At 41.4% G+C, this 144,179-nt stretch overlaps 1 protein-coding gene across 1 annotated transcript; it reads left to right on the top strand.

The window, feature by feature from the left end:
- Positions 1 to 81,964: 81,964 nt before the first annotated feature.
- On the top strand, positions 81,965 to 142,693 carry Fam81b (family with sequence similarity 81 member B). The gene is made up of 10 exons (XM_045133392.1): positions 81,965 to 82,055; positions 83,502 to 83,599; positions 87,055 to 87,119; positions 105,048 to 105,291; positions 109,624 to 109,742; positions 123,381 to 123,510; positions 127,012 to 127,118; positions 137,092 to 137,227; positions 139,869 to 140,064; positions 142,460 to 142,693. The coding sequence occupies exons 1-10, from the start codon at positions 81,965 to 81,967 to the stop codon at positions 142,591 to 142,593; spliced, it is 1,320 nt and encodes a 439-aa protein (XP_044989327.1). The 3' UTR covers positions 142,594 to 142,693.
- Positions 142,694 to 144,179: the final 1,486 nt, after the last annotated feature.

Raw genomic sequence — 144,179 nt, 5'->3', positions numbered from 1 at the left:
AGAGACTAACAACTGACCAAACTGCTGAAAATGAGTGAATATTAAGTTCTCAGCTCTGCACCGAATGTCTACAGCACCCCTTGCTAGCCTCGAGCATAATTACAGAAGAGGGGCTGAAAGGGTGAGAGAACTGGACGATGAGGAGGACTATGGCACTTTGTCACCGGGCATGACGTGGCCACTCCACTCGCAGAAGCTCTGGTTGCCTGCACAAGGTTTACACAGCACAGCCGGCCAGCAACATTCGGTCACGGACAGGGGAGGGGCTCATGAGGCCGAACCCCGAAGCCCTAGTGGTGGTGAATGGCTGCTGTCAAGGGAGTCGTCCCCTTCTGTGGTGTAGCCACTGGTAAGTGGCAGGAAGAACAAGACATTCAGTGGAAGCGGGATAGTGGTAAGAGAGAATCGCTGGGGTGTATGTGTTCAAAATGCATTATATACATGTATAAAATTGTGGGAAGAAAGGCAAAAGGCAGACTGCTTTCTAGTTAGGTTTCGAATGAAAAATGCCTGCTGACCCCATGTTGAAATCATGTCTCTTGTACTTAAATGACAATATGATTCCAGTAAAAAAACAACTAGAAAAATTTAAAGGCCTAACACCTCACGTGACTAGAATAAGTAGGTGTGTATACATGCCTCAGGCCTGTGTCTGGGGACCTGGGGAAAACATGCTTTTATAGTGGCTGCCCTTGATAAGCAACACTGAACATTTCTTAAGTCACAGTTTTGAGCTATTATATAGTTACAACAACGTCGTCAGCTGCACAATAAAAAAGAAATGAAAACTTGTTTTCTGGTTATAACTGTAAGATCACATTAAAAAGAGTTTCAAACAATAAAGTATGAATTAAATATAGGACATAATACATGTGGATAAATAAAGGACTGTCATTAAAAGAGTTTGGTTAGAAGACAGGTTTTCCCCTTATTCACGTTCACTCATTATATATCCATTCTGCTGTCTCCGAGCGAACTCCTGGACTCCTAGTAGGAATAGACAAAAGAGAAACTCCCTTCATGGGGCCAGCAGCCCCCTCTCCTGTTTAATCACGTAACCTGTCTAGATTGCAGTTCACCAGTCAGGCAAAGAAACTGTCAGTAACCACCTCCCAGATCATGGTGAAAATCAAAAAAGTCAATGTACATGAAAAGTAGCGAGAGGGCTGGAGAGATGATTCAGTAGTTAAGGCGTTTGCCTGCAAAGCCAGAGGATCCTGGTTCGACTCTCCAGGACCCACATAAGCCCGACGCACAAGGGGGCGCATACATCTGGAGTTTGTTTGCAGTGGCTGGAGGCCCTGGTGCACCCATTCTCTCTCTGTCTCTGTCTCTGTCTCTCTCAAATAAATAAATAAAATGTTGAAAATACCAAAAAAGAAAAAGTAGCGAGATGGTGTTCAGCATAACAAGTGCTCAGTGAACGTTTTCTGAATGAAAAGTTTGTGTGCTAACAATTGTCTTCACTAGCCTGAGCACTGAAAAAACAGAAAGACAGGCTGGAGAGATGGCTTGTCTGTGAAGCCTAAGAACTCATGTTCAAATCTCGAGGTGCCATGTAGCCAGATGCACAGTGACGCAAGTGTGCAAAGTCACACATGTGCACACGGAAGTGCATGTGTCTAGAGTTGGTTCGCAGTAGCTGAAGACTGTAGTGTGCCCATATTCTCTCTCTCTCTCTCTCAATGAAAAAGAAAAGAAAAGAAAGAAAGAAGATAGGGATGGAAGGATTTCAGAGAAGGGGAAGGGGAACACAAAACGAAACCCACAATGAACTGGTACCATAGAGACCTTTATCTCTGAGGATAAACGAAAGGATTGACACCCCAGCAGGAACATGTGAGGACAACCTGAAAAGAAGGGCCCTACGAAGGGTGACATGAAGCCTAACCTGAATTTATTTACTTATTTATTTATTTACTTATTTATTTATTTTAGCTCTGGCCTGTAACTCCCACTTCCAGATTGTGGTTGCTACCCACAGTGAGCTATTGATCAGAGAGACCTAGGAACTCCCCAAAACAAGACAGGCTTCTGTCAAAGCACTTAGTTACCCGCCTGAGGCAAAGGTAAGACCCTAATGCTGAAGACACCCTATGCTGCCGACATAGAACACGGATGAGCCTGGCTGGAATCCGGAAGGGAGCCAGATCCCAGACAGTGAGCCCTTCTGGCGCTGGAAAGTGCTACATCAGCTACTGGGGGAAAGTGGCCAACAACAGTCAGAGCAACCAGAGGAAAATACCCTGACGAGCTGTACACGCAAGTGCAAGAGTGGCACCCGGCCTTCGTGGGTAACCAGTAGCTTTCGCTTTGGCCAAGAGATCCACTCAGCAGAAAGAAATTGGGAACCAGGTCCGAATCCTATGGAGAGAAAGTTTATGCTCCCCAGCGTCAAGCTCCCGCTAGTCTTTGGCTAAAAGAGGGGCTACACCCATCAAACTCTCCCTAAAGCAACACGGCCTATCCCGTTTAACCTTTGCTGACTTCACTCTCCATTGGAGAATCTGTCCCTACATGAAGGCAGCAAGACCTGAGGAGATAAACCACCTTTCACACTTCAGCCAAGCCACAGCTGAATCCACAGACGAAGGGAGAGAGGAGCAAGAGCGCAGCTTCCGTGGTGAGCGTGACAATCAGCGCCAGGGTGAAGGAGACAGATGCTGAGGACACTCAACACCTACCAAAGCAAAGATCCAGAGGCTTCTAAGAGATCATCACTGAAGCAGACTTAAAGCACACCCAAGATGGCTCAGGGAATTCTGTGGAAGAGGAGGGAGAAAGATTGTAAGAGCCATAGGTTGGGACATCATGCCCAGAGGGATTCCCTCCCCCCAACAACTGAATGCTGCTCCCACAATGCATAACTCATAACCCAATGGGGGATACCTGCAACCCCACTAAGGAGGGCCCCCAAAGGAAGGAGGGCAGAGACAAGGGAAATGATGGCACCACTCATGATGCAGCCATGTATGTCCATAATGAATTAAATTAAAAGGTCTACTCACACAATAACTAAATAAATAACTAAATAAAATGAGTCTGAGAGAAGCCATCTGAGGACAGTATCTTATCAGTGTTCCTTCGGCCAGACCCACAGTTGTGCAAATGGATTTACATCATAATTAGAGTAATATAGAGGAGATGGGAATTTTTGGTTGTGGCATAATACACATGACATAAAAGTCACCTCAAAAAAAAAAAAAAAAAGGAAAGGAAAGAAAGACAACTAAGTGCTTTTAGTTGGAAAATGAATGACTGGTGGATACCAATACCCGTGTACCCATTGCCTGAGAAGAGACCCCTTTTTGGGAATCAGCGAAGAAAGAAATATTACTCTGGGTGAATGCTGAGAGTTACGTTGTGCATAGAAGAAAGCATGTATGTCAAACTAGCAGGTCTCCATCATAAAGATGGCTTTGGGGCTGCTGGGATCATTGCCAGACTCACATTTTATAAGTCCCAACTGGTGTCTATGAAGAGATGGCATAATTGGGATGAAAAAAAAATTGTTCAAATGAGAGTAGTGAGGACACCCGCTTTCATGTCAATGTCATTTTTTTTTTTAATTTTATTTATTTATTTATTTGAGAGCGACAGACACAGAAAGACAGATAGAGGGGGAGAGAGAGAGAATGGGCGCGCCAGGGCTTCCAGCCTCTGCAAATGAACTCCAGACGCGTGCGCCCCCTTGTGCATCTGGCTAATGTGGGACCTGGGGAACCGATCCTCGAACCGGGGTCCTTAGGCTTCACAGGCAAGCGCTTAACCGCTAAGCCATCTCTCCAGCCCCAATGTCATTTTTAAGTCAAACGATTGAGGAAGCACTCCAGCCTAGAAAGCACTTCATCAAGTTGAATTAGAGGTAGGTTTGCTTCGGGTTACCGCTATGTGGTAAACAGCAATTGCATTTATTTCAGTCAAGGCATTGCTTTAGTGCTTTTGCATTAATCTTGTGATTTATTGTCTTCAGTAAACAGCCGACTAGGAAGCTCAAGTGACAAGATTAACTAAGAAGCTAGTGACTTCCATTTTAAAGCTAAAAAATATGTTAAAGGGAGGCTGGGGAGATGACCCGGTGGTTAAAGTTGCTTGTTCGCAAGCCGGCTGGCCTGGGTTCAATTTCCCAGCCACCCATGTAAAGCTAGATGGGCATTCACTTGCAGTGGCAAGAGACCCTGGCGTACAAACACACACACACACACACACACACACACACACCACATGCAAACATTTTTTTTTAATTTAAAATGTTGTAAAGGGAGCAAGTAAGTCAAGTCAACATACGTATTCTGAGCACTTCCAAAATTCTAAGAACTATCATAGGTGCTAAGTGGAGTCAACGATGAATCTTGCCTGACCCTTGCTTTCCCAGAGGGCGTAATCTAGAGAGGGAGCTATGACACATGCACAGATAACAAAGCAATTGTTTCGCAGAGGCTCACATAGTGAATGAAGGATGGTACATGCTCTTCAAGAAAAATAACAGATACTCCATGGGCAGAGAAGAGAGGGGAAATTATTGCTCAGGTCTCACCATGCCCACATACGCCCTTCCGATGTCCATCAAACTTGTCTCATCTGCAGCCTTCAACTGATGGTCACTTCCTCCTTCTAGTGGCTCAGGGTAAACACATCTCAAACATTAGGAAATTCTAACAGCTCAGTTATATCCAGAACTCACTCACCTCTCAGCAACTCTATAACTTCTACTATGATCTAAATTCTTTTTTTTTTTTTTTTTTTTTTTTTGGTTTTTCGAGGTAGGGTCTCACTCTGGTCCAGGCTGACCTGGAATTAACTCTGTCATCTCAGGGTGGCCTTGAACTCATGGCGATCCTCCTACCTCTGCCTCCCGAGTGCTGGGATTAAAGGCGTGCACCACCGTGCCTGGCTGATCTAAATTCTTATCATACCTTGCCCAAATTACTGTTTCCAGTTTGATTCTTAACACCCTGGATCAGTTAGTGTTCTCCAGAGAGACAAAATCAGTGCGTTGTTTATATGTGTTTGTGTGTGTGTGTGTGTGTGTGTGTGTGTGTGCATGTATGCACAAAAATATGAAAAATTTATTAGTTCATACAACTATAGAAGTTCTGTGAAAGGTTTTCTATGGTTATACCATGGGATGCTGGTTCAAATAGACAATTGATTTTCTTTATCCTGTTCTTTTTCTTCTAAGCAGAACATTATTAAAACTTTTATTGACAACTTTCATATATGTACTTAAAGTATTTGGATCATAATCTCTTCCCATTACTTTCCATTGTCAGCCTGTTCTTTTTTGAATCTTCTTTTTCATAATTATTCTCACACACAAAAAATTTTTTTTACTTTTTTGTACTTATGGCTTCCTTTTGATTATGCCACTAAAATAAGGCCTAGCAATCCCACCATGGTAAATATTGAAATGAAGTGAAACAGTATGTTGAAGAGACATTTGCATTCCCTTGTTTGTTCCAATATGTTTCACAATATTCAAGATATGGGATCAGCCTAAGTGTCCATCAGTAGGTGAGTGAAGAAAATGTGATCTATCTACGTATCTATCTATACACGTACATATATATGTATATCTATAAGTATATAAAGTAAATCCACTCAGATTTTAAGGAAAAAAAAATCCTATCATTTCCAGTTCTACGGACAAACATGGATGTTTCCAGTGATCCAAGGGAAGAAAGGGCATGTTGGGAAGATATTGGTTAAGATATACAAACTTTCTGTGATCTGGAGGGAACTTGTTAACCAGAGTTATTGCACAACATGGTGATGATAGTTTGTAACATTTATAGCATTCCATAGCATTCCTAAAATCTGTTAAGAGAGCATATTTTAAGTGTTCTCACTGCCAAAAAGAAACTTAATTGAAGTAATGTATGTTACTTAGCTCAATTTGGCTATTCCACACGTATACATGTTTCAAAACATCATAATGTATATGGTAACTTTGTACAACTCATATTTGCCAACTTGAAAGTAGTAAGATCCAGGCAGGTAGTAACTTCCTTTTATTCACTGATACCCTGCACATCCTCAGAACATGTCTGGTGCACAGTAGGCACACACACACACACACACACACACACACACACACACACACACACAACTGGTAAACAGGAGAGATGTTTAACAAGCATAAATTTAATTTAATAAATATTTAGTGAGTATTGTTTATGCTCAAGGTATGGAGCCAGGGGAGTTAAATACATATTGATGAGCCATCAAAATGAAATAAGATCTGTAATTGTGGGTACTTAGGTACTATGAGGGAGAAACTTTGAGTGAAAAGATAGCAATGACAGTGGATGGAACTTAGGTGCACAAGCAAAACAGGAAGCCAGCAGATGTGAGATGGAGAGCTGAGAATCATAAGCACGCTGCTTCACAGGAAACAAAGGGCTTCACAAAGAAAGGGGTGGTCAACGTTGTGAAATGCTACAAGCAGGATAGGAAGATAAGGACTGAGTAACATTAACTAGATCGGGAGACTCTCTTCCAACTATTATCACAACCTTATAGGGAATTATTACTGAAGCAATTATCTTGCAAAATTTTTACAATGTCCGATGATAAAAATAGTATAAATGACTCAAAAGTCCTTTATTACTACCTAGCGAGGCAGCCAAATATATGTAAGAAATATTTTATAGTATATAACAGTATTAAATATTAATAAAAAATTTTAATGTTTCTACTCCAGTCCAACATCTTTCTTTATTTGTCACTTGAGCAGCAATAAAAACTACACAGGAAGGTAGCACCTGTCCTCAGACAAACCTGACTTTGCATGCAGGGTATGCCACTCTCTAGCTAACGTCTCTCCCTTTCTTTCTCCCCTGGCCCTCTCGGCCTCACTCCTGAACCCTAGCAGGTCAACATAACTTCCAAAAAGTTAAAAAAGTTGCTTTCCTAATGGCAAGAATTGGGTCCGAAACTGGGTAACTTATACCATTGGTCAATTTACAAGTTCCAAGAATGGGTATTCGAAAGTTGATGAGCAAATTAAAATAAATGTATATAGGATTGTTTTACACTAAGACGTCAGTCTTTCACAATGATGATCCCCATAAGAAACAGGTGCATAACCCCTTCCTTCCTGGCACAAGAGTGATCTCCCTTGCTGTATCCTGACGCTGTGAAATATAAGATGCCAGACCCCTGGGTCAGAAAGGAGACCACTGTGCGCATCTTACAGCTGGGAACTGCCTCCTCACGATCACTGCTATTGTCACCCATACAAATCATCTCTGTTTTCCTGAGGCATGTATATAATTTTTAAAGTACAGGATAGTTCTTTCCCCATAATTTAATAAGAAGCTATGCTGTCATTCTATTCAACAACACCAAGACGACGTTGATGGATGGATGGCAAAGTAAAAATACTGACACAGACCCGTAAGCAGTTTAAAAAAAGAAGAAGTATGGGCTCTTTTGCACGGAAGTGTTTTTCTATGGTAAAAAATGTGCCAGTAATTTCATGTCTTCTGGAATCCTTCGTCTCTTTGTGATAAATTACCGTGAACCTCAAGCGCATCTCAGGGAAGATGAACAAGCTGGCTGACTCTCCCAAGGGTAGAAGTTCCATAGATTGTGACTCTGAGAACTTGAAGTTCCCCAGTTCGCTTTTACATATGCGGCAGTTTCCTTTGGAGAAACAGTCCCCAGGGCGTATCGTACCTATGCCCTTCCCGTCTTTTTACCGGCAGTGCGCATCCCCACGTCCGTGCCTTATCGTTTACGCGGAGCCTACTCTGCTCCGCGGCGCACATAGCATCATCTTGTTTTCTCTTGCCAGGAGCTTATAAATCCTGGCTCCACGTTTTGGGGCATCATGAAGGAAAGAAAAAAAAAAAGTTCAGGTATATAATTCAAAGTAAAAACATGGCTCACAACATAGAGGTGAGGATTAACAGTTTTATGACCAAACCTGTGTGCCACTGCTGTGTTTTGACATGGGATAGCAAAAGTTAGAGAAGCAAATAATATTTGAAGTAGTGAAATATAAAATTGTCATTATAATTGCAAAAAAAGTTCACTAGGTTAACACTGGACATGAAAAATATGCATACAAAATGGTGTTCATTTTAAAAGTAACTGCAAAATGCAATGTGCGTGCTGTCTGAAATCATTACCTTTTATCCTTAAATGCTTTCTTCAAAAAATGGCCACTTACAAGGACAAAAAAAAAGCACATAGCAAGATATTTATTTAAAACAAAATAATCGGGCTGGAGAGATGGCTCAGTGGCTAAGGCTCTTGCCTGCAAAGCCTAATGGCCCTGTTTCAATTCCGCAGTACTCACGTAAACCAGATGCACAAAGTGGTGTCTATATCTAGAGTTCGTTGGCAATGGTTAGAGGCCTTGTCACACCCGTATATTCTCTCTCTATACATATTTTAAAATAAAAAATTCAAGCATGGCTATATTAAACATTTATTAATAAGTGGATGAAGGTCAGAAATTAATTTAGTAGAACACAAAGTTTTATATTGCACTAGTTTATTCTATAAAGTCAAGTATATAATAAGATATTTTTCAGCCATAGTTTATGGAAATTACTGCTCCAAATAGTATTGTAAAGGAAATTGTTTCAGACTGAAGTTACTATCTGAGCATATAAGACTAATATTTCTGGGACACATTGTTTGGATATCAGATAAGTCTTCTGGTACCAACATACTATTTTAGGATTGTGGTCCCTTTCTTTGCTATGTAAACTTCATCAATCTAAATCAACAAACATGAGGACCCATTGTCTAAAAGGCTGGTTCCTTCTCCCTCTCAATCCTGAATGCCCTTAGTAGTGATTAGTGCCCACCTCACACTTTGAGGATAAATATTCACTTTTTGCTCTTCCTTACAATGCAGTACATTTCAAGGTAAATTACAACTGCCTGAGCAAATAGCATGCAGTGAAAATTTTTTCTGAATAATCTAAAACAACTAAGGGAAAATAAGCATTTCTAGCTCTTAAGAGCCGGCATGTTCCATACCTTGGCAAAGCATTGTAACTCAATGAAAGGAATGCACAGATGTGAGACTAAACACCACAGTCCCCACTAATAGCATTTTAGTCATCTGAGGTTTGAGAGGAAAATGACTCAACGTTTTTGAATATATTTGACTGTCTCCATGATCACGAAAACCCCTCAGGCTTGTTTCTTGCCCTTAATAAATCAGTGTAGCTTTCCTTTGAACAGGCCAGATTGGCTTCTGGGAAACCTGAGGAGAGAACATGGTCTGTGGGGTGGTTAAGCATTTTCCAAAGCAGCCCCTCAGGCACCAGAAGGCAAGTGAGCAAGTAAAGAAAGCCGCAGTGGCTGGGCTGGAAGGGGGACTTTACAGAGGGAATCCAGCAGGTAGAGCCCACCAGGTCACATGGCCTCGCTCAGGGTGGTCAGATCTGCCTGGCCACACACTCACAGCAACTTGCTTCAGTACCCTACACCATGGTAGCGTGAACAGAGTGTTCAAACTTCGGGGTTCCCTAGCATAGGCATTTATATGTTTGGACTCTGGGCTTTTTAAATGATAGACTCTTGATATTTTCCCTTGTCTTTTGAGTGGTTATGTTTCTCACTGTTTCCCATGAAATTTGAAATATGTATCTCCAGTGTATGTGATATGAAAAAAAATCTCCATGAGAGAGTCATGGATGAATTTCAAGTCTCTGTCTTAAAGGGAACATGGCTGAACATTTTTACTCTCATCTTCAGTTTCAAATTTTCTGTTAGACTTGATGCTCCACAAGGGCAGGGGCACATGTGGTTTTTATCCAGTTCCCATAAAACACTTAGCATGCTCAGCTTGCTACAAGGAGTGAAGCAGGCTAGAAAGAGGAAGGATGATGGAGACATGGGAAAGGAAAGCGAGCCCCTCACTTGACAAGTCCACTTGAAACCCCTCACCAGCAGAGAAGCAAGAACCCCAGCACAATTAACAATTGTTTGGAGCCTTTCTCCCTTCCCAGTGAACAACCTGCAATTTTCTATGCATCTCACCAGAAACCTCATTTACAGGGAAGGGGCATGTACTCAGTGCAGTTCCAGTGGCTCCTGGTTTTACCCTGTGAGATTGTAATCCCATCCATGACACCTCATGAGCCACCAGGTAATCTCACTTATCAAAAAGGGAAAAGGGGAAACAAGTGTTCTTAGCAACCCTATTGGGATATAACCTGAAGACCACCAGAATGGTACATACAGATAATGCAAAAAAAAAAATTAATTGCAGGCTGGAAAGATGGCTTAGTGGTTAAGCGCTTGCCTGTGAAGCCTAAGGACACCAGTTCGAGGCTCAATTCCCCAGGATCCACGTTAGCCAGATGCACAAGGGGGCGCATGCATCTGGAGTTTGTTTGCAGTGGCTGGAGGCCCTGGTGCGCCCATTCTCTCTCTCTCTCTCTCTCTCTCTCTCTCTTTCTCTCTCTCTCTCCCTCCCTCCCTCCTTCTCTCTGTCTGATAAATAAATAAAAATAAATTAATTGCAACTCTTTCTTAGAGAAGCCCACATCCATGCCCTCAGTTGTACTTTTATTCTCTTTCTGAGCATCTTTTTCTACCTCTCATGCTTATTAAAGTTTCATAAAATCTTTTTTATTATATATACACAAATATAGGAATAATATCTTTAATAAAATCTTCAAACTACCAACTCCTCCTAAAATTATTTTTAGCCTCAGAGCCATGGATCCTGTGTTTAGCCTGTTGAGGCTCTAAAAATTCTAGAACTTCTCAGGCTGTGGAGTGTCACAATGTGGAGCGATGAGTCAGTCCCCTCTCTGCTGACAAGTGGAATCTTAGGACAAGCCAGGGAAGTTCCACGGGTCTCATTTTCCTCATTAGCAAAATAGTTATAGTAATAATTGCTGTATCTATATCAAAGAACTGTTAGAAAGATTGAATGAAATATCTATTCATTATTTATCAAATAACATTTATCAAATGCTAAGTACTAAAATATGATAATAAGAAATTATAAGTAAGCCGGGCGTGGTGGCGCACGCCTTTAATCCTAGCACTCAGGAGGCAGAGGTAGGAGGATCACCATGAGTTCAAGGCACTCTGAGACAACATAATGAACTCCAGGTCAGCCTGGGCTAGAATGAGAAGCTACCTGTAAAAAAGGAAATAAATAAAGAAAGAAAGAGAGAGAGAGAGAGAGAGAGAGAAAAAAGAAAGAAAGAAATGTTAAACAAATACCCAATAAATTAGATAAGTACTCAACATAATGGCAATTAATTTTTATTTTATTTATTGTGGGGGGGGCACACCAGGGCCTCTTATTGATGTAAATAAACACTAAACACTTGTGCCACTTTGCACACCCAGCACGTGTGGATAACTTGTGAATTGAACCCAGATTGTCAGGCTTTGCAAGTAAGTTCCTTTAACCACTGAGCCATCTTCCCAGCCCTTGTAACTTAATATTTTAAAAGAATTGAATCAGGTTATTTGATCTTCTATATAAAGAAGGTAGGTTGATATTGTAGACACATCTCAAAGCATACTAATTGACATATTAAATTTCCAAGTCTTTAGCTTTGGGGGGCACATGCACTTGGATTCTTTTTATTTATCTCATTGTATTAAAGAACACAAAGCACTGATATAATCTACCTCCTGGTTGTGGTTTTTCTATTTTTCGTGATTTCTTAGTGCATAATACATCAGCAAAATAGTTATATGAATGACAGTGATTCATAATCCATATCTTTATTGTGGCCAATTTTCTACTTCTCTGGCACTATATTAAATATTGGCTTTTAAAAACCCCCTTTGCTCTTCTTAAGTAAAATTGAAATCATACTTTCAGATATTTTAAGGAAGACCCCTTTAAAAAATTTTAGTTCAGTTTGCTGAACAGTTATCCTTTAATAGTTTAATAGTTTAATAGTTTAATAGTTGAAGAGACAGTCAGGTTCGCATTGCTGGTAGAAATCACCCAACCAAGAGCAGATTATGTGGGGAGGGGGGTATTTTTGTTTACAGGCTCAAAGAGGAAGTTCCACGATGGCAGGAAAAAGACAGCATGATTAGAGGGTGGACATCACCCCCTGGCCAACACAAAGTGGACAATATCAATAGAAGAATGTGCCAAACACTGGCAAGGAGACACTGGTTATAACACGCATAAGCCCGCCCCCAACAATACACTCCAGGAGGTGTTAGTTCTCAAATCTCCATCAGCTGAGAAACTAGCATTCAGAACACCTAAGTTTATGGCGGACACCTGAATCAAACCACCACATTCTGTCGCTGGCCCCCATAAACTGATAACCATACATGATATAAAATTCAATGCTTTCAGGATAGAGTGATGGCTTAGTGGTTAAGTGCTTGACTGTGAAGCCTAAGGACCTGGCTTGAGGCTCAATTCCCCAGGACCCACATTAGCCAGATGCACAAGGGGGCGCATGTGTCTGGAGTTCGTTTGCAGTGGCTGGAAGCCTTGGCATGCCCATTCTCTCTCCCCCTCTCTCTCTCTCTCTCTGTTGCTCTCAAATAAATAAAGAAAAATAAACAAAAAAAATTCAATGCATTCATCCAATCTTAAAATTCCCATTGTTTTTATCAATTCCAATGATGTTCATACATTCCCATAGTCCAAGATCTTTTAACTGAGCCATAACACCATAAAATAACCTTAAAAAAAAACCATAATGGCACAGAATAACCATTCTCACTGCTGAAGATGGTGTTGGGTATAGCAAAGAAATACTCAAGCAATACATGATTTGAACTGGGCAAACACCAAACTCTGTAGCTCCAAGTCCAACAACTCTAGTCTGCAAGTCCGATAATTCTAACCAGCACCAAGTCTCTGGTATTCCAAGTCCTCCCCTCCAGCTAGACTACTCACAGTCCTGGAAAACTTCATCGGGGCTGGAAGCTCTCCTTGGCAGCCATCTCATGGTCCCGGCATCTCCACTGGGTCTCCACTGCAAGCCACAGTTCATCCTCATGGCCCCATGGGATCTCCATGCAGGCATCCAACAAACCTGCTTCACACTGCCCACAGCTGTTTCCAAAATACAAGACTGTGTTGCAAACTCAATGACCCTCTCTCTCCTGCATTTCTTATACTCCACAATACCAGGTAGGGTACAATTTGTTAATCCAGGGGAAAATAAAGCAGACTTTGAAGAATAGGACACTCCTTGAGCACTCAGGCCCCTTCAAAAGAGTCTACATTCTTCCTGTTTTCCCAATGCAGATCAGCTGGCCCAATCTCAAGGATTGTAATCTCTCAATTGCAGCTGAACAGGCAACAGTTCACCCAAAGATTTTTTTTTTTTTTCTGTGCCGTATCCCTCTGCTCACACCAGTTCATTTCTATGCAAACCAACCCTGCACAACTTCTCAAGACACAGGCATAACAGCAAGTTTTTCACACAAACTGCCTCTAGCCCAGTCCAAGCAAAGCTCTTTCTCACAGTCATAAGCCAAAAGTCACAGTCCCTAGGTCGTACTGCATTCAGGTCTTTCAACTCTGACCAGAATAGTCCATCAAGCTGTACTTACAGCACTGCAAGGCATCTCTTAGGCCAAGGTTTCAAATCCTTCCACATTCCTCTTGAAAAATCAGCTCCAAAAGGCCAAAGCCACACAGTCAAGTGTCTGGCAGCAACCGCACTCCTCAGTACCACTTTACTGTTGCACTCAGGTTCATATTGCTGGTAGAAATCACTCTACCAAGAGCATATTGTGGGGGTAAAGAGGTTTATTTTGGCTTATAGGCTCGAGGGGGAAGCTCCACAATGGCATGAAAATGACAGCCTGAGCAGAGGGTGGACATCACCCCCTGGCCAACACAAGGTGGACAATAGCAAGAGGAAAGTGTGCCAAACACTGGCAAGGGAAACTGGCTATAACACGCATAAGCCTGCCCCCAACAATACACTGCCTCCAGGAGGCGTTAATTCCCAAATCTCCATCAGCTGGGAACCTAGCATTCAGAACACCTGAGTTTATGAGGGACACCTGAATCAAACCGCCACAGATAGTTTCTTGCTCATTTACATTTTCCTTTCCAGATTTAAGTGCTGGTTTCCTTGCCTCAGTGCTTGAGCCATCTGGCCTCCCTATTGTTATTATTATTATGTCCTGATTTTTAAAAATATTTTAGAAGTCACTCCAATATTTATAGTTTCAAGACCCAATCACGCTGGGCCTGGTGCTTCGTGCCTGCAATCACAACACTCAGGAGGCTAAGGCTGTGAGTTTGAGGCCAGCCTGCTCTACATGGCATGTTCTAGGACAGCTAGGATTCTAGGAATGAAATTCTGTCTCCAAAAAAGGGGGAAAAAAACCCTAATCTTAATTATGTATCTGAAAAAATTAATGAATCTTCCTGAAAGGAATCATAAACCTGTATTAAATTCTTGCCAGTATACTAGATCCTGAGGAATTAATGTCTTTCATTCTTTTTACTCTTTCCCATTTTTACTACTATTTAACATATTTATGTGATCAGAGATGTAGATATAGACTCTTCTTTATACAGGTTTTGGTTTTCCATGTGTGTATTTAGCATGTGTGATGTGGCATGTGTGTTTTTGTTGCATGCACATGAGTGTGAAAATGTGCATATCCCACCCACTGACTATGGGAGACAGAGGAAACGGTCACTCATCCTTGTGCTTTCCTGAGATAGTCTCTCTCTCTCCTCTCCTCTGAACCCAGAGTTGTAATTTTGTGAGCTCCCATTATTCTGTCTTCACTCTCCTCAGCTCTCTGGTTATGGTCATGCGTGGTCACGTCCAGTGGCTTACACAAGTGCTGGGAATCCAGTTCAGATGTGGTCAGGCCCTAATGTGTCACGGCAACGCTCTTTACCTGGAGCTTTCTCCCCAGTCTCTTCTCTATGAGTATTAAGCCAAAACTTAAATAAAGAGCTTTCCATTAAACTCAAATAAATTCTTAATGTTGATCTTTTGGAAATAGAAATAATGGTAACAAAGGGGACCCTTTTGAGGGGACACGGGGTTCTGTTGGCTTGTGTTTCCAGGTCTCTTTAAAAAAAATACTTTTATTTATTTATTTGCAAGCAGAGAGAGAGAGAGAGACAGAGACAGAAGGAATAAGAGCACCAGGGCCTTCCACCACTGCAAACGAATTCCAGATATATGCTCCACTTTGTACATTTGGATTTCCTTTGCAGGCAAGTGCCTTAACCACTAAGCTGTCTCTCCAGCCCACAAGTGTTTATTTTGTTATTGTTTTTCAAGGTAGAGTTTTACTCAAGCCCAGGCTGACTTGGAATTCACTATGTATAATCAGGGCGGCCTCGAACTCATGGCCATCCTCATACTTCTGCCTCCCAAGTGCTAGGATTAAAGGCATGTGCCACTATGCCCAACCCAGGTCTTTTTTTTTATAAATTGAGAACTTTATTGTATAAACCTATTACATAATTTTCGTTTTTCGCATTGTGTTATACTCTTACATTACCTCTCCCCTACACCTGATCTACTGATTCACTGAGCGCCTTACTCGGGAGGGTCAGTCTCCCTAGGGGGGAGTACGATGTCTCAGAATACACCTTCCCACCCTCCGGCTTGTACATTCATTCTGCTCCCTCTTCTGTAAGGAACAAAAGGAACTCAACCACTCAGTGTAATAACAAAACTCCATTAGTGCCTGGTTTGGGTGCCACAAACCTAGAATACATCCGGGTCTTTCCCTGCTTTCTGCAATGCTGGGCATGTCAATCTCACCCTCGGGGGCCTTGGCTTTTGTTTTCTTTTCTGTATGAAGACATTATATAAATGAACTCTATATTTTCCTACAGCTGCAAAATTTGTCTTGTAACTGAACATAAGCTTAAAATAATAACCATTTATAATGCTGACACACTAACAGAAATTTAGAAACAAATAACAGAATACACGTTCATTAGTGGCCTTTCTGCTAAGAAGTCAGTCGAGTAATGCTCACTCCTAAAGGAAAACTCCTCTCTTAAGATTAATTATTTAAATATGCTTTTTAAGCTGTTGCTGTTTTATGACAATAAGATATTCACACCTACATAACACTTTAAATTTATTAATGAGGATACAAATTTTATAATATATTAAATATCAATCCAATGCCTATGCTTTCTTATAAAACCAATGGTTCCCTCTAATTATGTTTTGTCCTCTCCAGACCCACTCTTGGTTCTTTGTTTCCTATCAGTGCAAAAGCTGACTCTTGTCATATCTGTTGCCCCCTCAGGGTATTCCTGAGAATTCCTTAGAGAATTCCTAAGAGATGCTCAAGCTCTTGAGGAACAGCTGCCTTGCTTCCAGACCCAGACGCAGTGGAGGGAGCTGAGCAGCAAGGACTTTGCCACCCCAGGAGTAAACCGCCAGGCCATCCTGTCCCTTATTTCTTCTGTGGCAGGATGGACGAAAAGGTGCAGCCTCCCTTTTACCTGAAGTAGGAAGAGTTGCTCATTCCTTTAGAAAAATAACTCTTTTTTAACTAAAACTCACTTCTTGTCATTAAAAAAGGATACAAAATATTCATACATAAATTCATTCTATTTTTTTCTTTGAATGTGAAACTTAGACTTTAGAATGTGGGCTGTTAAAAAAAATAACAGATTTCTTTCAACTAAAGCAAGGTTTTCTAATGATGGTATTTCTACTTTTATCCTCTGAAAGAGGCTTCAAAAAAAAGTAGTCTATCTTGGCTCAAAAGCAGTACCACAGCCTTCATTTTTCAACAATTTTCAACACATTTGAAGGTCTAAGCCAGAATGGGGGTGTCTGTAAACTGACCCTCCTCCTCTTTGGGTATCCAAATAAAAGAAGAAGGAAAGAAATTGTGTAGGGAAACCTGAGACCTGACCTTAGTTCTTAAAACAATCGTCTGTTTGGCCACGGGAAAGTCACTTAAATTCCCTGTGCCTCAGGTTACACACCTGTAAAATGAAAGGAATGGACTTGTTCTTCTCTCACACCTGTCACTTGAGCCACATAAAAAAACCCTAGCCCTTTATATCACTTTTACAGCCAACTTGGTGAAGTTAGCCCATTTACAGACACACCAAGCAAGCCCATTATTTTGACTTTGGGAAGATAATCTGATCAAGTTTTGGGAAATATCAGGAGGCTCAGAGAGCTAGGACCAAAAAAATGACTTCAGTGGCTAATTCATGTGCAATAAAGTTTACCTCTCCTGAGGTTGATTCAAAACTGACTGAGATGAACAAGATGTCCGTGAGTCCTTCTTTCTTACCCATGATATGTTTGAATTACTAGAATGCTGCAAAGGTACCATGTTGGTCACTAAGCCCTGTTCAACAAAGAATAAGAAGAACTAAAACATGTGAGAATCTTTAAGCTCAAGAATATCAGTTAGGGGCTGGAGAGATGGCTTAGCAGTTAAGCTGCTGGCTTGCAAACCCAAAGGACCCAGGTTTGATTCCCCAGGACCCACGTTAAGATGGGTATACAAGGTGACTCATGTGTCTGGAATTCATCTGCAGATGGCTAGAGGCCCTGGCATGCTCATTCTTTCTCTCTATCTGCCTCTTTATCTCTTTCTCTCAAATATACAAATAAAATTTAAAAAAATAAAAAGAATATTGGGGGCTGGAAAGATGGCTCAGCAGTTAAGGTGCTTGACTCTGAAGCCTAAGGACTCATGTTTGACTCTCTAGGTCCCATGTATGCCAACGCACAAGGTGATGCAAGTGTGCAAGATCACACGTGTGCACAAGATGGTGCCTCTGGCATTCAACTGCAGTGGATAGAGGCACTGGAGTGCCAATTGTCTCTCTCTCTCTATCTAGCTCTCATATATATATATATATATATATATATATATATATATATATATGAATATTGGTTATAGGTCTGAGCAAGAAAAGTAAAGAAATGTTAAAATTTCACTATTTGTCATACGAAGGAATGAAGAGGTGGGAATTTACCAACCAATCTGTCTCTGATTATTTAAACTCAAATATATCAGTGAATTTAACCATTTTGGCTATACTATTTCTAAATCCCACTAGTAAAGTGACGAGCCTGCCCCACAAAGGCATCCTTTTGCCTGGACAACACATGTCATAAAAGTGATTTCCCCACTATGGCTCAATTCATGAACAGTCACCAGGACATGCTACTGAAATAGAATGATACCTTCTCCAGTTCTATACTACGACACTGCACTGGACATCAGAATTGCCCAGAAGTCGTACTAGAACAGATTCATGACCTGACCCTTAGAATGTATGATTCAGAAGACCTCGAATGGAGTCTGAGTTGTTGTATTTTTGAATTCCTATGTGGTCCTGTTGACGCTGCTATAGAGATCAAACTTCGAGAAACACTGCCTTATGCTGAATGGCAAACTCAGAAAGCTGTGGCATCTCCTCCTCCTCTCTCTTTTCCTTTCCCTCTCCTTTCTCCTATTCCTCTACTTCTTCCTCCTCTTCATCTTCTTTGCCAGGGCCGAGCATCGAGCCAGGGCCTTGCACACGGTCTGACAAGCAGCATGCTAGGCAGCTCTCTCACACTGTTTCTTCTCCGTTCTTGCTGCTGCCTCTGGTCGATCTTCAGCACCAGCTTTCAAGTCGCCCCTTCTCCTATCACCTACTCTCGGTTATCAACAAACCTGTGTGCACCAGCCGTGGTGACACATGCTTTCAATCCTGGTACTAGAGAGGCAGAGGTAGGAACACTGCTGTGAATTCAAGGCCAGTCTGGGACTAAAGAGTGAGATCCAGATCAGCCTGGGATAGAGTAAGACCCCCCCCCCCGACCCCTCTCTCTCTTTCTCTCTCTCTCTCTCTCTCTCTCTCTGTGTGTGTGTGTGTGTGTGTGTGTGTGTGTGTGAGTGATTGAAAATCTTAACCCTATGATTATTTTTTTTTTGAGGTAGAATTTCACTCTAGTGCAGGCTGACCGGAATTCGCTATGTAGTCTCAGGGTGGCCTCAAACTCAGCAATCCTCCTACCTTTGCCTCCTGAGTGCTGGGATTAAAGGACTGTGCCACTATGCCCAGCTCTAATCATTTATTTAATTCTTTTTAAAGTATTTATTCTAACTATTTGTTAACTGGGAAAAATAAATATCCAAAAATTATTAAATCTTTGAGATCAATAGGCTCAATCACTAATATTTTCACTCAACCAACATACTAGAGTTTTGCTGTGCACTGTCCCATTAAGTCCTGAGCAACATCTACTTTAATATATGTGTTGCTTTGCTTACAGTATTTTCTGCCTTCCAGATAGACTAGAAAATATATTTCCAGGGGCTGGAGAGATGGCTCAGCAGCTAAGGCGCTTGTCTGCAAAGCCTAACAACCAGAATTCAATTCCCCAGAGCCCACGTAAAGCTGAATGCACAAAGTAGCACACGTATCTGGAGTCTTGTTTGCAGTGGCTGTGGGCCCTGGAGTACCTGGTCTCTCTGTCTATCTCTCACTGATAGCAAGTAAATAAATGAAAATGCAAAAAACAAATTCTTTAAAAAAATTCTTTGTAGATGTGGAAGAAACAAGAGCTTACTGCGATGGTTACATGACTGTGTAAGATATATCTGTAAAATTAAAGAAAGGGTTAGGATGATACTGACAAATAGATCTTGGCTTGTAAGATGCATGATCAGGAAAGTGCAGGAACGGCATTAATTCATAATGCCTGACACATATTAGTTATCAACCTTACTCTTATGGGATTATTTGTTATCCAGCAATATTGTCATCTGTAAACTCATACCATGCTCCGGGTCCATCTGCTTTACACTGCACAGTGTCATTTCACATTTAACTGAGACAGACTCTGCTGGAAAGAAGACGGAGCAAGCTGAGCTGTAAAGTATTCTTTTCTCATAGTCAATAAATCCACCACTAAGTAAGTAGTCTGTTTTCAGTTCACCTGAAGGCTTTGTGACTATGAAAACACACTTTCAGGTTCTTCAACTGAAAAAAAAAAAAAAATCTGACACCAAGTAGTTGTTTTAGTGACAGCCGAACCAGGGTGATTTCTAGAAGGGCAAGTGGGGGCAGGCAGCGTGAATACCGTCTTCCTGGGGCATCAACAAGGAGCATAGAGAGCAGCATAGTTGAGCTGCGTACATTTCAGCACACCCCATCCATCATCTCAGAGGATATTAGAAGGAAAATGTGCGAATACCCACTTTTCCTTGCTCCAAACTCTTCCTCCCAGGTTGATCTCAATCCCTGCTCACAGCTTCTAGTCCCTTTTCTCTTGTTCACTTTACCCCTCCCCCCCCCCCACACACACATGAGTCATTAGCACAGCTGTCAACACAAGAACCTCAAAGAAAAGATTAGGCCTTATTACAACACACAGTGCAAAATCCATGAGCATCATTTCTGTGGTGGCTCCTCCTCTTCCGCAGACTCTGACTGGCTACAAGGTGTCATCAGGACCCAGATCCTAGAAAACTTGCCATTTTATTACTTCCTCTGTTTTCTATATACCCCATCTGCGGTGGTTTGAATGGATGCCCCCCCCAGTAGATTCAGGAGTTTTATTCAAGCTTGTAATTTGATGTCATCCTGGTGGATGGATCCTAGGGTCCAGCCCTGAGGTGTGTTTGGGGGACAATTTGGGATTCCCGTGTAAAGATATGCAATGTGTATGGGATTTGCCTGGAGTTCCTGAAGTGTGCTTGCTTATGGTGCTAGTGGCGTCAGGCTCTTGGCTTTTGGCTTTGCATAGGCCTGAGAAAAGGGGCCCATCATGGAGCTTCTGTAAGCGTCAAATAAATTCCCTTCTTCCATAACTGTGCCTAATATGTGTGGCTGTCTATGACACCTTCTTCCTTTCAAGTTGATACCTAATAACCTAAAGATCTCTGTGACTTCATCCTGCAAAACACTTTCTCTAAGTCTTCTAGATTGGTGATGATTAGTTCCTTTGCAAGACCCAAAATGCACTTTTCCCCCAAAAATTGATGGTATTGCTGCTTGGAATTGGAATGAAATGACAGTACTCACCTTCTTGAATAACATTAGGGATTTCTTTCTTTTGCTTCCTTCCTTCCTTCCTTCCTTCCTTCCTTCCTTCCTTCCTTCCTTCCTTCCTTCCTTTCCTTCTTTCTTTCTTTCTTTCTTTTGGCTTTCTGAGGTAGAGTCTCACCATAGTCCAGACTGACTTAGAATTCACTATGTAGCCTCAGGCTGGCCTCAAACTCACAGCAATCATCCTACCTCACCTGCCCACGTGGTGGCATGAAAGGCATGAACCACCATAGCCAGCCACATTCGTTTTTTCCATGATGTCTCATGAGTGTGCGTGAGCATATTTATTTATCTGAGCCTTAATTTCCTCACCTATCTCACATGGTTGTTCTGAAGATTAAATGTAAAATCAGTAAAAACATTAGCCAAATGGTAGCTAATTATTAATCAGATTTGTACTGGAAAGGAAATTAATGAGGGCACCATGGAGTAATGTTAGCCAACATCGGCAGCTCATAGCTGACATGCCAGGCTGAGGTGAGGTTAACATATTCTGCTGTTGTATTTCTTGATTCTGCTGGATGCCACATATTCTGGCAAATACATTGTAAAAATATTGGGCAAGTCTTCCTATCCTGGAGCTAAAAATATTTTTTCCATTCCCCCTGCGCTCCACCAGTAACGGTAAAGGATGGCATTCTATCTCGCTCATGTTGTTTACTTCCCTCTTGCAGAGAGAACAGAGCTGGACGGGAGCCCAGCAATGTGCTACATGCTTCTGCAGTGCAATGCCTGCCATCTTATAACTGCTCTGAGAATAAACTGCAGTCACGGTCTTACAAGGATCCTAATTTCCCAATGAAACAAAGGTTGGTCTATATAAAAAGCACTTCATCTGACAGATGAGTGAATATTAATGAAAGATCTTCTCCTGTGAGCCAACTTTGGGGCAAATACCAGATGGTGAACTTCAATCAGATTCCAACAGACTACACTCATGGTTTCCTACGCTATCCTCAGAGCAAAGTGACCCTGGATTTTCCTTAGTAGAGATCTCTCCTTCCTTTCCCTTCTTCCCTACCTTGATCCCCTTTCCTACCCTCTCTTCTCCTTCTCTGTGTCCTTTTGATGTGCTTCAAGTCCATTCCTACTCCTTCAGAACATTCCCTAACTTACAACCCAAGCACTCACCTAAAAACCAGGTGACCTGTGTGATTCTGACCTTGAGGTTACTTCAGCTGTGTCAACAACATGCAAAACCATCTGCTCTGTGCTTCACAGGCATAATATCAGTCATCTCCCACACATACCAAACACAGAGAGATAGATGCTATATCCATTTGAAAAGCAGAAAACTGATACTCAGGGCAGTTACGGCACTTGGATATAGTCACACAATCAGTAGACAAGATTCAAAATCAAATATTCCCTATATTAAGTCGCACCTTTTTAACCACACACTTCCTTCTTGTGTTTGGCTGCCAGCCCAAAGGTCACCTTCTTCAGCTATGCCTTCAGTGCAAACAGTCTGCAATATCTAAAACTATAAATTTTTCCACTAAACTGGTAACATCGTGACATTTCTACTGAACATACAGTCCTGGTTCATCATTTTGACTAATTTAATAACTTACAGGATGGCTGCATAGACAACTAAATTTGTCGAAATCCTGCTGTAGAATTCCTGTCTTCATAAACTCCACCTTCCACCCTCTGAAATGTCAGTCTGCTTGAGCCTGTTCAAGCTGGGGCCTCAGTGCAGTGTTTCAGCTTAAGTTTCCATTGGGACTCACATGTAGTCTTCAGCTCAGCCAAAGGAAGCCACATGAAGTGCCCCTTGCATGCTCTTAGAATGCCCTACTTCACCATGAAAAAGGAAGGTAAATTTCTCTTCAATGAAAAGGAACAAAAAATCAACCACAATGTGATACTCCTACTAGGAGGCACGTAATCTTTAGAGGTGGAGCATAAACGGTGTTGGCAAAGATGTTAAGAAATTGGAGGGGGCTGGAGAGATGGCTGAGCGGTTAAGCGCTTGCCTGTGAAGCCTAAGGACCCCGGTTCGAGGCTCGGTTCCCCAGGTCCCACGTTAGCCAGATGCACAAGGGGGCGCACGCGTCTGGAGTTCGTTTGCAGTGGCTGGAAGCCCTGGCGCACCCATTCTCTCTCTCTCCCTCTACCTGTCTTTCTCTCCGTGTCTGTCGCTCTCAAATAAATAAATAATTTTTAAAAAAAAAAGAAAGAAATTGGAGGGCTGGAGAGATGGCTTAGTGGTTGAGCGCTTACCTATGAAACCTAAGGACCCCGGTTTGAGGCTCGATTCCCCAGGACCCACGTAAGCCAGATGCACAAGAGGCACACGCATCTGGAGTTCATTTGCAGTGGCTGGAAGCCCTGGCGCACCCATTCTTTCTCTCTCTTCCTCTCTCTCTCCCTCTCTCTCTCTCTGTCACTCTCAAATAAATAAACAAAAAAAACTTTTTTTAAAAAAAGAAATTGGAATCCTGGGGGCTTCACTGCTGAGATTATAACATTGTACAGCCACTGAGGAACAGTTTGTCGATTTCTCAAAGTTTAAAATAGAACTGTTATATGATCCAGTAATTCAAATCCTAGGTATCTGTTCACCAGAATTGAAAGCAGGGACACAGACATCTGGAGACCCATGTCCATTATTCCAACTGGCATAATGTAGAAACAACAAAGTGACCATTAACAGGTAAATGGATAAGAAAATGTGGTTTACACACACTGAGGATTTATTCACCAGTGAAAAATGAACCCAGTTTTGACAGAGGACATGATATGGAGGAGTCTTGGAAACAGTATGCTTAGGAAAATAGGAAAAACACTAGGTGTTAGGATTCCACTTAAAAAAAGGAACAGAGAATTAGGAAATCCATGTAGAAATAAATTAAATAGAAGTTATCCAGGGGCTGTAGAGATCAGGAAGGGAGAATGTTTAATGGACACAGAAGTTATTATTGCGGACAAATGAAAACTTTTAGGTATTAGATATTAGTGATGGTTTTACAACAACGTAATGTAATGCCACTTAATTGTATACTGAATGGTTTTCAACCGTCAATATGACTTTCAAGTTAAAGTGTAATGGAAACTGTGGATTTAGAACGGTTGATGACTTGGACGTGAATAGACCCCAGGAGCTAGTGGGAAGAGAAAGAGTGGAGAGAACCATCAGCAATGTGAATGGCTGAGGGTGACTTCCCGCCCACCGCCTCACTTACTCTTCCCTTCTGTACTCCCACGAGCTTTCTTTCAGCTCTCAGAACACAAACAAGTTCTTTCTAAGCACATATTTCTTGTCTTTTGCCTTTTCCAAGTTCACTCTCATTATGAGGTCTCAATTGAAATCTTCCTTGACTGGAGATACCTTCCTCTCCTAACTACTATACCTGCTGAGACATCAATTCCAGGCAGGTTTTGTGTTAGTCTAAAGTCCTTTGGGAAAAAATTTTCCTAGCACTAGTCCTCTCTTGGTAAATGGTCCCTCTGTTCCTTTGTTTAGTTTCCCCCCTTTTGACTGTAACACCCTGCAGTGAGCGAGGGACCAGAACTGTGTCCTCTGCCATAGAATGACTAGGCAGTCACTAGCTATTTGCCATCTCTGAAGCCTATATTCTTTCCTCCATGTGACATTGTCACGCTATGGAGAGATGAATGAAAGAGGTCGTGCGTTGTTCTTCTTGTATTGTCTGATTGCAATATGAACATCGATAGCTTTAAAATCAACACTCTAGGTTGTATATTAATGCTGCGCTGTACAGTAGTCATTTTGCTCATTCTCCCTTCAAATCCTGATGAAAATGAATGTCTTAGGATAATCCAAAATATAAAACAATAAATATAGGTAGAAAAATCAGCTTAAGCACGTCTATAATTTCTTTTAATCTGATATTTTATTGAGCATTTAGGAAAAGATTTTTTTGTATTGATGTATGTATGTATTTAAGAGACAGAGAGAGAATAGGCACATCGGAGCTTCTAGCCACTGCAAACTCCACACATATGCACCACCATGTGTGCCTCTGTCTTACGTGTGATCTGGGGAATTGAACAGACCTGGGACCTTAGGCTTTGCAGGCAAGTGCCTTAACTGCTCAGCCATCTCTCCAGTCTGAGAAAAGATTTTTTATGCTCTTAACAAACGCATGGAAAAGAACCTCACATTATTTTTTTACAGCTCAAAACCACAATAAAGTATCCATTAGAATAGCTATTTAAAAGTAAAAGAGAGGTCTGGCATCTAGCTCAATGGTAGAATGCTTACCTAGCATGTGTGAGGCTCTGAGTTTGATCTTCAGCACCAGAAAAATAATCACCCAAAGTAAATAGCTCAATTATTTCTCAACTTTTTTACCCATAATCTTGAGCATCTTTATGACCAATCACCCTAGAGCCCAGCCACACCACTAACATTGTCTTTCAGACGTTCATCCTCTATTGCCAATTGTCCATTAACCTACTAATAAGTGATGAAGACGGAAAAGCCTCTCACAATCTGAGACGCCACAGCAAGGCTATCTTTAGTAAAGTTTCATTTTCAGCATCTGGAAGTCCACTAGAATATTTGTCATGCATTTCAAATCCAATATAGACATTTGCTTCCATAAAAATGGATTTTCTTTCCGGATAACTTAATCAAATATAATGGAAAGAAAAAAATATGCATTCCTCCTACCATTAAGTATAACACTCTGCATAAAAGTTGCAGTAATTTAAGCTACAGCCATGTATTAAGAAATATGATATTATTCTTGGAGCCAACACAGACAACCATTTGGAGCAAATATGCTAGAAAGAAGAAAAAAAAAAACACTGTAGAGTTTCACATTTGGCATTCTTCCACTTTTTTCTTATGGTTATTGCTTTGTGAGCATCAGTTCTGACTATGGGATCTTTCAAAGTTATTTATTCAAATACTATCAGATGGCCTAGTGGCAAGCAAGGTAAAGGAAGCACCTATTGTATGGTTAAAAATAGTTGCATGCATAAGTAGGCTTTTGGAGATGACAGATTCATATGAAAATCTTTTCCCCGTCTCTTTCTACTTGGTGAGTAAATCACTTAACCCTGGTCCCTCATGATCACCATTCATAAAGTAATGATCTGTTATTATCATAAGAATGTACTGAAGATTAAAAAAGTTGGTGATGCAACTCTGCATGGAAGTTGTAAGAGGCGCTGTTGAACACGGTGATGGCTGAACATCATATCCCCCACTCTCACAGAAGTGCCAATTAGGACAGCCACATGACGTGCATCTTTTAAGAAGTTTTGCTTCTCAAATCAATAAAAACTAACCTTCTAAACAAAAAACTGAGGTGAAGTTCAGAGCTTACTAGACAGATAGTAAATAATAATTAAAACACAGGAGTACACACACACATCATGTCTCTATTTTATTCTAACTACTCAACTAAAGTATCATCTTCTTTTCTTATAGCTAGTAATAATAAATTGAAATTTTCTACTGGTAAAAATTTATAAAAAGACGGTGACTGTGAAAGTAAGCTGTTAGGGTCCAGTCTGAACATGATGACGATAAATCATTGGCACCCATGAAAAGTTTACAAAAACTGTTTGACTGTGATGCTCCTCAAGCCTGCTGAGCTCATCCAACCCCTAGGAATCACGTACCTAAAGTGGGGTACAAGTCTATAATCCCAGCACACCTATGGCACTGGGGGATGGAGCCAGGAGAAGGCCAAAGCCCATGTACCAGCTAGTTTGGCTTTTGCAGCGGCCAAAAGAGAGAGAAAGAAAGAGATCCTATCTCAAAAAGCATAGCAAAGGAGAATGCTGCACATGTTCACACACACTCACACATACAACATACATGCATAGAGATGCATGCATGCAATGCCCATACATACACCAACACATATACCTAGATACACACAATTGTTCTAATTATAATAAAAACATTGTTTTTACATGTTACTTGGTGTTATGCTCATGCATGCATTCTAGAAAAGGCTGGGGAGATAAATTCAATTAAGTGCTTTCCTTGAAAGCCTGAGAGCCTGTGTTCGACCTTTAGAATACACATTTTTAAAAGTTGGTGTGGTGGCACATGCTTGTAATCCCAGCACTGAGAAGGTGGAGGCAGGTGGATCTGGGTGGCTTGCTGGCCAGCCAGTCACAAATGTGGACAACTGGACAGCATCTGAGGAATGACACTAAGATTGTCCTCTGGTTTCCACAAGCAAATGCATACACACACACACACACACACACACACACACAGAGAGAGAGAGAGAGAGAGAGAGAGAGAGAGAGACAACATTCAAAGAACAGTTAATGCCTATAACAAATAAACATTTCCAAATAACATAGGGTTAAGTAACATCACCATGTTAATTATGTTACATGAATTTTCTTTTAGGATATATTCACTTTATTTGTTTTTTCTTTCTTTTTTCTTTTGCAAGGTAGGGTCTTTTTCTAGTCCAGGCTGACCTGGAACTCACTATGTAGTCTCAAAGTGGCCTTGAACTCATGGTGCTCTTCCTACCTCTACCTCCTAAGTGCTGGGATAAAAGACATGTGCCACCACACCAGGCTATTTTCACCATACATAACCAAAAACCTGCCCACCTGGTTTCCCACTGTAATACTGAAAATGATAATATTTCTGTAGGGTGAAATTGTTAAGTGCATGAGCTTTAGAATAATAAGACTATAGTGTGCAAAAGTGTTACCTCTAAGATGTGTGGCTCCTAATATTGGGAACTATGAAGATGTTGCATGGCAAAGGGAAATATAGGTAGAAAATGAAATTAAGATAATGCATCAATTGGCCTTCAAATAGGGAGATTATCCCAGGCTATTTGTATAGGCAGCGCAGTCACGTGGGTCCTCAGTATAACAAGAAGAGTAGAAGAGGCTACAGTGATGCTATAGGGTAAGATCCCAACTCACCTTTGCCAGCTCTGAGGCTACAAGGAGAGGCTTCAAAATAAGGAAGGTTGGCAGCCTCTAGAGTCTAGAAAAAGCAAGACACGTTGTCTCCCGGAGCCTCCAGAGAAGAACACAAGCTTCTAGATCTTCACTGTTGTCCAGCGAGGTGTGCCAACCTTTTTACGTTCCGTGGAGATGTACGGCACTTCGGTTCATCCGTGTTGCGGTTGCATAGAGCACGGATAGAGCCGGCCTTGCTCATGACCACTTTTAATCCCACCACTGGGAGGTGGTAAAAGGAGGATGAGCAGTTCAGTTCCAGGTCAGCCTGGTTTCACAGCAAGACCCTTTCTCAAAAAACAAACAGCAAAAAGAAGACGTGCAAGGAGAAGGAAAGGGAAGGAAACAGGAGAGAAACAAATTAATACAGAGTACATGGAATTTTGAGAGAGTTATTTAACATTTCTTTTCCAATTTCTGAATCTAAAAATGAGACTACTAATATTATCTACTAAAGGTGGATGAGAAAATATTCATAATACCTAGAATATAACTAAACTAGTAAGTGTTCAATAAATATTAAGTGTCTTTGCCTCATTGTTGGTTTTAATTTACTTTTCTCTTTGATTATTATTTTTTTTAATCACAAGATTACACCTGAGAACCACACTCCACATACATGTTCTTCCCATTTCAATTAAGGCAGCATAAGAAAATACCTGGTGAGAGAAAAAGTTCAGCGGCATTTAATATCTGGAATTGGCTGGAGTATCTTCTTAGGCTGTTTTGTTTTAAGCCTTTGAATAGCTAACTAACTCATCTTGCTTGCTTCTAACTTGCTAGAACAAGCCGTGCTAATCCCATTTTAAAAAGAATTTTCTTACTTCTTGACGACTTAATTATAGTGCTCCCTGGTTGATGACTTTGCATTTGAAACCAAGACCTTGAAATAAACACAGTCATTTCAGTTCTTGATACAAGGAGTGAAAGCACGCGTTCTCTGATTAGCGAGTTGACTTAAGAGCACACCATAGCAGTGGGATAAAATTAGCCACACTTGACAATGGCCTGCTACCCAGTACAGATAGATGTTGGCAGTTCCTAAACTTTTAATTCCCTTTGAAGTCTATTGCATTTGAAATCTTGAGTATGATTACAGCATATCTAGCTATTTTTATTTGGGGAAAATGTAAAAGCATCACAGTATTTGATTAACTTAAATAACCTTACTGTTTTTAGAACTGTATATGTCATAACAAAAATTTTGTCCAGGGCTGGAGAGATGGCTTAGCGGTTAAGCGCTTGCCTGTGAAGCCTAAGGACCCCGGTTCGAGGCTCGGTTCCCCAGGTCCCACGTTAGCCAGATGCACAAGGGGGCGCACGAGTCTGGAGTTCGTTTGCAGTGGCTGGAAGCCCTGGCGCGCCCATTCTCTCTCTCCCCCTCTATCTGTCTTTCTCCCTGTGTCTGTCACTCTCAAATAAATAAATAAAAAATGAACAAAAAAAAATTAAAAAAAGGAAAAGTTAAATGTCTTTTAAAAAAAAATTGTCCAATACATAAAACATAAAGTCTCTTCACTTTTAATGGTTCTTGGCCCCTCCCACAGATCATGATCCTAAATGGCATTCACATTCATGCCTATTAAGTGTAGAAAACAATGGCAAAGAGCCAGCCTTTCAGTAGTCCAATCAGTCTCACCCTTGTGCTACCGATGTTTTCGATAGAGTAGTAATAGCTCCTAATAAAGCGCCGATGAGTGTATTAAAGACACACACCACAACTCGGTCAGCTTCTGTGCTGGGCAAGGGCACAGATCAAGTTCCTTGTTTGCCGTTCTTTCTTTCAACAAATACTAACCACATTCTCTGCAAAGTCCCAAAAATTATGCATCCTCTGAAAAGCTGAATCACGGATCACTTAGGAAGATATGCACGCATAGTCAGATTGGGCTTAAGCCCACCATCTCTGAGGTAAGTGGAAGGGCGGGATGGGGAAGGAGAACATGGGCTTTGAAAAGAATACCGACTCCTCAAGTGTTCCTTTGCCACTGTACTTTTCAATACATGTCCTTGATATGTATACTTAATTTTTCATGAGAAGCAGCCAACCTGCTTTAATGAACCTGCAGCCTTGTATGAGCCCAATAACTTGTTTCCTGTATCTTATATTACAGCAATGGTCCCTCATCTCCTCCACTTTTAAGAGTTTGTCACCTCTTTTTAGGGGGAAAACAACTCAAACTTAAGTTACTCTTAAGTTTAAGAAAATAAAACATCAGTGAAAGAGCCTTGTGAATTCACATATGATTATCTATTGTAAGTTCAAAGGCCCAACAATCATCATCATCTGATGAGAGCCCTTGATTATTCTCATACCTGGGTCCTGATACTTGAACTCCCGGCAGATCCAGCTTCCTGCAGAGCTCGTGTCTAATATAGTGCTAAATGGTCAAAATGCATCTTTGCAGACACAGCTCCGCCAATCACATATTGTATGACCCTATACAAGTCACTGTTCTTTCTTTGTTCATTCCTTTGAACCTAAGATTCTTCAGTGTACAATGGGTTAATAGTAATAGCCCATGGGGTTGTTGAAAAGATTAATTAAATTACTATATTAGGGTGTTAATAACTCTTTGAAGTGGAAATGGAAACTGGTACAAGATTTATGGAGGGATATGTGGCAACATGTATTACATAAAATGCATGATAAGCAATTCTACTTCAAGAAATTTATCACACAAATAAAAAAATTACATCATGTGAGTGGTTTTTGCACTAAAGAAATATAATTATAGGGGTTTAAAAATAATCTTCATAGCAATTACAAAAACAGTAAGCTATTTTATAAAATAACATTCATTCAGTGAAGTTATAAAGCTAATATTCAAAGAGGAAGTTGTTTGTGTACTTATGTAGAATAGCCTTTAAGGTAAATTATTCAGTGAAAAAGCAATATACAAAAAGAGTATGCAGCATACCATAATTTATGTTTGTTTGTTTGTTTTAAAAAATGCTCATTAGTTTCAGTATGCACAAACATTCTGCAAGTGCCTATAAGTATAATATAACTTTGATGATGTCTAAAGAGGGAAATAAGGTGGGGAGATTCCCTCACTCTGCATACTTTTAGACCTCTCAAATGTGAGCCATCAACTATATTGCTATTACCAAAAGAATGAATGAGGGCTGGAGAGATTGCTCAGTGGTTAAGGCACTTGCCTGCAAAGGCTAGTAACTGGGGTTCAATTCCCTAGTATCCACGTAAAGCCAGATGCACAAAGTGGCACACACATCTGGAGTTTGTTTGCAATGACTAGAGGCCCTGGTGTGCCCATTCTCATTCTCTCCCCTCCCCTCCCCATCTTTCTCTCTCTCTCTCTCCTGGCAAATAAATATTTTTTTAATTTTTAAATTTTTTTTTAAAAGAATGAATGAATGATGTCTGTCATAAGTGTTCAAAAATACTCCCTTCTCACTCTTCACTCCTCCCTTCGACCTAAGTTATTTTAGAACTAAATATATAAATTTTTTAAACTCTTTGCCCAATCATTTTAAATATTCAATGTTGTAGCAGTTGCTTACCGACCCTCACTGCCAAGTCTGCCTGTCTTTCTGAGTTCTATCTCAAAGAGTAAAATAACTTTTCCTTTTCTTTCCCTTTCTCTTCTTTGGGTGCTGGCAAAAGCATGCTTGTCCTGGCACTTTGGATGTTGCCCCTGACCCTCCTCTCTTTCTTGTGGGAAATACTCCCATTTTCAGAAGCCTTTTTTTTCCCCTATGTTTTCCTTAGTAGAGTCAACTTTTGCCTGCCGAAAACTTTCTTAATTTTGTAACTAAAATAGACAGTAAACCTGCCAGTTTTTTTAATCCATACATCCTTACAGTATCAGTAGAAATGGAGTGAAATATTGTATCTTTCATCAGATTCTGCTTCTGAAAAACAGTCCATTTCAAGCCCAGTGGGAACTAAATGATGTCAGGAGGAGAGAATAAGCCCAGGGCACCTTGGTGCCTCCCCAGAGAGAACGAGGCGAAATTTCCCGACCCTGTGATTTTGGCCTCCTCTCCCCACCTGACCCGTACAGTGACCCTGGGGCAGCAAAACGAGATTCCCTGACTGCAGTGCCATCGAGTGAGGAAATGTTCCAGGAAGCAGAGAGGCCACAAAACCCTGAGTGGACACCTCAGAGTCGAGAAGATGGAAGGAGTCATTTGCCTTTTTCATGATTCCAATCTGATTCAGTTTTTTCTACATGACTGAAGTGATCTCCCTTCACCTGCTTCTTTTACCTCCCCTTTGTCTTGTCGACCATTTTAGAATCAATTCGGAGTCTTAAAATACTAGGACAGGCTGGGCCATTTAGCACTTCCCGTTTTAATTTCTAGATTTCCTGACTCCATAGTTCCTTTCCATCTTTATGAGTGTTGGTTCTTTAAAAATATAGGGACTGGAGTGATGGCTCAGTGGTTAAGGCACTTACCTCCAAACCCTAACAACCCAGGTTCAATTCCCCAGTACCCACATAAATCCAGACACATAAGGTGGCGCATGCAACTGGTATTTGTTTGCAGCAGCTGGAGGCCCTGGTACACCCATTCTCTCCCTCCCTCTCTCACTCTCTCTCTCTCTTTCTTCTTGTAAATAAAAAATATAGGTTGGTATATCAGTTTTTTCTTCTGATTTCACCTATCACACCCATACCCTGCCCTTGTAAGCTTAATCATAAAACCACGTGTAAGTATATGGAGATGTGCGTGAAATGGGTCACTAACAAAGCAAATGAGAACCAAAGACAAGCAAGTTACAGGCAGAGCAGGAGTCAAGAAAACAATCGGCGTTATGGGTCCCCAAGAAAACGTACTGTGGCCATGGATGGCTGGGAAAGGCTTTATGAAGGAAGAAATATTGTTGGGTGCTAAAGGATTTGACAATGGAATGAAGAGCGAGGATGCCTTAGGTGGGGGGGGGGGTCAGAATGAGTGAAAGAATGGTAAACGGGACATGGAGCTTTCTACCTGCATTAATTAATGCTCTCAAAAATGTGGACCAAGTAACATTCGAAGTACCAATTTTAACTGATACAAGTAAAATCATTTATATTTTGATACTATACATGTGGAGAGACCAAACTCAGACTCTAAGTAGGATGAGTAAGGAACTTAAGTACCAGCAGCTGCCAGCTGTAGTCAGCTCTGGGTGCATGTGGTCCCTCAGGTTTTCTAGGGAGGCTCCCAAACCCTCAGAACTAACAAAAGCTCAAGAGCCAGGGAAATTTTAATGGGGTACAGAGACAAAACCAAGAAAGTGCCGACAGACTCTGTGACTCAAAAAGAAAAAACCATGAACAATGTAGCAAGAGGTCATAAAAATTAGATATGTTATGTCACTGGCCTAGGGCTACTATAACAGAGTATGGCAAAGGGTGGGTGAGACAAAAACAGAAAAGTACTGTCCCATAGTTCTGGAGACCGGAAGTCACAGGGTTACTTCCTACTGTGGCTTAAGTGGGAATATGTTCCATGCCTCTCCTTTTGCCCCTGATAGCCTTGGACACTCCTTGACTTACCAAAAGCCCTCTTGTGGGCTGGAGAGATGACTTAGTGGTTAAGGCATTTACCTGTGAAGCCAAAGGACCCAGGTTCGATTCCCCAGGACCCACATAAGCCAGATGCGCAAGGGGGTGCATGTGTCTGGAGTTTGTTTACAGCAGCTGAAGGCCCTGGTGCACCCCTTTCTCTCTCTCTCTCTCTTTCTCTCTCTCTCTCTCTCTCCCTCCCTCCCTCCCTCCCTCCCTCTATCTTTTGCCCTTTTTCTCTCTCTGTCACTCTCTCCCTCAAATAAATACAAAATAATTATAAGTGCACCCTTGTTGGTGTTTTCACGCCTTCTTCCTTCAATGTATGACCATCTCAGAATTTACCTGTATAGTTAGCTCCAAGTCCAGGAAGGGCATGTGGAGGGAGGCTTCTATGATTTTTCTCTGATACAGTTTCAGCATGAGTTTTGATGAGACCAAAGTAAGTCACGTGTCCACACTCAACAAAATATCACAGGCAAAAGGGCAGTGCCACAGAACCAGACTGTAGTTATAGCCAGGAAAGGATGGTTGCCGGAGGAGAGCCGGGTGATCTTTTACCCAAAGAAAAGAGAATGAACTCCATGAATTCAAAACAGCAGAACACTACAATTGTCTATAATGGGCACTGTAAAAACACAGAAGACCAAGCAAAGATTCTGTCCAACTTTTTAGCAGGGTCTACAACAAACTATGGGAGAAGAATTGATGTGCAGTGAGGCACTTTGAAGACTGAGAGTAAAATGAATGATTATCAGGCAAGCAACATATCTCAAATAAAGTGAATGCGAATCTATATCACAGATACAGATGCCAAATTCTGGGGGTGGGCATGCTTGTTAATTTAAAATATTAGCTCTCTTTCTTAGGAGAATATGAAAAGATAAGATAAAGTTGAGATAATTAAATTCTTGATTTCTGTATCTATCATAATATTTTTAAATTTTTTACATTTAAAAAAATTATTTTAAAAAGCTGGGCATGGTGGCGCACGCCTTTAATCCCAGCACTCAGGAGGCAGAGGTAGGAGGATTGCCATGAGTTCAAGGCCACCCTGAGATGACAGAGTTAATTCCAGGTCAGCCTGGACCAAAGTGAGACTCTACCTTGAAAAGAAAAAAAAAATTATTTTATTTACCCATTTTGAAAGAGAGAGAGAGGCAGACAGAAGAGAGAATGGGCACGCCAGGGCATACAGCCACTGCAAACAAACTCCTTGTGCATCTGAATTGCGTGGGTCCTGGGGAATCAAACCTGGGTCCTTAGGCTTTGCAGGCAAATACCTTAACCAATAAATTATCTCTCCAGCCCTATCTATCACAGTATTTTAAGCACAATTAGTGTCATTCTATCTGTGTGACAAGACTGAAAATGAAAATAGCCAGCACTTAGGACCATCAAATCTATGTAATCTTTCTCCCTCTTGGAATTCAATGCCCTTTTTTCTCCTTCACTTGTATTTTTAAATGTTAAATATACAGACTAGTACATCTCAGATTTTTGATCCAAGCCCTAGAGAACTTAATGTCTACCCGGATCTTTGAAAGGTCTCTGCCATCATATATTTTTTGGCTGCTTTTATTCTAATATACTAGGGATAGGATTTATTTACCTTTTTCCAACAATCTAGTTAGTCTCCTAAAATTTAACCCAGCATATATCTTTCAGAAATAATTGGACAATGAAGAATGTTCAGGCCTAGTTCTCATAAAAACCACAACATCATTCTCCATCCCCTAGTGTTTGTCAGCCTATTTTTCTTTTTGCCTCTGCCACCATTAATTCAATTGAGTCCTTCAGGGTGAATTCTCGGTGTGACAGTGCATCGAGTTGGTTTCTGATGCTTCTGTGCACGTTTTTCCTTCTCAGCAAATGTGAAGGCTGGCCACCGCCTTTATTGCTCAGTGACCTCTCTGTCCTAAATCTCCAGGTAGTCTGTGTCAATTTCTGTATTGAAAAGAAAATATTCATTATTATTAGAGGAGGATCAACTGGAAAGACAAGATTTAGAAATGTTTTTCTAATAGAGTTGTCATGACAAATGATCAAATAGCAGGTCCATTATTAATTCTTTCAACAAACATTTATTAATTCTCTGAAACTCAGAGCTTATGGCCTAGGAGCTGGAGACCCGGTTCTAATGGAAACACGGCTCTCATTCGGGGAGATTTTATCCCAGAGGAGGAGGAGGCAGGACATAAACAATCCAGTGAAATGTCGCAGTGTGAGAAATGCTGTCAAGGAGAGCCTCTGGGGGAAGAGGCAGAGGATGGTTGACAGCCACTAAGGCGGTGCTGTCTGAGGGTGCTCGGAACGAAGGGGTGAGCCCAGGAGCTGGGTGAGAAAACCTCCCAGGCAGGAGGAGCACATTTGCACAAATTCAGGAGAGACAAAATGTTGAGCTAAGTTGGGCAGAAGAGGCCAGTGTGGTTAAATCACTGTTTTCCCCACCTCAGTAGTCACATTAAGCCCAATTTAGAGACATCATATCTTGGATCTAATGCATAGGTTTAGTTTCCTGGCTAGTAGACTACATGGCAAATTTAATATTGGCTGATTTTTTTTTTCATCTGCACTTAGACAGTTTCCAGTTTCTTTGAGCCTATCATTAACTCTTGGAGGACACAAAGGATACATTTTAACAGTTAACATATGGAAAGCAACAACGACAACCCCAATAATCAGAAAGAGTTAATGCTCCTCCCCAAATCCCCATTTTACTGCCAAGGAATCCTTTATGCCCAGGAGAATCTGGCTACATATTTGTAGCCATCTGGTATTTAAGCAAAACCCATTGTGTAAAGCTGCCCAGGATTTTAAAAATACAACACCCAATCGTGATTTAAACTTAGTAACAACTGGTCTCACGCGTCCACTGAATGAGACTGTGCTGTGGTCTTTGCTTTGTGGTGACTTTAATACTATTTCAAACTATTGAACAAACTGACCTGTGGGGGGTGGGGGAGAGATTGATGGAGCAGAGATTGATTTGTCTCTTTTGAGCTCCACAGGATGCTAGCATGGGTTCCATCTGCTTACTGAAAGCACTGGACCAATCTGGAATAAGCCAAAAATGACGAGGACAAAGAGTTGACTGCCATCCCAGCTCTGCTCCCCGGTGGCAAAAATGGGAGAAGGGGCTTTCTCAGGGACCCTGGCTTCAAGAAGGCTGAGGGACGGGTTCCAGGATAGCCCTCGCCAATAGTAAGACCCCAGTCCTCAGGTGATTTACATGAATTCCTCAAGCTTTACTTTTAGCAATTGTGGAAAAAGGAGGATGATCGCTACTTATTTGCTTTGAGAATGAAATTAAAAAGATGAATGTAATGTGAGTGTCATATCACAGGTGTTCAATAGTAGTAGATATCACTTTCATTATTCTTTTGCATGAATAAAGTCAATCCTTTAGGCAAGTAGAAAATAACTACAAGGCTACTTCCCATCCCCAGGGGGGGCATGTCGCCAGCGTGGAAGGATGGAGGGCCAACAAGCCGCCCCTGCTGCCACATCGCCCAGCCACCTGTGTGCCTTGTGTGTGGTCAGTGCCATGCTGGCCTAAAGAGGCTCTCAAGAACCACCGATTCAGACACTTCAAATAGACACTTAGCAAGTTGGTTCTAACCTGTGTTTCCTCTCCAAAGGTTTCCTGGATTACAGGTAGAAAAGAAATTTTCCATCCTCCACAACTCCAAGAGATCTCCAGAAAGCTTTTGTTGCCCAGCCAGCAATGTTGAGGTTAGGGAGAAATTTAAAAAAAAAAAAAGCTATTCCTTATGCAGTGGAAGATACTTAAAAGCTACAAGTAGCCGGGCATGGTGGCGCACACCTTTAATCCCAGCACTTGGGAGGCAGAAGTAGGAGGATCGCCGTGAGTTCAAGGCCACCCTGAGACTACAGAGTTAATTCCAGGTCAGCCTGGACCAGAGTGAGACCCTACCTCGAAAAACCAAAAACAACAACAACAAAAAAGCTACAAGTGATTCCAAGTACACATCACTTGATGTTGCCATTTCCTATTCAACATTCAGCCATAGCTGACTAGCTTTATGAAGCTGATGTGACTCTGCTTCTTATAATCAAAATAGGCTTTCCTAAAACTGGCCAGGTTTTCTTCAAAGGACAGCACATGACTTGAGACATTAAAGCACCCTGTAGAGAAAAAAAAAAATGTCCCTAGGCAGTTTTAGGTCCCTCTCATTGTTGTCTGTGCTTTCCTGGCCTTTGGTGGTGAGGCTCTGGACCCAGTTGCCCCTAAGAGCACTAACAGAAAGCCTCCAGTCAGCTGGCAGTTTTCCAACTCGTTGGTACCAATTGTTGGCCTGTGCCAAGGCTTGGCAACTGGTGACAAGAAGCCCCAGCCAGGAGAATCTCTAATGGGAGTGATCTTATGCCAACAGAGAGACGGTCCCAAGGTGCTAGAGCCTCCCGGAACCTGTCTGTGGACGCTCTGCGCCTTCCTGCTTCCCCTCTACCTATTTGGCTGTCTTTCAATCCCTCTCATGCGGCCTGTTCCTCCCAGCCTCTGCGCACCTGCTGCTCTTCCTAATTAGAAAGCTTTTCTCCAGGACTGGCTGCATGTTTTGTAGCTACTACTGCAAAACTCAAATGCGGGTGTTCTTGTTGAGAAGACTTTAAGAATTACAAGTTTGATATACAGCAGGGGAGCCTGTTGAGCACAGGATCCCAAACGTGCCCAGGATATACCCCAGAAAAGGTGGGCCCTGATTTTGTTTCTGCTCTTCACCTGGTCAAGCCCACCTCTTCCCACCTCTCTCAGTCACCCTTCTTAAGTTTTCCTTATAGTCCTTATCATACTTTGAAATGTTAGTCTATTTGGCTGCTTACCTTTGGAGGTCTGACTTCCTATTCATCCCCTTTTAATTCTTTCTGTGTAAACTCTCTAAGTGGAGCTCCTTGGGGCATAGTTGGAGCTCTGGCGTCATGAACTGAGTCTGTAATATAGAGGTGTCTAGCAAGTATGTAGTAGACAATGGGTTATCCTTCAGCCTAAAATTACTTTAAATGCTTAAGTCTTAGGTGCATTGGAAAATAGTGTTGGATTTGTTGGAACACAAGCAGGAACCTATAAACATAAGAATACTTGACATAAAAGGCCTGAGAGAGCCAAAAACATCCTCAACAACAACAACAACAAAAAAAAAACCCTAGGCTTAGCGGTTAAGGCGCTTGACTGCAAAGCCTAAGAACACATGTTTTAATCTCCAGATCCCACACAGGCAGACACAATGTCGCACATGTGCACGAGGGGTCCACACATCTGGAGTTCGTTGGCAGCAGCTGAAGGCCCTGGTGCAAACATTCTCTCTCTCTCTCTCTCTCTCTCTCCCTCTTTATCTCTCTATCTATCTATCTCTCTACCTCTCTATCTCTTTCTCTCCCTCTCTCTCTCTCCCTCAAGCACTTGGTTACCCTTCAGATTTAAATGGTAAAACCCTATTGCTGAGATGCCACAGGCTGCCATCACAGGACACAGAGGGATAATTCAGGAGCTGAAATGGAAGCCAGCTCACTGCCGGCTAGCCCTCATAGTGCTGGAAAGTGCTATGTGAGCTGCTTGGGGAAAATGAGCACTAAAAGCATGAACAAGCAGAGGATCCTGCAAGCTGCAAAATCAACCAGCCAGGCAAGATGGACATACCTATGCAATAGGGGTACATGGGATGTGGGGTAATCATTTGTTCTCTGATTTTACATAAGGCCTGCACAGCCGGAGGGAATTCATACCTGGTACTGAGAACTAAGTCAGAAGCCTATGGCTTGGACAATCATAGACCCTAAAGGGAAGCTCCCGCTGTTCTTTGGCTAAAAAGAGAGATTATGTCCATCAAAAATTCTTCTAAATACCTATGTTTATCCCCTTTGATCCATGCGGCTCCCACTCTTGGTTAAAGACTCTGTTCTCTCTCTTTTTTTTTTTTTTTTGCAAGGAGAGAAGAATAGAGAAAAGAGCTGCAAACAGAGAGTATGGGCATGCCAGGGCCTCTAGACACTGCAAACTCTAGAAGCATGTGCCCCTTGGGCATCTGGCTTATGTGAGTCCTAGAGAATCAAGCCTGGGTCCTTTGGCTTCGCAGGCAAATGCCTTAACTGATGAACGATCTCTCCAGCCCAAGACTGGTTTTTACACATGTCAGCAAATACCAGGGAGACCCAAAGGGCATCAGTATGATAAGAAAAGAAAGCCTACTGGCTACCAAGTGACAAGTCATCTCTCTCACCTCTTCCAGGGCCCAGGAGACATTACAGAGGAAGTGGTGGGTTAAATATGAGGGCTTCTCTCACTGCTAGCCTGAGACCCTCCTCCAGGGAGATAGCAGTAGACACTAAGGAGACTCAAAAGTCATCAAAACAGAAAATCGGAGGCTGCTGAGAGCTCAGCACTGAAAGAGACTTACAAGATGCCCTTCAAGGCTCACATAACATTGTGGAAAAGGGGATGAAAAGACTTGAAGAACCATAGGGTGGGGAGGAGTAACTTGATATAGTGTTTCCCTCCTCCATGGAGACAGAGACAGACTGGTGCATTCATGACCCACAGTGAATACATATCCCCCACCGAGGAGGACCCTCCAGGCAATGGGTGCAGAGAGAGGACCTAAGAGTATAACTTGAGGAGATATCACCAATGTGCAAGGTGTTCCTACAGTAAAGTTCTCAATTTAGAAAAAAAGGAAATGGCCAGGCGTGGTGGCGCATGCCTTTAATCCCAGCACTCGGGAGGCAGAGGTAGGAGGATGGCTGTGAGTTCGAGGCCACCCTGAGACTCCATAGTGAATTCCAGGTCAGCCTGGGCTAGAGTGAGACCCTACCTCAAAAAATAAAAAAAATTTAAAAAAAGGAAACAGTTTACTTTTTTCTTTGTTAGTGATGTGTAAAAGTGATGTTAAAAAAAAGCAAGAAATCATGAAAAATTTTGTTCAAGTTTAGCTACACATTTATTTAAGCCCTATTGCCTCTTCTATTCCTTCCTACACAAACACAAGCCCAATGGAAGAGGAATGAACGCATGAGTTGAGGCAGATCACTGCTCTTCTCCCCTCCTCTGAGGAGCTGCCTGTTTGACCCAGGCATAGTTTTGCTTGCTAGAGTCACTTAATACCTTTTATGATTTCTGAATTAGCCAAACATTCACATTTTTCTGGCATAAAGGAAACGCCCCAGGCATCCTGTGAAGTACATTTAGAAAGGAAGATGGGTTTCATGACATTCTCCTAGATGTCTCTGAGGGGGATGTGAAAGAATAGTATTCCAACAGCAGTTGGTGTACTCTGGCCTCGATACAAACCTAACAAGTCTCCCAGATTAGCATGGATCCCACAAGTTCTAGGACACAATCACACACACACACACACACACACACACACACACACACAAAGCCACCCCCACTTCAGACAGTGGCTTCAAGAGCAGCCCACCTATACCTTGCCTTTAATGGTGCTGGGGATAAAATCCAGGGTCTCACACGCACTAGGCAACTGCCCAGCCACTGAGCTGCACCCCAACCCCGACCCATGCTTTTAACCAACTAGATATATAACGGGAAACGGGGCAGACCTCTCAAACAGATGGGGGAATGGTTTGAGAGCACAGAGAAAGGAGCCAGGCCTGGCATTTTACTGTGCACAGGGAGGAAGCGGGGTGAGGGTAGGTGGGTCTGAGAATGGGATTCTGTGGTTCGCAACACCCCCATCAGAAGAGAGATCAGCAGGCTCTCTTATCAGCTTGCTGAGACATGGCGAACCAGAGGAAGAGGGGCAAGCTAAGAAGTTTCCAGCAAATAATTAAACCAAGTGAGAATCCTCATCATGTCTACTCAAGTAGATGGGACATATCACTTACCCCTGTGTTTACGTGGCTTCAAGCTTATCACGTTTTGTTCCTTGCGAGCTCCTTCCCCGACCCCGCCACTCTTACCAGATCATTTCGAAGTCTATTATAAGCATGACAGGATTTTTGTCTGTAAATGTTTCACGATGTGCCCCCAAAATATAGGCCTTGTTTTTGGAAAATCAGCAGTGACTTTTAATGTTATAAAAATAGTCTGTGCTTAGCCTAACATAATTATTTTATAAGTAGAAGTTTCTTTTGGATACGGTTACAACTAAGCAACACGACCTTCACGTTTCTGGTCATCTGCGGGTTCCCTCTGCATCTCATCTCTCGTCCAGCCACCATCATTTCGATAAGCTCAGTGGAAGTGCTGACTGTGAGGAACCCAGTTATTTCTTAAAGAAACTGTACTTTTTCATAGCAGACATAATTCTGATATCTAAACTTTTTATTTCAAAATAAGATATGGCATTATCCCCATTCGGTGACTTTTACTAAAGAGCTAATTCCACAGAGAAATAAATGTTTTACGTTTGCATAAGTTCTCAAGTACATAGGTCTCTGAGCCTCTCCAAACACACACACACACACACACACACACACACCAAATTCTACACAGCGCTCTTTTGTCTTGGCTTCATTTCCAATTTATGATCACATTCCATTTATACTTTCTCAGGATTATTACATAATCGGTTCAGTATGTTTTCTTCAAACTCTAAAATGGCTGAGGCTTCTGGGGGGGTCCAATTTGGCTCCTCTGCAGTGACCCTGGAAACAGCTGAACCCGAAACAACCAGCTACTGGGGATCTTGTCAGTGTGCGGCTGTTACTTAACAACATTTTTGTCTGACTGCTGCTAAAATTAACCTCGCTTGGAATACAGTCTTTCTGTTTCATCAGTCTAATTACTGGCCCTACAGTGCCTTCCCAAAGCTGTTGTTTATAATGATTCATGCAGCAGAAAATACACAACGTGGTTCTTGAGAGCCAAGCAATGGCAGTCCAATACTCAGAGGAAATGAAAAAAATAGTATAAAAATCCAATAGCACCCAAGCTTTCCTCTATTTGAATGAATGGTCGTGTCTTCATGAGGACAAATGTGTATGTCTACCCTTCAGCACTGCAGTCGTCACCTTCTCATTGCTTGGACAAGACACCTGACCAAAAGGGGCAGCAGATGGGAGGGAACAAATTTATTTTGACTTGCATTCTCAAGGGGAACACATCATGATGGCAGAGGAAAGCATGGCATGAGCAGGGGCTGGACGCCACCGCTGTCACAGTAGACGGAAAACAGCAGCAGGAGAGTGAGCCAACTTCTGGCAAGGGGGGCGCTATATAACACCCCAAAGCCCACCCCTAGAAACACACCTCCTCCATCAAGGCTCAACGCCCCCCAATTGCTACCAGCTGGGGGACAAGCCTTCAAAGCACTTGAGTTTATGGGGGTCATGGGGTTTAAACCACCACAAGTACATTTCTCTTTCTAAAAGTCAGTGAAGAGCACTTGTCTGGTAGCTTGTCTCAGCCAGGTTAACCAGAATGAGGCACATGCAAGAGCACAATAAAAGTCTGCTTCCAACATTGTCCCAGGACTAGTGAAGGCTCTGATGCTTTCCCAAATGCTTTCTCTCCTGACAACTTCCTGAAATGTTACCATCAGTGCTTCCTTCCTTGAGCTAAGGATTGGTGCTCATGAAACCTCTCATATTCCCAGGAGGAAGCAGATAGGTCATTCCCTCCTTAAGTATCCTTTAGTGTGAGACAGCTCTCCTAACCTGCCTCCATGTCATCTGCTTGGATCAGGTGCAGGACTCACGATAGATGGCATCCCAGTGGTGGAAATGTGTGGTGATACAGGAACACCGGATGTGACGGCGAATCCCTTGTAGAGAGTTCCATTGTGCCTGAGATGAACATCCAAACCAGGCACAGCTTGAGGAAGAAATTTAGGTCAAGCTCACAGATCCAGGGAGAACTTCCATCAGCACTGGAAGAAGTTGCTTCCATAGGTCCAAGCAGAGAGAAATAATCAAACAGCCAGTAAAAGCCAAAAACCAGCAAACCTGAACCAGTAACAAGTAGGATGCCACCATAGCTCAGAACCTTGGGGCTGGAATTCAGATCCACCCCCAGTGACACCTTAGGGCTGGACTCTAGGATCCACGCCAGGTGACACCTCCTCCAGGAGATCCCAGTTACATGTGGAATTTTAATACTGGAGTCAATGGAAGACATACGTTCAGACTACCACATCCCTCATCTTCAACCTGGCAGGGTTTCGAATCACCATGGAAACAAATCTCTTGGCAGGTCTGCTAGGGATTTTCTAGGTTAGGATCCACCTAACTGTGGTGGTCTCATGCCCTGGGCTGATACTAGATACTAGACTGGCTGAAAAGGAGAAGGCTAGCTGAGAAGTAGCATTTGCCTCTCTGCTCTGCTGCGGCACTGTTGGGCTGCACATGACCAGCTGATGCCAAGGTGCCTTCCCTGCCTCGATGACTGTTACTTGGAACTGGAAACTGAAGTGAACTTTTCCTCTCATGCATGGCCATGCCCAGCGTTTTTCAAAATTTATTTTTTGTATTTTATTTTTATTTATTTATTTGAGACAGAGATAGAGAGAAAGAGGCAGAGAGAGAGAGAGAAAAAAAAAGAGAATGGGCATACCAGGGCATCAAGATGCTGCAAAAGAACTCCAGACACATGCACCACCTTGTCCAACTGGCTTACATGGGTCCTGGGGAATTGAACTTAAGTCCTTTGACTTTGCAGGCTAATGCCTTAACTACTAAGCCATCACTCCAGGCCATATTTTAAATCTTTTGAAATATTTACTTATTTATTTGAGAGAGACAGAAAGGGGCAGAGAGGGAATGGGCACGCCAAGTTTTTGGCTTTTTTTTTTTTTTCCCAAAGTAGGGTCTCACTTTAGCTCAGGCTGACCTGGAATTCACCATGTAATCTCAGAGTGGCCTTGAACTCACAGTGATCCTCCTACCTCTGCCTCCTGAGTTCTGGGATTAAAGGTGTGTGCCACCACGCCCAGCTAATGCCCAGATTTTTATGTGGGTTCTGGGGAGTCAAATTCAAGTTGAGAAGTCTCAGGCCTGCTCATGTAAGCACTGAGAATTCTTTAACTGCTGAGCCATTTCCCCAGCTCTTAACCTTGTGACTCAACAGGAACGTAATGGATACACTGAGAGATTCATGGAGCAGGCTGGCTCTTTTCGTAAAAACTTGCTTGCACAGGAATCCCATGAGAAGTACATTAGTCCATTCCAGGGACACTGTCTTTCAATGGTGTAATTGCCTCCCATCAGGCCCCACTTCCAAAAGATTCCACAACCTCCCAACATCCCTGAATGTATCGTGGCATGTGACCTAGCTCAGACTTGTAAAGCTAAATTTTTTGGTTTGTGTCATTTTGAGCTGGACCATCTACAAATTACAACATAAGAATTCTGAACACTCAACATGTAGAGAGGCACATGGGAGACAAGAAAGTTCTCTAGGTTCTAGAGTCAGATGCACTACTGCCCCAACTATATGTGTGGAGGTGGTTGCCTGAATAATCAGCCATGAAACTTACCATACACTACAGAAAATAAAGTGAGATTCTGATACCACCTCAAAGCTAATGTGTTAGACTCTTTGGTTTAATTGTAAATAAAGCCACAAAGATGAACTATGCATTTTAATGGTGTTGCTAATATTAAAGAAATTCCACACAGTGCTTTATCTAATTGCATTAATTGGAGCTAGATTAATGAAATCATTAGTGAATTAGCACCAATGCTTAACTTCCTATGCTAATGCAAATCACCATGAAAAATATTACAAATTTAAATAAAAGTATAGCTTTCTACCCCCACTCCTGCAAAAAAAAACCCACTTTAATAAATTAAACTTTTATTCAAATCATAATCTAGTCTGAAATTAGAAGCCAGCACCCTTTGTAACTGCTCAAATCAGCATTCCAGTAATTTCAGAAGGTTTACACCCCTCCAGTAGCAAATATAGGCAAGTATTCAATTTTATGATATCATGAAAAGAGTAAGTTTAACTTAAATTGTATAGTAAACATGAAAACATTTTTCCCTTTAGCCTTACTTATTGAATGTGTAATGGCTAGTTCAAGACTTATCTTCATAAATCTTGTGTATCAACCCAATCATCTCTGCTTTTGTATAAACAATAGCTTATTTGGCATTGGAAATCCAGCAAGTTCAGCTATACAGTCTAATCAATACTACTTTAAACAAAGTAGGATTTACCAATTTCTGGTTTTACAAATTGTCAATCAAATGTCCTGATATTGTGCTTTCTCCATGAAGCAAGATTTAGGAACAAAGCTATAGCATAAGCTTGGGGACAAATCTTAGATGTTCTATACCATAACATGTGGCTGTCTCACATGAAATTAATCAACTGGTTCCCTTTCTAACTGATGCTTATTAAATGTATTGAACATTTAATGGTGTGTGAGCTGACCACAAACAGTTTGTTTATCGATTTCTTGGGTCCATGCTGTGATTGTTGTCATTTTTAATTTCTTCTCAAGGGCACTTCTTTCTTCACCAGATGTGGGATCAATCAGTATCTCAGGAAATTATGCAAGAGGTTGCATGCAGAAACTTTAAGTAAATAGTGCCATAATTCTGGTGTTTCCCTAGTGAGTCTTCTTGAAAAATATTTTATTTATTTATTTAGCTAGTTAGTTATTTATTTAAGACAGAGGAGAAAGAGAGAGAAAAAGGCAGGAAGAGGGAGAATGAATGGGTGCACCAGGGACTCTAGTCACTGCGAATGAACTCCAGACGCATGCAGTACCTTGTGCATATGGCTTAAGTGGCAACTAGGGATTGAGCCTGGGTCCTTGAGTTTCACAGGCATATGCCTTAACCACTAAGAAATCTCTCCAGCCCTCAAGTGAATCTTAATATAGCTTGCAACTAGAGATCTGAATGATCAACTTTGTTATCATGCCTTAAGTATGCCACCTCTGACTTGGAGTAGGCCATTACATAGACTCTTTTTATTTTTTAAAAAAAAATGTATTTATTTATTTATTTGAGAGAGAGAAAGAGGGGGGAAGAGAGAGAATGCATGTGCCCCCTTGTGGGTCCTGAAGAATCAAATTGGAGTCCTTTGTCTTTGCAGGTAAACACCTTAGCTGCTAAGCCATCTCTCCAGCCCCATAAACCGACTCTTAACACCTGGGTAGCTATCATCCTGGGTCATGGCTTACCTCAACCAGTGGTTTCTCTGGGCTGTCACTTCTCAGTATGTGCCTTTTATTCTTTCCTATGGCTCAATAAGACCAAAGAGGTTCCCTGACCATCTGTCACTCTGAATATTTTCTAGATAGATTGCTAGACATCAATCCAGGGTGCCCACCTAATTTAAAGAGACAGATCATGTTCCCCAGGTGACCCCATGAAAGCTCTTTTCTCTTGACTTGTTCTGTAGGAGAAGCACTCTCACATACATGAACATTTTCCCTGAGGATTAGGTTCCCAATGACATCCTCACAAATTCTCCTGGATTTCCAACAATTGACCTTTATTTATCCTTGGGGTAGATAAGTTGTGTTAGAAACATGTAACTCATTTTGGGGATATTTACCTGGGAATTCCCACAGACTACTCTGCCTCACATCTCTTATTGTGATCTGTTACCTGAGGATTCTGCCAAAGCTTCCATTTCAATTTCCTGTTCCCAAGAAGAATCACATCGTTATTCTATAGCAGCATGCAAATCCCATAAAGTCATGCAGATTTTAAAATTGACAATACCCTTCACAAGAACTTTGAACCAACTCTTCATCCGGTCTTACCTACAGAGTAATCAGGTCATGCCCACTTTGTCCTCTATTGTTTTTATCTGTGAGGCAACATGCCCGTGAGGGGAAAGCTTAACAAACAGCGTTGCTCTGATGCATTCTGAAGTCAGGATCACCTTGGCCTCTCCACAGGCTCCCCTCGCCAAGCTACCTGGGTAATGACAGATGCTGCCCCAGAGTCCTCTGTGCACAGCCGAATGCACAGGTGCCCAAGGTCAGCCCAGCACCATTCCATGACTCAAAACTGCTACAAATGAACATGAGCCACTTTTCTGCTCTGTGGCTTATAACACAACTCTATGGGCCTTCCCTTTTTGTGCTTAACTATCAGAGCAGGTAAATCCACAATACGACATTGAAGGAGGTGTAGACTCTTTCAAATGCTTATAGACACAGAGGATTCTTTACCTACTCTGAAATAACACTTTTGAAATGATTTGTGCTCATTTTCTTAGTGCCAATACTGACCAGAATAAAGGGAAGTGCTTTAAAAGAAAATCATTCTCATGTCACTACCATTCATAGTAGGTAAATGTCATTTCTAGCACTGTTTTTTACATACATGCAAACATAATAGCTTGAATAACTGGGCAGATAAATGGAGAATATATATATATATTCTCCAGTCTTTTAAAAGCAAGAATAAAGTTGAATCAAGTCAAACACATCAAAGATTCTTTCTAAATATTAAGTGCCTTACACTGCATTTTATTTATTTAAAATATCAGAGCTCCACTTTATCCTCTAAGGAGAAGAGAAATAAAGGGAAATCTGGGGAGATCGTTGTGGAGAAACCAAGTGAGAAGTCTGAAGCAGATTCTGGGCATCTTCACAAGAGCATTGGCAGACGCTGGAGCAGAGAGAGGCTTAGAGCCGACAGAGCTGAGGGACCACAGAGGAAGCTTCACCGCGGGGGTAGCAGCAAGGCACTTGATTTCTCGCACATTGCTTACTTTTTGAATTGTGGTTTCTTTGCTGATCATTTAACGTAAAGACAAAATTCTTGTCTGTGACTACCCATGACCCTATTTTCCAAAGCAATCCCCTCCTGGGTGTTCTATGGGGTTCTGGGGATACAGAGATGCACGCAAGGCCAGCCCTGCGTGGGATGCCCTTGTAGGAGAAAGCAGCGTACAATCCCAGCTGGACAATGAGCCGTGGTAAGTTCCCTATCACAGGGCCGCTGACAAGGGGCTGGTGGAGCAAAGCCACAGAGCTTTTGTGGGGAGACGCAGCTGTCTTGTCAGCAGAGTCAGGGCTGTCTGACTCCAACGTGCACACCTATAGGCTCCTACGGATTTTAGGCAATGACTAAAGTGAAAGGGGAGAAAAGTGTCAGCAAGGGCTTGTCCAGCTCCCAAACCAAAGCCATATTGGTGGTTAGGTGAAACATGCACCTGAGAGGAAGATACCTCCTTCTTACATCTTCCTCATCCAAGAAGCGATATGATGGCTCCACATAATAGGCTCAACTGAAATAACACCTCTCTCTCCTCCACTCTCCATCCTTGGACCTGGACCTTGCATCAAGCAATCAGCATTTATCTCTTAATTTTTTCTCACTCAGAGCATCCTGAGGGATAGTATAACTATAATTTATTTTCTAACTAAAAACAAAAATAAAAGACTTCCAGTTAAGATGGTGGCATAGAAACCACACCAAAGCAGCCCAGGGGAGAAACAGCCAAATAAGACCCAGCAAAATACACTCTTCTAATAAAAAGTGAGGTGTATAAGATATTACCAACAGCAGCAGAGAAGTAGGAGAGATCCAGAGCATCCAGAGCCCACATAGGCCGGCAGAAGTGGCTCCAGCAGCGGCAGCACCAGGTCCAAGTGACCATAACTGCAAGGCTTGGCTTGAGCGGCAGGAAAAGCCAGGTGAGGAGACTCTCCATTCACACTGGACCTCCTCACGAACTCAAGAAACATGAAGGGAGGGTTGCAGGAAAGAACAGAGGAGCAGCTCTTGAGGAAGACAATTGCAAGGACCAGGTGGAAAACATCAGCCACCATCCGTAGCCTCTCCTCCCCTTAGTTAGGAATGTCACTTTATATTAATCAAAGGCACACTCCAACAGGAGGACATTACAATCCTAAACATATATGCACCAAACACAGGGGCTCCCAACTTCGTCAAACAAACGCTATTAGAACCAAGGTCACAGATAACACCAAACACAGTTGTGTGACTTCAACACCCCACTGTCATCAATTGACAGGTCATCCCAGCAAAAAATAAACAGAGATTCATCTGGATTAAATGAGGTCATGGAACAAATGGACCTAACAGATATATACAGGACATTTCATCCAAATGCTTCAGAGTATACATTCTTTTCAGCAGCCCATGGAACATTCTCTAAAATAGGCCATATATCAGAACACAAAACAAATCTTAACAAATACAGGAAAATTGAAATAATTCCTTGCACTCTATCTGATCACCGTGAGATTAAACTACAAATCAATAGCAAGAAAAGCTATAGAACATACATAAAATCATGGAATCTAAAGACTATACTACTAAATGATGAATGTGTCAATGAAGAAATCATGAAGGAAATCAAAAAATTCATAGAGTCAAATGATAATGAGAACACAACATACCAAAACCATTGAGACACAATGAAGGCAGTCCTAGGAGGAAAATTTATAGCTTCAAGTGCCTATATTAAGAAATTAGTAAAAGGGCTGGGCGTGGTGGTGCACACCTTTAATCCCAGCATTCGGAAGGCAGAGGTAGGAGAATCTCCATGAATTCAAGGTCATCCTGGGCTAGAGTGAGACCCTACCTTGAAAAACCAAAAAATAAAAATTAGAAAGGTTGCAAGTAAACAATTTAATGCTTCACCATAAAGCCTTGGAAAAAGAAGAACAAGGCAAACCAAAAATTAATAGACATGAAGAAATAATAAAGATTAGGGAAGAAATTAATTAAATAGAAACCAGAAAAACAATCCAAAGCAAAGGGTTAGTTCTTTGAAAGGATAAACAAGATTGATAAACCTTTAGCAAATCTAAACAAAAGAGAGAAAAGACATAAATTAATAAAATAGAGATGAAAAGGCACTATCACAACAGATACTAGAGAAATTCAAAAAATCATAGGGACTCACTATAAGAACATATACTCCACTAAATTTGAAAATCTGAAAGAAATGGATGATTTCCTTGATTTATATGACCTACCTAACTTAAATCAAGAAGATCCAAGCAGTTATCAAAAATCTTCCAACTAAAATAAGTACAGGCTCAGGTGGATTCACTGCTGAGTTTTACCAGACCTTCAGGGAAGAACTAACACAAATGCTTCTTAAACTTTTCCATAAAATAGAAAAAGAAGGAATCCTACTTAACTCCTTCTATGAAGCCAGCATCACCCTGATACGAAAATCAGGCAAAGATAGAACAAAAAAAGAAAAAAAAAAAAAAGAACAGAAAAGAAAATTACAGACCACTTTCCCTCATGAGCAAAGATGCAAAAATTCTCAACAAAATATTGGCATATAGAATACAAGAATATATCAGAAAGATCATTCATCCCGACCAATTAGGTTTTATCCCAGAGATGCAGGTATGGCTTAACATATGCAAAGCGATAAATATAACACATTATATAAATGGACTGAAGAACAAAAATCACATGATCATATCATTAGATGCAAAAAAGGCATTTGACAAAATCTAGCATCCCTTTATGATAAAAGTCCTACAGAGACTGAGAATAGAAGGAACATATCTCAATATAATAAAGGCTATTTATGACAAGCCTACAGCCAACATAATACTAAATGGAGAAATACTGGAAGCTTTTCCCCTAAATGTCAGGAACAAGACAAGGGTGTCCACTGTCCCCACTTTTATTTAATATAGTACTGGAAGTCTTAGCCATAGCAATAAGGCAAGAGACACACATAAAAGGAATACAAATTGGAAAGGATGAGATAAAGTTATCATTATTTGCAGATAACATGATTCTATACATAAAAGACCCTAAAGACTCTACCAGCAAACTGAGCTGATAAACACCTATAACCATGTAGCAGGATACAAAATAAACACACAGAAATCAGTAGCCTTCATATATGCTAACAATAAACACACAGAGAATGAAATCAGAGAATCACTCCCATTCACAATTGCATCAAAAAAATAATAGTAATAAAGTACCTTGCAATAAACCTAACCAAGGAAGTGAAGGATCTCCACAATGGAAACTTTAAAACACTCAAGCGAGAAATTGCAGAAGATGCTAGGAAATGGAAGTACGTCCCTTGTTCTTGGATCAGAAGAACCAATATTGTGAAAATGGCAATCTCACCAAAAGCAATCTACACATTTAATGCAATCCCCATCAAAATTCCAATGGCATTCTTCACGCAAATAGAAAAAACAATCCAAAAATTCATTTGGAAGCACAAAAAAAACCTCAAAAATACTTGAATAACCCCCAGTATATTTTTTCTAAGAATTCCAGAAAGAGTAACCCAAGACACACACACATATTGAAATTGCCTTCCCCTCAAACAAAGTTGTTTTCTTTAGGGCTGGAGAGATGGCTCAGTGGCTAAAGTGCACGCTACTCAAGCTGGGGTACCTGAGTGTCACCCCCAGGCCCCACAGAAGAAGCAGGGAGCGGTGGTAGACTTCTGTAATTTCAGCACGCTGACGCGGATGTTAATGGCACAATGGGAAGCAGAAACAGGAGTACTTCCCGGAAGCTGAGGGGAGCCCAGCAAAGAACAGCAGAACAAGAATCCAGAGAGAAAACCCCTCTGTGATGGTAGACAAGGCTGCCTGACCTCTCTGAGCCTGTCTTCCCATCCATCACGAAAAGACAAATACACAAAAATTAAATTAAATTAAAAATAAAAGATGTGGAGGAAACAACCCCTGAGTCACTTTTCTATGCTGTGATTCCTCTATATAAGATACAGTCTCTTTAAGAGGCTTATGAATTGACCCCAAGGAATGAATTTAAATAATAAATATCCTACATATTTGTCCACCAGTTGCTAGTCTTGCATTCGAATGAGGTGGGCAGGCAAAGGACGGACATGAACGTTGTCTGTGGTCTGGATGCACCAGAACACGCACATGAAAATATGCACACACATATAAGTACAATGGCAACAATAGTAATGTTGCATTATGTAGTTTCTTCCTTCTGTAAGTGGGTTTCCTCATTAGAAACACAGCTTCTCTAGTCCCACCCCATACCCACTGAATTATTCTTTTTTTTTTGTAGTCTAGAGCTCTGCACTGTAAAAAGCTTGCAGGTAACACATGCACACACCACCTTGAGAATAATTGTCCTAACGTAATGAATACAGGCCCAGAAAAGCCTGCATGCCCACAAGTATTTCCCACACAAGACTAGCAACTGGTGGGATATAATATATTTTTATAAATAAAAAATATATATATATATATATATAAAATATATTATATTAAAAATATAATATATTTTTATTGACAGCTTCTATACTTACAGGCAACAAACCAGGGTATTTCCACCATTTTTGAGACAGGGCTTCTACTGTCCTGAAATTTGCTAAGTATACTAAACTGGCTAGCCAGAGACTCACAAAAATCCACCTGTATCCACTTCCCCAGCACTAGAATGTTAAGTACAGACCACCACGCTAAGGTGGTTTTTTGTTGTTGTTGTTTTTACTGGGTGGGTCCTGGGCATCATACTCAGGCAGGTCTTCATGCTTGCAAGATAAGCACTTTACCAACTTAACTATCTCCCCAGACTACAATATCTTTCTTCACTTAACATTTCTCCAGTGATCAAAATTATAGCATAGGGCTGGAGAGATGGATTAGCGGTTAAGTGCTTGCCTGTGAAGTCCAAGGACCCCGGTTTGAGGCTCAATTCCCCAGGACCCACGTTAGCCAGATGCACAAGGGGGCGCATGCATCTGGAGTTTGTTTGCAGTGGCTGGAAGCCCTGGCATGCCCATTCTCTCTATCTGCCTCTTTCTTTCTCTGTCTGTCGCTCTCAAATCAATAAAAATAGACAAAAAAATTTTTTAAAAATTATAGCATAATTTTGGTTCAGTAATTTTCAGAACCTGTCTTTGACTTTTTTCCTTTTTCACATTACGTCCTATGTCCAATACCTATCCTTGTGAATAGGGTAAGAGAGTAAGATCTCAAGTCTCAGTGAGATGCAGGGAAGGTGCATTATAGAGGCAGGCATAGGTAGATAGTCAAAAGGGTCTTTAGTCAAGCAGAGAATTTAAAGAGCTATGGAAATAAGGAAGGAGCACATTCTTCCAAAAGGGGAATGGGAACTCGCTAGAACAACTGGCCAGTCACAATTTTTCCTAGGCATCATCCCCTGTTGTAACATAGAAATTGTAAGAAAGAAAAAAAAACAAAACAGGCATGCCTATTTTTCTTCCTGTGTCTCAAAGTCTCCGTTTTCCAGAAGATTCCATCAGTTATAATCAACTTCCTTGGAACTTTGTGTATCACAAAAGACAATTCAATCTGGACAGATCTTCAAAAGAATTTGTCAAAGATAGTATTTTGTAAATAGTCTTCAAAGACCATTTACTCAGTAAAATGCCAAACTCTTTTCTCCACTCATGAAAGTGAGAGCATGCTGCCTCTAACCTGAAATGCTCTGCGCAGGATGCTCTCCTAAAAGTATTCTCTAGTTATAAAATATTTATAGAGCAATTTTCCTGCCTTTTGCCCTTTGAACACGTTTGCAATTGTAGGGTGCTGTCTGGGTGGGACTTTGCACTTTATTATGCAACCACTTCCCCAAGTCAATGGCAGTCTTTTCCCAATAGGCACTTACCTAACATGATAATCTTCAGTTTGATTCCACTCAAATTTCAGAAAGAACTCTAACAACTGCTTTTAGTGATATAAGTTTCTTCTTTAATTGAAATATCATCGAGGCCTTGAATGGCCACTTAATGATAACCCTTTTCCTGTGTGCAGCATTTCTACCAGACTGGCCTGTCTTTACATTTTAGATTTAAAATACTTTTGTTAAATGAAGACATTCCCAAGGAACGACTTATGAAGAGCTCCACTTAAAAATTCTTCTCTGGGGCTGAAGAGATGGCTTAGCAGTTAAGGCGCTTGCCTCTGAAGCCTAAGGACCCATGTTCAACTCTCCAGATTCCACATAGCCAGATACACAAAGGTGAAGCAAGCACAAGGTTGCACATGCCCACTAGGTGGCACAAGCATCTGGAATTAAATTGCAGAGGCTGAAGCCTTGGCATGGTAATTCTCTCTCTCTTTCTCTCTCAAAAAAAAAAAAAAAAAAAAAAAAAAATTAGAGAAGATTCTTTTCTGAAGAGCCAGATAGTATATTATCAAACTTCGGTTTTAGTAGAGGGTCCACATTTGGTGTGCAGTTAGAATGGGTGCTGGCTCTTCACTTCTGACTGAGGAAGGAGGCTCCAGTTTGGAAAGACACCAGTGAAGATGCCATTGACCTCAAAGAATTTCAGGGCTGAAGAGATGGCTTAGCAGTTATGGCACTTGCCTGCAAAGCCTAAGAACCCATGTTTGACTCTCCAGACCCCACATTAGCCTGACGCACAAAGGTGAGACAAGTGCATGGTCGCAGATGCCCACTAGGTGGCACAAGCATCTGGAGTTCAATTGCAGTGGCTGAGGCCCCAGTGTGCCAATTTTCTCCCATGCTCGCTCGCTCTAAAAAAATTTTCTTTTAAGATTTTCAAAGAAATTCTTGTCTGAGATTTTTTTTTTTTAATTTTCACTGGAGTTTTTCTGGAAACAAAGCCCTGAAGCAGTATTTCTCAGTGTATTCTGGGCCTGGGAGATGGCTCAGTGGTTAAAATATGCTTGCTTTTAAATGCTGCCAGCCCTGGTTTATTCCCCAGTACCCAAGTAAAGCCAGATGCACAAAGCAATGCATGCATCTGCAGCAATAACAGACCCTGATACAGCCACACAGCCATAGAGCCATTCTCTCTTTCCCTCTTTGTCTCTCTGTCTCTCTCTCTCTCTCTCTCTCTCTCTCTATATATATATATATATATACACACATATATATAGATAGATCTATAGATATACATATAGATATGGATATACGTATGTATATCTATATGTAGATATACATATATATGTATATATAAATCTATATCTATTCATCTCACAAATAAATAGTCTTTCAGTCACTATTTATTTGGGTTGGTCATAATTTCTCAAATTAAAATATTACAAGTTTCTGGGTAGAAGGATTGCTTAGTGCTTAAGGCATTTGCCTACAAAGCCAAAGAACTCAGGTTCAATTCCCCAGGACCCATGTCAGCCAGATATCTAAGGTGGAGCATGTATCTGGAGTTCATTTGCAGTGGCTGGAGGCCCTGGCACACCCATTCTCTCTCTCTCTCTCTCTCTCTCTCTCTCTCTCTCTCTCTCTCTCTCTCCTTGCAAATAAATAAATAAAATTAAAAATATATATATATAACAAGTTTCAGTAAATTTTGGCAATAAGCAGGATTCAGGAGGTTGACACCCATCCTAAAGTATGCACTGAGGAAACACAAGGAAGAGAAGTACAAACCGTGTCCAAGCCTACCTGACCACAGACTTTTCTTTCAAGGAAAAATGACTATGTGTCCCAATGAAGAGTCTGAGGCACCAAAACAGCTTTCAACATAAATTGTCCTTATGCTATGACTCAGTGGACGCCTGCTTCCCCACTCTGTTACCTCACAGCTTCTTACTGAAAACTCTCCAGGTTTGTTTTTTTTTTAACCTCCTCAGCCCACATTCAGCACGTATTTAGAGTAGCAGGAATTTGCCCATGTTAGGAAGCCCTTTCCATTATGAGTCTTAAGTCTTTTCCAATTCTCCAAAATAGAGCTATGCCTAGGGGTAACTCCCCTGGCTTGGCTCCATGGCACCATTTGATCTTCCTGCATATTTCCCCAGGTATTATTCCCATAGGATAAATATTTTGAGTTGAAATCAGTAGAAGTTTTCAGATAATTTCTCTCTTCTGTATTTAATTTCAAGAGGCAATGGCTGTTTTTCAGTGGATAGTATACCATATGCTTCAAGTAGGGAGAAAGAGTAGTGTTCTTGTGGTGGCAGAAATGGGGAGTGGTGGGCTGGAGAGATGGCTTAGCGGTTAAGCGCTTGCCTGTGAAGCCTAAGGACCCCGGTTCGAGGCTCGGTTCCCCAGGTCCCACGTTAGCCAGATGCACAAGGGGGCGCACGCGTCTGGAGTTCGTTTGCAGTGGCTGGAAGCCCTGGCGCGCCCATTCTCTCTCTCCCTCTATCTGTCTTTCTCTCTGTGTCTGTCGCTCTCAAATAAATAAATTTAAAAAAAAAAAAAAAAAAGAAAGAAATGGGGAGTGGTAAAAAAAAAAGAAAGACTTCATAGCCATGGCTCTTTCCTAATTCCTTTAGTTCGGACCTTTGAATGCAGAATCTAGCACTGTTGGCTCCTGACATGTTAGGCTTTACTACCAGGAAGGGCTTTGGGTTCTCTCATCAGGTTTCATTAACACCTCAGTATAATTAAGCAAGTGATCCAGAGACTTTTTCCCCCTGGAGTCTTGGTGCAGAGTCAGCGCAGGTAGGTCGCAGGCGTTAGCTGCTTCATTTGTTTCACTGAAATAACACCTGTGAATCTATCCTCTATCTGCTTGTTAGTGACTAATGGACTTAACGAACCTTCTATCAGTGTTCCTCCTTCTTGGAGGTGAAAACTATCAAAAGGACAAGAAGGATGGCTTTACATAAAAAGAATTGATATTGCAAACTTCTTCCATGGTGACCTGCAATACATTCTTTCAGCTATATGTAATAAGATTACAGATTCTAATGTTCAAATGGTTTTTAATTGGATTTTTTTACTTGAAATGAGCTTTTATCTCTGCTTAATACTACTTTGTCTAGGTGACATTGTTTTATTCCTGAGGTTTTAAAAGCTTGATTTATTACAAAAGTATAAAAGAAAATGATTAAGGTTATGCTTTGGGGGAATTTTTCTATACCTTTTAAGTATTATAGGTCCACCAGTAATTAAGAATAATTCTAAAATAAATTTGTGTCTGCAAAGAGAGAACTTAAGTTTAACCCAGACTAGATTTATTGTGTTTTATTATTTTTAAATTATGACTATATTAACTGGAACTGAGAGCTAAACATGCTACAAAGACAAGGCATATTCTTTATATTTTTAAGGCCTGAATAACCGATCATAAAAATTCCACATCAAATGACTCAATATCAATTTCAAAAATAAAATAGAACTAAAAGAGTGGGCTATTTACAATTTTGATTTCCTTATTCAAAGCTTTTTAAACTGATAAGAATGGATACTGTACTTGACCTTAGTCAAAAGACTGAGAAGCAATTATTCAAAGCTTTTTAAGATAAACAAGTTGCTCTTACTTTTATATCTAAAATCTAGAGTATGATCCATAGATAGCAAGAATACTCTTTTGTTACAAGTCAGGATGTTTCTATTGTAACAGATAATCCCGTCCCATTTAACTTATACATTAAAGGCATTATATGGTTTCTGAAAGCCTAAAGTAGGAACATTTTTAAGATATGCTTGATATAAAGGCTCAATAAAACTATGGAAAATCGAAGATGTTTTTCCAAATATGTTCTGTCTCTCGTGTTTTTGCTTCGTCTTTAAGACCAGAGCCATCACCTGTGGTGAGAGTCCATGTTCTGTCTAAAATGGGATCACGTGGAACCATTCCAGCTTATTTCCCAGGGCTCTCACTCTTAAACTGTGCTTGGTTCTCTGCTCCGCCAGAGTGAGCACAGACGCAAAACTCTGTTCACTGGTTTCCAAAAGCACACCAAATATATGTCCCCAAGTAGCTAATGGACCTGAAATTACAGGTTTGCAATCGGAGAAGTCACCTCACACCCAGCAGTATTCTGCACCTGAATGTTCTCTCCTCTCCTCAACTGCCCACCAACAGAAGCAAGCCAGTCCTCAGAGCTCGCCTGAGAGAGGCTCTCCTCCTCTCTGAAGCCAGGGCACCCACTAAGGCAATGACTGGTGCAAGAATTATCCTTTACACTTGGCCATCTTTAGAGAGCTCAATCGATATACATAAATTTCATACTGTATATTTGTGGTGTACGTGTTTTGTTATATTTATACTGCATTAAATCATTATCATAATCAATACCATTAATATGTCCAGTGCATCTTTGAGTGTGGCTGAAAGATTTACAATGTATTCTGTCAGTGGTTTTCAACTGTACAGTGCATTACTGTTGATTACAGTCACCATAAAGTAGGTCTGCAGAATTTATCACCCCATTTTGAAAGTTCATATTGTTCAATCACCCCTGAGCCATCTTCTAGTCCCTGACAACACTATTCTACTTTCTTTAAAATAAAAAAATTTCATTTTTATTTATTTATTTGAGACAGGTTAAGAGGCAGAGTGAGACAGAGAGAGCTGCTCCAGGCTTCCAGCCACTGCAAACAAACTCCAGACACATGTGCCATCTTATATATCTGGCTTACGTGGGTCCTGGGGAATTGAACCGTGGTCCTTTGCCTTTGCAGGCAAGCACCTTAACAGCTAAGCCATCTCTCCAGCCCCCAACTATTCTACTTTCTGATTGCATGGGTTTGACTTTTTCATTTGATACATAGAAATGATACTTTGCAATAGTAATCTCTGTGGCTGGTCCATTTAACATAATGTCCTGAGGATCAACTATTCTATTGCAAAGGAAGCAATTCCCTATTTAACATGTCAATATTATTTCAGCTGAAGAATCTCGTCATGTTCACATACACACTTACTTTATTTGCACATCAATAGACAGTTGATTCATCAACTTTGTTGCTATAAGTCATATTGCAATGGATGTGGGAGTGCAGGTATCTCTTTGATTGACATGCTGATTTTATTTCCTTTGTAGGAGACTTTTAAGATCAGGTAAGTTGATCATTCTAGCTTTGCTCTTTTTTCAAGCAAGATTTATCTGACCTTTTGGAGTCTTCTGGAATTTTATATGAATTTCAGGACTGTATTTTGTGTTGCTAAGAAAAAGGGTCATTGGAATTTTGAAGAATTGCATTAAATATGTTGGTTGCTTTGGGCTGTATGGACATTTTAGTAATACTGAGCCTTCTAATGCCTGAGCAGAGCCTATTGGTCCATTCATTTGCATCTTATTGTATCTATTCACAAGTGTTTTCAGTGAACCCATCTTTCATCTCTTTAAATTTACTCCATAGCATTTTATTCTTTTTCACATAATGGGATTTTGATTCTTTCAGATGTTCATGCTTTGATACTTCATTCTTAGTACCTAGAAACACAACTAACCTTTGTATGCTGAGTTTGTATCCAGCAACTTTACCAGATTCTTAAAAGTTATGTTTGCCAGCTGGAGAGATGGCTTAGCAGTTAAGGTGTTTGCCTGCAAAGGCAAAGGATCTCGGTTCAATTCTCCAGGACTCATGTAAGCCAGATGCACAAAGGGGCACACACCATGCATCTGGAGTTCATTTGCAGTGGTTGGATGCTCTGGCGTGCCCATTCTTGCTCCCTCTCTCTCTCTCTCTCTCTCTCTCTCTCTCTCTCTCTCTCTCTCTCTCTCCCCCTTTCTTTCTCTCAAATAAATAAATAATATTTTTAAAAAATTATGTTCAGCCATTTTTAAGGTCATTACTAGGGTTATTTTGTGAACTATATAATAGGAAGTCACCTGCAAATAAAGATACTATTGCTCGATTCTTTCAATTTGGGTATTATTTTCCCTTGCCTGGTTGCTCTGGTAAGGACTTCAAGCCCTGTTAGACAGAACTGGCAAGAGAAGGAGTGTTTGTCCTCGTTCTTGACCTCAGAGGAGAAGCTCTCAGCTTTCACCACTGGCCACAAATTTAGTCCTCGACTTGCCCTATACAGCCTTTAATATGCCCAGGTCCTTACCTAGTCTTTCTTTCGAACATATTTGAACTCATGAATTTTGTCAAGTAATCTTCTCTATTGGAAGGGTCAGATGACATTTTGCTTTCTACTGGTGGGTATTTGTTGAGGAGTATCTGTGAACCATCTTTGCCTCTCCGGGAAGAATTCTACCAAACCCAGGGGTATGAGCTTTGCATTTGCAGTTGAATGCAGTTTGCTAATAGGTACCTGAAGGTTCTCACAAATATGATCCTTGGAGACACTGGCCTGTAGTGTCTGGCTTTGGTATAAGGATAATATTGGCCTTGTAGGATGAGTGTGGAAGCCTTTCTTCCCCTTCAACATTGTTGAAGAGCATGAGAACTGATATTAATTCTCCTTAAAATATTTGGTGAAGTCTTCAAGGAATATGTACGTCTTGGAAGGTTTTGATAACTAATGCAGCTCCCTTACTTGCTATTGGTCAGTTCATACTTTTCCTCATGTTTCAGTTTGGGCAGGTTACATGTATTTAGGAATTTGTCCATTTCTTCTAGGTTATTTTGACACACCATTTCTAGTAGTTTCATAATTATATAGTCTTTGTGAAGAGGTGCAGTTCTTCTCCTTAATGCATAGTTTTGTGTATTTTTTATTTTTCTTAGTCTAGCTGTGGGATATCAATTTCATTTATCTTTCTGGAAAACCAACTTTTAGTTTTCTTAATCTTTTCTAGGATTTTCCTAATCTTAGTGTATTTTTTTTTTCAATTTCTGTTCTGATCACTATTGTTTCCTGGAAACTGATAATGAAAATAAAGCCTTTCCTTTGACACTCTGCTTCTGACTGGGTGTTTTAACTCAGCAATGAGAAAGTAACTCTCTCTCTTTCTCTCTCTCTCTCTCTCTCTCTCTCTCTCTCTCTCTCTCTCTCTCACACACACACACACACACACATATGGTACCTAAAAGTGGGGCCATTGCTGCCATGAACTTGACTATGTAATTCTTAGTCTTTTGGAACCGGTTTAGGAGAGGAATGTGTAAGGACTTGAAACACTGGAGTAGAGGAGCCTTACAGTGCTATAAGCAGAGCTGAATGGGCCACATTGGAGAGAGTTTGGAAGAGCAGAATGCAAAGAGAAATATGCACAATGAAAGCTTGGCTTAGTAACTTTCAGAAGGGACAAAGAGTTTTATGGGGACTAGACTAGGGGCAGTTGATATGGTATGCTGGCAAGGAATCTGGCTGAATCCTATCCATATCTTGAGAACGAGAGCAAAGTTGAACTTTAAAGTAATGGTAAGCAGAGGGTAGCAATTCACACCTTTAATCCCAGCACTAGGAAGGCTGAGACAGGAGGATCATGATGAGTTTAAGGCCATCCTGGGCTAAAGAGTGAGATCCAGATTAGCCTGGCCTCTAGTGAGACTCTGCTTCAAAAAAAAAATAAATAAATAATGGACTGATGCATTTGGTGAATGAAACTTCAAGATAGAAAAACATACCGTGTGTGGTTTGGCTTATTTTTTCTGTTAGAATTTCCCCCTCAAAACATTAAGCTGATAATAAACCTTTTCCTTCCATAAGCTACTTCTGCTTATTTTGTCCCGGAAGTCAGAAAGTAACTGATTCACTAGCGTTATAACATTGTGATTTTAAAAGATTTAAATCCTCTTAAGTTTAATACTTGCTTCATGGCTTATCCTGGAGAATATTCCATGTGCACTAGAAAAGATTCTATATGATGCTGCTGTTGGGTAGAATGCTGAATGTGTCTAATGGGTATGCTTGATCTGATTCAAGTACACCATTTCTTCATTGATTTTCTCTCTATGTGATATGTCCATTGTAAAAGTAGATTCTTAAGTCCTCTACTGGGGAGTGTTTCTATCTCTCTCTTTGGTTCTGTTAATATTTGTTCTGTACATTTTTGAGGCTTTGATTTGGGTATATAGTAACAACTGCTACATCCCCTTGAATTTTTTCTGGGGAAAACTTTGTTGTGTCTGCAAGTATTTTTAATGTCTTGTTCTTTTCCATTCCTCTCAGTAACATTCTCCTCTATCACCACCTTCTTTTTCTTTCCTTTCACTTAACCTTGTTTCTCTTCTATTGCCTTGCCTCCTTTATTCTCTCATTCATTTACTAATTCTCTATTTATCCTAAATGATTTTTATTTTTTGGTTTTTTTTTTTTAAATTTTAAGAAAGACTATCAAGGATTGAGACGAAGGAACCTGAGAATCCATGGGAGCTAAGATTAAGAACTAAAGACAGGGGCTGGAGAAATAGCTTAGCAGTTAGGCGCTTGCTTGTGAAGGCTAAGGACCCCAGTTTGAAGCTCGATTCCCCAGGACCCACGTTAGCCAGATGCACAAGGGGGCACACGCATCTGGAGTTTGTTTGCAGTGGCTGGAGGCCCTGGGGCACCCATTCTCTCTCTCTCTCTAACTGCCTCTTTCTCTCTGTGTCCATTGTTCTCAAATAAATAAATAAAATAAAATAACTAAAAACATAAAGGATCTACTTTACAAAGTTATTAGCAGAAAGATCTCCAAATATAGACAACAAATAGTCAAATGCAAGAAAAATTCAGAATCCTGAATAGACATGATCAGAGAAGAATCTCTACACATTATATTGCAGTCAAGATGCCAAAAAAAAAATAAATAAATAAATAAAAACCTGCAAAGCCAAGAAACAATATTAAAAGGTATAAGGGAAGAATGCCAACTCACTTACAGAAACTAACATATCATAATAACATCAGACCTCTCATCAGCAATCCTAAAAGCCTTGGAACAACATATTTCAAACCCGGAAAGTAAATAAGTATCAAATAAGATTGTTATAGCCAGCCATGCTATATTTTTTTAATATTTTTTATTTATTTGACAGAGAAAGAGGGCCAGAGAGAAAGAAAGAGAAAATGGGCATACCAGGGCCTCCAGCCACTGCAGACAAACTCCAGACACATGCACCCCCTTGTGCATCTGGCTAATGTGGGTCCTGGGGAGTTGAACCTGAGTCCTTTGGCTTTGCAGGCAAATGCCTTAACCACTAAGCCATTTCTCAAGCCCCATGTATCTTTTAAAGTTAACAAATAAAGACATGTCAAGATTAGTAGATCACAAGCATCAGGCCAACACTGCATAAATTCTTCAAGGAATACTATACACAGAGGAGAAAGGAGTTGCAATCTCCATTTCTAAAAGGTCAGACTTTCTGGGTTTAACATTTACTTTGCAGTTTCTTTGGTATGTGTCACTCCATTCTTTCCTGTCCTGCAGAATTTCTGCAGAGAAATCTCATCATTTATGGGGGTAAATTGATGAATTGTGTTCTTATTGTATTCAATAATCTCTCTCCTTTAACCTTTGATAATTTGATTATAGAGTTGTTCAGTAAAGACATTTTGACACTTAATCAACTTAGCATCCTGTGGGATTTATGTACTGGGATATTAGTTTCCCTATCCATGTTTGAAAAAAAATTTTTCTCATTTGATTTCTTTAACTAAGCTTTCTGCCTCTTTCTCTGTTTCTTTGGGAATTCCTGTAACACATAATGTTATGTCCTGAATGATGCCTTTACTTCTCATTTGATTTCTTCTTCCATTCTTCTTTATTTTTTTTTTTGTTCACATGACTAGTTAATTTCAAATGACGTCTTTGAACATGCCTATTTTTCTTCTGCTATAGTGATTATACTATTGAAATGCTCTGGTTTTTTGTTTCTTTGGGTGTCTTTTCCCCCTTTTTTCAATTCTGTCATTGGGGCCTTAAAGTCCTGTATTAGTTTACTTTTTCTTATGCTTTATCTTTATTGAACTTTGCATTTTGTTCATATGTTTCCCTGATTTCTTTCACTTGTTCTATCTGTGTTCTTTTCCAGCTCACTGAGGTTTTTAACTTTACCTATTTGCCCTTGCAGTTCTCATATCCGTTTCCCTATCTGACAGCGCCACGCCGTACATCCCCTCCCACGTTCCTCGGCTCCCGGTCCCCTGGTCACGGCTGCTGCGCCTCCCTGCTCTGCTGAAGCCAGAACGACCGAGCGCTCTCCGCACTTAGTAACAGCAAATAAGGCGCATGAACTAAAGCGCCGCGGCTTTTAGCACAAGTTGGAAGGTAGGGTCTCCCGGGCAACAAGCAGCTTCGAGAATATGTCGAATATAAGGCCAAATACTGAGGGAGCCAGGAAAGAGGCTTATCTGTGCTGTCAATTTCAAAACCTGTATTTCACCATGTCTAACTACGACTGTCTTAGAGTGAGATGCAATGGACAACTATTCCCTGCACTGTAGTTCATTGGTTACCTTGACGGAAGAAAACAATAGAATAAGAGGCCCAATGAAGTTGAACCTCAATCTGCCATAAAATATACCAACAAGCAGTTGGAAAATTGTTGGGATTAAAATTAAAGATTTTTTTTAATTACCTATTTATTTATTTTATTTGAGAGTGACAGACACAGAGAGAAAGACAGATAGAGGGAGAGAGAGAGAATGGGCGCGCCAGGGCTTCCAGCCTCTGCAAACGAACTCCAGACGCGTGCGCCCCCTTGTGCATCTGGCTAACGTGGGACCTGGGGAACCGAGCCTCGAACCGGGGTCCTTAGGCTTCACAGGCAAGCGCTTAACCGCTAAGCCATCTCTCCAGCCCTAAAGATTTTTTTTTTTAACTTAGAGCAATCACTCTGCCTGACGTACATTTGATAAAGTAATGAGAAAGACAGGAGGGAGAAGAGGGGAGAGAGAGACATTGAGGAAAGATTGGATTATTTCTCCATGATGCCAAAGTCACAAACTGCCTCCTTTTACACCTTTTGTTGCTACCTGCAGACACGTGCACAGGAAGCAGCAGTTGCCGCGGCAGTGCCAGGCAAAGAGCTCACGTGGGGTCCCCTCCAGTGGAACCCCGGGACCTGCAGAGCCACTTTTGTTGCTCTATCACTTCCCAGTGCTTAAATGACCCCACACGGAATAAATCATCTAAAGGGCACATGTCACTAAAGGAGGAGTAAGGGCTGGAGTGATAAATAACAAAGCCTTCACAAAAAAAAAGAAAGGAAAAAAAAGTCTAAAAGACTACTGTTTGAATCAATAGGAAAGTTTTTTGTCTTATAAACTTTATTCTGTATAATTTACCTTCAAACAAATACAGTCATCCTAAGGACTTAGTTCAAAGGTATTTAATGAATACTACATACTCATGTTACCACCACCAGTCAAGATAAAGAATATTCCATTACTGCAAATTCTCTATGCCCACAAAAGGTAATTACATAATGTTTATGCAACCTTTTTTAAAATTTAGGTGACAGATAAGTAACTCTTTTCACTTTCCATAAACTACATTTAGGTTTCAATTCTTCATATAAAACTAGGTAGCACTTTTCCAAGTATAAGTTTAGCACAGACTAGCTACTAATGACAAGTCATCGCCACAAAACTTCCCACCCTGGCTAATGTTGGGAGTGTGACATCTACCAGATCATATGAGTGGGAAAGAGGTGTTTTGACCTTCCTGATAAGTTTCGGCATTAAAAAGTTCTCTGCAAAGGATACAAGGTAGAGTTTGGAGGGATGGCTTAGAGGATCCTGGTTCGATTCCCCAGGACCCACTTAAGCCAGATGTACAAGGTGGCGCATGCATCTGCAGTTTGTTTGCAGTAGCTGGAGGCCCTGGTGCACCCATTCTCTCTCTGCCCCTCTTTCTCTCTGTCAAATAAATAAATAAAAATAAAAAATATTTTCTTCAAAAGGTTACAAGGTAGATAATCAATATGAATGAGAGAGCTATGGGAAAAGAGAAGCAAGAATAGAAGATAGCTTCACTAAAAACTGTATAATTTTTATTCATTTATGTAAAATTACATCTGCTTGTGTGTATATCTACAGGTTGAATATAAAATTTCAAATATAGAAATTACATTTCTATGCTTACAAGGTCTTGTTTAATCTGTCACACCATGTTTTATTCCACATCAAATAATTTCCTCCTCTACCTTTAAAAAAAAAAAAAAAAAAGCCAGGCATGGTGGCACACACCTTTAATCCCAGCACTTAGGAGGCAGAGGTAGGAGGAGTGCTGTAATTTCAAGGCCACCCTGAGACTACAGAGTGAATTCCAGGTCAGCCTGGTCTAGAGTGAGACCCTTCTAACCCCCCCCCCACAAAAAAAAGCAGGGCCTAGAGAGATGGCTTAAAGGTAAAGAGCACTTTCTAAGCAAGCATAAGACCTGAAGCCTGAGAACACCTGAGTGTGTTTCTTCAGCACCCAAGTGAACAGCTGGGTATGGCTACACATATTTGTAACTCCAGTCCTGTGGGGAAAAGTGACCAGAAAACCTCAGAAGGGGACAGCAAACTCCCAAATCAGTGAGAGACTCCACCTCAATGAAATGCACAGATGAGCAATAGAGGATGTTCAATGTTCTCTATGGCCTTCTCACTTGCATCAAAACATGCACATTCATACACCATACATGCACCATATGACCACTCATACTACACACATGAAAATGCCAAAGATAAATACAAAAAAAAGAATCAAAATCTAAACCATGGGCCAGAGGGATGGCTTAGTGGTTAAGGTGTCTGCCTGCAAAGCCAAAGGACCCAGGTTCAGTTACCCAGGACCCACGTTAGCCAGATGCACAAGGGGATGCACATGTCTGGAGTTCATTCATTTGCAGTGGCTGAAGGCCATGGTGCACCCATTCTCTCCCTCTCTCTCTCAATCTCTCCCTCTCCCTTTCTCTCTCTCTCTCTCTCTCTCTCTCTCTCTCTCTCTCTCAATCTTTCTCTGTCAAATAAATTAATAAATAAAAATAAAATATTTTTTAGAAAACTTGAGCTGGAGAGATGGCTTAGCGGTTAAGCGCTTGCCTGTGAAGCCTAAGGACCCCGGTTCGAGGCTCGGTTCCCCAGGTCCCACGTTAGCCAGATGCACAAGGGGGTGCACGTGTCTGGAGTTCGTTTGCAGAGGCTGGAAGCCCTGGCGCGCCCATTCTCTCTCTCTCCCTCTATCTGTCTTTCTCTCTGTGTCTGTCGCTCTCAAATAAATAAATAATAAAAAAGTAAAAAAAAAAAAGAAAAGAAAACTAAAACATTATTGCCTGATTGAAATCAGGAATGAGAGTTGGCATGAAAAGTACTTTCACAGTCTGAAGCTAACATTCTTATCAAAAAGTGCTTCCCTCAGGCTGGAGAGATGGCTTAGCGGTAAAGCACTTGCCTGTGAAGCCTAAGGACCCCGGTTCAAGGCTCAATTCCCTGGAACCCATGTTAGCCAGATGCACAAGGGGGCACACGCATCTGGAGTTTGTTTGTAGTGGCTATAGGCCCTGGCGCGCCCATTCTCTCTCTCTCTCTCTCTGCTTGCAAATAAATAAAATAAATTTTTAAAAAATGTGCTTCCCTGTCTGCTTCTCCATGGATCAATACTGACTGCATGAGAACATCCCTGCGGGGTGCTTTCTAACAGGGGCGGAGGACTGGGTGAGGCAGGAACCAGATCAGATTTCCTGATCCTAAAAAGCCTATGCATCTCTGTCAGGTGGAATTTGTGAAAACATTCCCCAAGTAGCAGGTACTGTCAGCCTGCTTACCTCAAAACAGCCTGCAGCCAGAAAATTCCTGGGCCATTTATATATACTTTTTGGAAAAATGGATGGAAATGGAGATCATCATGTGAGGGTGGTCTGATTTAGGTGTCCCCCATAAACTCAGATGTTCTGAATGCCAGGTTCCCAGCTGATGGAGATTTGGGAATTAATGCCTCCTGCTAAGTCATCCTTCCAGCCCAAAACATTTATTTTTTTAAAAAGAGAATCTTTGTGGATTCTACAGTACTTTTAAAAAAAAAACTGTTGCACATTATTAGATAACAACAAATATATGACTGAAGTTTTATTTATTTTTTAATGTTTTATTTTTACTTATTTATTTGAGAGAGAGAGAGAAAGAGGCAGAGAGAGAGAGAGAGAGAGAGAGAGAGAGAGAATAGGTAAGCCAGGGCCTCCAGCCACTGAAAATAAACTCCAGACACATGTGCCACCTTATGCATCTGGCTTTGCATGGGTACTGGGAAATTGAACCCTTAACTACTAAGCCATCTCTCCAGCTCTGAAGTTTTATTTTAAAAATGACATGACTAGCCAGGCATGGTGGCACACACCTTTAATCCCAGCACTTTGGAGGCAGAGGTAGGAGGATTGCCATGATTCAAGGCCACCCTGAGACTACATAGTGAATTCCAGGTCAGCCTGGGATAGAGTGACACCTTACCTCAAAAAACCAAAACATGTGTATATATATGTATATGTATATGTATATGTATATGTATATACATATATATACACATACATATTATATATATACATATTATATATATATATACATATTGTATATGCATATATATAATATGTATATAATAGTATATATATATATACTATTAAATATGCAGAAACCTGTATATGTATGACATTTTGTATGTCAGGCTCCCACTTATGATTGTAGCATATATCTGAACATCATACCTAATTATTAATGGTAGTTATTATTTGTAGTGTTAAGGGAGTTTGAAGCTTTTTGCCAATGTCAACAAACCAGTAAATTTAAGGTGCCCAAGATTCTTTTCTTATGAATTCAAAGAATTAAATCCATAGACCAGAAGGTGAGACTTAAAGAGGCTTTATTAGATTACGAGAACAGAAGTAGTGAGCTCCCGTCATGTGGAAGGCAGGCAGAAGTAGATAGAGAGAACATATCTCCTGCCACCTTTCAGAGAGCTGAGGTGAGGGGGGCTTACCAGAGGAGCACCTGAAAGTTCAGGAAAGTTGAAAAGCCAAAGAGAGGCACTGTCCACTGGTAAGGATACATCTGTAATCTTAATGCAGAGGCCTCTACCCTTAAGCTCGGGTGAGTCTGAGAGAGGTAATTGGTCTGGGCTCAGGAGTAAGGGCCAAGAGAGCTGAGAAGCAGGCAGGCACCTTGTTCCCTCTCTGGGCCTTCTGATCTGACTGGGTTCCTAATTCCTGCTAACCCTATCCTCACAACTTTTTCGATTCGTCTATTATGTTCTTAAAAAACAACCAGATGCGTATGATTTTGTTTACAATGTTATTTCAGCATTCTTTCAATTACCAAAAAAGAAAATTGGCCACAATTCAAAAGTCCAGAATTTAGAACAGCAGTTAAGCCACATTGTGTTGTTCATGGTATATAATTTAGAAAGCCTTTACAGTCATATTTCCAAAAACACAGTAACAGGCAAAATGCCAGAATATGATGTCACTAAGGTTAAATGAAAAGAAGTCAGGCTATAAAATTATATGCACAATATGATCCCAGTGATCTATGTGTATACATATACATGTTTCCATAAAAAGAAAAGCCAGAAATAAACCTATTAAAATGTTCTCAGGGGGCTGGAGGGATGGCTTAGTGGTAAAGGTGCTTGCCTGCAAAGCCAAAGGACCCTGGTTCAATTCCCCAGAACCAATGTTAACCAGCTGCACAAGGGGGTGCATGCATCTGGAATTCCTTTGCAGTGGCTGGAAGCCCTAGCATGCCCATTTATGCTCTCTCCCTCCCCCTCTACCTCCCTCTTTCTCTGTCAAATAAATAAATAAACAAAAAAAAATTTTTTAAATGTTTTCAGGTGTTAGAAAGATGGCTTGGTGGTTAAAGACATTTGCTTGCAAAACCTGTCAGTCCAGATTCAATTCCCCAGCACCAATGTGAAACCACAGGCAAAACATGGTGCATGCATCTGGAATTCATTTGCAGGGACAAAGACTCTGCCACTCCCCCCCACACACATGTGCAAATAGATAAGAAAATAAATATTTTAAGATGTATTCAATGACTACTTCAAGGGGTTCACTCCAAATATTCCTTCCTAGACACTTTGATTTATATTCTTACATTTTCAGGATATTAATCCCTTCTGGCAGCTCTACGATATCACACCTATGCATTCATATAAAATTATACATGCATGTATATGGACAAAAAATGAATATAAAATTTAACATATACAGATTTCAGATATGTTCCAAATCTCCCCAAATCATTTTGATAGCTCCCTTTTTATTTCAAGTAAATTTTTAATGTAGCTGGGTCCATTTTCATGTCACAAAAGTAAAGTCACCGTAGAATTAACAGCAATTCTTTCTGCTCAAATATTTGAAGCCCCTCTGCAACAAGGCCATCTCAGAATCCCCAGTGTAAATAATTTAAACAGGTAATGTAATAGCAGTTTGAGCCAGGAAAAATATACAATTGAATTTGTTCAAGAACATGTATTCATTTATTTAAAAAAATTTTTTTAAATTAATTAATTTATTTATTTGAGAGTGACAGACACAGAGAGAAAGACAGATAGAGGGAGAGAGAGAGAATGGGCGCGCCAGGGCTTCCAGCCTCTGCAAACGAACTCCAGACGCGTGCGCCCCCTTGTGCATCTGGCTAACGTGGGACCTGGGGAACCGAGCCTCGAACCGGGGTCCTTAGGCTTCACAGGCAAGCGCTTAACCGCTAAGCCATCTCTCCAGCCCTCTAATAGGTAATTCTAAAGCCAATCCAGTTTAAAATAGAGATGATCCATCACACAAGTCCACTCATTGTCACTCATTGTCATCGACATCCAAACGTATCATTTTAAGTCAAAGTCTTTCATTCCTTGTTCCCATCGTCTCACAGTCATCACAACATGGAAAATATATTCAGTCCAACTTCCAAAGCGCTGTCATGTTTAACAGCCCCAACATTATTCAAAAGTCATAAAGATTGTAAGAGCAACGGGCTGAGGCATCATGCCCAGAGGCATTCCCTCCCCACCACATTAACTGACTGCTGCTCCCACAAGGCATAAACCACAAGCCCATGGGGAATACCTGCAAGCCCACTAAGGAGGGTCCCCAGTGGAATGGGGCAGGGACGAGGGAAATGAGGGAATCAACACATGATATGGCCATATGAATTATGTTGTTAATCATAATAATAAATACTAAAAACTCCAAACATAAAGTAAGGAACAAAAAAAGTCTCTTCTGAACACAAAACAATAGCTTCACTGGATGTGGTAGCACACACCTTTAATACCAGCACTAGGAAGGCAGAGGTAGGAGGATCACCAAGAGTTCGAGGCCACCCTGAGACTACATAGTGAATTCCAGGTCAGCCTGGGTTAGAGTGAGACCCTACCCCAGAAAACAAACAACAACAACAAATACATATATATTGCTTCATTGAAGGACCCTATGCAATTAATAAGCAAGTTACATGTGCCCAATATACAATGATAAAGTGTAAATATTTCCATTCCAAAAGGGAGGAATGAGGACCTAGCAGACCAATGCCATGTCCAAACCCCAGCAAGGCAAATACTGAAACCTGCAGCTCTGTGTACAGTGTGTGGCACTCATGAAAGGATGATCTGGGTTCCAAAGGATCTGGGTAGCCTCATCCCTCCAGCTCCTCTGCCTGCGACACCCACAGCCTCTCTCTGAGACCAGCTTCACTCTGAGACAGCTTTCCTTGTCAAACATCCCAGGTCCTGGAAGCTCCAACATCCTAGGGTCTCCATCACCACTCAGGCTCGGACTTTACAGCTTTACACAGTGGCCTCTTTCAAAGACTCTTCATGATGAAGTCCTTGCAAAGTCATTTTCTTTTTAAATATTTTATTTAGTTATTTATTTATTTAACAGAGAAAGAAGGAGAGAGAAAGAGAATGGGCACACCAGGGCCTCCAGCCACTGCAAACAAACTCCAGACACATGCGCCCCCTTGTGCATCTGGCTAATATGGGTCCTGGGGAATCGAACCTGGCTCCTTTGGCTTTGCAGGCAAATGCCTTAACCATTAAGCAATCCCTCCAGCCCAAGAATTTTTTTTTTAAATATCAAAAGATTTCCAAATTTATTTTAGGAAGTCTTGGGTGGGGGGACAAAAATCAAGTCTTGGGCATGCTAAACATGCCCTCCACCACTGAGGTATAGCTCCCAGCCCTAGGGATCCTTTCATTCTAAAACTAATTAGTGAAGTTTATAGAAAATCAAATTGGGGCCAATATGAAGAAGAGATTCAACTCGTCAAGGCTGCCCAATCTGGGAAGGCAAGGTTAGAAACCTGTGGAGGCCAGTGAATATTTCACAAAGGACGCTCAAGTCAGGAACTCTGTAGGAAGTAGACTACTTGGATGCACTTTTTCAAGTCCCTTCTAGCTCTACCATTCTACAATCTTTTTAAAAATTCTTAACCTTTTTTACTGATGACTTCATAATTATAAACAATAAACCATGATAATTCCCTCTTCTTCCCCAGTTTCCCCTTCACAAATCCATTCTCCATAATATCTCTCCATTAGCCTCTCTTTTATTTTGATGTCATCATCTTTTTCTCCTATTATGTGGATCTTGTGAAGGTACTGCTAGACACTGTGAGGTCATGGATATTGAGGCCAATTTCTGCTGAACAATTGCATTGTAAGCAGTCCTACCCCTTCTTTTGGCTCTTACATTCTTTCTGCAATGGACTCTGAGCCTTGGAAGGTGTAATAGAGTTGTCTCAGTGCTGAACAGTCCTCTGTCACTTCTCAGCACTATGGTGTCTTTTAGGTCATCCCAGTGGTCTTCACCATCTAAAAAGAAAAGCTCCTCTAACCAAAAATGAGAGTAGCATTAATATATGGGTATGAACATTAAGTAAGGTGCTTACAGGGAAGTCTGGTGAGCAGTATATTAGCCAGACAAGAGCAGACATTATACTCCAAGGGCACATGACTTCCCCCACCATAGGCTTTATAGATTTTCAGTATCAGGGATGTATGCCTTCCCATGGAGCAGACCTCCAGTCCAATTAGAGACCAGTTGTTTTTCCCCATAACAGACATGCCACTATTGCACTCTTTGTCCATTTGGCCTGGTTGGCCACACTTAAGGCTTACAGTGTCCACTGTTTTCACCACTGATGACTTATGTCTTCCATTGGGCTGCATGCAGTGAAGCTTTTTCCAGCTTTCCATCAGCTGATCTACAGGGAAGAGTTTTTCAGCTCAGCTCCAGTTTGATTTCTCACTGATCTTGTAGCCCACCATGTGGAGTCTTGAGTAATAGAGTCCTACCATCTATTTCTGGTGGGAAACCAAGAGCTTTGGAAATGGCCTGTAATGTTTTGGGGGCATTAGGGACCTCCCTGGCCAACAATTCACTGGAAGGTATCCCATCCCTGGCACTGAAACTTTTCTACTAACAGTCTATGGCTTCCAAAAAAGTAGGTTTCCATATGGCTTATTCACATCTTGAATTTTTATTAACCCAACTCCCATCCTTCTTTTACTCAATATCCTTCCATGATCTCACTTAGGCCATTGCACCCCCAGTAATCTGTTGATTCACACACACACACACACATATATAAAACACCATCCTATTAAGTCCTCCCTTCTCCTCCCTCCCTTATAGCCCTTTTCTAGCTTACTGGCCTCTACTATTAATTTTTACTATGACTCACATAAAAGTCTAAGCATTTATAGCTAGGATCCACATATGAGGGAGAACATGTGATGTTTGCTTTCTGGGTCTGGGTTACCTCACTTAGCATAATCCTTTCCAGATCCATTTCCCTGCAAATTCCATCGCATTTTTCTTTGCCACTGAATAGAACTCCATTGTATAAAATGTACCACATCTTCATTATCCATTCATTAGTTGAGGGACATCTAGGCTGGTTCCATTTCCCAGCTACTATGAATAGAGCAGCAATAAACATGGTTGAGCAAGTATCTCTAAGGTAGTGAGAAGAGTCCTTAGGTTATATGCCTAGAAGTGGTACATCTGGGTCATATGGTAAATCTATTTTTAACTGTCTCAGGAACCTCCATGTGGATTTCCACAGTGTCTAGACAAGACTACAATCCCAACAGTGTAGAAGGGTTTCTCTTTCTCTACATCCTCACCAGCATTTATGGTCATTTTTTTTCTTTTCTTTTCTTTTCTTTTTTAATTACACAGAGAGAGAGAATTGGTATGCCAGGGCCTCACCCACTGCAATCAAACTCCAAATGTTTGTGTCACCTAGTGGGCACATATGGCCTTGCACTTGCCTCCCCTTTGTGCATCTGGCTAACAGGATTTGGAGAGCTGAACATGGGTCCTTAGGCTTTGCAGGCAAGCACCTTAACCACTAAGCCATCTCTCCAGCCCATCATTTATTTCCTTGATGATAGCCATTCTGACAGGAGTGAGATTGAACCTCAAAGTAGTTTTAATTTGCATTTCTCTGATGGCTAAGGATGTAGAACAATTTTTTTTAGATGTTTATATGCCATCTGTGTTTCTTCTCTTAAGAAATCTCTATTTAGTTCCACAGCCCATTTTTAATTGGGTTGTTTGGTTTCTTATAATTTAGTTTTCTGTGTTCTTTACATATCCCAGATATTAATCCTCTGTCATATATATAGCTGGCAAAGATTTTCTCCCATTCTCTAGGTTGCCGCTTTGCTCTATTGACAGTGTCCTTCCTTACAAAGACTTTCACCCTGCCACACACATTGCCTGGCCTCAACAGCTCTCTGAAACCATGGTACAAGACTCTATGACCCTCTCAGTCCTGAAAACCCAGTAGCATGTGGACAATGAATGCTGTCATGATCTACCTGGTCCTTTTGGACCACAGTTGCATCAGCTTCTGTGTGCCTTCCAGGATGACCTGGGGAAACAACTCCCTGGATAGTTGTGTTCCAGCAGGGAACATCTTCACATTAGGCTAACCTCTTTCGATGAACTTCAATTTAAAAAAAAAAAAAAAGAGCTTCCAATGGGCAAGTATTGCTCTTGGGGACCTGGCCAATATCACAAATATAGCAAGGAGACTTCTCTTTAATGATGACCATATCTTTTCAGTTACTTTCTCAACAGCAGCCTTGTAACATTAAGCACTCTCTTTTCCCCCACCAAGTCACACTTTTCTTTTTTCCAGATCATTTTTTTTTCCATTTGTTGCTGTCACTCACTGTGGCCCTAATCAGAGCAGTGAGTAATAACCACAACATAGCCTTGAATGTTATCATGTCTTACAATTTCCTCTCACAAACAAATGTGTCCATTGCTTTTAAATTTAGCCTCATTCAAGATCTCAGAGCATGGACGAATACAGCCATTTTACCAGGACATAACATGAACTGCCACCTGTCAAAGTCCTTATTCCCCTCTGAAACCTCATGAGCCGGGCCTCCACCCATTTGTCTCTTGCATCCTAGTCCTCCAAACTCTCATCAAAATCATTCGGTGAGTTCTATGTATAGTATTTACATGCTATAAGCCTTTTCTAGTCCAAAGTTCTAAAGCTTGTCCACATTTTCCCCACAAACTAGTTCCAAAAGTCTATTATCCACATGGTCAAACCAATGGTCCCACTTCTTAGAACTTTTTTTAAAAAATTAATTAACTTCTCTCATTGCTACAACCAAATACCCCCCCCCCAAAAAAATAAGCAAGTTATGGAAGGTTATTTTCACTTAAGCATGAGGGGACTCTGTCCACCATGGCTAGGAAGGCATGGCAACAGGAACCCAAAACATTTGACTACATACAGTCAAGAAGCAGAGTAGGATTAATGCTCATGTTTAGCCAGCCTTCTTCTTCTTACTCAGTAATCCCATCAAATGGTGCCCCCACAGCTAGGCTAGGTCTTCACACCTTAATGAGCCTAATATGCAAACCTTTCCACAGGCACACTTGGAGGTTTGTCTCCTAAGTGATTCTAGAGCCAAACAAGTTCACGAGAGAGATTAAACATTACAGTGGGAAACTTAGCCAGTCCAAGTACAGATGCCTGGCAAAGTGCAGAAGTGGTGCCAGAAAGAGTGAAAGGAAAGGAAAACAACAACAAAAAATAAAAATCAAAAAGCTACAGAAATACTTCAATAGTAAGGACTCTGGTAAGAAAAGAGTATAATATTTTTTTTCAGGTGGAAAAATTTCTTTAACTTGCACCCATAAAATGGAATAATATGCTCAATAGGTTGTTGTGAGGGTAAATAAATTATAAATATAAAAATATACCAACATATGCACAGAGTGTGCCTTGCATATAGAAGTTATGTAGCAACATGTTTTATTTTTTCCTATCATCTAATTTTATCGCTTAGTCTCACTATTTCTATATCTATATAACTTCAAGGTATATTCTATACATGTATGAAGATGTCATAATGGCATCTTCATAATGTACATAAAATGTTTAAATAAAAATCTAACGGAAAAATAACCACAAATTTGTAGGGAAAAAAAAATACACTGGAAAATATTATTTTCACTTTGATTTTTAAAATGATAAATATGCTAGATGGCAGCCAAAGCAGATGAGGCATTCCTGAGCTGTCACAGGGTGGGAAGTCATGGCCATAAAGACAGGTACTAAAGTGGACCTTCCTTTAGAGGACTGGGTTTGCCTCAGGAACACATGTACTTTTTTTCCTGAGAACAAGAGCTCATGTGGTTTCACATGTCACAGGGGTATCCCACAACACAGGAAAACTCTGTGGCTTTCATTACACTTTCTATCTATGAGACAAACATATAAAATATTAAAATCTGTCCTGGAGGCATTTTGGCTAGATGTATAGTTGTCTGGTGCCAACAGTACATTCATTGATTTGAGAATGAGGATCTATTTATATACTTTTCAAACAGATCTCTCTGGTGACCTTGAAGCCCGGTGCTTGCTTTAGGCAGCATTGGTTGCTGTATAGTCTTATTATACAAAAAAAATAGGATCTCAAAGCTCCTGAGAGCAGCAAGCTGGGAAGGCCCATGGCCAGAATTTCCTGAAATTGGAAGGGATATTGAACTGGGCTTTTGGAGCAGACTGTGGGATCCACAGTGGTGTGCTCAGTAGTTCCCCAACATATTAAAAACCTCCACTGCTAAAGATCTTCGCTGCTGGACCCAGCACTTCTGCTCCTCTATGACAGAGACCCTATATGCTAACCAAGCAAAACGCTCACACTTCTCAGCCCTACCAGACCTGTATCTGGTGGCAATGTAGTCAATGTTACTTTAAGGGATCGTGGTCTGAATTTGTACTCTACCAACCTTTGCGCTTCACTAGTTGCCTTGTGGCATTTGGGTTTTTTGTTTTATCCAGTTGTTTGTTTGATACTATTTGCAAATGTAAATTTTTAAAAAATATTTTATTTACTCAGTTATTTGAGAGAGAAATTGAGAGAAAGAGGGAGGCAAAATGAGAAAACGCTGTGCCAGGGCCTCTAACCACTGCAAATGAATTCCAGACACACACGCACACACCTGGCTCATGGGGCTACTTGGGAATTGAACCTGGGTCCTTAGGCTTCTCAGGCAAGTGCCTTAACTGCTAACCCATCTCTCCAGCCTGTAAATGTGAATTTATATGACAGACTAATTGCTACGTGCGTCCACAGATAATTTCCCAGAGAATATTTTCACCATGGCACTTTATAGCATAAGAAATTGTCGGCTGTGGATTTGAATGCATTTGCGCTTCTTAATTATGCTAATCAATTTATTTGGCTGATCTAGCCAATGCCAAACAAAGGGTAATGGAGTTGAAGGCAGATGATAAGAGCTAAGTCGGGGTGATTTACCACAGTACCTTGGATATGATTATGTGCCTGGCATGGGGGCTGGGGGGTGATACTGCTTTTACAAGCAGAGCCAGAAGTAGATCAGGAAACAAGAGAAGAGAGAAAGAACCTCAGTAACAGCTGGAAGGAAGGGGGGTGTGGGGATAAATGACAAGGAGCGATGAAAGCAAACCACTAGTTGGCACCTGAGGACAGAGTTCTCCTAGGGTGTGGTTTGACCCTGGGAGAGGAAAAGGTGGGTCATTAGGATGTTTTGGAAGCAGAAAACACTGCCAACACCTGCCAGGAGCTGCAGCTTTCCTTAAGCAGAATCTGAGGCTCAAGACAAGGACATGGAGACATGGTCTTCCAGGAAGACGGCAGCAATGTCAGGGACTCCAAAGTCAATCATCCCCTGACCAACACCAACGTCACCACAGGCTCTCAGAACGGCCATTCAAAAAATCCCTCTCTTGCAGCTTGCTTGGAAACTCATGGGCTACGGCCCAAAGCCTGCAGGTTAAGAAGTTGATGGAGTAACATTTTTGCACACGACGATGGCATTGACCCTTGACAAGGGCGAAGTCTGTTTTCAATGGAGCAAATACTATGCAGTAGACAGCAAGCTGAAACTTTGGCAGGAGAAGTTGGTGGTGGGGAGATAGAGGACTTCCCCCTCTCCAAGTATCAGTGGAGAAGCCTAAGAAATAAGATCCCCAAAATATATCCTTAAGACTGTTTTATTTTGTTTTGTTCTTTTGGAGGAAAACAGTTAAAACAACTGAGTGATGCTCAGACCCTAGAGACTACCAGACTTTGCATTACTTCAAGCTCAGCTAAAATGCCTGATATTTGTCACTCACACTACATTCACCTGCCATCTGTATACCTCAAGTCCCCTGCAGAAATTTGTCTCTATATTTTATGGACTTAACACACTCAATTATATAGCACAGCATTCAATTTTTAATTAGCTTATGCTCATTGTAAAAAGTAATTGGGTTTCATATTGACATTTTCATACCAGTATATCGTCTATGTTGACCATATTCAAAGCTCTTATTCACACCTCATTATTATCCTCTCCTGCGAGTCCTCTTACTTTGGCTTATCCCCTTCCTCTTCCCAATAGCTCCCCCCCTTTCTCCTCTCCTTTTTATGTTTTAGGTTACCATACAAAGTAGTGGTCTTATTATTGCATTTTAACAATAGGTGTCATTATATTTTGTTCACACTCATCCTCTTCCCTTATTACCCTCTACCATGTCTCTGGCCCCTGCTTGACTGGTTTTCTTCCTTCACACAGACAATACCCTGTCCTCTTTTGCATTCTTATATTTATTTTATTACCCTGTTTTCCCCTCCCTTAAGATCTCACTTCCCTTTTCATGATCAATCCAGTTTTATGTCATATACATCACACAGTGCATCACACACACACACACACACACACACACACACACACACACACATATATATTTAATTTTAAATCTGGGTTCCATATGTAAGGGAATACATGGAGTATTTGTCTTTCTGAGCCGGTCTTATTTTATTTGCTTAAATTAGTGTTTACAAGTTTCGTCCATCTTCATACATATGACCTCACTTAATCCTAATTGTCTTCCAAAGACTGCCTTCCAATGCATTTGCTTTAAGGGTTAGTGTTTCAACATGAGAATCTGGAGAGGGAAAGACAAATCACAGCAAAGACTGGACTAGAGAAAGAAACTTGTAAAATTATAAGCAATAGTTTCAGAGTGATTTTCCTGTGCAGAAAGGAAACAAAAGAGGTTGTTTGACTCAAGTTGAGCAGGATGTATTAAAGGTGTCTTTATATGCTCATGAGAGAGTCAGTAAAGAGGGATGTGGGTGTGATGCCCTGGGTTGGGTAAGAAGGTTTGAGCTCCACAGGAAATTAGCTGATTGACTTTACCAAGGAGCACAGATGATCTGTCTGCAGAAATAGGAGGAGATGGAACAGACAGACAGAAGTGGGGGCAGGACAGGGGGCAATCAAAATTCCTTTTTGAGGGCTGGAGAGATGGCTTAGTGGTTAAGCTCTTGCCTGTGAAGCCTAAGGACCCCAGTTCGAGGCTCGGTTCCCCAGGTCCCACGTTAGCCAGATGCACAAGGGGGCGCACGCGTCTGGAGTTCGTTTGCAGAGGCTGGAAGCCCTGGCGCGCCCATTCTCTCTCTCTCCCTCTATCTGTCTTTCTCTCTGTGTCTGTCGCTCTCAAATAAATAAACTTTTTTTAAAAAATCCTTTTTGATTATGTCAGTGTCCCTGGTGAAACTGAAAACATCAGCCATAAGAGAAAGAGATGGAAGTTGGAGGTAGAGGGACGGAAGTCACCCAGTGGAGCAGCAGGGTGATGGACTAGGGAGATGGAATTGACACTGCGCATTAAGGACCCTCTTAAGGTTTGTGGTCACGACTGTCAACAAGCAGTATGGCTGCACATTTTTCCTTCCATTATATTCTGCCACAAAAATGCAGGCAGAGGGAAGTAGAGAGATGGGTGTCACCAGGGTTTAGTTTAGTTAAGGGAGTATGGAAAAGAATGAGAACTCTGGGGTGACTGCACGGTTGGACATGTCATCTCTTCTACCTTGAGCTGGAGTCAGTTGGGGTCCTCCTTCTCTCACAAGACCATTAAGCTTCTTGGCCAAAGGGACTTTCATTTTTATTTTCTTTGAAGCCATGTATTTCTCAGTCACCCAGAATAGTCCATGACTTAAAATAGAAAACACTCAGAATTCTAAAACAATTTCCAGAGAATTCTCCCAGTGCTAAGCCACTGGGTAGAGACTCCTAAGATTCAATTTGTGGCAATGGAGATGGGCCAGATCCACTTATACATGGCATGGCACAAGGAAATAAGCCCTCTGGTTCCCTCTATAGCCTCCGTCCAGCCCCTCACGACCAAAGCACAAATAAATGCTCTTATTCATTCAATTAAGAGATGTCAAAGCCGGGCGTGGTGGCACACACCTTTAATCCCAGCACTCGGGAGGCAGAGGTAGGAGGATCACTGTGAGTTTGAGGCCACCCTGAGACTATATAGAGAACGTCAGGTCAGCCTGACCTAAAGTGAGACCCTACCTTGAAAAACAAAAAAGAAAAAAAGAGAGAGATGTCGAAGCCCTATAGAAGGAACCACACCTAGAAAATGTAATAAAACTGACATACTTGAGTATGACTGAAAATATTGTATCAAATATGAAAATCTATAGTTTTACCATTTGAATGGCACTCTTACGGTTGTTATTGCACAGAAAAACACAGTTGTTGTGCTTTAGATTATTTTAAACACTGATTACTGCCAATTTAGGATGATTTGTTTATTTCCATATTAAAAATATCAGCATGAGCTGAGTGCGATGGCACATGCCTTTAATCCCAGCACTTGGGAGGCAGAGGCAGGAGAATTGTTGTGAGTTCTAGGCCACCCTGAGACTACATAGTGAATTCCAGGTCAGCCTGGGCTAGAGTGATGAGACCCTATCTTTTTTTAAAAAAAAAAAAAAAACAACCAGCATGTAGTCACTTCATTGTTTTAGATTAAAGTTGGATGTATACTTGGTATACTTGGTATACTTGGCATACCTGTAATCCCAGCATTCAGGAAAATGAGACAGGAGGGTGTTGTGTTCAAGGCCAGCCTGGACCACATAGTAAGTTTCATGTTCCAGACCATCCTGGGATACACAGTAAGCCCTGTGTGAAAAATAAGTGAAGGAAAGAATCTCAAAAAATTGTTAAGGAGCTGGAGAGGTGGCTTAGCAGTTAAGGCATGTGCCTGCAAAACCAAAGGACCCAGGTCCAATTCCCCAGGACCCACATTAACCAGATGCACAAGGGGGTGCACGCATCAAGAGTTCCTTTACAGTGCTGGAGGCCCTGGCATGCCCATTTTCTCTCTCTCTCTCTCTTTCTCTGTCAAATAAATAAAATAAAATAAAATTATATATATATATATATATATATATATATATATATATATATATATATATATGGAGAGAGAGAGAGAGAGAGAGAAAAATAAAAAAAAAGAAATAAGAAATCCTGGATATACTATCCCAAAGCCCACTTCCAGCAACACACACCTCCTCAAGTTTCACTTCCCCAAGACCCCACAACTTGCCACTAGCTGGGAACCAAGTATTCCAAACACATGAGCCTATGGGGGACATTTCCTTCAAACACCCACAGTGTTCAATAAAGTTATGGCTGGTTTTATGTGCATGGGTGTATGGGGGGATGAAGGCAGGTAAAGACACTTAGCACTAGAGGATAGAATATTGGAGCCGAAAGAATGGATAGTCTTTGTGGATCAGAATGTCACCCAGCATCATTAACATCTTATGTCCTTGGAGCATGGCAAATCTGCACTTACACTTTAGACAGTAACAGCCAATAGAAGATGCATAGATAGATAGATAGATAGATAGATAGATAGATAGATAGATAGGAAGTAATATAAAGCCAATTTTAGTTTTTAAACTCAGAAAAACATTTTAAAACTAAAATAATTCACTCCACATTACAAACGATAAAGTTCCTTCAATGAATCCAAAGTCCAAAATTTCAATTTATTACAAACCCTGATGCACATCACCTGCCTTTCTGTGTGACACTGCTCCAGCAGCCTAGAAAAGCCTAGAAAAGTTAGCTTCCTCAAGTAGCATACTTGGAGAAAGACAGAAACAAACTAGCAAGTCATTTGTCTCTTATTTTTATGGAAATGTGCTCTCATCAAGACTATAAGAATGAAATCCAGGGAAGGGTGGGAAATAGGTTAACAGTGGCCATTTCTCATTCAATAAGAAAAGAAACCTCGTGAATTTTATGTTGATGAGCATTAAGAAAAAATCCCTCTAGGGCTGGAGAGATGGCGTAGCGGTTAAGCGCTTGCCTGTGATGCCTAAGGACCCCGGTTCGAGGCTCGGTTCCCCAGGTCCCACGTTAGCCAGATGCACAAGGGGGCGCACGCATCTGGAGTTCGTTTGCAGTGGCTGGAAGCCCTGGCGCGCCCATTCTCTCTCTCTCCCTTTATCTGTCTTTCTCTCTGTGTCTGTCGCTCTCAAATAAATAAATAAATAATTTTAAAAAAAAGAAAAAAAGAAAAATCCCTCTAAACTCATAAATCCCAGAGATTTAACCACTAACAGTGAGAGAGAGACCACTGACGTCACAGATGGCTCCCGCAGTCACAATGCTACTGAGTACCCTAGGAAAGACGCCCCAGAAACATGAACATTTTAGTTTACATGCAATCAAGATTCCTTAGTACTTTGGCTTTTTAAGAAAGAAAAAAGTATACCTCTGTTCCCTTTTAAAAATAAAAAGCAAATCATCCAAAACAAAATATAGAGAGAGAGCTGGAGAGTCAAGCTTCATGAGTTCAGGTATTATCTTATGGACAACTTACCCTCTCAATGTCTCATATTTCACTATCTTACTTATATTTCTCATAAGTTATATACAACATAAAAAAACTCAGAAGACCCTCAGCTCTCTTGGCTACAATAGGATAGAAAATTATTCACCATTACTTTAGAACTTATTGACCTCAACAAAATTCCTTATTTTTTTTTTTTAAATACCTGTGGGGATGTGCTCTGTCAGCTAACAGATGTGATTTGGGCATGAAGGAGAAATGGGTGGAGGGCGGGTGGTGAGGAGGCAGGATTAAACCAAAAAGGAAAGCCCCCTTTTCAGTTTTGCTATATGTACAGAAACTACCTTCAATTTTAAAAATGTGTGTGTATATATATATATATACATATGCCACCATTGCAAAGAGTCACTTGCCAGAGTTCCGGATCTGATTCTGCATTCTGGTTGCCTAGATACGGATGCAAACAAAAGAGCCTCCCCACATGCCGAGGACCAGCCTGCGGAACCTGATGGCCCCCTTCCTGGCTCAGCTGGTGACCAAGAAAAGAAAGCAAGTACTTTTAGATATCCATATGCAAAATGAAATGTTTTTTTCAGCTTGTTTAAAGCTCAGGGTCGTTTAGAGAGTTTGAAGGCATCATGAAAGAATGGCTTTCTTCTCAGTCTTCCCACATTTTCTGTTTATCCTGCCTTGACCCAGTGACTGAGGACAGCGACGCTGAAAGGGAAACAGGTCTGATTTCTAAATACATTAACTGGACTAACTTTTAACTTGAGACTAATTTTTTTATTTAATAAATCGTTTTGTTGTTGTTTGTTTGTTTGTTTTGTTTTGTTTTGTTTTGTGTTGTTTTGTTTTGTGTTGTTTTGTTTTGTTTTTCCAGGTAGGGTCTCACTCTAGCTCAGGCTGACCTGGAATTCACTCTGTAGTCTCAGGGTGGCCTTGAACTCACAGTGATCCTCCGACCTCCCGAGTGCTGGGATCAAACCGGCTGGATTGAATAATTCATTTTCAAATTCATAAAGGAAATGGATAGCCATTTCAAATGTTTCCCTTATCAGTACTGGTCATATCTTCTTCATTATTAAGAAAACAATATTTAAAGCAAGGAGTGTTATTTAATTCTCATAGTGCCTGACCTGTGGGTGTGGTCTTGTTTTTATGGAAAGAATTCCAGAAAGCTGGCTGGGCGGAAGTCCTGGTTTTGAGCTCCTATTGGCCATATTGCTGTGTGATTTTAGGTGACCACTTGACCGCAGTTCTCTATGAATGGGTGAGTGAAGCCTATGAAAAAGCTGTTGTGAGGCTGGAAAGAGACGCTTAGGTACAGTGCTAGCAAACAGAAAGGGCTCAGTCTAGAGTGAGACTGTTATCATTTATAAGACCTTAAGCAAGTCTGTTCTCTGATCCTCAAATCTTCTCCTATAAAAAGAGCCTTTCCAAGCAGGGCATGGGGGCGCACACCTTTAATCTCAGCACTCACTCGGGAGGCAGCGGTAGGAGGATCACTGTGAATTCAAGGCCACCCTGAGAATACATAGAGAATTACAGGTCAGCCTGGGCTAGAGTGAGACTCACAAGGCCACCCTGAGAATACATAGAGAATTACAGGTCAGCCTGGGCTAGAGTGAGACTCTACCTTGAAAAACTAGAAGAAAAAAAAAGAAGAACCTTTCCATAATGTGGAAATAAAGTTACAAAGTAGCTCATGTCATCTCTAATGTAAAACTAATGATACTCATCTTACAGGACTATTGGAAGAATGTAATATTATACATTATTAAGGATTTTATAGAATAAAACTGTATGAAGTATAATATTTTAAAGTATTACTGTAAAAAATAATATGAAAGTAGACACATATGGGGAAAAATCCCATGATAATTACAAAAGTTTTTGACTGTGAAATAATTTTTGCATATAGTTACACCCAAGCCTATAGGAATGGGATGGAAAAGCACTTGTATTCAATTAGCAAGGGTGTAAAATTTTAAATGCTATCTTTGTCACATAAAATGCATTTTAAAAAGAAGTAATTGCACCACAGTGGTAATGACTTTGCTCTAGGGAGTAAAGTTATGAGAATTTTGTCCTAAAATCTCTTAATTTTCTATACTTTTCTAGTTTGTCCTCCATCTTCATGTTTAATATTAATCATTTTAAAAGTGTATATTGGGTATATTTTTAAGAAGATGCTATTTGTAGTCTTTCACATAAGACTTTAAAATTAATAAAATATTTGCAAAAGGAGAACACACACATATACATATACATATGTGTGTGTGTATATATATATACATACATATATATACATGTGTATATATACACACACATATATTTGTATATACATATATGTATATATATATGCATACACATACATACACACACACACACACATATATATATATATATATACATACATACATACATATCTCCACATGAGTGTATATACCCATTACATCCCAAAAGGAGAAATGATGACAATCATGTAGTAATTCATTGCCCTTGGGTACAGTATTCATCTCACTCTTTCATTTCAAAATAATTGCTAGCTGTGAAACCTATAAGGCAAAAACCAACCAGTTTCTGAGGAAATAACAAAACTAGATTCCGACTGGCCCTGGGGATCCATGGAGAAATGACAGGGAAAGAACCGCTATTAAGTAGGTGAGACGCCCTGGGCCCAAAACTGTTCTAGAGGTGCCGGGGTTGAACTTCAGCCAGGACCTTTAGGGATGTAGGGTAGTGCCCAGAACACAACCTCCAGTGCCCAGTGGGCTAGCCGTTCTCAAGAGAAAGACAAGACTGGTCTGAGACACAGCTGAAGCCCCACAGACTCCATTCCACAGGGCCAAAACACTTACCCAGCAGCTCACTGACACATCCCAATCTTGCAGATTCCATTCCACAACGAGGATAGGGTCAAAACACTAACAGCCACTCACGGGTCCACCTTAGTCAGCTGACAGTCTGTTTTGATTGCCTAGTGCCTACTGGGTTGGGTCAGGGCAACATGATTATGGTCAGTTTCCTTGATAATGGACTTATCTATCGTTTGAGTTTTTTGTTTTGAGGAAGTTTCAAATTAAGTTTTTAATTGGCCCTAGATTACAAAATGGTTGATTCTATGTAAATTTGCCAAAGGACTAATTTTTGCAAATCTTATAATTTTAGTACGTAGTAATATTAATAAAGAAAAATTCCCTAGGAGCATGTATTGTTTAATTTTTAACTGAAGCAGAATTCCTTTACACTCTACATGTTGAGCCAAGTTAAGTGATTGGCTGTTGAAGTTGTTATAAAACTATAAGGTTTTTAAACTTTAAAAGGGGGAGATTTAACTTTTAATCATTTGCAGCATATGCAATATAATGAATACATTTGCTATCTTCTTCCTATATAGAACAAGTACTAAATACCAGCCTTCACATAATACTTTCTAGATATACCATTTTATTGGATTAGAGGATATTTGATAAGTTTTCATATGGCCAACTGTATTTAATGTTAATAAATTAAGTATAAAGCTGTGTCTGTGCTTTTATTTCTCATTATCTATAATAATCTGACATCTGTGTTTCTTAGAACATAACAATTATTTGTGTTCACTAGCTTTCAAATTTGGGGGTGATGCTTTTGCAAATTAGCTGATTCCCCTAAGAAATTGGCTTGTCAGGAATAAATCACTGCCTGAGGATTTCTTTCAGAACTCAGTCAATAACCACTAAATAGTTCATGTAGGAATTATCTAGGAATAATCTATGGCTTTGACTTCTAAAAATCTTTTCCTGGTGTGTTAACAAATCTGTGCAGTGAGCTCTCTAAGATCTTCCCCAGAGTATAATTTTGGTTTTAGCCACTAGTAATACAAGTGGAGCACTTACAAGATTAACTGGGTTAATGGTGTGTATTTTGTTTAGAACCAAAATATTTATGTAAGAATAAAATAGAGTGGCCTGCAAGGCAGCAGATGATATATTTTAAATTCATGGTCTTTGTTTTAGGTAAGATTTTCTCCAGCCAAAATGTCAACCAAGAATTCTACAGATCTAGTTGAATATGTTGACAAGTAAGTGTACATATTATGGATTATAACTATTAACTCTACTTAATAACTTGGTAAGAGGTTAGAATACCTAAATGGGGCTGGAGAGATGGTTTAGCAATTAAGGCACTTGCCTGCAAAGCCAAACGACCCAGATTTGATTCCCCAGGACCCACGTAAGCCAGATACACAAGGTGGCTCATGTGTCTAGAGTTTGTTTGCAGTGGCTGGATGCCCTGGCATACCCATTCTCTCTCGCTCTCTCCCTCTTACTCTCTCTTTACTCTCAAATACATTTTTTAAAAAATTAAAAAATTACATAAATACCAAAATGAGATCTTTGGAGTGAGTCATATAGTGTTCCATTCTCAGAAGAGCCTAAACAGTCTCAGAATGGTGAGCCTATATATCCATATTCTTTCTGATTGGCAAACCAAGCAGATGTTCTTGCCTTTTCTATAAGTTGCTCCCATTGATTCCTATAGGTTTTTGTGGGTAAAATAATACAACACAGGCTGGAGAGCTAATGCAGTGGTTGAGGCACTTGCTTGCAAAGCCTAACACCCCAGGTTTGATTCCCCAGTAGCCATGGAAAGCCAAATGCACAACGTAGAACATTCATCTGGAATTTGTCCACAGGGGCTGGAGGCCCTGGTACACCCATTCTCTCTGTCTGTCTCCTCTCTATCTCTCTGTCTCTGCTCACAGATAAAATCTTTTACTTATTTATTTTTTATTTGAGAGAGAGAGAGATAAAGCAGCAGATAGAGAGAATGGGCACACCAGGGCCTTTAGCCACTACAAAGGAACTCCAGATGCATGTCCCACCTTGTACACTTGGCTTATGTAGGTCCTGGGGAATGGAACCTGGAACCTTTGGCCTTTCAGGTGAGCACCTTAATTAACCACTAAGCCATCTCTCCAGCCCCAAATAAATAATTAAATCTTAAAAAAATAATAATAATACAACAGAGGCAAGGAGTGACACTTGACAACATCAATTACAGCTAACTATAGCTTTCAAAATAAACCAGGTGGATCCGTTAATACTTCATGATAAAATTTTGGGAATGTGTGAAATATGTTAAATTAATCAACCAAAAACATTGACTTTTAAAGCCAAATTCTTCTATACATCTTGTATTGATAGTTACATTCCTGGCGCTCATTCAGAGTAGGTTCACAGAAGACCAGCCCTGGCCACTTAGAATTATAACTTATTATTGACACTTGCATTTTGTCCAAAAGATCTTAAAATTCTAACTTCTAAAGCTTGAATTTCAGAAGCAATGCCTATTGATTGGAATAGTGTTCCCATTAACAGTTTCAGGTCCCCTGGGTGCAGTCTAGTCCTTCTACTAATTGGTTGTCAGTTTCATAATATTCTGGGGCTTTAGTGTTTTTCTTTTCATTTGCAAAAGCAAGGTTGGACTAGAAGCCCTTTAGGATTTACCACACCTTTTAAATTAGTTCTGATTCTAGAGTATACAACATTATGGAAACAGTATCATTAAAACAAATGTCAGCTAGAAGAGTGAGATTGGGGAAACTGGGAAAAATAAATAAGGAAGATGGATTTGTTTAGCACAATGAACTACATTCCAGAGGAAAGGGTCAATTCCTGGAGGGTGGTAACAAACATAAAACAATAACAACAAAATCTTATCTTGGATTGACAAAGATAACCAGGCCCCAACATTCATTCTACCATGACCTCTCATCCCTTCCCTTGATACCCTAACCAGGTGCCTATTTTCATTTACCACTGGAGATGGTTCGGTCCCCTGGGCTCTCTCCCATCTCTGTAGTGTTCTACTTTTTAATAGCCCTGCTATCAATTCTTAATGAACTGTAGTTGACAGATAATGGAGAATAAGGATGGATATTTGAACTATGAGAGTTCATCCTTTTGTTTGTTTGTTTGTTTGTTTTTTTCAAGGTAGGGTTTCATTCTAGCCCAGGCTGACCTGGAATTCACTATGTAGTCTCAGGGTGGCCTCGAACTCACCATCATCCTCCTACCTCTGCCCTCCCGAGTGCTGGGATTAAAGACGTGCGCCACCACGCCCAGCTGAGAGTTCATTTTAAAGCATTAGTTAGACTCACAGGTTGCTGACTAACTGGAAAAGCAAAGTGACATTTCAGAAACTTCAATTATCACTGTGGATATTCTAAATTGACATATCTAATCCAATAAACTAAAAGTGAACAGGCTTTTTTGTATATAAATAACTACATCCTTTAAGTCACTATGCACTACTGAAATACAAACAGGGTACTTAGACAGTAGAGGTCATTATCAACTCACTAGGCTACCTTAACAGATAGGACATAGGTCAGAGGCTCCATTTTGTGAACAGATATGGGTATATATAAACATAATAGATAAAACAAGTCATAACAACCAGCAAAACTTTAGTGACAAGAGAGGTAAAGTCTATGCTTTGGAAAAGGTTGGACTGAAGGCATACATGTTAAAAATGTAGACAGGCTGGGCATGGTGGCACACGCCTTTAACCCCAGCACTTGGGAGACAGAGGTAGGAGGGTTGTGGTGAGTTCGAGGCCACCTGAGACTCCATAGTGAATTCCAGGTCAGCCTGAGCTAGAGTGAGACCCTACCTTAAAAGACCAAAAATAAAAAAGAAAATGTAAACAGACTGGCGGTATCCACAGGGCCCTTCTCAGCCTTGGTCACTTGTAGCAAAACCCACACATCATCAGTGCTTGTTACATGTTAGGTCATATTAATAATCCAGGGGACATGGCAACAGAATACTCCCAGCTATTGACAGGGCAGTTGTGGTGAGTAAGTCATTCTGATCTGCACACGTGTTCGTTACTTCACAATGAGCAGAAAGCCACTGGTTTTATAGCAGAATATCGATGGCTCGTTGAAGTTTTTGAGCAGAAAAGCATCCGAGCTTTGTCTCTTCTCCATTTTCTGCTGGTGACAGGAATATTCTGGGAAGCCAAGGCTTCCCCAGAGTGTTCACAAGTCAGCTATGCAACTGAAGAAAAGAGGGCTTCATCTCTTCCCTGGTCAACTTCTGTCTTCTCTGTGAAAGAAGCGGGGGCTTCAGGTGATCAACGACCCTCTGCTACTTCTCCTCTCTGCCCACAGCGCTCCTTAATTTTTCTCTCTAGAATAAAGTAGGTAGTTAAGATTTCAGAACATACATTAGCCCTCCCACAGTATATAATTTTGAATTTGAGAACAAATTGTGCTCATCAATCTTTAATTTTGAATTTGAAAACAAATTGTGCTTATAAATCTTTTTTTTTCCTTTTATTGACTCTTCTAGGGAAGATGATTTTTTTTTTTTCCATTTTGGAATCAAGTACTTTCTGAGATCCGTTCTATCCCCAAGATTGTCTGATTTCTATAAACTAGTTATTACCATTTATGCATGTAAATGTTTATTAAGTACTTTTTATATACAATATTGAATAAGGCACTTGCAGGATCACCAGTAAATAAACTAAAGATCCCTGCCTCATTCCCATAGGAGGAGGAGAGATGCCCACTGTCAGGTTACTTGTCAAATTTTTCCTCATTGAGAAGTTGGCATTTAAACTAAGTCCATGACATTAGGGACATGACCATATGGGCACCTGGGGAAGAGCAAAATTAGTAAGACTAGGTTATTATCCTTGGGATGATAGAGATGGCTAAAGAAAATGTAAGTAAACTATGATAATGTCAGGATCTGACTTGAAAATCTACAGATGGATTGAACCTTGAGTCTGTCCTTCCCAAGGAAAAAGTTTATTACTTCCTAAGTAAACCAAAGGCAGCCATGGAAACAAAGTTTTTACATACTAAGCTTTTTTCCCAGGCCGACCTATAACTAATATATATCTCAGTAAACTTCTCAAGTTGTTTTGTTTGTTTTGGTTTTTTTTTTTTTTTTTTTTGTGGAGAGAGACAAGGGTTTGGCTGATGGCCATAGGATAGTACTTAAATTTGGATACATAAAACTTTCAGCGAGTCAAATGGGAAAGCTAATAAATGATTAATAATTTCTCCTTGTGAGAATCCAACATTCGGTGTCTGAAAGCATTGACTTCCAAGGTTTTCCTTAGCAACATGCCTGATGTTTTATTATGACTCATTGCTTTTGTTAAGACGTGATAAAGACAGATAGCTCATGTCACAATAAGCAAGAAAGACAGAACGCTGTTGCTAAGCTTTCAATGGATGGGGCATGTCAGACCAAATGTCACTGCCGCCAATCACAGATGATCTTTTTATTCCTTCTCAGTTTTTCACACTTACCCTTTTCTCTGATGGGCAAGGTCTGTCTATGGGTGGGCACAGCCACAGGGACTGGGCATTGCCCACAGGCATCCCCAAATCCATCAAGACAATACCTACCCAGACAAGCTCAGTTGTTCCTCCCTCCCCCAGGGGCCCTTGATTCTTGAAACTAAGAAATTAAACACATCTAAGGAAGCCAGGTGAAAGACCCCACTAGAGTCAGACCAAAGTCAGTCTCAGTTCTCTAGAGACAGAGTGGAGGAGGCCTCAGCAAAGAAAGATGGAGCCAAGCAGAGAAAAGTGACTTGAGGGAAGCACACGGTGTCGCAAGCAAGTTACACACACAGAAACAAAGAGTGCAAAGGAGGGCTAGAGAGATGGCTTAGTGTTTAAGGCTCTTGCCTGCGAAGCCAAAGGACACAGGTTTGATTCCCCAGGACCCACGTAAGCCAGCTGCACAAGGGGGTGCTCGCATTTGGAGTTTGTTTACAGCTGCTGGAAGCCCTGGCATGCCCGTTCTCTCTCTCTCCCTCTCTCTCTCTCTCTCTCTCTCTCTCTCTCTGTCTCCACACCGATTTCTCTCCCTCAAATAAATAAAGAAAAACAAAATATTTTTTAAAAGTTCAAAGGAATCAGGAAGTGCTGCTAACTGGCCTGAACAAAACCAGTGAGAGGTTGGAAAGAGGTAAGAGGCATGTTAAAATGTTTCTCAGATGAGGGCCAGGGAGATGGTTCCGTGGCTAAAGCTGCTTGTTTGCAAAGCCTGGCGGGCCGAGATTTGAGTCCCCAGTACCCAAATAAAACCAGGTGTAGCCGGGCGCAGTGGCGCATACCTTGAATCCCAGCACTCAGGAAGCAGAGGTAGGAGGATCGCCATGAGTTCGAGGCCACCCTGAGACTACAGAGTGAATGCCAGGTCAGCGTGGGCTAGAGCGAGACCCTACCTTGACAAAAAAATAAAAAAGAAAGAAGGAAAGAATAAATAAATAAATAAAACCAGATGCACAAAGTGGTGCATGCATCTGGAGTTCATTTGCAGCAGCAGGAGGCTCTGGAGTACCAAAGCTCACTTTGTCTCTTTCTTTCTGTCTGTCTTTCTCTCCAATACATAGTCTTTTTTCTGGACTATATCTTAAAAACTGGAATTGCCTCCACCTCTCAGAACACTCAACTTTATGTTAAACTCGCCAGCAGAGACTTTTCAACTACCAAAATCCATCTGCCGGGTTGCTTATAAACAAGCAACGAAGAAACTATAAAAAAAAAAATTATTTTTCCTAATTCCTCATACACTGACAGATTATTTTTGTGAGGCATAAAAATACCCTCTCGAGTTTTACCTTACATTTCACACTCAGAACATTAACTAGTCACAAAATAGATCTCAGGAAAAAAATGTAGGAAGTCTCATTGGGCCCTTTTGTGTTCAGAAGAGGATTGAAATTTTCACTTTTTTTTTTTTTTTTTTTTTTTTGTCTCTTGAGTGTTACAGATTTCCAAAATGGTTTGAGAATCTCTCAGGAGCTTTAGCGCTCTCTTCCCACGGACAGAACAGGCAGCGAAGTGAGAGGCTCTGGCAGCCAAGCCTCTGCCAGCCAGGGCACAGCCCGTGCAAGTCACAGCCACCTGCCCGGAGACAGACTCACACACTGCACATCTGCTCACATACACGATCCGTGCAAAACACAAACTCCTCTATGGAGAGGGCCCCCGCGTGTTCGCTGGTGGTTACTAACTCCATCTGGATGAATCTGGAAAACTCAGTTCTCTGTTCTTTTTTATTTATTTATTTATTTATTTATTTATTTATTTATTTGAGAGCGACAGACACAGAGAGAAAGACAGATAGAGGGAGAGAGAGAGAATGGGCGCGCCAGGGCTTCCAGCCTCTGCAAACGAACTCCAGACGCGTGCGCCCCCTTGTGCATCTGGCTAACGTGGGACCTGGGGAACCGAGCCTCGAACCGGGGTCCTTAGGCTTCACAGGCAAGCGCTTTACCGCTAAGCCATCTCTCCAGCCCAGTTCTCTGTTCTTTTCCACAGTTGGATAAGATAAAGATCCTGCTCATACAGTAACAACAGAGATGGTTGCTTGCTTGGTTGACTGCAGACTGAGCAGCGGACCCACTTTTACCAGTGGAAGTTCGGTTACCCTTGTGGTAACCTGCCGATTTGAATCAGGAATTTCCCTTACATTAGGAATGTAAACGCATCATGCGTTTGTTCCTCCAGCTGTTGCTTTAGAAAGGACTGCTGGGCCTGCCATGGTGGCGCTCGCCTTTAATCTCAGCACTCTAGGGCTGGAGAGATAGTTGAGCGTTTAAGGTCCTTGACTGCAAAGTCAGAGGACCAGAGTTCGATTCCCCAGTACCCATATGACGCCAGATGCACAAGGTGGCGCATGCATCTAGAGCTCGTTTGCAGTGGCTTGAGGCCCTGGCATGCACATATTCTCCTTTTCTATCTTCCTCTTTTTCTCTCTATTTATCTCTATTTTTCTCAAATAAATTTTTTAAAAAATTTTTTTGAAAAAAGAGGGGGAAGAGCAGCTGAAAAACACCATGCCCTTTCCTTACGGCAATGGAAGCCCTGTGCTTGTGACGTAAGAATCACATGAATGAAACCAGACAAAACATCACTTGGTGCTTCAGGGAGCATTATTAATAAGCATAGTAATTATCACAGAATTAGCATAAGATATTAATCATATAAAGTTTTCCAAACAAAAGCCTTTTCACATATGAAAATAGCTTTTAAAAAGAAGATTCAAAATTTTCCAAAGAACTACAGTCTAGCATCTATGTAAGTGCCTTGAGGTCTCCATGGTGCAGGCAAACAAACACATTTGCAAGGCAGCAAGTGCTGCCCTTCTCAGAGGGCTGCTTCGATGCCAAGATGCCAACCAGAGGCAGCGCCGAGCCAGTCATGACACGCAGCACAGGCTGAGGACCAAGCTGCATGGTCTTTGCACGGGCTCCCGTCTGCTTCCGCGGGTCTGTCTAGATACAGCCAAGGACCTCAGCTTCCCAGGGTGACAGAGAGCCCTGGGCCATATGCTTTCATTTTTGCTGCTCTCCTGCTATTGGCTGCTCACTTGTGATGTCAGCACCTACAAGCCGGCAACAACCATGTGACGCCCGCCCCACAGCTGCCACCTTGGGTGTAAAGTGAGAGATCCTGTATTCCACCCTCAGGCTATCTTGCTTTCCAACTTGCCAAACTGCTTCTGAAGGTGGAAAGAAACCTGAGGGAGCTCATGTTTCACACTTTGGGGATTCTTTATAGGCCCTGCTTTATGTTACTCAGGGATCACATTACCAGTCTTAAGCCATCGCATAGTGCTCGGTCTTGTGAATACACTAGAATCATGCACATGCTTGCATTCACATATAATAACGTATGCATTTTTGCTCTCCTGGTCCACCCCAAGATTAGGACTTAGAGGGTCTATGGGGTGGAGCCAAGGAATCTGTATTTTAACTCTTTGTCCTCCCCACACCCATGTTACTAATTCAAGGGTCTTTATGAGAACCACTGACTCTTACTAAGTGCCTTAAGGAGCCAATATATATTGTGCATGAGATACAATAAAATGTTCACTAAACACTTATTAACTGGCATATCTCTGTTGGCAAATTACCAGACACAGGAATAGTGCTTTACCTGCCCGAAACAGAAACCCCAAGCCAAAGTGGCTTAAGTGAATGACAATGATTAGCTCATATAACTGGTTAATTTTATGATGTAATAATGTCATTAAGCAGGTGTTTGCTATCCCTTTCCCCTGCCATACTATTTTACTTAATGATCACAAACTGACTTTAGCAATTCCAGGCATCTCATACAGACATGACAGCATCCAGGAAAAGGGAGTTTATTCTTGTACTTTGGCTTTGTTTTTTAACTATTTTTTGGCAATGTTCATACATCTACTTAATTTTGATCAGAATTCCCTCCCACTACTTTTTTTGCCCCGCCCCCACCACATACTCCCTTCCCACTAAACCCTCTTTTCTTTCCAGCTAGTCCCTCTTCTATTTTAATGTCTTACTCTTACTTTTTGGCCCGTCTACATCATCCATGACAACATGCGGATATGCCCAATATTGTGCAAGCAATGACATCTGCTGTGAGATCATGAATGCAATGGCCTCTTCATGTCTGGAAAATTGCACTCCGAAGCACTCTTTACCCTGTGGCTCTTACGTTCTTTCCTCTACCTCTCCCACAATGTTCCCTGAACCATAATGGGTATGAGAGAGGTGTCTCATTTAGTGCTGAGTACTCAGCTGTCACTTCTCAGCACTTTAAATTGTTTTGAGCCTCCCTAGCAGTCAGTATGATCTTCAGAAAGAAGCTTCTCTGGAAAAAAAAAAAAAAGTAAGAACAGCACTAATCTATGGGCATAAAGAAAATTATTTAGAGGACAATTTGATGGATACAACATACCCATTTAGCCAAATGATAGTAATAGCTTCCCCACTAGAGCACATGGCTTTCTATTCCATAGACTTTTGACTAGGTTTTCAACATCGGGCATAAATTCCTTCCTGTGGGATACGCCTACATCTTGATGAACTTCTCACTGGTTTTGACTAACTGATCCAATTCCTCTTCCTTGTCCTCAAGGCCTGATATTCTCCCTTCAACTTGATACTTTATATTCGATGGAGCTTTTTTGCTTGATTTATTGTAATTTTCATTTTCAGCTTTATTTGTTTAGATTTTCTTTAGATGTCTATCAATGAATTTATTTCAGTTTTCAAATCCTGGTTTGACTTCCTCATTCCATCTAGCTGTATTCTCCTGAAAATCATTAGGTGTTTATTTGTGTTGTCTTTGTTTTTATTCAGGATTTCATTCGTGCATTGATCTACCTCTTCTTTGAGTTCTTTGTATGTAGCATAATCATACATTCCAGCTCTTTGTCTGGATTTCCTCTAAGTAGCTGTCATGGGAGTCATCTGTAATTGGATTGGTATCTTTTTTATTGGCATCTTCCATTAGTATAGACAATAAACCATGATCATTACCACTACCACCCTCTGAAATCCACTCTCCATTGAATCCTTTCTTTCCAATTAGTCTATCTTCTATTTTGATGTCATCATTTTCCCTCCTATTATGAAGGTCTTGTGTAGGCAGTGTCATGCACTGTGAGGTCATGAATATCAGGGACATTTTGTACTGAAAACCTAGCCAAAAGCCTTAGGGATGGGGAGGTCATAAGCCCTAGGGGAGTAATGACTACTGTTTTCTGGTTAAATGGATATACTGTGCCCCCGCAAACTGCCCTCTGAACACTTATATCTATGCCCATATAGTAATGCTACTCTCACTGTTGGTTTGTGAGCCTTCTCTTTTCAAATTGTGTTGACCACTGAGATGACTCAAAACTCAGCATAAAGCCTGGTATGGTAGCATACACCTTTAGACCCAGAACTTGGCAGACAGAGGTAAAAGGATCACTGTGAGTTCAAGGCCCCCCTGAGACTACATAGTGAATTCCAGGTCATCCTGGGCTAGAATGGAACCCTACCTCAAAAAAAAAAAAAAAAAAATTGAGCATAGTTCTGAGAAGAGAAATAAGAGTGTTTAGCACTAAGTGAGACATTGCTGTCACACCTTCCATGGCTCAGAATCTATTGTGGAAGAGGTGGCAGAAAGAATGTTAGAGCCAAAGGAAAAGTAGGACTCCTTACAATGCTATCTTCCAGACACAAAATGGATTGGTATTTCTTGGGGGTGTTACGTTGGCTTAGTTACATTGAGACTTACCTATGTGGAAATGGTGTATTGTTAAGTCTTCCCAGCACACCTGCGTTAAGTGGGTACTCGGAATGATGTTTGGTGTTTCTTTTTGTTCCGTGGTCTTTGCTCTGCTTTGTGGTGCTTGAAGGTTAGTCTTGGAGATACTCCTTCATGGACGGAGTAGGTGAAGTGGTCTCATTCTGGTGCAGCTGTGTTCCAACTTACAGTTGGATCCTGGCCCGTATGGATGATCTCAAGGGCCTCCGGTGAGAACAGGATTGCTTAAGGAGATCCCAGTGCCAGAACTTAGGCGGAGTCCTAGCCCCAATGGTGGGTTGTCAACAGCAGAGTGAAAGGGAGAAGATTCCCAGGGGGAACATGAGCGCTAGAACTTCAGCTTTGAGCTCAATGCCACCGACCGCCCATCTGTGCCCACAGGTTGAAGGGAAGTGGATTCCTGAGGAGAATCCAGGCATTACAATTTACTGGGTGCTCCCAATCAGATATCATTCAGAATAATGGGTTTTGTGGGCCAGAAGGGGAGGGGGAGGGAAGGAGGAACGGATTCTTAGAGGGAATCTGAGTGCCGCAGCTAGCTCAGCAGCTCCAGTCACGATGCTATTATCTCCTCTTTGAAGGAAGGTGCCCAGCACAAGAGCCCTAGAGCAAGTTACCTTCTTGCATCTCTTTAGCCAGAATTGCTTCATGTGTTCCTATCTCAACTGATCAACACGATTACTTTGCTCCCACAAAAGGACCTGAGGGGCAGCCGAATGCATCAAGTCAGACAGAAGTTGGTGGGGTGGTTATTGGGTCTTCCACAGTATCGGCCACGAACCTACGTGTGGAGGGAAAGGCTCAGCACAAGGTACGAGTGTTGTCTAGACGTGAAGAACGGCCTGGAGACCACACACTATTGACATTCCAGAAAGAAGAATCAGCTCAAAGAAAATGCAAATCTGCAGCTCAGGACTGGGTTATATGACAACATCAGCAGAGCCCGGCATCCCCTCCCTTTCTGTGATCTCTGACTCACACATCCAAGTCCCTGTCAGCATTTTAGAGGAAAGGAATATATATATATATATATATATATATATATATATATATATATATATATATATATATTCCATTTGGTAATTTTCCAGGAGACCATTTTTGAGCCAAGTGAGTGGTGGGTGGAATGTGACTAAAGGAAGCTTTTCGCCAGGCTTGTTTTCATCCTGGAGGTACAGGTGAGAGGAAGTTGGAATCCTATCCAGGCTCAGGCTATATTTATGGCTCCAGAGAGCAAACTCGAAGCCCTGTTGTTCAAAAACCCCTAGTGTAACCTCGTGGAATTGCTTTTTTCTCCAACAACCGAGCCTTAACAGTAAAAGTGAGAGAAATCAGTCAGTGAATAAAAACTGCCTACTATGTGCCATGCCCTCTTCTGGAGTGTTGAGAAGGCTGTGGGAAATGAGCTTTTTTAAAGGGCCTATGCATAAAGACGTCTCATCATAAAGCTGGACATGGTGGCACACACCTTGAACCCCAGCACTGGGGAGGCAGAGGTAGGAGGATTGCCATGAGTTTGAGGCCACCCTAAGACTACATACTGAATTCCAGGTCAGCCTGGGCTAGAGTGAGACCCTACCTCAAAACAAAAAAAAAAAAGAAAGAAAAGAAAGTCTCATCATAGTCATAAAATAAACACAAATAAGTAAAAAGGTAACGTGAACATGGGGTATTATGAGCCAGGCATGGTGGCACACACCTTTAATCCCAGCAATCTGAAGGCAGAGGTAGGAGGATCACCATGAGTTTGAGGCCACCCTGAGACTACATAGTGAATTTCAGGCCAGCCTGGGCTACAGTGAGACCCTACCTCAAGAAAACAACACACACACAAAAAAAAAGACAAACAAAATGGGGTATTATGATAAAGAGATGGTATGTGTAAAAAGGAGATGCAGGAGTTGAGACCTAAACCCTGGCTGGGAGCAGCCATGAAGTTAAGGGGGAAGAAGGGCAGTAAAGGGAAGCCTAAATGCTAAGGTGCTCAGTGAGGAGATGTTTTTGTGTGTCTGAGGGGGGTGGAAAGAAGACCTATGTAACTGAATGACAGCAGGAAGAGTGGATAGAGCTGAGGCTGGAGAGAAAAGCTAGGGGAGGGAAGGTTTTAAGTCAGCAAGTGTTACCATGTACGCTTTAGAGTTACCACCATAGCCACTGTGCGGAGGGAGACCTGTCTGTGAAGTAGAAGAAAGAGACAATGATGACCAAAACCAAGAAAAGAAGAAATAATCAATTTGGGAGCTGATGGTACCTTTAAGTATGAGTTCCACAGGCACCCTTTCCATAGGGAAGAGGAGGCACACGTCATTTTCTTAATCCTCTGAAAGTCTTGGCTAGAATACATTCCTATTAACAAAAGTCATAGGAACAAGAGAAACACACAAGAGAATTTACAACACCCACAGCATGTACCCTTGGGAAAAGAGGCTCTCTGAACAGTAACTTTCTGAGGAGCTGGGTGGTCTTCTTGAACAGTATTGAGCCAAAGGCAATAAGTTTTAGAGTAACAAAACAAGGAACAAGAGGTTTTGGGCATCAGAGGTTGGAAATTGAAGGAAAACATTGATTTATTTTCTTTTTTAAAAAATATTTTTATTTATTTACTAGAGACCAGGGGAAGAGAAAGAGAACACAAATGGGCACACCAGGGCCTTCAGCCACTGCAAATGAACTCCAGATGCATGCACCACCATGCGCATCTGGCTTACATGGGACCTGGAGAATTGAACCTAGGTCCTTAGGCTTCACAGGCAAGCGTCTTAACCACTAAGTCCTCTCCAGCCCTGATTTACTTTCAACTACTGCATTTTCTTTTTTTTTTAAATATATTTTATTTATTTATTTGAGAGAAAGAGGCAGAGAGAGAGAAAGAGTGAAAATGGGCACGCCAGGGCCTCCAGTCACTGCAAATGAACTCCAGATACATGCACCCCCTTGTGCATCTGGCTTACTTGGGTCCTGGGTAATTGAACCAGGATCTTTTCACTTTGCAGGCAAACACCTTAACCATTAAGCCATCTCTCCAGCCCTCAACTATTGTATTTTCATGCTTAATTCTACATGGGCACCTTAACAATTCAAATACCCTTCTCAGTCAGGGTCTTAAAACTTATTTACACATATGTTAGTAGTTCCCTTTCTTAGTAATCTACAGTCTAAGTGTTGGCTGGTTCGTTGTAAGAGAGTGTGCTCATGAAAGGCCTTGGTAGTTTGGGTTTGTGAATTTCCAATGGTCACGGTCTCCACAGAGTCTTGCCAGCATGTATGACCACAGAGGGAGAAGTGTGCAAGTGTGCATGGAGCCTTGTGCTCCAGAAAAACACAGCCAGCCCCTGCCAGTTCTACAAAGCAAATTCTCCTGTCTGGGCTTCACCTTTTCCTGTTTGCAAAGCATCAAGTCTAGAAGAGCAGCTGCTTTCCTATCCCTTACGTGCACTTGCCCCGTCAGCTACTCATCTCTAGTGCTTCTGTTACTTTCTCAGCTCCTTAACATCAGAGGCCCGCCACTCTCCTGAAACTTCACTGGAGCCAGAGGGTTTTTTTTAATATAAATATTGTATTTATTTTGAGAGAGAGAGAAAAAAAGAGAAATAGGCAAGTGGAGAGAAAATGGGCATGCCAGGGCTTCTAGCCACTGCAAACAAACTCCAGATGCATGCGTCTCTTTGTGCATCTGGCTGACGTGGGTCCTGGGGAGTCAAACCTGGATCCTTTGGCTTTGCAGGCAAACCGCCTTAACCACTAAGCCATCTCTCCAGCCCCTGGAGCCAGAGTTTTCTCCAAGGCAATAGAGAAACAATAGAAGGAACAGACCTGGGCCATTCACTCTTCCTCCTGTACCCTCTCACAGCCAGCCTGAGCTGTCACTTGCCCTAGGCCACTGTGGCTATCTGACTCAGAGTGACGAAGGAAACGGTCTCTGAGAGAGAATAGGTGCATGGAGCTCAACATCTGTGGGAACGAAGAAACAGAATGGGGCAGAAAGAAACACTGAGCAATAGTATGATGCCAATGAAGACGTCAGCTGGCCCCATAGGGAGCTCCAAAGAGGAGATGGCCCCTCAAATCGGGCCTGACCCAGAACAAACAGGCCAGGTCTTTAGAGGGACATGCTGAATAACCACCCAAATGTATGAACACAGCAAGGTGACCCCACCAAAGCAGTTCCCAGGGCAGGCCACCTGCGGACGTCTGCTTGTCAGCAGCCCTCCTGAAGGTGGAGGGAAATAAGCCCTTTGTTCTTGCAAGAGTCCGCATCCCAATGTCCACATTGGCTCCTACCCGGTCCCAGATGCCACTGTTGCTGCTGCTGCTTTTCTCTGGAAGCCCAGGGCTTGAAAAATGATAGGGAGAACCCATTGCACTACCACACCCTCCCCCCCAACACGCCCCCCCACACACACACACAGCTCCAGAGTTTTTCATGGTATTTCCACGTTCTCCGTATCTTCCAGGATCTCATGGAAAAGGATGAAAATATGGTAGGCACATTAATTCTGCATTTTGGTGTCCAAACTGTGGTCAGCATAGAAAGTTTAACCCCTGAGGAGCTTACATAATTCAGCTCCTTTCTTTCTGCGCTTGTCTCCCGTGAGCTTTAGCTGTCATAGTCATGCTGGCCATCGATGCTCCTGCTCTGAAGTCAGTTTTCCAAGGAGGCTGACACTCGCTGTGGCACGGGAAGGCCTACCAGAGGGAGACGAGTGCTCTCTGAGCGCGCACCCGCAGAGCATAGCCTCACCGGGGCTCTGCAGATGTTAAGGCACCTTGGGCCTAGGGAGCTGGCAACATTTTTCCACAGAACCCCCCACTCCTGTCATTTTTCAGACCTTGGACCTCCAGGCAGTGGAGGCAGTGTCACATATGTGCATGCGCACACACACAAACACACCGCATGCACACGCACACACCATATGCACACCCTCTAAATCAGCCGATCTCACCCAATTCTTCATCTGCCAGTTATTGTCCAGATGCCACCCAGATCTCCATCTCAGGATGCATTTGGGAATGTATCTAGAGAATGGGAGGCTCTGTATGAGTGCCATATCTCTAGTTAATTTTATCCTCTTACATCTACTTTTCTTTGCTAATAGCAGCTCTGATTCACTTAAAGCTGCAATGCACTGTTTCTAAAGAATGTTGAATTTGTTTTGTAAAAACTCACAAGAGATGACAGTTTCATGCAATGGGATACAGACACAAGGGTCACAGTGAATCTTTGAAAAAAAAATGTCTTGAGGGCTGGAGAGATGGCTTAGAAGTTAAGGCACTTGCCTGTAATGCCAAAGGACTCTGGCTCGATTCCCAGGACCCCCATAAACCAGATGCACAAGGTAGCTCATGCATCTGGAGTTTGTTTGCAGTGGCTGAAGTCCTTAGAAAGCCCTTTTTTTTTCTCTATGTGCCTCTCTCTCTCTCCCTCAAAAAAAAAAATATAAATATTTCTCTAATTGTTTTGATTTTAAACAGGAGGGGTAGGCACTGGGGAGATGGCTCAGTGGTAAGGCATTTGCAGTAAAGTGTGAGAACGTGAACTCCAGTCATGAGAACTAGTACGTAAAGCTGTAAACGGCTAACATCTGTAGTCCTAACGTGCCGAGGGCGGGAGACAGGAGACCCGCCCAGAAGCACATGGGCCAGTCAGTTAGGCAAACCCAACTTCAAACAAGGTGGACACCCAAAGTTGTCTTCTGATTTTCACATGCATGTCCTAGTACATGTTCGCCCACACTCACACACTTGAACACACATTCTCTCTCTCTTTCTCTCTCACACACACAAACACACCAAACAACAATAATAGTAATAAATATTTAACAGGAGGGCTGGGGTAAGCTCACTGATAAAAATTCTATTCCTCGCCTTCCATCTTTCCTGTTGGAAATATGAACACAACATTTCATGAGGACAATCTTGGAAGCCAGAGGAGCCTGGGCGCTTGAAGACTTCTTCCCCGCCCTGCTGCCCGCACGCTGGCCCATCTCCCTCTAGATTTGTAGGCACATAGCCAAATAAACCCTATAGGTTGAAGTCACTCCTTCTGGGTACCTGTTTAGTCTCCAGAAAATTTTGGTATGCAAAATCTGGGCCTAAACTCTTCTGCTCTCAAGATATTCTCACTTCTGAGGAAACATCAGCCCATAGCAACTAGTTATTATTGCTTATGCAATGGGAGTAAGTGTGAAGTATTTGGCCTTGGATTTTAATCATTCAGCACATATAATGTTACTTCTTCTTCTTCTTCTTCTTCTTCTTCTTCTTCTTCTTCTTCTTCTTCTTCTTCTTCTTTTTAAACAAGAGATTGACATATACCTATACATCGTGCAAGTTCCTTCATGACAGGGCCTAATTCCCAAAGGACAGAAATGGGATGACGTTATGTCACCGCTTTATTGCCACATCCTAACAAAGGAAAAGCCCTCTTTCCTTTGAAGGCTGCTTTCTCCTTCTAGTGATGTTAATAAAATATTTACCATCAGCCTGAGAGATGGCTCAGAGGTTAAGGCACTTGCCTGCAAAGCCTAAGGATCCAGGTTCTATTCCCCAGGACCCACGTAAGCCAGATGCGCAAAGTGGCACGTGCATCTGGAGTTCGTTTGCAGGGGCTGGAGGCCCTGGTGTTTTCGCCCTCTCACTCTGCCCCACCTTTCTCCTAGCAAATAAATAAAAAAATATTTAAAAAAATATTTTCCACCAATCAGAGGAAACATCATGAAAATTGTGTTTGGCTAGGCTTCACGACAGCTGAATCTAATTCCGAAGTGCTGGAATAAATAGTTCAGTAACAATGAACCTTCCCTTTAAAGGAAATCTCATTCTGAAGCTGTGTGGTAACCAGGGTTAAGACTGAAGGGAAAAAATGTGAAGTGCCCTCTACTGGATGAAGATTTTTTTTTTTTAAGTCTCCAAGAAATTTAATAGCATTATAGACAAATTTCAAGTTAAATTGTAATTAATTACAACATAATTAATTATAATAGAATTACAATAACATAATATAAGTATTATAATAATATAATGGTATATTTTCCTTTTAAGAGGTTAAAAGTCTATATCCAAGAGTTCTGGGAGTTACCTGTATTCAGGGCTAATATAACAAGTGCTGTAGATGACTTAAGCTCAGTTATTTGACTATTCCAAAAACTATTTTCTTTGTGAAATTGCTAGACATTGATAGGGTAACATACAATTTAAGTCAACAAGAGAAGAATATTGTAGGCTACACTCCCCAAGTTTATTTGTCCATAAGATTCTTTCGCAGTGGCCTATTTTACTTACTATTACAAGAAATACCCTTCGGGAAACTCCCTAATACAGTTACTTGTACATTTGTTAATTACTTACTTTGTTTTTTATTTGTGAGGTGAGGAGATAGAGAATGAATGGGTGTGCCAGGGCCTCTTGCCACTACAAACAAATTCTGCACGCATGCGCCAGTTTGTGCATCTGGCTTTATTGCGTACTGGGGAATTGAGCCCAGGCAGACAGGCTTTGCAAGCAAGTGCCTTTAACCAGTGAGCCTATCGCCATTTACATTTTTAAAGGGCATGAATTTTTTTCTAGGTTAAGGTGGAATTTTTTTTTTTGTACAAGAGTGTGTGAAGACCTAAGTCAGGGAAGAAGGCTTGTAATAATGTCCTTCATTGCTCGCCCACTAATTTAGCTTTAAAATTTACCATTGTTGCGTATAGAATGACTCCCTCATGGGGAGCCTGAAAAATGCATGACAGCATTTCAAATCCAACCTACTTCTTAGATGTGACATAAATCCAGCTTTTAACCACGGCAGTGAATAAACTTCTACTAACAAAAGAAGAAGTAGCAGGGAGTCAGGGTGCCTGACTCCTCCAGCTCATCCTGCCGTTTCCCTCTCCCGAGCAGGGGTCACCCCTTTCTGCCCGCCATTCTGAAACCGCAGACCAGCCATCTGGAAGACAGACTGCACAGCCAGGAGCGCACCATAGCCTTCCTCCTCGAGCAAGCCTTCCGCATCAAAGAGGACATCTCCGCTTGCCTCCAGGGCGCCCAGGGCTTTCGAAAAGAAGAATCGCTCGCCAGGAAGTTGCTAGAAAGCCATATCCAGACCATCACCAGCATCGTCAAGAAACTCAACCAAAATATTGAGGTAGTCTGTTTCCTGTGTTGGCATGATTACTTGACGAAGTTCAGTAACCACCGCTTAGTTTTCAATTACAGAGCAGAGCTGATGTTAAGTTTAAGTGATTACAGCTTAGCTGCTCCGGAGGGAAATACTTCAGCCTTTGTGTTGGTTTGGTCTTTTGTTTGTTTGTCTGTTTGTTTTAGGTAGGGTCTCACTCTAGCCCAGGCTGACCTGGCACTCACCATGTAGCCCCAGGCTGACCTCGAACTCTCAGTGATCCTCCTACCTCTGCCTCCCAAGTGCTGGGATTAAAGGCGTGCGCCACCATGTGTGACACACTTCAGCTTTTTGATTTCTCTTCTATTCCACAAAGTAAAATAAATTTCCATTAGCAAGTAATGGGGTTTGTGACGGTAAAAGAATGGATTAGTATGATGTCAGGGCTCATGCTAACAGGCTTTTATTAGTCTAAGTTTCCAAGGTTGCTAACGTAATAATTTTAAGTGGAGAGTTTCATAGTTTATCAACAAAGCCGACCTCAGCAATCTCTGACCCTGCCTCTCAGCCCTGATATTCCCAGAATTCATTGTTATTTACTTGATCTGAAGTGTGTTCTTATGAGGTGTTCCTTAGTTTCTTCAGGTTCCTGCTCAAAGACCACCTTTTATGAGAGGATTTCCCTCATGCCCTAAGAGCCCCTCTCCTCACCTCAACAGTTTCAACCTCCCTTAAGCCGTCATTTTAAGGCATTAAAGGAAAAATAAAGTTTCTAATTAAAAAGAAGCCTCTTAGTCTAAATCTAATCTATAAATATAATCTAAATAAATCTAAATCTATAAATATAATCTAAATTGATAAATATAATCTAAAGCTATAAGCAAATTTTTATTGCAAGCCTTTCAGTTATTTTATTATTTTCTATTTGAGATAGCAGAGGAAAGAAGCAGATAGAGAGAGTGTATGTGTAAATGTGGGAACACCAGGGCCACCTGCCAATGCAAACAAACGCCAGATGCATGCACCACTTTGTGCATCTAGCTTTACATGGGTACCAGGGAATTGAACCAGAGTGAGCAGTCTTTACAAACAAGCGCCTTTAACTATTAGGTCATTTCTCTGGCCCTAATCTGAGTTCATTTTTTATTTATTTATTTACTTTTATTTATTTATTTTTTGTTTTTTGTTTTTTCGAGGTAGGGTCTCACTCTGGCCCAGGCTGACCTGAAATTCACTATGTCGTCTCAAGGTGGCCTCGAACTCACGGCGATCCTCCTACCTCTGCCTCCCGAGTGCTGGCATTAAAGGCGTGCGCCACCACACCGGGCCTTATCAGAGTTTTGTAAGCGCTTGTACGTGATGAATCTGGGTGCACAGCTTTCATGTAAGGGTTCCAGAGCTCATTTCATGCAACTTGTCAAAAACTATAGAATTATAAAAATTAGCAGTGATGTCTTCCCACCATACTTGCCTTCCATCAACCAGTTAGATCATGGGATTGATTACGAAAAAAAATCATCAACTATGGAAGAACCCAGAAATGACTTGCTCATGAATTTGTATTGCAAGCCGATATTTATGCACTTTTTTCTTTAGGTCTAGCAGAACTCATAATGCATTTGAGAGAATATGGAAAGTTGAAAATTCTCAATGATTCATTGAAAAGATAACTTTTGGCAGTCATCAGCACATGTTGACTTGACCCTGGTGCCTGAACACTGAATGTGTTCCAACACGTCACGGAGCTAAACATGCTGGCGCACGCCTAAGACCAGCATTCAGAACGAAGAGACCAGAAAATCACGAGTTCGGGGCCAGCCTGAGCTGTATAGCTAAACCTTGTCTTACCAAACCAAGGGCTGGGAGTGTAGCTCAGTGGTCGGGTGCCTGCGAGGACATGCACGCTGCCTCGGTCTGATCGCCAGCACCACAAACATGGCCTGAAGCCTAAGATAATGTAGCGGAACCGTTGCAAAACAGAAGCTATCAGGCTCGCACTAATAAACAACTCAGTGAATAGGCATTTCCGAGGGAAATGGATACTGCTCAAACATTGTCACTTATTTATTTTTTTAACTTTTATGCACTCAGGGTGAGTGTTAGGGTTGGGCGTGAGTGCCGTAGTGCACACGTGGAGGTCAGAGGACAACGCTGATGTGTTTGTGCCTCGCCTTCCTCGAGACAGGGCAAAGGAACCGCCCAACTGCGAGCAGCCGGCCATCCGTCCCCAAGCTTCAGCTTCTGTAGGCTCTGCCTTCCGCTGGTGGGCACGCTGGGATCCCAGGAACATGTGCCATTTTGCATCCTACGTGTGGTTCCTGGGGAATCGAACCTGGGTCAGCAGGGTTTACAAGCAAGCACCTCCAGGGGAACGGTTGCCTCCCCCAGGACGCTTTTCCATCTTAAAGGAACCTAAACTCAGTCAGTCCGTTTGCAAATTGGTCCTCAAGTGTGAAGTTAACCTTAACTCAGGTCCTTAAAAGAAATGCAAAACAAATTTTAACTTATCATAATGACAGTTGCTTGTTCCTTTTTAATGGCAAATGTCTTTTTTTTTTTTTTAAACCTTTTTGAGACTTGTTATGCAGCCCAGACTGATCTCAAACTTGTAAAACACCTGCTTTTGCCTCCCAAATGCTGGTATTACAGGCATGTACCAGTCTGCATGGAAGGAAATTATTGTTTCTAAAGCAAGGTTTTAATTCTAAATCTAAAAAGTCACTTATTCTAACTAAAATAATGAGAATTTGTGTTTAACACTGCCTTATTGAGGCCTTTCACCCTCAAGTATAAAAACCGTACCTGACTGTAGTCACTCACTTGAAAGTTCAAGGATAAATTTTCAAATCTGGCAGGAAAATATTCTCACAATTCTACCACTAGATAATGCTTCCTGTTCATACCCAGATGTATATCTCTCCTGGCCAGTGTCCCATTTAGAAGACTGAAACTACTTCCATAAGCACAATTGTCACTGTATAATTATAAAGCATTTCCTGTGTGATTAAAAGCCCTTTATATGGTACATATATTGTGATAGGCTTAATTACTTCCTTAATGTTGAAATATCTTTGTGCACAGTTTTTTGCATTTGGGTGATTTCCACCACATATATTCGTAGAAGTGGAACTGCTCAGGTTCCAACACCCTAAACGCTCTTGGACCCTATTGCCAAATTGGTTTCCAGAATCTTTACACGAATTTACACTTCCATTAGCATTATATGAGATTTTTTTCCCATTGGGCCCATGCCTGCATTGAGATTTAGTGTTGTAATCGTTGCTAATTTGACAGTACAGAAATTTTTTTTTTCTTGAGGGTGTCAAATCTACTTTGTAATGTAACTGAAATTTGTATTCCCTCTGCCAATAATCAGTTTATGTCTTCTGCCAATATATCTCCTGGGATTTTTAGCACTTTAAAATTATTTTGGGGGCTGGAGAGATGGCTTAGCAGTTAAGGCATTTGCCTGCAAAGCCAAAGGACCCAGATTCAATTCGCCAGGACCCACATAAGCCAGATGCACAAGGGGCACATGTGTCTGGAGTTCGTTTGCAATGGCTAGAGGCCCTGGTGTACCCATTCTCTCTCTCTTTCTCCCTCTCTCTTTCTCTCTCTCTCTCTCTCTCTCTCTGCTTCTTTCTCTCTCTCTCTCTGCCTCTTTCTCTCTCCAAATAATTAATTAATTAATTAAAGAGGAAAATCTTTTAGAAAATAAAAATATCCAGGTGTGGTAGCACATGCTTTTAGTCCCAGGAAAGCGTTTATATCAGTGATGGCTAAATGGAAACTTATGGTCATATCAGCATAGTAATATGCCATGTTTGACCCATATTATGTTTAAATATTCTCAATAAGTTGTCAATACTTTTTAAATACTCTTATTTTTATTATTTATTTGTTTACTTGAAAGAGAGAAGAATAGGCAGAGACAGAGAAAGAGAGAGAATGGACACACCAGGGCCCCCAACCACCGCAATTGAACTCCAGACACATGTAACTACCTTGTGCATCTGGCTTATGTGGGGAATCAAACCTGGGTCCTTGGGGTTTGTAGGCAAGTGCTTTAGAACCTAAGCCATCTCTCCAGCCCCCAACATTTTTAAATGGAGAAAATTCACATAAAATCTGGCCTTCTAACTTTTGTCAAAACCCTATTGAGACATCACTCTCCACTGGCAACACTGATCTGAAATCACTTCTGCCTCCCTCAGGTCCAGGCAAAGATGAATTCTCTCAGGAAAGGCTTCTCTCACTGCTGCCGCCACACTAACTGAAACATGCACTCAGCTGTTTCAAATCATGTTCTCTCATCATGAATATTGGGAAAGTAATGGCAATATTAACTCAACATTACAGGTCCTGGAAGACCAAATAAAACTTCGAGATCAGGCGGCCACAGGAACTAATTTTGCAGTGCAAGATCTGAACATCAAACACCTCCAAGGCGTTGGAGACCTTCGGGGCAGAGTAGCAAGGTGAGTAGGATGCTAGCTCATGTTCATTGGTCAGTTCTTGTCCACTAAATTCTCATTGCCCAGATAAAACTCCAAGCTACATAGGTGATCTGTGATTGAGAAAGTTTCACATAAAACTAAAAAATCTCATCTTCCTTCTGAGACTCAGGAGTCCTTACTTAAGAAGTCCAGCTTGGTTCCATGACCAATGTCTTCATTTCACAGCCCTTCAGCCACCCAGATGCCATCATCCATACACAGAAATACACTGGCAATTTCTTCTCTTTGTTTTTCCAAGGTAGGGTCTCACTCTAGCCCAGGCTGATGTGGAACTGACTATGTAGTCCCAAGCTGGCCTGGAACTCACAGCAATCCTCCTACCTCTGCCTCCCAAGTGTTGGGATTAAAGGTGTGTGCCACCATGCTCTTGGGTTTATGAGTAATTTCTAGTGGTCCAAAATCAAAAACAAAGGATAGCCTTATACAAGTATGTAAGTTTGTTCACCTAGAAAGAAATTTGGGGGTAGGTGTTACAAGTATCCAATCATTCTGATTATATATTTCCATTTCTTTTTATTTATTCTAGTGACATTACCAGGATGAGCTTATCCTATGTGTTCATTAACAAAACTCAGGTTTTAGAGCAATATTTAATTTTGCAACATTCTGCACAACGCTATTAGCCTTGCAGCCATCTCTTTGGACACATTTTGGGGCTGAGAAAATGATTCAGCAGTTAAAGGCACTTGCTTAAACTCTAGGATAAACTTCCAGTGGTGGAAATAATGGCTCTATGTCCCTATTTATTACTTAGAACCAACACCCAAGCCAAATTTATCAAGAGATTTTCAATTTAACAGTAATGAACATCATTCCTTTGATTTAATCAGGTCAACTAGTAGGAGATACCATTTGATCTTCAAAATCTTAAAGGCTAACTATGCCTTGACAACTTTTAAACTTTGTATATTTACATTACATTTGTGTGATACTAAATAGGTCACCAGAAGCTGGGCATGGTGGCACATACTTTAGTCCTAGCACTGGAGAGGCAGAGGTAGGAGGATCACCGAGAGTTCAAGGCCACCCTGAGACTACAGAGTGAATTCCAGGTCAGCCAGGGCTGGAGTGAGACCCTACCTTGAAAAGCCAAAATTAAATAAATAAATCACCAAAACTTAAGAAAGAAAGAAAGGACAGACAGACAGACAGACAGACAGACACTGGCAAGCACATTTGAAACCCCCACATGTGCTGAGTTCTAATGAGTCAGACATTCACTTAGCTTTATTTGTTGATTTGTGGAGATAGAGAGAGAAGGAGCGTATAGGTGCCCTGAGGCCTCTTGCCACTGCAAACGAGCTCCAGGTGCATGTGCCTGTATGTGTGACTGGCTTTACATGGGAACTGGAGAATTGAGTCAGGCCTGGCAGGCTTTGCAAGCACCTTTAACCACTGAGCCAGCTCCCCAGTCCGGGTCAAATATGTATAACACATAGGGTTCCCTACAAGTCTTAGAAAAGGAATTTGCTGACAAGCAGATGAGGTTTCTTTGATGCTTATCTCAAAATAGTGGATAGTGTGGGGTTAAGTGAAAAAATAAATCTATGGGTAATGACAATGTAAGGACCATTCTGACAGATCCATCAGTAAGCACTTATTTACCATGGACAGCCTCCATCTCTACCTCTGCCAGAATCTATTTCCTCTCTCCTTGAATCCCTGCCCCCCTCAATATGATGCTCTCTGAAATGTCAATGACCAAATGAGTATTAGATGACTAACCATATATACTATATATATATACATGGTGTTGAGAATAATACTTATGGTTGGAAAACTCTTGTGGTAGTTTGAATGTGATAAATATATGGCCCCATAGACCCAGGTATTTTATTAAAATTAAATTTGTAACTTGGATCTCCAGCCATCTGGCTGGGGGAGGGGGGGCGGGACCTGGAGTCTAGCCCTAAGGTGTGTTTGGATGGGGGGATGTGGATTCTAGCCCAAAGGAGTGGAGAGCAGTTCCAGCTCTGGCTGTCTGTGTCTACGGTGCTGACTGCTGGTGGTCTCCCTCTGCTTGGATCTGAGAAAGGGAGCCGGCTTCTTACACCACTGATGGAACTTCCCCTGGATCTGTGCTTGAAATAAACCCCTTCTCCCCTATCTTATGTCTGGTTCGATGCTCATCCCAACAACGTGGAGCTGACTATAATAACACTCATCAAAGAAAGAGCAACTAATTGGAAGTCCAGATACTATAAAGTTGTTTATATTACATACAAGTAGATAAGTATAATATTTATATATAATTACATATTTAGTTGTTATCTGATATGAAAAATTATATTTGGTTAAGTTTACAAAACAAGACAATAAGAAACATGGGGACCTAAAACTCTACTAATAACTATATTTTTAATTAATTGATTAATTTGATATAGAAAGAGGCAGAGAGAGAAAGGGAGAATGGGCATGTCAGGGCCTTCAGCCACTAAAAATGAACTCCAGACTCATGTGCCACCTAGAACATCTGGCTTACATGGGTACTGAGGGATCAAACCTGGATGGGTCCTTAGGCTTCCCAGGCAAGCACCTTAACTACAAAGCCATCTCTCTAGCTCAATGTATTTTTAAAAATATTTTACTTATTTATTTGAGAGGTGAGAGGGAAAGGCATGGTGACACAAGCCTTTAATCCCAGCACTTGGGAGGCAGAGGTAGGAGGATCGCCCTGAGTTCAAGGCCACCCTGAGACTCCTTAGTGAATTCCAGATCAGGCAGGGATAGAAAGAAACCCTACCTTTAAAAAGAGAGAGGGGGCGGTGGGAAGTGGATAGACAGAGAGAACGGGCACGCCAGGGCCTCTAGCTCTGCAAATAAACTCCAGACATATGTGTCATCTTGTGCCAGCAAGCACTGTAGCCGCTAAGCCATCTCTCCAGCTTTCAGTGTATTTTTAAAAATTTATTTGAGATAGAAAGAGGCAGAGAGAGCTAACCATAATTTTGAAAGTACATAAAGAGCAAGCACTTTATTTTTAATGAAATGTGATTTGGTTTGGTTTGGCAGTGTACTGATGATTATCCCACAATCTTTCTGTATGCCATTTACAAATCTATTGTTTTATTCTTGTAAGTCCCATTTTTCATACAAGATTTAAAAAAAATGTCTTCATAAGTGACCAAAGACCAGTGAAATAAGACCAAGGGTATGTGCAATTCTTTTTTATTTCCTTTTTGAAATTTTTTTATTCATTTGACTGAAAGAAAGAGGCAGATAGAGAGAATGGGCACACCAAGGCCTCTAGCCACTGCAAATGAACTCCAGATGCATGTGCCCCCTTGTACAGCTGGTTTATGTGGGTACTGGGGAATCGAACCTGGGTCCTTGGGCTTTGCAGGCAAGTGCCTTGACCACTAAGTCTGCTCTCCAACCCCCAATTATTTTTTTCTGTGATCCAATTTATTAGTTATGTTGTGCTCAGGATTGAATTACAGGTATTTGCACATGCTAAACACATGTTCTCTTCTGAGCTTCAGCCCCATCCTCTTCCTTCCTTCCTTCCTTCCTTCCTTTCTTCCTTCCTTCTTTCCTTCCTTCCATCCTTTTACTTACTAAGGGTCTTGCTATATTACCCAGGCTGTCCTAGAACTTCTAGGCTCCAGTCAACTCCTGCCCCTTCCTCACCCTATCAAGGACTGGGTCTACACACCCGCCACCAGCTCAAATCTCTTACATACAGTCATCTTCAATCTAAAGTGGTGATTCTGGGGCAAGGACTTCTTTTGCCTTGAAGTGTCTCCTTTTTGTGGAAAATTTCTGAAATCTATTTAGTAATCTGAGACAGAATGTGGCCAAATGCCATCAGACTTAATTCATCCTCCGCCTCCCTCTTCTCTGTCTTGCTGTCAGGAAAATGACTAACGGACAGGCTGAGGCGTATTGATTACTGACTTTCCACACATAGTGACTTTAATTCCAATTAGTATTTTGGCATGGTAGATATGAAGTTAATTATTGTAACATGATTCTTAGAAAATACTTTACTGCTTCATAAATCAGCCTCACTGTTTAATTTTATTATTTAATATATTATACAAGTTCTTTGAATTTTATACCTTATTTACCATGCCAATGTAACTGTAGTTTAAAGGCATGTACTTCCCTTGAAATGAAGTTTTCAAAGCCGTACAGCCTCGCCTCGGTTTGCTAGATTGAAGTGTGACAAAGGAAAGGAAAGGATGGCAAGGGTACCACAGGAAGGGTCATGACGCACAGGATCCAACAGCAGCCAGAGGTGGCCAACCTGATGGTCACTCTGGGATCTTAGGGACTCCATGGCTAATCTGCCTTTGAAAAACAGGCTAAACAGTGTTGATGTGTGATTAAAAGCAAAGATCATGTCCTTTGAAGAAACAACGGCTTTGTGGACGTCATTAAAAGTTTTGAAAAGAGGGCATGCTTCTGGTAAAAAGGGCAGAACGAGGACCCATTACTCCATTTCCTCTCGAGAGATTTCAATACCAGTGAAATTTTTTTTTTACTTTTTATAATTAGCAACTTCCATGATTACAAACAATATCCCATGGTAATGCTCTCCCCCACACCCACTTTTGCCTTTGAAACTCCACTCTCCATCATATCCCCTCCCCCTCTCAATCAGTCTCTCTTTTATTTTGATGTCATCATCTTTTCCTCCTATTGTGAAAACAAGCTGGGGCGTGGTGGCGCGCGCCTTTAATCCCAGCACTCGGGAGGCAGAGGTAGGAGGATCACCGTGAGTTCAAGGCCACCTTGAGACTACATAGTGAATTCCAGGTCAGTCTCAGCTAGAGTGAGACCCTACCTTGAAAAAAATAAATAAATAAAAATTTAAAAAGAAAAGAAAAAGAAAGCAAAACCTCCACCTTACAAGCAGTAAATAATTGCTGGGGACAAGAAACAGTCTCCTAACTGGGCAGAGAGCTGTAGGGATGCAGTTTTTGTGACTTTTCACCCATGCTGGGGTGGGCTATTCCATGATGCAACTGCCTTGGAGCACCCAATAAACTTATGATTTTTATTTTCAGTTTTTTGTTTCATATAACATGTGATATTCTTTTATTCCCTCACCCCTGCAACCATTTCCCCGGGGCCCTCCTCAGTAAGGTTATGTATGGCATTCACTGTGAGGTCATGAAGGTCTCAGCCTAAACTCATTTTACCGAGCTGAACTGTGGAGTTCTTTCTTTGGTCTGTTGTTCATGTCCTATCAGGAGTGAATAGAAGTTTGTTCAATTCTCCGCAGAAAAAGTCACGCAATGACTGATGACCGGGCTTAGGGCACGGTTCCCAAATACTGTGATGTTGGACTGAAGCAGTGCTTCTCAGTCCTTAAACATAATGATTTCCCCCAAACCAAGGGTCATAACCTTGAGAGACCTAGTCAAAGTAATTTTAACAGACTAATGTTCCTAGGGACATGAGTGGGCTATCAGAGAGACAGGAAATGACCTTTAGGACTCAGGCCAACAAAACAGAGCAGCTGAAAGATGCCACCATGTTCCTTATCATTTAATTCATCTAGGGCCATCATCCTTGCCTGCTCAGACCTGACAGAAATGGGGTATAACAAGTGCCACAACTGAATATTTGCTGCCAGATGCCCCAGGGGTTTTGAGAAGGCAATTGGGAGATGTATCCCCCCCACACACCCTAGACTTAGGGATATATCAGATTTGATACTTCAAACCTCAACACCACACACATCACTGATTGTCTGGGTAGTTAGAAACCTTCAAAGATGCCGTATTGATTGTCTACAGCCAGGCAGCAGAATCACCTTCACTACCTAGCAGCCCCAGAAATATACAAAGATAGCTCAATGGCTTGATCTAGGATAGATGGATAGATAGATGATAGATAGATAGATAGATAGATAGATAGATAGATAGATAGATAGATAGATAATGGATGGATAGATAGATAGATGGACAGATAGATAATAGATGGATAGATGCAAAGATGATGGATGGATAGATAGATAGATGGATAGATAATGGATGGATAGATAGATAGATGGATAGATAATGGATGGATAGATAGATAGATACATAGATACATAGATTGATAGATGATAGGTAGATAGATGGACAGATAGATATATAGATGATGGATAGATGGATAAATAGATGATGGGTGGGTGGATGGATGGATGGATAGATAGATAGATAATAGACAGAGACATGCACACCCACAAAATTTCATGACATGAATTGCCAGAAAAGTAAATCAAGGGTGAACATTAAAAGTCTCCCAGTTTCCAAGAGTCTAAGCCAAAAGAAATAACAGATTGCTACATGAACAGTCACCTGCCATTTGGTCCTTTTAAAAGGGCCTCATTAAATTTATGGTGAAAAGATTGCCTCACTAAAACATAAACCATGGGGCCACAGAGATGGCTCAACAGTAAAACCACTTGCCTGCAAAGCCAAAGGACCCAGGTTTGATTCCCCAGAACCCACGTAAGCCAGATGCACAAGGTGGTGCATGTGTGTGGATAAAGATTAATTTATAAATTAGGCCTCATGAAAGTTTGAAAGCAATAAAAATTTCAAACTATATAACAAAATACACTTCAATAAAAGTTATATGATATTGGGCTGGAGAGATGGCTTAGCGGTTAAGCGCTTGCCTGTGAAGCCTAAGGACCCCGGTTCAAGGCTCGGTTCCCCAGGTCCCACGTTAGCCAGATGCACAAGGGGGCGCACGCGTCTGGAGTTCGTTTGCAGAGGCTGGAAGCCCTGGCGCGCCCATTCTCTCTCTCTCCCTCTATCTGTCTTTCTCTCTGTGTCTGTCGCTCTCAAACAAATAAATAAAAATTTTTTTTAAATGCAAAAAAAAAAAGTTATATGATATTGGATCTCTCTTGATACTTAATTGTATTGTAGTCACCATTTTCCATTTAATTTTTTTTCTTTTTTTAAAGGTCTTCCCTTTCTTTTTAAAAATACTTCATTTATTTGTTTATTTGCATGCAGAGAGACACAGAGAGAATGGGCATGTCAGAGACTCCAGCCATTGCAAACGAACTCCACATGCATGTTCCACTTTGTGCATCTGGCTTTACATGGGTACTGGGGAATCAAACCTGAGTCATTAGGCTTTGCTGGCAAGCGCCTTAACTGCTGAGCCATCTCTCCAGTTCCCACTTAATATTTGTAGAACAGTGTTGATCACAGATAATGTAACTTCTTCCTATAACACTAGGGATAAGGGGAGAACTAGTCTAGCATCGTATTAGCCTTGTTGTTTTTACTGACTTTCAACTATGGACATATTTTAATTATAAGACAAAAATAATAACATACATACATATATATATATATATATATGGACACAAATTTCTCCAAAAAGGTGTTATCACGCATAAAAGGAGACAGAAAAAGTGGATTTTTTAAGGATAAAGTTAAAGGAAAACTCAAAATATTACAGATATTAAATCTACCTTTGAAGTTCCTGAGTAGAATAAATATGCTTCAATAAGATTCACAGAAAATAAAAAAGCATGTGCAAAATCATACCCAATAGAACAAAATGCTTTCTTCCATATAATGTTACAGGAAAATTACATTTGTGACAGATCATCCTCAGACCAAATAGAAGTCCCTGAAGAAAAAAGCAAAACAGAATAAATACTAAAGAAAAGGAATTCATGGGTATAAGAAAAGAACATTTTTTTTTGGAAACATTGATTTGAACCCATGCCACGAGAGGCAAAACTGTACCCTGGAAAAATTTCATACGATAACAATTAGACCAAAATATCATAGTTGAAGTTGCTGGACATCAAGGATAAAGGGTCACTGGGAATCCAGACTGACATAGTAGGTCACAGAGGTACAGGAAAGGGGTCGTTGTCTCGGGTTTCTCTATGTCAAGCAGTGCCCAGAAAGAACAGAGTAATGCCTATCATGTTTTAAATAAAAGGGAAAACATGCCTTAAGCAAGTCATCTTGCATGCATGGAAGAACAGACAGAACATCTTAAGAACCTAAGAATTCTAATATTCCTGACCCTCCTTTTCAAATTAGGATGGCAAAATCTGGCCACACAAGGAATAAATCAAAAGAAGGATGTCAGGGGGGGAAAATGGCTAACAAACATGAACATGGCATAAAATAACCATTAAGGAACATAGACTCTAAGCATAGAATGAATTCAGAAGTTAGGAATTCTAGTTTCACAATACGATATAAATAAATGTCATAAAATTTAAAAATAGTAAACTATTGACAAGAATGATGAAAGAGCAGGTATATAAATTATTTCCTCATTTTTTTGTCATATGGTCAATAAATAAAGTCCAAAGTTGTGACGGAAGATGTAAAAACTAGAGCAGGGGCTGGAGAGATGGCTTAGCAGTTAAAGTGCTTGCCTGCTAAGTCTAAGGTGCCAGGTTCAATTCCCCAGCATGCACCTAAACCAGATGCACAAGGTGGTGCATGCATCTGGAGTTTGTTTGCAGTGGCTAGAAGCCCTGGCACATTCATTCTCTCTCACTTTCTGTCTTCCTCTATCTCTTTCAAATAAATGAATAAATAAAATATAAAAGCCAGAGCAATTCTAGTCTATGATCACTTTCTTTTTAAAGGTTACCAGTCTTGGGCCTGCCATTATGACTGTTAAGGGAAGTATGTATTAACCCAGCACACAGAGACTCTGAAAGAAAGATGTTTCCTCTGAGAAGTTTTGAATGGAAGGTGATGATAAGTACACGTACAGTGAGAAGGGAAGCAGAGGCAGGAGAATTCCCCACACGCTCACAGGCCAGCTAACCTGGCAGATGCAGGGCTGAGCAAGGAAAGCTGCCTCAAACAAAGTGGAAGGCTAGGACAGACATCCAAATGTGTGCTCTGACTGCCACATGTGTGCCATGGCACAAGGGCATGCGTGTGTGTGTGTGTGTGCGCGCACACACACACACACACACAGCAAAAGAGCACCAGAAGAGAGAGAAAAAAAAAAAGAAAAACCTTGAGATATAGCTCAAATATCATTCCTCTTGGCACTTTTGATAATGGTCTTCACAGTTTGTCTGGAGTAAGTTTTATTGTGTTGTTTAGGGAGGAATGAGCTGGATCAGGAATCAGAAAGTTGTGTGTGAAAGTTTGAATGTAATATAAATGATACTGAGTTGCCACTAAGCCTGTGTTAACAGCAGACGAAAAGGTATAAAGAAACTTGACTAAAATGTTTTCTAGAAAATAAAACAGGCATCTATAGTGAAGATAGACAAATGTATAATCAGGTTTTGACTTAAGATTCCCCAAATGATACAGTATAACTACTGTTTATAAAACATTTGCATTCTGTTAACTACTGGAAGTAATCTAGAGATAACCTAAAGTATACAGGAGGGAGGGGATGTTATAAGTTACTTGCAGCTATTATGCCATTTTAAATGTGACTTGGGGGCTGGAGAGGTGGCTTAGCAGTTAAGATACTTGCCTACAAAGCCTAAGGACCCAGGTTTGATTCCCCAGAACTCATGTAAGCCAGATGCACAAGGTGACACATGCATCTGGAGTTCGTTTTCAATGGCTGGAGGCCTTGGCACACCCATTCTCTCTCTTTCTGTGTCTCTCTCTCACTCTCTCATTCTCGCTCTCTCTGTTCCTCTTTCTCTCTCTCTTTCAAACAAATGTGACTTGAGCACCTATGGATTTTTGGTATTTTCAGGGAAGCAAGAGGATATCCTGCAGCCATTCCTCTCTAGATAACAGGGGATGACTGTATCTCAATATTTACACATCATGCGTACGTAATGGTGACCAGAATAACTACCGCCAGTGAAATAATGTCCACTCTTCTCTTTGTTATATATCATACAGTGTGGATTTTTTTTAATGAGCACATGCTATTTCATCAGAAACAAAAATATTCTAAAGGAGTGAGGAGCCTTGGAAGATGGCTCAGTGGTTAAAAGGCACAGTCTGCTGGCAAAGGTTCGATTCCCTAGCCACATAAAGCCAGATAGGCACTCATTCATTTGCAGTGGCAAGAGCCCTGGCAAACACACACACACACAAACACACACACACACACACACACACACACACACACACACACAAATGATTTTTAAAGGAAAAGCAGAGAACATTCTTCCAGAATACATAGTGCAGCTTTCACAAACTGCTAACCAGTGCTTGTCTTGAACAAGTCCAGTGTTCAGCTGGAGGTGAGAATGACTAGGTGGCAACTCCCAAGGTGAGTGAGCAAATTGTAACTTTACGAAGTAATCCTCTTAGGACAAGGCTGTGCACACAGTGCTCCAGGAGACATATGGACACAGCTGCCTATGGGCCTGGCACACCCCGGAGCAGCTGTAAACAGTGACTTGGGCATCCTCGTCTTCCCTTACTTCCCTTGTGGTTTTTTGCACGTATTTGTATGCATGGTATGCAAGCCCATGAGCATGCATGTTCATAGGTGAGTGTGCATACATATGTGCACATGCCTGTGGACTCAGAGGCTGATGTCGTGTGTCTTCCTCGGTCACTGCCCTCCTGATAGTTTCAGAAAAGGTCTCTCAGATGAGCCTGTAGCTCACTGACTCAGCTAGACACACCCCAGGGATTCCCATATCTCAGCTCCCCAGCCCTGGGATCACAGACACACCACACACCTGGCTTTTATGTGGGTACTGGGGATTTGAACCCAGGGTTTTGTGTTTGTATGAGAAACATGTCATGGAGTGAACTATTTTCTAAGGCCCTGTCTATCTTTCCCTTCTCCCTCTTTCTTTCTTTCCTTCTTTCTTTCTCTCTTTCTTTCTTTGTCTGTCTGCTTGTCTTTTCTTACTTTTTCCTTCCTCTTCTTCCCTCTTCCTCTTTCTTCTTCTGAAAACAAGGAAATTAAAAACATGGAAAAGTCACAAATAGAGATCAAACCAACAACAATAAAAGTCCATCTAAAGACAGGCAGAAACTTCCTTGGCTCAGTGTTGATAACTTTATCAACAGCAGTTCTCCTAAAACAGAAACTGACTGCAGGTGGGACCTCTTGACCTATTATCTTTCAAAGAATCAGCCTTAGAATTGGAAGGGCCTTTCTCCGGAGAGTATTTTTACAGAAGCTTTGAGACCGCTGGAAAGATTTAGACATTCCAAATCTCCTGAAACTGACTTTGAAACACAGTTTTCAATGTTACTGAAATACCCAGCCATTCCTAGATATACAGGTAATGTGGTCACGTGGCATATCATCAAAATAGAGGAGAGAGCAGAGGCTGCAGAAGAGACACACTAGAAACATAAGTTCTTTTGCCCATTCATCACTTCCTTTTTGGTATTTTTGTTTGTTAGTTTGCTTTGGTTTTCTAAGCAAGACTTAGGTACATTATTGGGCTATAAGTATAGATTTACCATAAAGAAATTTTAATTTCCCTACAGTTGTCATGCTGTTCTCCTTTTTGGTTGTTTTTTAAACTATTGAGAATTTTCATACATGTATATAATGTATTTTGACCATAATCCCCTCCTACTAGCTTCTTTTATCCCCCATCCCTCTTCCGGTGGACCTTTCCTTCTTTTCAGCTAGCCTCTCTCTATTTTGATGTCTTTTCCCCTCCTCATCATACATGGCGAAATGCTGATGGGCCCAATACCATGCAGGTAATGACAACCTCTATGAGATCATAGGTGTAATGGCTACTTTGTGCCAGGAACCTGTCCTCCTTTATTCAGTGAGAAAAACTGAAACTTCTAAATGTTGAGAAACTTGTCCCAGGATCACAAGCTAAGAAGGAGCAGAGGCAGACGCTCTCTGAGACCAGTATCTTTACCAGTGGCCTGCATTGCTTGCAACAGCTTTCCCTGCAGGCGGGAAGCTCAGGAAGGGGACACAGGAAGTGGTGGGAGCTCACACGAGGACTTCCAATCAATGACAGTAGAAGCATCATTCTGACAACAACAGTTTATATACACAAGTGTGTAAAATAGCTTTTGATCTTACTATCATTCTTTTAAACATCTTATTTGGGTTTTTTTTTAGTATATTTTATTTATTTGAGAAACATAAATAGGCAAAGGGAGTGAGAGAGAGAATGGGGTGCACCAGGGCCTTTAGCCACTGCAAACAAACACCAGGTGCATGTGCCCCCTTATGCATCTGGCTTGCATAGGTCCTAGAGAATTGAACCAGGCCTTTGGCTTTGCAGACAAATGCCTTAACCTCTAAGCCATCTCTCCAGCCCTGATCTTACTATCATTCTTGATCAGATTGACTCCTAATTATTTCTCCCCACAGCCTCTTCTCCCCTCAACCACAGTCACCCTGTATCTCTTCAAGGGTATTCTCAAGAAAAATTACATTTAACTCACCTTTGCTTCCAAACATCTTAAGAGGGAAAACTTTATTTCTGGATCCTACAGAATACTGATAGCACTTAGGATAACAACATGGGAATGTGGTTCCTAACAAATATTTCCTGATGACAGTTTAAAAGTAATTATTTGATGGCTGAAGAGATGTCTCAGTGGTTAAAGGCACTTGCTTGCAAAGCTGACAGCTTGGGTTTGATTCCCTAGAACTTACATGAAGCCAGATGCACAAAGTGGCACCTATGTCTGGAGTTCAGTTTTAGTGTGGCAAGGAGCCCTGGCACACTTACTTTCTTTCTATCTGTCTCTTTCTCTTTCTCTCTCTCTCAAAACAAAGTTATTTTATGAAATACCAAGTGTCATAGTGAACTTTGGGCCAAGCATGGTGGTGCATGCCTTTAGTCCCAGTACATGGGGAGGCAGAGGTAGGAGGTTCGCCATGAGATCAAGGCCAGCCTGAGACAACATAGTGAATTCCAGGTTAGCCTGAACTAGAACAAGACCCTACCTTGAAAAAAAAAAAAAAAGTGAACTTTGATAACTCGGATGCAAACAATCCCAGTTCCTTGGTGGTCAATCTTATTCACATGTGAGAAGGGCTAAAACTGATCATGAACACAGTGCGTAGCCTGCTGTCTCAGAGAGGCCTTTGGTAAATGACAGGGGCTGGGTTCTATCTTTGCGACCCTGACATTCGTGGTGAATCTTCACCAGCATTCCTTCCCTAAATTGCCAAAGGCTGCCAGAGAAGCAAAGCTTCAGCCAGGCGTTAGCATGGGCTTCTCAAGGAACAGGAGCTGTGATGGAGGCTAAGAGAGGGAGCACTGATGCCTGAAGATGGATGGGAAGATTCTGTTTGCCTGGAACATCTCTTCTGATCAAAGGGAAATTGGCAGTCCTCAGGAAGAAGCCAAAGGGTGGAAAATGGGTCCAGAACATGATAAAGAGGAAAAAATATCAAAATTGTCATGGGCAACAGAATGTATTCCTCAAACATCAAAATCTGTCAAAATTTTTATGGTCCAAAGGAAAAAAAAGTGAAAAATTTCCCCAACTCATCCCAGTGTCTCCATGCACACTAACTTTGTGCTGTAGTTTGGGCGACTGTGTTCAGCTTGGTTTCTCTCTCACTGGGAGGAAGAAAATGAAGGAGAATTTGGACAAGTTCCCATATTGTCCAACGTGTCATTAAGAGAGCTTTGGAACTTCTGCGTCAAGTAAACAGGCCAGATCCTAGTAGAGTACTGCAGTGTCATGAGCCCGTGGATCTCACACCAATCTGTCTTGACCCTAGATGTGATTCAAGCATTGTGAAGCTTTCTGGAGACATTCAGTTCATCAGGCACGAGTACCGGCAAATTGAAAGGGCAGTCCAAGAACTGGTGTCTGCCCTGGAAACCGTGTCCAAGAACTTGGACATGAAGGTAACTGACGGGAGATGGGCCTCTCATAAGACACTATAAGTTACTGCAACAAATAAGATCATTGTTGCTTATTAAAGGGTCTAGTCACATGGTTAGATTTTTTTTAAACAATGCTTTCCTTAAGAAGGGTTTAATATACTGAGTTAAGAGTGAGACTCTACCTTGAAAAATAAAAAAGCGGGGGTCTTAATATGATAGCTCATTCATATGCATTGAGAAATCAGTCAACAAATATTTAATGACTGCCTTCTATGGCCCTGTGCTGCCCCCTTTTGTAAGCTTACGCTGCTTTTCCTATTGCCTCTCTGGCTTCCCCAAACACTGTGGAGCTAAAGGTTATACACAATAGAATTCTCCAGAGAACCTGTTAGTACTGAAAGTTCACCATGAGGGTTGGAGAGATGGCTTAGTGGTTAAGGCACTTGCCTGCCAAGTCTAAGAGCCCATGTTTGACTCTTCAGATCCCACATAAACCAGATGCACAAAGGTGAGGCAAACACAAGATCACACATGCCCACTAGGTGGCACAAGCATCTGGACTTCAACTGCAGTAGCTCAGGTACTGGCTGGCCAATTCTCCTCCCCCCAACTCGCTCGCTCACTCTAAAATAAAGAAAAAAAATTCAACATGAACACTGTGATGGGTTAGATGTATTACCAAAACTAAATAAATAACTAAAACTGCACGTATCCATGGGGTTTATATCAGTTATTTTCTCATTTCTGGGACAAAGTACCATGCCCAGAAGCAGCTTATGGAAAGAAGACAGCTATAGTTGCAGAGGGCAGAGTCCATCCTGTCAGGGAAGGCATGGCAGGAGCAGGAAGCTAGTAGTATGCCATCACACCATCCGAGAAGAAGTAGAGAGAGAACACAGCACACGGGGCCTGGCTGCAACACCTCAAGGCCCATCCTATGGCACCTTCCTCCAACAAGACTCAACTTAACTAAAGGTTCCACAATCTTTCAGAACTATGTCACCAGCAGGTATTCAAACACACGAGCCTATGGAGTGGACATGCTTTTTTTCCCTCAACTTACCCCCTGCAGGGATTTTAGAGACCTTGTCTATTGCCTGTGCTTTCTGACTGAACCTATATGCCCACTGATTTATGGAGCTACCTGTAAGTTGTTATAGATTTGGCTGTGCCCTGCTGGCAGGTAAAATTCTCACTATCATTTTCTAAGTAAACGGGAATTGCAGTGTTGGTTTACTCTGACATTTTTCAGTAGTCCAAATCCTCTGAGAAGCAAATGTCATAAAAGAATTAAGTGAGCAAGAAATTCACTGGAGAAATTTCCATGAGGAAAAGTTAGGACAGAGCTGGGTTAGACAGGGAAATCTGTCAGACCACCACTAAAGATTCAGCTCCTGTGAATCAGACAGAGAAGGATGGCTTTAGCTGTGAAGCCATAGAGAACATTCTATCAAGTTCCTTGAATGAAAGCCTCCCATGGAAGCAGTGGCATTCAGCACAGACTGGAAGCAGCCTGTGGACAGTACATCTGGACACACAGTGATGGGTTTTGAGCTGACTAGTCAAGCTTGAGGCCACGTATGCTCCTTATAGAAGGTATCAGAGACATATTTCCAGGGGAACACTTGACTTAAAACCGTGTCTCCTCACTCAAGCGTCTGACCTTTGGTTTCTTCATTGATACTTTTTCTTATTCGTTTCCATTTTTATTACAGGGTAGAATTGTAGCCTGTGATTTTCCTGCTTTTTAGGTCAACTTGAGATTTCCTTTTTAGCCATAATGCTTGATTTTTGCAGATGCTCATGACACTGGGGGAAAGATGAATATTGGCTGTTAGCAAGTGGCATGGTTTTGGTATATATATCTGTGAAGTACAAATTTTTTTCTTCCTATACTTTATATTTTACTCAGGAGTCCAGTAAAGAACCAAGAAAAGCCATTTAAAATTCACTAATATACCTTCTGTGTTAGTGAATCCTAGAAAGGCGTTGCTTTTCATTTCAATATATAAACAAGGTTCAATTTTCTTTAGCGTGGGTTTTATTCTTCACATATAAAAATTATCATGTTCTACTTTTTAGCAGTTTTTTTCCTGATTGCACATCATCTAGAATTACTATTCTTCAGTCTACAATTCTTTATCTTACCTCTGCCATGCGCACATTAGTCTGTCACTTTATTTTTAGCGTTTATCCTATTTTAAGTATACCACCTGTAAAAAACAAAAATCATTCAGGTATTATTTGTTGCCCATTTATTATTTATCAATTCAACCCCTTTCATTATTCACATGTTTCTTTTCTAAGAGAATGCTGGTGGTTTTCTAATGTTCCCTTTCTTCCAGTGAGTCAAGAGTTGAATCTGTTTCGCCAAAACCAACCATGTTTCTTTCATTGTCTGTGACAGTGGCCAGTTTAGACAGAGTTATGTGCTACCATTGAGCATTTTCTTAATTGTTTTTTTTTTTTCTTTTTAAACTTTTTATTGACAGCTTCCATAAGTACAGACAATAAACCATGAGAATTTTTCACCCCTTTCTCCCCATCTCAAATTCACCCTTCATCAAATTCCCTTCCCCTTCCAATTAATTCTCTTCTATTGTTTTTTAATATTTTTATTTATTTATTTGCAAGCAGAGAGGAATAGAGGAGAGACAGAGAACGGCTCACCAGGGCCTCTGGCTGCTGCAAACTCCAGATGCATATGCTACTTTGTGCATTTGGCTTTATAAACCCTGGTTGTTAGGCTTTGAGCATTCATTTTTAATCATTATTGTACTTAAAGGAATTTCCTCAGATCTTCTGGAACTTCTTTCTTCCTATGTCTGTATATCCTGTCATCTCCAAGTTGTTTGCTTGTGCTCAAGACAGAATACTATGTGGAAATCAGGGAAGTTGTTTTGCTAGTTTTGTATGTGTTTCCTCAGAGCCTAACTGAGCTTTAAATATTTATTCATTGTAAGTATTGAGCATTTCAGAATCTATTCAGTAAGTGTTTGAATTACCCAGTATGTCTAAGGATATTGTAAGGATATGAAAAACTATATAACCTGGTGAAAGAGAAAGTAAAAAATAATTAAAATGATGGCAATATTATGCTATGGCTACATCATTAGATAGCCCATTGTCTGAAAGAATATTATAGACAAACAAAACACTGCTGATTGCTCTTTCCAAAAATGGTGTATAGCCAGTCAGAGTGGTGCATGCCTTTAGTCCCAGCACTCAGGAGACAGAGGTAGGAGGATCTCAGTGAGTTCAAGGCCACCCTGACACTATATAGTGAATTCCAGGTCAGCGTGGGCTAGAGTGAAACCCTATCTCGAAAAAACAAACCCCAGAAAAGGAGTAACTGTGAAACATACTCATTGGGGAAAAACCACTGTCTATTGCAGAAATACTCTAGGTTCAAATATGTTTTCTGACTCCAACTCCATTAGGAAGAAAGTATACATCATGTAAGTCACGGCCACTGATGGATTTGCTCACACACTCAAAAGCTCCCTCCCTTACTTTCTTTAGGTAATGCAGCTTGTAGGAAAGATAGATGCTTCTACTTCCGAGCAAACCTCAAATTTAAAGATGGTCCAGGGAGACTATCAGCACGAATTGAACCTGTTGGAATTCAAGTAAGTGCGTAGATGTTTAATCCTGTTAAGTGCATTCCAAAGAGTTTTTCCCAAGGAAAGCGTTGGCTATAAATGAGAACCTGGCCCAGGAATTTGAACCTAGCCAAGAAAGTGAGCAGCAAATCATTGCAGAGAAATATTCTACGCAAATGTAACTTATACACTATTCATAAAGGAAGAAATATGAATGTTAATTTTGCTGCTCCCTTTTTTGCACATCTTAGCTGAATTGACATACTCCTTCTGGCCCTTTGTATAGAATCACTTTAACTTATTACCAATTTTGTATTTAAAACGCTTCAATAGAAATCGCTACTGAATATAAATTAACTCCTCACGATTATAGAATATGTTTTAAGCCAACATGGATCTACAAGCTGCTCCTTTGAGATTTCGTGTATGCTCCTGCACTTATTCCTTTGCATTTCCTTCTGAAACTGGTGTTCATCCTGACTTAAACTGGATTTCCTCCTACTCAATGGAAAAAGTAGTAAGAGGCAAAGATTGAAACAAACCTCCAGTTTATTGGTCCGTCATTCTCAACTTTTTTATTTAAATGACTTTCATGTCCCAGGGGAGTGACACAAAGGACAATGGCACTCACTCGAATGAGGTAACCTGACTTTGCTTTCCTCGACCTCGTACTCCCGCTCTTTTCACGTGGTGGTCCATACCACTTGGGTCAAGTCCAGTATTCTGAAAATACTGTGCTCTCTCCATCTTCCCCATCTCTTCTGTGTTTTAGTAAAGCCAAGTGCCACTGACTGTTAGATATACCATATTTATACCTTGAAGCCATGAAACGAACACCACAGCATGCCATCATTTGAAGAAACTTTATTTTAGTCATGTTAAAACAGAACATATGTGTGTCCTAAAGATACTGAAAAATGGTAGTTACTGCTAAAACTTAGAATAGTCTGAAGTAAAGAGAAAATATCAGTTGCTTCATATTTTAGGAAAGTATTTACAGATTTTGAAATTTTACTATAAATGAGAGTACTCAGTAAATACCTATGTGGTACTGGATCTAACCCTTTTAGTTTAGGATTAAGACCAATAAAAGTTTCTAAAGGAGAAATGAAAAACCAAACTCTTTCAGAGGGTGAGGGTTTTTCTCCCCCCCCCCCCCAAATCAGGATCTCACTCTATCCTAGGCAGACCTGGAACTCACTCTGTAGCTCAGGCTGGTCTTGAACTCATGGTAATCTTCCTACCTCAGACTCCCAAGAGTTGGGACTAAAGGTGAGAACCACCATGTCCCAGCAAACTGTTGTTAAATATACAGTTTAAACTATACACTTTGCAGGTCAATGTGAAGGTGCCTCAGAAAAAAAAAAAAATGTAACTACCATATGATCCAGCTAGTGCTCTCTTGGGCACATCATAGAACTCTACGTCATCTAAAGCCATTCCACTTTGAATTGCCAGTCTTGTCTGACCTTGGAAGCTAAGCAGGTTGGGGGGGGGGGGCTGGTGCACTTGGGAGGGAGGACTCCAAGTCAACAAACCACAGAGACACTTTCATATCCACGTTTATTGCTGCACTATTTACAGTGGCTAATAGATAGAACTAGGTAGACATCTACCAACAGATGACTGGGTTAAAAAATAATGGTACATGTATCCAGTGGAATTTAATTCAGACAAGAAAAATGAAATCATAAATTAGGAATATGGGTGGGACTAGAGATCATTATCTTGAGCAAAATAAGCCATACTCAGACAAATATTACAGATGACCACATTATTTTCTCAGGAAGTAGAAAGGGGACAATGAGAAGGAAAGAAAATGCAGTAATAGACTACATATGTCCTGAAACAGAATGGAAGAGTATTGGGGGGAGAATGATGAGCAGCAAGGTGGAGAAGGAGGGGTGCAGTCAGAGAGTGGGATAACTGAGAATTAAGTACATGACATCCAGGTATAAAGTGCCATGATGGAGCCCATTACTCTGTATTCCAACTTTTTTATTTTTTTAAATTTATTTGTTTATTTTTATTTATTTATTTCAGAGTGACAGACAAAGAGAAAGAGGCAGAGAGGGAGAAAGAGAGAGAGAGAGAGAGAGAGAGAGAGAGAGAGAGAGAGAGAGAGAGAGAGAGAGAGAATGGACGCACCAGGGCCTCCAGCCACTGCAAACAAACTCCAGACGCATGTGCCCCCTTGTGCATCTGGCTAACGTGGGTCCTGGGGAAACGAGCCTTGAACTGGGGTTCTTAGGCTTCACAGGCAAGTGCTTAACCGCTAAGCCACCTCTCCAGACCTAACTTTTTTAAAACTTGAAAATTAACTTAAGATGTCTAGGTCCCAGAGTCTAAATATTAATTATTTTTCATGCATTTCTCTCAGAAATGCCATAGAAATCTACCTTTCTTACCAAGAGTAAATGCAGATGCCTTGGTATATATTCTTTACAACACTGCGTATGCTCCCTTCATTATAATTGCTATTAAAGGATTCGGGAAAAAAGTACATTTTACCTTGCAATCCCCACACCATTTGGCTTTTCTCTTCTGTGAATTACCAATTTTTGCCATTTGTCAAATTTTACATTGAGATTTGTTTAAGTCATTTTCTTATCAACTTGTAGGATCCCTTCATATTAGGGCTATTAACCTTCTGACTAGGATGTGTGGTACAAATGCATTTTGTACAAATGGAAAGTGGGTAGGTGTTGCAGTCAGGTCAGCATTGCTGGTAGAAATCACCCAACCAAAGCAGCTTCTGGGAAAAAGAGGTTTATTTTGGCTTGTAGGCTCAAGGGGAAGCTCCACGATGTCAGGAAAAATGATGGCATGAGCAGAGGGTGGACATCACCCCCTGGCCAACTTTGGATGGACAACAGCAACAAAAGAGTGTGCCAAACACTGACAAGGGGAAACTGGCTATAACACCCATAAGCCCGCCCCCAACAATACACTCCCTCTAAGAGGCATTAATCCCCAAATCTCCATCAGCTATGAACCTAGCATTCAGAACACCTAAGTTTATGGGGGGGACACCTGAATCAAACCACCACAGTAGGACTATTTATCATTTTTAAAATACATATTTCCAAAGACCATTTAATGTAATTATGAAAAATTCTTGATACAGTCATAAAATGTGCAAGTTATGAAATTATATTTTCAATTGCAGCATAATAAATTTGATCCCAATTTTGCAACATATTAGCACATTTAAAGATAAATGAAAGACTATTTGAGGAAGTAGACAAAAATGTTAACAAAACTTAACTCTGAATTTGAGTATCTTTAATATTTTTGTTTTCAACTTTACAAGATCATATATATATGTGTGTGTGTATATAATATATATAACATATTGTATATATTATTAATATAATATTATATATATATATATATATATATATATATATATATATATATATATATATATATATAAAAGTTAGGGAAAGGGTGTGTTTTAAGTGAGCAAGACCCACTCCCTTGAAAGTATTCTAGGATCTTTCTACTTATTTACACATGATTTCATGTCTTATTCAGTAATAAACCCTCTCCTACCCCATTTTAAATTTCCCTCAAGCATGAAAGCATTGATCCTAAAATGAAGATAACAGAATCTTTATAAGTCTAGAAACTTGCATATAGGCATATTGATTTCATACATAAAGATGTAGAAAATAATTTTATCAGGAACTGGGTATCTATCTTCTTGTTGTTTACATTCTGTTGTGCCAACTTTAAAAAAAATTTCAAATATTAACTACTGAGATTTCATCTATTCGCGAGAAATTTCCTAGGGATCCAAACCATTCATCCTATTCTTAGTTAAGTAGGGCTGTTTAAAACAAAGCATTTCTGCTCTAATCTGGCATATTAGATTTTAACCTTTAGCAAGGTTATTTTTGAACAACAGTAAGCACTTCTACAACTTGAAAAACAAGCATACTTCTCTGCTAGTACTGGAATCTTTATACATCTAGAATTAAAAGTTAAGTGAATTAGGTAGAGAATTTGCTTTTCTACTTTCAATGGTAGAACTGTTTCCGAACAAAGGAAATAACTTCAATAAAAAGCATTTTAGTGACCTTAAGGTTAAGTTTAAATAAGCAATTTCCCATTCAGAAACTTTAACAAATTCATGATTAATTACCAATTAAGTTTGCATTTTGGATTGAACTTAGAAGCTTCAGTATTGTGTGGGATCTTCTTGGTAAATTCCTGTAATTTAGGCACCCACCACTAGATCTAATAAAGGGGTTCATGGAGCCTTCTCTTTCCGGAAGGGTCTTAGTCAAATGTTCAGCTGAGTAATGTTCTAAGTCAACGACACAATGCGTATGTAGCACAAGTCTGGCCATCACCAAATGCAGCATCTTGTCATAGAAAGAAGGTTGGCAGGGGCAGCCCCTGTCAGTCACTCCCTAGATAGCTCCTGTTTTTTAAGTATTTTATTATTTATTTATTTATTTATTTGACAGAGAGAAAGAGGGAGTGAAAGAGAGAATGGGTACACCAGGGCTGAAACCACTGCAAATGAACTCCAAACGTGTGCACCCCCTTGTGCATCTGGCTTCCTGGGGAATCGAACCTGGGTCCTTTGACTTTGCAGATAAACGCCTCAACTGCTAAGCCATCCCTCCAGCCCCAGATAGCTGTTTACAAAAAAAAATTATTTGTTTGCAAGGGTCAGGAGAGAGAGAGAATAAGAGCAGATGTACCAGGGCCTCTTGCTACTGAAAATGAACTCCAGATGCATGTGGCACTTTGTGCATCTGGCTTTATATGGATGCTGAGAAACTGAGCTCTGGCCATCACGCTCTGCGAACAGGCACCTTTAACCACTGAGCAATCTGCCCAGCCCACCTACGCAGCTCTGACTGCTCATACTGCTTAGCTGATGATCCCTTATTAGAAAAATAAATAATACATCCTGTAAGCTCTTATCAATGTATGATGCCTCCATCTCAAATTCATTTTTATGTATTTTACTTTACTTGAGAGAGAGGCAGATATGAATATACACAGAGAATGGGCATGACAGGGCCTCTAGCCACTGCAAACGAACTCCAGACACATGCACCCCACACTGTGCATCTGGCTTACGTGGACCCTGGGGGATGAATGAGAGTCCTAAGGCTTCACAGGTTAAGTGCCTTCATTGCTAAGCCATCTCTTCAATTTTCCATCTCAAAATTCTAATCAAAGCATTATAAGGTTTCTAAATAGCTTGACAATCTTTCCTGTAGTGTTTGTCAGTAATTCTAATAAAATATTCAGTTAGCAACTGTGAACTGAGTGCTTCCTACAGTCCAGGCATTTTTCACTGTAATAAACAAAGCAAACTCCAGCTTTCATATAAAAACTAACCCAGCACTCGGGAGACAGAGGTAGGAGGGTCGCCATGAGTTTGAGGCCATCCTGAGAATACAGAGTGAATTCTAGGTCAGCCTGGGCTAGAGTGAGACCCTACCTCAAAAATAATAATAATAATAATAATAATAATAATAATAATAATGATGATGATGTGAGAAAATCCAGAGGGAATGAAAATCAGAATTAAGCTACAACACAACTGTTGGAATATTAAGTTATTTTCCTCAGTGCTTGGTTTTATGATCCAAATCAGGCCTCTGGCCCTCAGCATGATGGGGGCTTTGGCTAGAGGACTCTGGTAGGTGGCTCTCTGTCCTACACGGTGTCCATCAGTATTCCTGGTGCCTGCCACCCACTGAGATCCTGGTAGCATCTCTGAGTGGTGACAAACAAAACTGTCTCCAGCTATCACTCCATGTCCTCTGTGGTTGAACCCTTGTCTAAATGAAAATGGAAATTATTTTCTAATACTTGTGCTTTCTTTGATTGTAATAATCCAACAGTGAAAGTGCTTTATTTATTTATCTTTCAAATCATCCAGAACAAAGCCTGGTAGGATAGACCCAGGACACAGATAGAACATTTTCATTTTGTCAAAGATTTCTCTACCTTTCTAGGAATTTTGGCAATGACCATCCGTATATTACTTCTATAATCAGGGAGGGTGTGGTCGTTTGAAATGCCCATCTCTCTACCATGACTATGGCCATGTGTACCAGCATCCTCTGAATGTGCCACCTATGTTTGCCATCCCCACTCCAACCAAGCATGGGTCAGCCTGCCACTCTCTGGACCCCACAGAAAGTGCTCTTGATTTCCATACAACTCCAAACCCTGCACATCTTTCAAAACCCAGTGTCCTCTAGATTGTTCCTGCCCCATGTGCTCCCAACACATGTTCTTCTTTGCTCCCATGAGCTGAGAGGACGCTAATGTTGAACATCATGGTTCAGGACAGCTCTGCACCCACGTGGCCGCGCCACCAGCCTTTGAACCCCCAAATCACCCTCCACGAGTGCTGCAGCCGGGTTCGCATTGCTGGCAGAAATCAGCCGACCAAGAGTAACTTGCGAGAAAAATAAAAGGGTTTATTTCAGCTTGCAGCCTCGAGGGGAAGCACCATGGTGGCAGGGGAAAACAATGGCCTGAGCAGAGGGTGGACATCACCGCCTGGCCAACATCAGGTGCACAACAACAGGAGAGTGTGCCAGACACTGGCAAGAGGAATCTGGCTACAACACCCATAAACCATCCCCAACAACACACTGCCTCCAGGAGGCGTTAATTCCTAAATTGCCATCAGCTGGGGATCTAGCATTCAAAACATTTAAGTTTATGGGGGACACCTGAATCAAACCAACACATTCTGCCTCTGGGCTCCATAACTGAAAACCATTCATGATGTAAAACTGCAATACATCCAGTTCAACTTTAAAAGTCCCCATAGTTTTTATCAATCCAAATGATATTCTAACATCCTCATAGTCCAAGGCCTTTTAACTGAGCCATAATACAAAACAAAACAAAACATAAAAAATACCATAATGGCCAGGCGTGGTAGCGCATGCCTTTAATCCCAGCACTTGGGAAGCAGAGGTAGGAGGATCGCTGTGAGTTCAAGGCCACCCTGAGACTACATAGTGAATTCCAGGTCAGCCTTAGCCAGAGTGAGAACCTACCTTGAAAAACCAAAAACAAACAAACAAAAAAACCACCATAATGGCACAGAATAAACATTCATACTGGAAAAGATAATATTGGGTATACCAAAGAAATATCCAACCAACACAAGCTTTACAACAACCAGGGCAGCAGGGCATGGTGGCACACGCCTTTGATCCCAGCACCTGGGAGGCAGAGGTAAGAGGATCACTGAGTTTGAGGCCACCCTGAGGCTACATAGTGAATTCCAGGTCAACCTGGAGTAGAGTGAGACCCTACCTTCAAAAAACAACAACAACAACAAAAAAAAAACAACCAGGGCAATCATCAAACTCTGTAGCTCCAAGGCCAACAACTCTAGTCAGTGAGAGGTCTCCACGTCTGAGAATCCTAACCAGCAATAAGTCTCTGGAGTTCCAATTCTGCCCCTCCAGCTGGGCTACTCACAGTTCTGGAAGACTTCATCCAGGGCCAGCAGCTCTCCTTGGCAGCCATCCTATAGTTCTGGCATCTCCCCTGGGTCTCTGCTGTAACCCTCGGTTCATCATCATGGCTCCGTCAGGTCTCCACACAGGTCATCCAACAAGTCTGCTTCACACTGCCCATGGTTGTTTCCAAAATACAAAACCATGTTGCAAATTCAGTGGCCCTCTCTTTCCTGCATTTCCTTTACTCCATAATACCAGGTGGGGTGACAATTTGTTAATCCAGTGGGGGAATAAAACAGACTTTGAAGAACAGGACACTCCTTCAGCATTCAGGCTCCTTCCAAAGAGTCTGCATTCTTCCTGTTGTACTGATGCAGGTCAGCTGACCTAATCTGTAAGGTTGTAATCTCTCAAACAATTGCAGCTGAACAGGCAGAAGTTTTGGCCCAAAGATTTCTTTCTGTGCTGTATCCCTCTGCTCACACCAATCCTTTTCTACGCAGTGCAACCCTGCACAAGTTCTCAAGACACAGGCAGGCAGAATGCAGCAAGCCTCTCACACAAACTGTTTCTAGCCCAGTCTAGGCAAAGCTCCTTTTGACCCTCACTAGCCAAACCTCACAGTCTATAGTTCTGACTGTATTCGGATCTTTCAACTCTGATCAGAATCATCCAGGAAGCTTGCAGCGCTGCAAGGCATCTCTTAGGCCAAGATTTCAAACCCTTCCACATTTCTCTTGAAAATCAACTTGAAAAGGCCAAAGCCACACAGTCAGTATGCTAGCAGCGATGACACCAATTCTCAGTGCAGACTTTACTATTGCAGTCAGGTACGCATTGCTGCCAGAAATCACCTAACCAAAAGCAGCTTTTGGGATCGAAAAGGGGGCAGGGATTTTGCCTTCAAGACTGGAGGGGAAGCTCCATGACGGCAGGGGGAAATGATGGCATGAGCAGAGGGTGGCCATTACCCTCTGGCCAACATAAAATGGACAATAGCAACAGGAGAGTGTGCCAAACACTGGCATGGGGAAACTGGCTACAACACTCATAAGCCCACTCCCAACAATACATTGCCCCTAGGAGGCGTTAATTCCCAAGTTGCCATCAGCTGAGGATTCAGAACATCTAAGACTATGGGTAACACCTGAATCAAGCCACCACGGTGAGCCATTGCTCCCCTTGAATTACCTTTTGTTAAAGCCTTCTTCATCGTCTCTCTCATCGGAAGAAGTCACCTTCTCACTCATTTCAGATATGATTCCCCTATATACCACTCACCCACTCTACAGGGACTTTGGACTGACATTTCCAGTCCTTTTAATCTCTGTAATAACATGTGTTGTCATTCTTAAAAAATCATTCTGTCGTCTAGTACTTACTTATTTGCATGTGTATGTGTGCAGTGTACATACGTGTACTCATATGTGTGGACACATGCGTGCGTGTGTATTTGGAGGCCAGAATTTGAGGTGGGGTATCTTCCTCAATCACTCTTCACTTGGCTCTTTGAGATAGGGTCTCTATTCTTTGAGTTCTCTCGGTGAACTCAGGATCCACCAATGACTTGGCTGGTCAGTGAGCCCAGCGGGGCTGTGACTTCAAGCGCTGGGATTACAGGACATGGCAGCATGTGTGACATTTGACGTGGGTTCTGGAGGTCTGCACTGAAGCCCTCATCCTCACTCACACGGCAAGCACATTACCCACCGAGCCTTCACTGCAGCCCGACTCTTTCCTTTAAAGGGGTTACACTGCATGGCACTGAATCAGCCGGGGATTGTGGATGTTGAACGCCCACAGTGTGATCACAGCGCAGTAACGCTCTCCGTGTGTTGTCCATGCTGCCTCTCCTGCCAACAGTGCCCACTGAGTGTTGTGACAAAGGCCACAAGGACAGGCTGGAGGGATGGCTTAGCTGTGAAGGTGCTTGCCCATGAGGCCTAACGATCCAGGTTTGATTCCCCAAGACCCACACAAGCCGCATGCACGTGGTGGCACATGCCTCTGGAGTTCATTTGCAGAGGTTAGAGGCCCTGGCATGCCCATTCTCTCTCTCTCGCTCACTCATAAATAAATAAAAATAAATCTTTAAACACACACACACACACCCACAAGGCCAAGACTCCTGAAATACCTACAGCCTGGCGCTTCACAGAAAAAGGTTGCTAACACCCACCAGCAAGTAATTAAGAGTATTTCCTGCTTCCTCTCCCCACCCCGTCACACACAGAGCGAGCCTTCTGATCTGATAGGATTTCCACAGGGATAACAAATATATTTCTGTGTGGCCATGGTTTACAGCTACAATCCCGCAGGGTCACCGAATATTCAACTTGTGGCACACAGAAGGCTTCTGACAGCGACTGCACTTGAACTCCAGCCTGGGGCGGAACCCCAGAGTCCCCTACCTTGCCTCCCCATCTTCCTTACTTTTACCATAAGTCCTTTCCCAGGCCCACGGTGCCCACGGCTTGTCAACACTACAGTTTTGTTTTCTATTTCAATTCACCCATTGAAACCGAAACATCTTTCCTTAGATTTAATTCACTCTCTAGCAATGTGTTTGAAGAGCTTGAGAACAATCAGAAATGGACAGAAAACGAGTTCGTCAAATACAGAAAAGACCACCTAAGCCACATCAGTGATTGTCTGCGGATGCTGCAGGAGAAGCTGGTAAGGAGCTCGGGTCTTTTGTCAAATACTCACAGCTGTTATGACCACCGTCTGGCATCAAAGGGAGAGGAAATCCAGGGTCACCCTTCGGCCTTGGCAAGGATGGTCCCTGCATCAGACTTAGGTTTGGCACTTCTTCAGGAGTTCAGTGCTTGCCTCTTGGCCCTTTTATCTCCTCCCCAACTATGGGAGTCTGCATTTCTGAGTGTGTCCCCTGCCCCATACCCAAAGAATTCAACAGCAGTTAAACCCAGATTCTCAAGCAGACCTAGAGAGACATATTCTTGGGGTCCTCCACCGGGAATCTGGGGTTCTACACAAGCTCCTTGGGTGATAGAGCGGTACCTGGAAGTTTGGATACTTCTCCTCAAACGAGTCATTTGCTCTCTTTCTGGAGATGTTAGCAGATCAAAGGTATTAAGAGCTCTTTTTCAGATTATACCATATAAAGAAGGCTCTTTTTCAGATCATTATCATGTAAGAAAAGTCCATTTAAAGAAAGCGTTGGAGGGCTGGAGAGATGGGTTAGTGGTTAAGGCGTTTGCCTGCGAAGCCTAAGGACCCAGATTTGATTCTCCAGGTCCCACGTAAGCCAGATGCACATGGTGGCATATGCATCTGAAGTTCATTTGCAGTGGCTAGAGGCCCCTGGGGTACCCATTCTCACTCTCTGTCTCTTAAATAAATAAATAAATATCAAGAAAAAAATTTAAAAAGAAAGCTTTGGGATGAGTCTTCCAAAGTATATGGAAAATGTATTTCTGGGTTCCCTTCTCCCTCTGCAGGTGGCACCTCGGGTCCACAGAGTAGGAAGGGCAGCACAGGGGCAGGATGGTGGTCAGTGGCTGCCAGCCAGCTATGTGGGTGATTAACATGAGTTGTTTCGACCACCTCAGGAAAGGAACTGTAGGCCTCCACCTGCATTTTTCAAATGACCGAGTTAGTAGAGGCCATGAGCTTGAGAGATAAGCATGACATCTTTACCACTGAGAAAGCTGTCGTAGTAAACTCCTCCATTGCCAAGTGAGCCTGCCAGCTCCTCACCCTGAACCAATCAAGTTCCTCGACCACTTACAGACAGCCTTAGGTGAGCCTGGGGCATCATGCCACAAGGAAGAGATAAGCTAAGTCCACCGTTCATGCAGTCCACAGTCATGCGGTGCCAAGGGCTGAATGAAAGGGCCCAGGCTGGTCCTGCCCAGTTCCTGTGTTCTGTTTTCTTGTGGAGATGCCAATTAGGAGTCCCCACCCTGCTGAGTGTTAGCCACCCATGGAGCCTTTTCAGCGTTGCTAATTCCTAAGCTTCACCTTGAACCCGCTAGTTCAGAACTTCGGGCGGTGGAGTATGATCGCGGGACGGTGAGGCGCCGCTGGCTGGCGTGGAGCGATCCTGCTAAAGCAGGTGTCCCAATGCAGATGTGAGGATCCGGGACGTAAGAAGTTCTAACAGTTAGGAGCATGCCAAGTGAGGTTAGGGAAGGCTCTATCTAAAACATCTTCTTTTGTTATAGTTCCTTAAACATTAGACTAAAAGTACAAACCCTCAAGACACTTTGGCAGGAGCACAGCTCTCTAAAAGAACACGTGGAATGGTGGAACCCTGACATATGTCTGTTTCCCACCTAGCTTGAACATTATCAGGCAAAGGGATGAACTCTTATCACCTTGTGACCACAGCTTTAAACACAAGGGATCTTGGCTTGAATTTTCCTAGTTAACATCGGAAAAGAGAATATGTTAGACATTTTGGGGACTGGGGAGATGGTTCAGTGAGTAAAGTGTTGAGCAAGAAAGAGGATGCGAGTTCATTCTATGGTGAGAGACACCTGGAATTCCAGTGCTAGATAGATACACACAGGGATCCCTGGGGCTTCGGGCTAGCTAGTATAAACAAACAAATCAGTGAGCTCTGGATTCAATGAGAGAAATTCTGGCTAAGGACACAGCTCAGCAGTTAAAGGCACTTACTTGCACAGCTTGCTTGCCTGAGTTCAATTCCACAGCACCTACATGAAGCCAGCTACACAAAGTGAACAAGTGTCTAGAGTCCATTTGTAGCAGCAAGAGGCCTTGGCATACCCGTACTCTAATTCTCTCTCTCTCTCCCATTTCTCTGAAGTAAATAAAAGTATTTTAGGGCTGGAGAGATAGCTTGGCAATTAAGGCACTTGCCTACAAAGCCTAAAGACACAGATTCAATTCCCCATAACCCTTGTAAGCCCAATGCACACAGTGGTGCATACATCTTGAGTTTTCAGTGGTTAGAGGCCCTGGCATGCCCATTGTCTGTCTCTCTCTGTTTGTCTGTCTGTCTGTCTGCCTGCCTGCCTGCCTGCCCGCCCGCCCGCCCACCCCCCACCCACCCACCCACCCACCCACCCACCCATCCATCTATCTATCTATCTATCTATCTATCTATCTATCTGTAATAAGTAAAAAATATTTTAATAAAATATAAGGTTAAGAGCAATTGAGAGATCCTCCCACCCTCAACCTCCAGCCTTCACATGCATGTGAACACACATGTGCTTCCTTACTCCTATGAAGACGCACATCACACACATTTTAGACATTTTCTCTAAGCCAAAATATAAACCCACTCAGTTTCTAAAGAGAGTTTTACACATGATCTCTTTTCTAGGAAAAGTCTGAAAATAAAATGGAAGAGAAGATGCAGCACCTGTCAAGCAGCCTAGAGAACTTTATCAACTCAAAGAAACAGGAAACGGAAGTAAACAAACTGAAGTGTGTAGAAAATAAATTGTCCAAAAAGATGAACCAGATGGAAAAGCAGATCTGGGACGAACTAGAGACAATTCGGAATGAATATCAAGCAGGTGAGCAGATATCATTTTAAATATTTTATATTTATTTATTTGACAGAGAAAGAGGACAGAGAGAGAAAGAGAGAGAGAGAGAGAGAGAGAGAGAGAGAGAGAGAGAGAGAATGGGCACAAACAAACTCCAGACGCGTGCACCACCTTGTGCATCTGGCTAATGTAGGTCCTGGGGGATTGAACCTGGGTCCTTTGGATTTGCAGGCAAGTGCCTTAATTGCTAAGCCATCCCTCCAGCCCCAGATACCTTTTAAGTAAAGACTATCTGCCCTTCTCTGTCCAATTCTGCAGACTTTTCTCCTCTCAGCCAGTAGCCAGGGGTTAGTGACATCATTCTGCATCTAATCTGGCTTCCTAAGGACCCTAAGGAGGTCCACATAGTACTGAAGGTACGAAAATGAGTTAACTTTCCTCACGTTTGGCAGTGTCACAGGCGTACCACTGCTGGGAGAAAGTTTTTACTCAGATCATTGGATCATAGAACTATGACACAGGAAACCCTCGGAGATCACCAAGCCCTGACTTGTGTGGAAAATGAGGAGCATAAACCCAATGCTCCTCTCATTGAGCTGCAAGTAATGAGCCTTGACAGACGTCAGGCTGGAGCCCTGACCTTTAGAAGTAAGGAAGAGATGCATTGGCACAGTCCGGTGTAATAAGCGCTTCTCTTCCTGCATGGCGGATGGCAGCAGTGTCAGGCTGGGCTGACGTCAAAGGGGATGAGTTTGAAAGGTTCATCTAATTTGTTAAAGGGAAGGACAAGGAATAGGGACTGTGGAGCAACCATCTGCCTGAAGTGACAATTGTAAGGAATTACCAGAAATCAGAAAGGTACCTTTATTAGAAAAAGTTCCAAGCTATTTTTTTGTCCTCTCGATCCCAGAAAAGTTCAAGGGCGAATTCCACAAAGTTTGGTCCTGTGAGAGACTTGTCGGAGGTGCCTTGTGAAGCGGCATACCTCCTCAAACTAGCACACAAGGAGCATTTGCTGCCTAGGAGCCCAGCCTCCCAGGCGCCTTCTCGTCTCACCAGGTCAAAACAACGAGTTACCTGGCCAGGAGTCATGGTCCCACACTTAGGAAACCCTGCTAACAAAAGCCTCCTTGTCTACTTAATCCTCAGAGGGTTACTTTTACTCAATCTTGGGATGAGCTGGTGAGAAGTTTTGCAAGCTTTGTGTGAATCTTATGTATTTTACTTACTGAAGTAGGAGTTGAAAAGGAGGACTATAAATTAATGGTTTGCTCCTTCATGCCTTTAATAAAAATGTGCAGAAGTTAGCCGGGCGAGGTGGCGCACGCCTTTAATCCCAGCACTCGGGAGGCAGAGGTAGGAGGGTCGCCATGAGTTGAAGGCCACCCTGAGACTACGTAGGGAATTCCAGGTCAGCCTGGACCAGGGTGAGACCCTACCTTGAAAAACCTAAAAATCAAAATGAAAATGTGCAGAAGCAACTGCATGAAAAACTCTGGTGAATTAGCAATAGGCTCAACCAGCCTGTGGTCTGGTAGAACTGTCGTCAAACCGACTTCGCTGTCAACCAAGCAGAAGGCTCTGGGAAGGAAGAGGACAGCAAGTGGCCACTCTTTAGCTCCTTAAAAGAGGTTACTTTTGGGCTGAAGAGATTGCAGAGTGGTTACGGCGCTTGCCTGCGAAGCCTAAGAACTCATGTTCAAATCTCCAGGCCCTGCGTAGCCAGCTGCACAGTGACACAAGCGTACAATGCTGCACATGCGCACAAGGGCGCACGTGTCTGGAGTTTGGCTGCGGCAGGCTGAAGTTCCTGGCGTGCCCATTCTCTCTCTCAAAATAAATAAATAAATAAATAAGTTACTTTTAAGATTGTATCTGAGGTCCTTATCTCCAAGGGGCTAAGAAGAATTTTCAAAGCCCCCAAAAGCTCTTTGTCAAGGCCTACAGAGAGAAAACAGTTCAAATTTCACCTGAAGAGTACAGTTCTTTCATTACAATGTATTTGGGAAAAGAGGAAAGAAAATAATTATAATTTTCACCTTAAAACCCAGATACCTGTAAAGCCACTTTGACTTGTGCATCTTAAAGACATACAAGAAATGGATTTTGTACTTTTTTTTTTTTTTGAGGTAAAGACTGGCTCTAGCTCAGGTTGACCTGGAATTCACTATGGAGTCTCAGGATGGCCTCAAACTCACAGCAATCCTCCTATCTCTGCCTCCCGAGTGTGGGGATTAAAGGCATTCACCACCATACCTGGCAATATTTTGTACATTTTTTGATGGTCTTAATGGAATTTAATGGGCATTGAATTAAATGATGGTCCATTATGGAAGGACTGCTGAGTAGCAAATTTTTGTAAAAAATTAGGTTCCAATGCATTGTTTAATTTAAGTATATCCATTCTATTTTCCTCTCCCAGGATTTAAATCAATTCATGACTCTCTCAACTCCCTCCAACAAATACAGAAAACAAAAATGGATTTAGAGAAATACAAAATACAGAAAGACCTAAGGAAACTGCAGCGTAAAATAGTGGAACTCCAGGAAATATAAAGCTTTCCAGTCGTTTTCTTGGGAAATGATGCTGACAACTTTAAATGTTTCTCTATGCCTTGTCACCTTCAAGGAAATTAAAGTACCAGAAAAAAAATCATACATACACAATAAAGCAAAAAGCTTTACAATGTCTTTGATTTATTAATGAAAACATGAAGGAATAACCCCTTTTATGTTTTATTTCCCTCCAAGTAAGAAAAGAGAAGTCTACATTATGTGTTCAGATGAATGAAATTAAGACCAGGTGGAAGGAGCAATGGCCAATTGTAGATACCTCACTCTGTCTGAGAACAGTGTCACCATGTCATAGAATTCTCTTGAAGTCACCATGTCATAGTATTCTCTTGAAGTCACCTTCATGATGCTGGCATGAAACACCTGACCAAAAGCAGCTAATTGGAGCAAAGGGTTTATTTGGGCTTACAGTCTCGAGGGAAAGCTTCATGATGGCAGGGAACAGCCCAACATAAGCCAAAGCTGGGCATCACCTCTGCCACAGCTGGGGGAAAGAGCAGCAAGAGGGAAAACTGAGCTCTAGCCAGGGGGAGCTGGGTACAACACTCGTGAGGCCACCCAAGACCACACCTCCTCCAGCAAGGCTCCACCTCCAAAACTACCATCAGCTGGAAACCTAATTCAAGCCATCACAAATTCATATTATTAACAGAAATTTAGTTCATTATTGGAAGATCTGTTTTTCAAGAGAAATTTATTTTAAGAATTTTAGTTCAAAATAATTCATAAACTATAAGGGAAATACTTGTGGAACATTCAGCATGCCAATTTACAACTCTGACCTAGAAATTTTTCTTCTTTAACAATACCAATATTCCATAGCAAATCTAGCTTAAACATATTTAAAATGTATTCTAATTGTACTCAATACAGATTAGACTTGTAAGTAATCAATAACTAGTGTGAAATGGGGAGAATGAATAGTTTCCATTAAAAATGCCTCACAAAAATCAATGTAGGTGCTAGACCAAGAAGTACTAGAAAATCACTAATTTCCTACAAGATTAAAATATGTCCAATTTAAATATAGAACCACTGGTATGAGATGGGAAAATCATGCAAAATAAAGGCCAACTATTTGTGGCATGCACTATTTGTGCTGGAACAAGAACTGATTCATAATCACAGAGCTTTCTGTAAGGATGACAAAGAGAACTTTGATATAATAACAATCTTATTGGCTTAGCAGTTAGGGCACTTGCCTGCAAAGCCAAAGGACCTACATTCAATTCCCCAGGACCCATGTAAGCCAGATGTACAAGGTGACTCATGCATCTGGAGTTCGTTTGCAGTTACTAGATCCCCCGGCACATCCGTTTTCTCTCTCTCTCTCTCTCTCTCTCTCTCTCTCTCTCTCTCTCTCTCTCTGTGTGTGTGTGTGTGTGTCTCTTTCCTTCTCTCACCCTTTGTCTGACTCTTTGTCTCTCTCAAATAAATAAGTAAAAATAAAATATAAAACAAGAACAATCTTACTTTCCAAATAAAATTTTCATCAAAACTCTCTTCTGTATTTTTTAAATTTTATTTATTTGAGAAGACAAAGAGGCAGATATAGAGAGAATGGGCAT

The sequence above is a fragment of the Jaculus jaculus genome, chromosome 14, assembly GCF_020740685.1.
Source record: "Jaculus jaculus isolate mJacJac1 chromosome 14, mJacJac1.mat.Y.cur, whole genome shotgun sequence".
Taxonomy (NCBI): domain Eukaryota; kingdom Metazoa; phylum Chordata; class Mammalia; order Rodentia; family Dipodidae; genus Jaculus; species Jaculus jaculus.
Note: the sequence above shows the minus strand (reverse complement) of the source record. Positions and strands in the feature narration are given on the sequence as shown.

Coding starts and splice junctions, on each gene's coding strand:
- Fam81b (XM_045133392.1), top strand. CDS start 81,965: ATGGATAGTCTTTGTGGATCAGAATGTCACCCAGCATCATTAACATCT. Junction 109,743..123,380: donor CTTCGGGGCAGAGTAGCAAG/GTGAGTAGGATG, acceptor TCTTGACCCTAG/ATGTGATTCAAGCATTGTGA. Junction 127,119..137,091: donor TTGAACCTGTTGGAATTCAA/GTAAGTGCGTAG, acceptor ATCTTTCCTTAG/ATTTAATTCACTCTCTAGCA.